At 27.4% G+C, this 137,024-nt stretch overlaps 10 protein-coding genes and 2 non-coding genes across 13 annotated transcripts; 9 read left to right on the top strand and 3 right to left on the bottom strand.

Annotated features, from left to right (window-relative positions):
* Positions 1-14,101: 14,101 nt before the first annotated feature.
* On the top strand, positions 14,102-14,975 carry LOC124909866. Its single transcript, XM_047450498.1, has 2 exons — positions 14,102-14,129; positions 14,212-14,975. Exons 1-2 carry the CDS (start codon positions 14,102-14,104, stop codon positions 14,973-14,975), a joined length of 792 nt encoding a protein of 263 aa, XP_047306454.1.
* A 46,274-nt stretch (positions 14,976-61,249) lies between these two features.
* On the top strand, positions 61,250-61,876 carry LOC124909864 (peroxygenase-like). The gene is made up of 3 exons (XM_047450493.1): positions 61,250-61,412; positions 61,491-61,710; positions 61,801-61,876. The coding sequence occupies exons 1-3, from the start codon at positions 61,250-61,252 to the stop codon at positions 61,874-61,876; spliced, it is 459 nt and encodes a 152-aa protein (XP_047306449.1).
* A 66-nt stretch (positions 61,877-61,942) lies between these two features.
* Positions 61,943-62,775, top strand: LOC124910674 (60S ribosomal protein L23-like). Its single transcript, XM_047451349.1, has 3 exons — positions 61,943-62,195; positions 62,595-62,636; positions 62,729-62,775. The coding sequence occupies exons 1-3, from the start codon at positions 61,943-61,945 to the stop codon at positions 62,773-62,775; spliced, it is 342 nt and encodes a 113-aa protein (XP_047307305.1).
* A 356-nt stretch (positions 62,776-63,131) lies between these two features.
* On the bottom strand, positions 63,132-64,320 carry LOC124909863 (peroxygenase-like). The gene is made up of 5 exons (XM_047450492.1): positions 64,159-64,320; positions 63,876-64,116; positions 63,653-63,742; positions 63,359-63,542; positions 63,132-63,279 (listed from the first exon to the last, which is right to left on the bottom strand). Exons 1-5 carry the CDS (start codon positions 64,318-64,320, stop codon positions 63,132-63,134), a joined length of 825 nt encoding a protein of 274 aa, XP_047306448.1.
* A 9,284-nt stretch (positions 64,321-73,604) lies between these two features.
* On the top strand, positions 73,605-73,684 carry TRNAL-UAG. Its single transcript has one exon. It is a non-coding gene; the product is annotated as a tRNA-Leu (tRNA).
* Positions 73,685-77,222: 3,538 nt separating this feature from the next.
* LOC124945979 (small nuclear ribonucleoprotein SmD1a) lies at positions 77,223-78,855 on the bottom strand. Its single transcript, XM_047486522.1, has 4 exons — positions 78,733-78,855; positions 78,569-78,645; positions 77,868-78,059; positions 77,223-77,490 (listed from the first exon to the last, which is right to left on the bottom strand). Exons 1-4 carry the CDS (start codon positions 78,744-78,746, stop codon positions 77,429-77,431), a joined length of 345 nt encoding a protein of 114 aa, XP_047342478.1. The 5' UTR covers positions 78,747-78,855; the 3' UTR covers positions 77,223-77,428.
* Positions 78,856-80,720: 1,865 nt separating this feature from the next.
* On the top strand, positions 80,721-83,170 carry LOC124945114 (probable amino acid permease 7). Its single transcript, XM_047485492.1, has 6 exons — positions 80,721-80,919; positions 81,088-81,418; positions 81,497-81,714; positions 81,790-81,923; positions 82,312-82,539; positions 82,642-83,170. The coding sequence occupies exons 1-6, from the start codon at positions 80,814-80,816 to the stop codon at positions 83,041-83,043; spliced, it is 1,419 nt and encodes a 472-aa protein (XP_047341448.1). The 5' UTR covers positions 80,721-80,813; the 3' UTR covers positions 83,044-83,170.
* Positions 83,171-85,610: 2,440 nt separating this feature from the next.
* On the top strand, positions 85,611-89,243 carry LOC124946080 (KH domain-containing protein At5g56140-like). Of its 2 annotated transcripts, none has more exons than XM_047486643.1 (7): positions 85,611-85,837; positions 86,547-86,632; positions 87,347-87,492; positions 88,058-88,159; positions 88,242-88,358; positions 88,477-88,620; positions 88,697-89,243. In XM_047486643.1, exons 1-7 carry the CDS (start codon positions 85,731-85,733, stop codon positions 88,871-88,873), a joined length of 879 nt encoding a protein of 292 aa, XP_047342599.1. In that variant the 5' UTR covers positions 85,611-85,730; the 3' UTR covers positions 88,874-89,243. The 2 variants fall into 2 exon arrangements, with proteins under 2 accessions (XP_047342599.1, XP_047342600.1); XM_047486644.1 differs by having other exon boundaries at positions 85,612-85,837; positions 88,700-89,243.
* Positions 89,244-91,579: 2,336 nt separating this feature from the next.
* LOC124910424 (GPI-anchored protein LLG1-like) lies at positions 91,580-92,691 on the top strand. Its single transcript, XM_047451063.1, has 3 exons — positions 91,580-91,902; positions 91,983-92,039; positions 92,130-92,691. The coding sequence occupies exons 1-3, from the start codon at positions 91,776-91,778 to the stop codon at positions 92,504-92,506; spliced, it is 561 nt and encodes a 186-aa protein (XP_047307019.1). The 5' UTR covers positions 91,580-91,775; the 3' UTR covers positions 92,507-92,691.
* Positions 92,692-97,034: 4,343 nt separating this feature from the next.
* LOC124945976 (high mobility group B protein 10-like) lies at positions 97,035-99,408 on the top strand. Its single transcript, XM_047486519.1, has 6 exons — positions 97,035-97,280; positions 97,601-97,679; positions 98,136-98,298; positions 98,378-98,464; positions 98,559-98,950; positions 99,042-99,408. Exons 1-6 carry the CDS (start codon positions 97,072-97,074, stop codon positions 99,153-99,155), a joined length of 1,044 nt encoding a protein of 347 aa, XP_047342475.1. The 5' UTR covers positions 97,035-97,071; the 3' UTR covers positions 99,156-99,408.
* A 1,535-nt stretch (positions 99,409-100,943) lies between these two features.
* On the top strand, positions 100,944-102,224 carry LOC124945907 (protein transport protein Sec61 subunit beta-like). Its single transcript, XM_047486429.1, has 2 exons — positions 100,944-101,060; positions 101,835-102,224. The coding sequence occupies exon 2, from the start codon at positions 101,837-101,839 to the stop codon at positions 102,080-102,082; it is 246 nt and encodes an 81-aa protein (XP_047342385.1). The 5' UTR covers positions 100,944-101,060; positions 101,835-101,836; the 3' UTR covers positions 102,083-102,224.
* A 9,457-nt stretch (positions 102,225-111,681) lies between these two features.
* On the bottom strand, positions 111,682-111,761 carry TRNAL-UAG. The gene has a single exon. It is a non-coding gene; the product is annotated as a tRNA-Leu (tRNA).
* Positions 111,762-137,024: the final 25,263 nt, after the last annotated feature.

Below are 137,024 nucleotides of genomic sequence, written 5' to 3'. Positions count from 1 at the left end.
ATAACTGATTCTTTTTAAAAAATTGGTTAAACTTTGAACAAATATGTATATTAGAAAACAAGTTAAAACAGAACTTATCAGCACAGTTTTTGCTAGAAGATGTTTCGGAAGAGCTTGACTGTTTCATTTGATTCAACATAATGCTCAACATCTGTATAGCTTTATCCGAGTATCCTTTTTGTGAAATATTCTTCTTTTGATCTTCACAATCCATATCAAGAGGAGTGAATGCCACATTCACAGAGTTCTTCCCTTTTGAATCTCGATTACCCTTCCACCAATCCGGATACCCAATAAGTTTGAAACAACCTTCTTGGAGATGCCTAATACCTTTGTAGTTTAGACAATAAAGATTGACTTTCGAATTTGAATTTCCTCCCTTAGACTTGTTATCATTCCACATCTTTCCTTTTCCATATCCTCCTCCTGACTTTATAGACATAGCTGCATGATCTACATTTTCTTGTCCGACATTACTAATTTGTTTTTGTTTTTGAACAGACAAAAGTGAAGCATAAGTCCTATCAATATCTGGTGGAAGTTCAGAAACTAGAATTTGACTTCTCACATAGTCAAAAGTAAAATGAAGTCCTATCAAAAATTGCCCTAATCTTCTTTTGACATCTTGTTCTTCAACAAGATCTGAAATCTTGCAACATTTGTTTACCCTTACTCTACAATCACATCTTGGAATTGGATTAAGGGCACGCAACTCATCCCATAATTTGTTCATCTTAAAATAGTATGTCTCTAGTTCTCCAACATTCTGTTTCATTGAACTAATTTCGGTTTGTAATTGAAACGAAGACTGCTCATACTTAACTTGGTATTTTTTTCTTGATACCCTCCCATAGTTCAAGAGTGCTCTCAGTATGCACAGAATCCTCTTTAATTTCAGGAATTAAAGAATTAAGCACCCAAGACCTAACTAGGGAATCTGCTTTAATCCATCTAGCACAATCAACATCATCTTCGGGACAAACGATTCAACCATCAACAAAACCTTGTTTCGATTTTGCCGTCAATGCTATCCTAATACTTCTACTCCAACTAATATAGTTTTTTCCAGAGAAAAGTGTTGTAACAATCAACATACCAAGGTTATCATGATATGATACATGCAAATGATCATCCACTCCTTGCATCATTCTTCCTTTTGTAGTTGTTGTCGATTTCTCTCCACCTTCTTCCAAATTAGTTACTGTTTTTGTCAGACTTCTTTCAATTTCTTCTGCGGTAGTTTAATTGTTCTTCTTCTTGAAGAGATTTTAGTAGAAGAAGAACAAGCTAGAGAGAAATTAGGTTTCGATGAAATTAGAATTAGCAAAAAGTGGCAGATGCTAAGGGGTTGCCTCCCTTTTATATATGTCAAAAATATTACATTGGTCCCTATTGTTTTAACTACTGTATAAATTAAATATTTACATAATATCTTGCTTTATAACTTAGCAACAAACATAACAGTATTAATATATAAATTATAGTTAAACATAATTAAAATACATACTCAATAAAATAGGCATACATAGTTGAGAAATGATAGAGAGGATGAATTTGAAAAAGTGCATATACAAAAGAGAAATATGTGGCTCAATCTAAATAATTGGAAAAAAATTCACAACCTCCAAATAAGAGAGAGTTAGCTATATAATTATGCCAGATTGCCATGGGAAAGATTGAAAAGATTGTCATTTCATTTATTTATTATAAATAATCATTTCTAATTAAAAACTCTTAATTTCCAGATTCTTCACTTTTTGTCTTCATTGAATCTTCTTCAACTTCTATCTTCAAACTTTTCTCTAGTTTTTGTTCAACTTCAAGTCTCCAATAACAAAAAAAATTGTTATACTTTTTACCTCTACAACATGACTATATATGCAAGTAAGTAATGTTTTCATTTGTGTTTGTAAATTTTCAATATAATTACTTGTTTCAATATTATTTAATAAGGTTAGGTATTCTTCAACTTTTACAATCTGCTTATTTATTAACTTAATTTTCAATTCTTATTTTGTAGCTTTTCTTCCCGTTTTAATAGCAACAAAGTTGATTTCTTCTATAATTTCCACAAGACTACAACACACGTAGGTAACACGTAGGTAAGTAATATTTTCATTATATATAGACTTTTTTTTTATTTAATACTAGCAATTGATTGCTTGACCTTTTTCCTATTATATATAATATATGCATAACTAGACCTTTTCCTATTATATATAATATATGCATAACTGATATATGCCATAAGAGATTTAGGCGTACTTTCATTACATCAGATATTATATAAATTTCTCTAGTGTTCGATGGATTTTCACAACTCACACACTATGGTTGTAATAAAATAGTAATATTATCATTTTGTTTTGAAATAATATATAATTTAATAAAGTAATACAATAAATAAATTTATATTTTATAAAAGTAAAAATAAAGGGATAATTTTTTAAGGCACCTAATTCTTTAAAAAAAAAAATAAATTATAATTCATTACTAATTTTAATTCACTTTTATAAATTAATAAACTTATTAGAAATATATTTAATATTTAATATTTTACTATGTTTAACTATATTTTAGGAATAAGAGCTTAATATATTGTTTATATATTAATATATAATATATAAGCCAATAAGTTAAATAATCATGTTAATGTTGATTTTTTTATTGATTTTGTAGGTTGTGATTTAAATGTGTTGAAAAGTATATTTAATTAGGATTTTTTTTTATAGGAAAGATGATTTGATTTTTTGAAGTTTTGTGTTTAATTAAGAATGATGTACTATCAGTTTTAAGTTTATTGGTATTTTCGTAGTATTGATGAATATATATTATGTAGTATGGATGAATTTATATTATATAGTCGGGATGATTATATGTATATTGGGTATAATATTTTTTTAATAGTTTTAGGTAGGGGTGGATCAGTACGGTATACCTTAATGTTTTATCCATACCTCATACCTTATACCTTACCTAAAATTTCGGTATGCAAAAAATGCATACATTTACCTTACCTTGATTTCGGTATACCTTGATTTCGATATACCTTAATTTCGGTATACAAAAAAATCATACATTTACCTTACCTTGATTTCTGTATACCTTAATTTCGGTACGGTATTTATTATACCTTTGATACTTAAAAAATATATTAAATTTAAAAAAAAATTAATCGTAATGTAAAAATTGCATATATTGAATAATATTTTGGTATAATTATATTTTGATATTGTTTAAAAATTATATTTCTATAATTAAATTAATATCAAATCTATTTAATTATTTTCTTATAAGTATTAAATATAAATATTTATATAAACTTATAAATATTATTTCGGTATTACGGTATATCTCGATATACTAAAATTTTAAAAATTTCATACCTTTATCGTACCAATAATTTCGGTATCGGTATCTTACCTTACATTTTAAAGTCGATATTTTCGATATATTACGGTACGGTATTTTTAATATACCTTTAATATCGGTATATTTTCCCACCCCTAGTTTAGGTTAATTATATTTTATAGTAAAATATTATATTTAATTTATATAATTTTAGTTAAAATGTATTAATTAAAATATATTTTGTTAATATTTAATATCGGGTAATGGGGTACCCGTTGGGGATCGGGTACACGACGAATCGGGGATGAGGATATAAATAGAGATACTTGTCGGGTAGTAAATTAAAAATCGGATTCATGGAAGGGTACTTCACTACTTGGCGGTAGAGCGGTCAAATAGGCCAACCCATGCGGGGCGAACCTACCCACCAAAACCCATCGTTTGACGGGTCGACGGTGACCGGCCCTCCATCCCACCGGGCTGAAAATCCCCAACCCAATGTGACTTACAAGTTAGGCGGGTCATCCCGCGGGTTGTCTCACTACAAATAAAAATAAATAAAATCATTAATAGTTCTAGAAAGAGTTCAACAACATGATCAAATAGTCATAATACACACCAAACAAGAGTCTTGTCTATCGTTACATTAATTGATCAAATAGTTCAACAAAGTAACTAAAATTTAAAAAATCCATAAAATAAAAATTTCAGTAAAGTCAACATTATTTAAATATCATTAATTAAGATATAATACATGTAAAATTCTTCTCCTTCATCGCCTCTCTTCAATGTTTGCATCAGCATCCTCTAGAACATTTGATCAATGCTTGGACAATATTGATGTAACTATTACGTTCCCTTCTTGATTTTTATCTACACACAAAAATGAAGGTAGTTAAAAATTCAAATCAAAATAAACTAATATATGAAGTCACAAGTCAAAAATAAGACAAGAACATAATTAAAAATTTGTAAATAAAATTATGATTTACATGCTTCATCTAGGCTCTAATACTAGAATACTCAACAAATTCAAATAGTAAATCATATCTAATTATTGCACAAATCAGTAGCTCTCGTGAAATCTTTTAGTCTATTTTCTTAGACTTCATCTTTCCATCTTGATCAAGAATCATTTGTCATACGTCGTGAAACTTCAATTTGTTGCAAGTTTTAACATGACGCCACAATATAGAAATCTCATAATGTTTACCCCACATTTATATTGTTTTTTGCATGCATTAAAATCAGCTTTTTATATATTATCAATATCCTTCATTTTCTTAAAATACATTCAAATATCATAATATTCCTTAGACTTTTTAGATGACCCTTCATCATGCATATCCTTTTCAAATTCATCAATATCCAAATTAATACCTTGATTTTGAGAAGAGTCCATTTCGAAAATGAATCTGTTATTTAACAAAATATTAAATTTTAGACTTTCAGTGTGAAGTTTCTTGAACTTAAATCATGTTTGAATCCACGAACCCTTAAGGGCGAGAACGAATAGAAGAAATGCAGAACAAATAAGTAGTCTATGAGACGTATTAAGTATAGACTGTTTGCTTCCTGAGAGAGAGAAAAAATAGGTATATGTGGCATAGGGCTGCAAATGAGCCGAGCCGAGCTCAAGCTTGTTGGAGCTCGAGCTCGACTCGATTAAGTATTTATTAGCTCGACTCGAACTCGAGCTCGAACGAGCTTATAAATTTGAGCTCGAGTTCGACTCGACTATATTACCCAAAAGCTCGACTCGAAAGCTTGAACCAAAATTTAATTATATATAATAGATTAATTTTTTTTATATTATATATATTATATACTTTTATTATATATAATATATTAACGTTTTTTTATATATATAATATATTCATTATTACATCCTTAGTATTTATTTTTATTATATATATATATATATATTAATATTTTTTTTATCTTTTAAATATTATATATAACATATTAGTTATTATATCCCTAATATTTATTTTTATTATATATAATATATTAATCTTTATTTATCTCTTTTAATATTATTTATAATATACTTTTATTATATATATAATATATTAAAAAAAAATTATCATAAATCCCTAATATTGCTTGTCGATTTTTTTTCTATCCTCAATCAATTGAAAATCATTGTTTTTTATATTTATTCAACTCTATCTATATAAACATAAATTTCTCCTAATACATGAAGAAATTATCTAAAAGCAAAAACAATAATTATAAAATAAGTTTAAATAAATTTAATTACCAATAAGATTTTGTAAATTAATAAGATGTGAAGATTAAAGAAAGAAAAGAAAAAGAAGAGTAAAAGAAATTGTGAAAACTAAATAAAAATATATAAAACTAAAGAAGAAAATATAAGAGTGACGAAGAAGAATAATAACTAATGAATAAGAAGAAAAATAACTAAAAAAGATGAAGAAAAACTAAAGAAAAAAAATAAGAGTTATTGAAGAAGAAAAGTAACTGATGAAGAAGATGAGTAACTTGAAGAAAAAGAGGAATTGTTGAAGAAGATGAAATTAACTGATGAAGAAGAGATAAGAGTGATGAAGAAGACGAAGAGTAACCGATGAAGAAGATGAAGAAGAGTGACGGTAAAATATGATGAATGAATTATATATATTGGAAATTAGGGTTTTACATTAAAGATTATGGACCTTCATATTGGGCTTTGAAGAGAGAGGGAAATAAAAAAAATATTGTGTAAATTTTAATATTAAATAAATAAAAAATATTTAATTATTTTGATGCTCGAAAAAACTCGACAAACCATCGAGCAAGATTTATACGGGCTCAAGATTTATATGGGCTCGAGTTCGACTCGAATAATAAACGAGTCGGCTCGAGCTCGACTCGAACTCGGTCAAAGTCAAGCTCAAGTCGAGCTTTGACCGAGTAGCTTGCGAGCGGCTCATGAGCGGCTTGAATCCACGAACCCTGAAGGCGAGAATAAAGAGAAGAAATGCGAACAAATAAGTAGCCTACGGGATATGTGGCATATGCCTATAAGGCTATAAATGAAATTATATTTTTTTGTCAACCCGTAGGCTAACCCAAGCCCGAACGCCTAGGTCCGTGACTCGAGCAGGCTGATCCGTGTAGGCCCATTTCCAAATGGATTGCTAATATTTTAACCCAACCCGTCTAAATTATTTGGTAGGGCGTTGCAGGGCGGGCCAACCCAACGGGATGGGCCGAACCCAAATTGACTGCTCTACTTTGAGGGTAGAGTATTGGTTTATCCCTAGAAATGAGAGTGTTATATTTTTTTAAAATTTAAACCATGTATACATATTTTTAAATTATTATATTTTTTAATACTTTAATTTTGAATATTTATTAGTTTTACTTTTAAATTATTATATTACTTTATTTTTATACCTATTTATTTTTTTAGCTTTCATTGTTTACAATTTTGTATAAAATGATTGTGATCAAACATATTATTTCTCAACACCAATAGGAATGACCATAACTTTTCATTTACATTTTTACAAGTACACCAAATTCAGCAAATTTGACATATTTAACAACCGTAAAATCATAAAAAAAAAAATGATTAAAGAACACATTTAACTAATTTTAACTTTATTCATTGGGTGACAATTACATCGATAATATTACACAATTTCTCACTAGTTTTAAAATCTTATGTCATCTTAATACATTATTAAAGGAATTACAAATACAAAAAAAATTACACAATTTCTCACTAGTTCCAATTGAATCCAGTTTTGGAATCCTTCATCAGCATCATCCATTCCTTTGTCTGTCATCCAGACCTTCATCGTCGTCATCCCCCTCTATGAGCTTGAAATTAGTATCTGTGGAGATATGCACACTTCATTTGTCCATAGGAACAAGCAAACGTTGAAGATCTGATGGTAGATTCTTCTGAGTTCTGCTTTCCCTAGCAGTTACTGTTCCATCAAATCAAAAATCAGTAAAGAACAAAATAAATTAATTAATCAAGCAGAAAATGATGAAAATATATGAACATAAAATCTGAAAAAGATTTAAGATCGGGTTGTAGAATACCTCATCCACCAAAGCTTGAAGTTTTATATAAACCATCATAGACGTAAACTTCATTAGAAGAAGTTACGCTTACATTGTATTTGAATCTTCGCCATAACGAGGAGAAGAAGAAGATGGTGAAAGATCGGATTTACAAATTTTGATGAAACAAAATAAATAGAAGAAGAAGATGGTGAGAGATCGGAATTGGTTCATTACAAAATTTGATGAAACATATTAAATAGGAGAAGAAGGAGGCGACAGGCGGAAAAAACAAGAAAAACATAACTAGGGTTAGGGTTGTTGTGTTGTGAACCTTCATTTGGGCCTTCTTTTTGGGCCTATGTGTGGTTTAATAAATAAACCAGTAAGTTAAAATATAATTTTATCCAATTTTTTAAAATATTTTTACAGTTTTATCAATAATTTGTTAAAAAGATAATATTAAACTCAATCTTATAATAAATAAATAAATAAAAATACAAATTTCATACTTCATATTAAATTTGTCAATAAAATTCTAAAATAAATATCCCTTATTTAAAAAGTAAATATTTTTTATTTCAAAATATTGTAACAGACTTTGTATAAAGATTGAGTTAAAGTAAATAAATAAAATAAGATCCACTAAAGTAGTTAAAGAGTCGTTCATAATAGATTAAAGGTAAGGAGTTCTCCATTTTTAAAACATCTTGATTAAAGTAATATTCATAGTTGAAGTTCTCTTATTTGAAAATTGTTGAATGGACATTGAATTTTTAAAGTTAAAATTAAAAACAGAAAAATTAATATATATGAATTTTTAATAACGTTTAAGTTTAAAAACAGGGCACGACCCACCTTATGAGACAAAATGAATCAAATTAAAAAATTTGTTCTCGCAAATCATACCAACTAATTATGAAATAAGATAAGAGTCACCAACTAAAAAGTTAAATTAAAAAAAATATAAGAAGTCTTTTTAAAATTATTAGTCTCCATATTTATTAAATTAATTTTAAAAATAAATTTTTATTTTTGATTAAAATATATATTTTATTTTCTTAGTCTTTAATTAAAATTTTAAAATAATTTATTTAATTTTTTTTTATACCTTATATAATTAATTAATTTTCTTTTATTTTTTATATTTTTTTTTATCTATTATTATAATATTATTTGTATTAAAGCTCAATTACATGTATGAACTAATAAAAGTTCAATTAAACCTTGTATACTATAAAAAAAATTAACTCATCAGCAGTTAGTAATCATGGTTATTTTTTTTAAAAAAAAATAATATTTTTTAATTTAATATTCATTTTTTCTCTATCCTTCTTTTTTAATTAATTAATTTATTTATTTATCTACTTTTACTATTTTTTTCTTTTATCTATTCCTTTTTTATTAATTAATTAAATTATTTATCTCCTGTTACTATAACTTTTTTTGTCATTTTATTATTTTATTATTATTTTTATTTTTTCTACTATTTTGTTTCTTATTATATCAATATAAATTATTTTAAAATTATTTATAATGTATAAAATAATTCAATATTTACTATAATATATTTTATAGAAGAATATATTCATTTGTCCTTCCATGTAATTTTTACTCCATTTTGCATAAATATGACGAATACATAATTTGTGTTCAACTTGTGAAAAAATAATTTGCACCACAAATAAATTTTATTAAAAAAAGATTATACAAATAATTATTTAATAAAAAATACTTAAGAAAAATATAAAAACTTTAATTATCAAAACATTGAACTATTTTATACATTCTAATATTAAAAAAATAGGTCTAAAAGAGACTTAACAAATTTAAAAATAATTTATATTGATATAAAAAAAATATATTAAAAATTAATAATCAAATAGTAAAAAGTGAAAAATAATAAAATAATAAAAATAACAAAAGAAAAAATAGTAAAAAGTGATAAATAGATTAATTAATTAATTAATAAAAAAATAGACAAAATAAATGAAAAAAATAGTAAAAATAAATTAATTAATTAATTAATAAAAAACTAGAGAAAAAAAAATGAATGTTTAATTAATAGATATTAATTTTAAAAAAAAAAGTAACCATTATTATTAACCGAGACCAGATGAATAAATTTTTGATAGTAGATATGTTTAAACGAACTTTTATTAGTTCATATGTCTAATTGTTACAAGTAGATGTGTTTTTTTTCTTTAATATAGTTATATATTAGATTTTAAAAATATTTTAAATTTATTTTTTAATTCAAATTTCAAATAATTTATTAAAAAAATTATTTTTATATATTATTTATACAATTAATTAGTTTTTTTTTATTCATTATATATTTTATATATTACTAATTAACAAGGATTAAATATATATATATATATATATAATTTTATAATAAATTTAATAATCACACGTGGTATAGTGGTTAATTGTTCACCTTTTATATATGAGACGAGACTAAGTCTCAGGAATGTCTATATGAGAGTTTAGTAAGTTAGAAATTTATTTTGGTAGAATAATAGTTATTTTTAAATTAAAAATTGAACTATATTTTTATTTAACCATTACCAATATTATCTTTGAGAGATGAGAATTATGGTTCAAATTGAGAGTGTGAGTGTTAATAACGAAATTAATAATACGAGATGTCGATTTGAGAAGGTAAAAAGTAAGGATATGATCAAGGAAAAAATGCTTAAATTGAAGTCTTAATGATATATAATTAAATATTGTTTAAACTTTAAAGTGAGGACACAAATAAGTGAATTTATTTTGATGGATTATTAATTTTTTTTAATTATTAATTAACTAATATCTTAAAGAACCGGATATTAGTAATAAGTGAGGGTAAAATGTCACTACAAAATGCACAAAGTGAAATAACCAGTAATATGAGGTTAATTGATAAATGTTTGAAGTGATTCACAATATTAGTAAATCTTGAATTTATTTTGAATGTCAAAAAAATGATTAATATCATTTAGAAAATCGGATGAATATTAGTTTCTTACAAAATTCTTTCTAAAAAAATTTTAACTATTTTTTTATTTAATCATTATTAATATTATATTTTTATAACATGAAAATATATTTATAATAAAAATTTAATAAGTAAAATGATATTTTAAATAACTCAAAAATGAGTAATGAGATATAATATGAGTCCATACAAAATGTTTTAAAGTGAGGTAACGAAATTAATAATGAGATCAATTGGAGAATATTTGAAGTAAAATCATAAAATTACAAGGTTGAAATTTAATTTGGGTGACAAAAAAACAGTTAATTAATTTTTAAATACGAATGAATATAAGTTTTCTTTAATAAAAAATTTATTTTTTATTTAATCATTATTAATATTTATTTTTCAACAGATTATAATATGATATTTTATAAAAAAATCTAATAAGTAAAATGATATTATAAATATAATAAATGATAATAAGAGTTCACTGCTAATAGTAACAATATTATTAACGAGAAGTCAATATGAGATTAGTTTTAGTTATATCATACCATCATAATTAATAAGTCTAAATTTATTTTTGGTGAATAAAAAAAAATTAATATTAATTTTTTTTTAAATATAAGTTTTTTAATTAGCTTTTCTAAAATAAAAATTAATTATTATTTTTATTTTTTAACAACCCAGCCAGCCTAATGAAATATTTTATAATAAAATTATAAGTGAAATTACATTTTCAAGAATAATAAGAATATTTTAATTATATATATATATATAATTAATATATATATATATATATTTAAATAATAAAAAATATATTTAATTCTATATTTTGACATATTTTTAATAAAGGGTAAATATTTATTATTTTAATTTATAATATTATTATAAATGTTACACAAAATATTATAAAATTGAATTATTATTATTTTTAATAAAATAATAATTAATGTTATTGTTTAACCTAAAAATAATATATATATAATAAGACTTATTTATAGGTATATATAGTTTTGAAACAAGAATTTTATGGTGTTTACATAATTCGGTATTATATTTTAATAAATATTTCACATATTTGATCAATAATAAACTGTTTTTGAAATTTTATAAAGGATAAAATAAAAGCTAAGCAATTCAATACAAGAGAGGAAAAATACAAACATATATTTCGTTCAAATATTATTTTCACCAATTTGATATATATAAAAATGATAATTAAAAAAATGAAAAATTAAATTAAATCAATAAAACGAAAAAACTAAAATTTTGAATAAAAATATTAACCATATTTACAAGATTTTATTTCAGTTGTCCCAATTTAAACAAAATTTCTATAAAAGAAAACTTATAATAAATGTGAAATTAGATTATTTCACCTAATATTAAAAAAAAATGGAACAAGTAAAAGAATAACATACACTATTCAAATTTCTCAAACTTATATATTTTATATAAATAATGTCTATCAATTATAATTATGGTATTATGAAATTAATATCAAACACAATATAATGATAAAATTTATGTGTAAATAATTATTAATTTTTTTAATTCATGTGTAAAGTTGTAAATAAAAAAATTGAAACTTAAATGTGTTATCTTTTTATATAAAAAATAATTGATATATTATATATTGTGATTTAATTATTTTTATATACTTTTTTTAATAATTTTGTCTTAATTATTTTGCTTATATATTTGTTCATCACCTAGCATGAGAAATTCTTCTAGTAATAATAGTAATATTTAAAAATATAAAATGTTACGAGTTTAATTTTTATTAAAAATATTTTAAATTTAAATATAGAAAAACATAAATAAGAGATAACAACTAAAATTGTTTTTCTATGTATTTAATTAGTATATGGGAGATTGCTTTTAGTTTTATAACTTTTTTAATTTGTTAATTTAATATATGGCTTTTTTTAGTTAGTTTTTCTATGAATTAATTAATAAAAATATGAAATGTTATTATTCCTTGTAAGGTTTTTTAATTGGTTAACATAATTTTAACCCTGATTTTATTTATATTATGGTCTAGTTGTGATTGTTATTAATTTTTAAAAGTCATATGTGGTTTGTTTAGCAAATAAAATTAAAATATTTAAGACATAGGATAATAATTAATTAGTTTATTTGTTAAAAAATAATATTTAATTTATCTAAAATTAAAATCATAAAAATTTTATAAAAAACATTTTTTTTATTTATTTTTACGTAAAAAGAAATTCCTTATAATTCAGTCACGTCTGGTATATAAATAAAAATAAAAATATCTTATTTTAATAATATTATAAAGTACTAATAAAATAGTTGACTTTTAAGGGGGAGTATATGTAATGTATTTAGGTTAAGTGTAATTTTTAACTTAAAATAAAATAAAAAATAGTAGGTTAATTATATTTTTTAGAATAGTGATAGAGAGAGGGAATTTGGTGAGGAAATTTGGTGAGAGAATGACTTAGCATCACCTTCATGGATTAAAAATGTAAAAGTGAGAGGAAAGAGAGAAATTATTTGATTTTTTTAGCGAATAAGATTATGCCAAATCATTCCCTCATCAAATTCCCTCACCTAATCATTTCTCATTTTTTTATTATTATATAAATAAATAAAATAGTTGAGGTTAATTTTATTTTATATTATTATATAAATAAACATAATTTATAGGATAAATAAATAATGAACCGATTAGTGAAAAGAAGGTTCAAATAATAAACATAATTGTTTTGCTAAAATGTTCCTAATATTTAGGTAATTTGGAATAATATTATCACACATATTCTTAAGATTTAATAATTTGGTTTGAACAAAAGATATATATTTAGTATAAAAAAATGTTATTTTATTATTTGAGCAAAAGATAAAAATATACTTAATAATAATTATACTTTAATATGTTAAATCATTTATTTAATGAGATTGAAGAAAATATAATTGATGGGATGATAATTAGTTTAAATAATCTTAAATAAAATTCACTTTATGTCTCTACTATTTGGATTTGTGGGTGTGAAAGTGTCAAAAATGTTTTTATAAAATTAATTATAAATTTATTCAATAAATAACATGAAAACATATATAACAAAAAAAATGTTTTATTTAAAATTTAATAATTAAGAATATTAATAAATGATAAAAAAAAAATATAACAATATTAGTTTTCTTTAAAACAAAATAAAAAATTAACACCGTACAATAAATAAAATTAAGTTACAATCATAAAAATTACAAATATATATAGTTGATTATTTGAAAATATATATTATATAATTATACCACATAATAAACTAATAATTATAAATGTATATAATTTATAAACTTTTTTTATATAAAATCAAATAAATAAACTTATGGCGAGACTTGGGATTTGATAATTTATTAATTTTTTTAATAATAATACTTTATTTAACCAAAAACAAAATCATAATATATCCAGAAATTATAAAGAACTGTCTCAATTTTTTGAAATAATATATATAATTTATAATTTTAATATAACTTATAATTCATACTAATAAATATACAATTATAATTTTACTCCACTTAATAAGTTATATTATTTATACAAATTGTATATTTTATTTTAATAAACGGATTCAAATAATAGTAATATTTAAATTAGGAAAAAAATTAGGAAAAAATCCTCCTATATATTATGTTTGTAAATATTTCTCTTATGGTCACTATAGACTATACCATTCACAAATCACAATCTACAGTTCAATAACATTCTGATTTCTTTTCAAATAATCTAATATGAGATCATCCAAGAAGTCCACGTTTAGTAAGTTATCCTTTGCTTTCTTTTTTATTTATTTAAAAAGACCATTCCCATATGTATTATAATTAATTATGGCTTGTTTCAGGTAGTAATAATAATAATAATAGATATGTTTGGAAGCCTGCCGCTAATCCGTCATGGGAGAAAAGGTTTTGTAATGAAATTGGAAATATGTCATGGCCAGACTTGTTAGAAGCCGAGAGGTATATTCATACATACCCAGACGTCATGAATTGGAAAGATTCCGCAGTCGAAGAAGCATTCCACGGTGCCAAGAAACGTTTTTGGGCCAATATCAATGGGCTGCCTTGCGATATACCACTGCCCGATCCTGACATCTATAATCATCATGTAATAGAGAGTAACGACGATGATGATGTTGATGTCCCAAATGGTGATCAAGAAGAAGGAGATCCTTATGATGGTTACTCCATTGAATGGGGTGATTTGGACGACATTTCAAACGTAGAAAACGACTTTGTCCAACCCTTACCCCCAACCCAATGGGGCGAGTGTTCGAACGAGCCCGTACTTGCGACTGGGTGGGGAGAGGGTTTCGACGAGCCCGTACCCGTGACTGGATGGGGAGACGGTTTTAACGAGCCCAAGCCCGTACCTACAAGTGGGTGGGGAGAGTCCTACAAACATATCGTCCCAACCGGTTGGGACGACGATAATAATAATGTAACCGGAGATAACAAACCCATAACTGTGACAGAGTGGAACAGTGATAATTATTATGTAACCAAACACGTAAACACGAAGTCGAGATACAAAACCTCAAAGTTGTCCGGTAATAACCGAAAGAATAAGAATTTTGGGTTCAATCGTCGCCCTTTTAACCGATGAACTTGGATAGTCGATAGAGTTTCAGTTAAGTTTTTCATTGCTTTTTATTTTATTTTTAGCTTGTTTAGCATGTTTGATTTTAATATGAATAATATCATTTAATTTGCTTAATATGTGTACTATGATTATATACTTCATATAAAATTTAATAATTTATATATGTAACAAAAATATATATATATATATAATTTAAAAAACATATTAATATATAATTAATAACTATAATAAATTATTTATAATAATTTAATAATAAATATTAAAAATAAATAAATACTTCATTTTTATAATAAAATTTTGAAGAGATTTGAAATGTGAAATTTAAAATTAAAGAAAAATAAAATTGTTAAACATCCAATTTCAAATATGTCATATAACTTTCCAACTAATTAGCTGCATAACTCATATTCTACTTCTTCTTTAAAAAAAAACATTTTTTATTAAATTCAAATATTAGTTACATATTAAAAATTAATTAATAAATAATACAAGATAATATTTATAAAATAAAAATTAATAATTAATTATTTAAATATTAAATTGTATAAATAATTTATAAAAATAAAACTCACATTATAAATATCCAACGAGTACAATATTATCAATAAAAAAATATATTATTTGATATTTTTTTAAATTTATCTTTATTTATAAATGTATATAATTTATAACTTTTTATATCAAATAAAATGAAATTTTGGTGAGAATATTAGTTAATTTGATAAAAGAATAATTAATGATTTTTTCTATAATAATATTTTATTTGATAAAAAATGGATTAAAAAAATAAAAAAATATATTTAAATTAAAATAAAGGATTCCAATAGCAATAACTTTACTAGAGTACTAATAGTAATGTTTAAATTAAAAAATAAATTAGAAAATAATTAAATATCTATATATGTCACATTCCATAATTTATACGAAAATTAAAATTCTATAATATGCCGTATATCCAGCTATATAATTAATTATTATATAAAAAATATAATTAATATGTATAATAGACATTATAATAAAATAATTAAGTAGTTATATTAATACATATATAATATTATTATAAATTATATTTATATTATATTAACATAATATTACTAGAATGGTTAGCCTAATTTGTAACTATAAATTAATTTAATAAGTATGTTTGGTTTAAAAATAAATTAAATTTAAAAATATTAAAATCTATAAATTAATCTTTCAAAAAGTTAAAATCAATTCAACTTGTTTGGTTATTCAATATTTCAATTAAAATTGATAATAAAGAAATTTCGATTATATAAATTATTATCCGTATCTAACCCTAAATACAAATGAATTTTATAAATTAGATATTATATAAATTATTATCCGTATCTAACCCTAAATACAAATGGATTTTATAAATCAGATATTATATAAATTATTAAAAGTATCTAACCCTAACCCTAAATTGAAGTGGATTTTAAGTATCATTTGGTTTTGACAAGGACGACTGGTAGGATGTGCATTCCTACTTTGGTTTAGGGTTGTAAACGAATCGAATCGAAACGAATATTACTGTATTCGATTCGTATTTGTGAAACTATTCGAATATTCGTATTCGAAATTTTTTCGAATAATTAATGTGATTCGTATTCGATTTAAAATTGATATTCGTATTATTCGATTCGATTCGAGTATTCGATTCGATTTTTTTAAAACATATTTTATACAATTTATTCAAAAATTTGAAAATTAATATTTTTACATAATATATAACAATATTCAATAAAATTACCTAATAAAAATTAAATAATAATGTTCAAATTATGATTTCAATATTCAACTCCCAATACAATGCAATGCAAGCCATTAATTAAAATTTCCGCGTAACATAACATAAACAATAGTTATCAAAAGAACATTTCATTACAGTGGTTTGTAAATCAATATTCGAATCCTTCATGGCTTGCAAATCAAGTGGTTTGCAACATGACATTGATCGGTTGTTCTTGCTCCTAAACAAAAATAAAAATCAATTAAAAATTTATTTATTTATGAAAACATGCATATAACTCAAATAAATTATAAAATAAATAGTGAACTCACATATGTCATAAAGGGTTTCTTGATCCCATGAATCTGACAAACAGTCTGCTCCACAAATTAACACTTGTACCATATCAGATGTTAACCTTGATCGATAAGGATTCAACACTCGCGTTCCTGCACTAAATGTAGCATCTGATGCCAATGTACTAATAGGGATAGCTAGAACATCACGAACTAACATGGATAGAATTTTAAACTTTAATTCTTGAGATTTCCTCCACCAAGCCAAGGCATCAAACTGTACACTTGTATCCTCGTCTTGAGTTCTAAAAACCACTTCCTCCAAGTAAATATCTAAATCCGACTTCATAGGATCATGAACCTCAATAGTATCCAAATACCGATCAAACATAGACAAACCAGAAGGCACAAATTTTTCCTTTCAAAATGCCCCTTATCTTCCTCAACTTCATCATCTTTACCATCTTCCACATTTTTACCTTCTTCCTCAACTTCATCATCTTTATCTTCTTTCTTATCTTTCTCCCCATCAACATTCACATTCTCAATTCGTAAGGCACCATCACATTCATCATCATTTATCTCGATCATAGTTTTCTCCCCTTTCATAACAAATATGTAATTAGAGCTTAAAATGTTAAAATATATATATATATATATATATTCTAAATGATATACAATATTTAATAGTCATATTAGATATGGGTTACAGCTGGTCAAGAAATACATGGCCGGAGAAGAAAAAGACTCACCGGAGAAATCACTAGAGTAGTGTCGAGTGGAGAAGACGACGAGCGGAGAAGAGAACTACATGGAGGCGGCGGCGGCGACCGAAGTAACGTCGACTAGAGAAGAAAAGAGATGAGATGGAGGCGGCGGCGGCGACCGAAGTAACGTCTACTGGAGAATATATGTATATGTACTAGGGTTTTATAATAAATAATATTTATAAAATTAAAATTAATAAAATGGTATATATATATATAATATAATATATATATATATATATATATAATATATATATATAATATATATAATATATATATATATATATAATTGAATATTTAATCGAATATTAGCTAATACCGAATCGAATATCTTGATTTTGTATTCGTATTCGTTTATTAGTCGATCGAATCGAATATTTTTATTCGAATTCGAATCACAAAATTATGAATACGAATATCAAAATTCGAATACGAATACCGAATCAAATCAAAAGTATTTGATTCATTTACAACCCTACTTTGGTTAGTTATGACAATTTAAACCTTTTTTTTATTAAACAAATTCAGAAAAATTAACATAGTATATTACCGAATTTTTTATTAACATAATATTATATAATTTGATAATTATATATATAATTTTTTGATTTTTTCTTCCGGTTAGGAGTTAAAAGATGAATTTATTAATAAGATAAATATTTTATTTATAAAACCAAATATCTTATATGTAAAAGAAATTTAACTTAGTTATTTGATTTCATATTGCTATTGACCCAAACAAATAGAGACCATTTTGAATCATGTCGTCATATAGATATAAATACTGACATATTGTCTACCCTCGGCATTAATCCAATCAATACCGACAACATCTAGCCTCATCGTTATTGATCACCTCAGTAGCGACCACCAGTTATCCTGTCGGTAAAAGCTCTTTTTTCACTAGTGATGCAACTAGGGTTGGAAAAAAATTACCGATATTAAAAGTATGGAAAAAATTACCGATATTAAAAGTATATCGAAAATATCGTACTGCAAAATTTTTAAGGTATACCGAAAAAACGGTAAGGTATCAAACCGATACTGAAATTATTGGTAAAATAAATGTATGAGATTTTTAAAATTTGGTATATCAAGATATCGAAATAATATTTATAAGTTAAAATATATATAATATATATAATTTATAAGGAAATAATTAAATAGATTTGATATTAATTTAATTATAAAAATATAATTTTTGAATAATATTAAAATATAATTATACTGAAATATTATTCAATATATGTAATATCTACCTTACTGATAAGATTGATTTTTTTTTAAGTTAATATGTTTTTTAGGTATTAAAGATATAATTTCGATATTGTGCTGAAATTAAGGTATACCGAAATCAAGGTAAGATAATTTATGAATATTTTGTATACCTAAATTAAGGTAAGGTATATCGAAATCAAGGTATACCGAAATTAAGGTAAGATAAATGTATGCATTTTTTGTATACCAAAATTTTTGGTAAAATATAAGGTATGAATAAAATATTAAGCTATACAGTACCTACCAATCCCTAAATGTAACTGTACAATACAAAACCCCTACTTTTCAGGCCTCAAATTTAAAAATTTTAGTATATATATTATTAATTTATATTTATTTATTATAACATATTTATTTTACCATAAAATATTATATTTTTTATATTTATTTCTTTATAATAAACTAACTTTTTTTCTCTATATAATAATATATTTTTTTTTCACTCAATATTATATAATAATATATATATATATATATTTTATTTTCACTCAATATTATATAATAATATATATTACTTATTTCACGCTATATTATATATAATATAATAATATATTATTTTTTTTTTCTCTCAATATATATATATATATATACATATACCATATACATATACATATACGTATACGTACACGCACACGCACACGCACACGTATACGCACACGCACACGCACACGCACACGCACAGCCACACGCACACGCAACACGCACACGCACACGCACACGCCACTATACTATACATATACATATACATATCACATATACATATACATATACATATACATACATATACATATCATATACATATACATATACATATACATATACTATATGTACATATATGTACATATACATAGACCTGCCACGAATAGAATTTTATTCGAGATTCGATTCGTTCGATTCGATTCGTTAAAAATTCGATTCGATTCGTCAAGAATTCGAATTCGAATTTGTTAGAGTAGAATTGATACAGTTTTCAATATTTAAAATTCAAAATTCGAATTCGATTCGGATTCGAATCTAATTCGACACAAATTATTATTAAATTTTAATATTATAATAATAATAGATTATACGGTGTGACTTGTGAGTGTGAATGTACTTGAGACTTGAGAGTGTTAATTACATATGTCAGATTTGGAACAAAAATAATAAAGGACCGTGACTATGACTGCTGTGAATGTGACTTGAGACTTGAAAGTGTTAATTACATATGTCAGATTTGGAACAAAAAATGATAAAGGAAGGAAGACGGAAGGCCATAGTATTTTTTGATACATCAAATTCTTTTGACCGTTTCATATTATTACCGTTTTTTTTTGTTACCGTTTTTTTAAACTTTTTTTATTTATTTATTTTTAATTCAAAATCTTTCTAAACTATAAATATCCGCTTTTATGTTTTAACTTTTTTACCCATTGCAATCTCAAATTCTCTACTTCTCTCACTACATACAATCTATCTTATTAAATTCCATCTTTAACTAATACATCTCATCCTTACTAGATATATTAATATTAGTCATATATTTTCTCATATAATTACTATATAATTATGTCTTCCAGTAGAACATGTAAAGAAAAACGTGTGGAACATCAAGACTCTATTGGATTTGATTTTTCACCGATATCTACCATCCTATTCCGGAAGAAATGATGAACGTCCCAGAAGCTCAACCAGAAAGTGTTGGTTCAATATTCAACAATACAAAAAGGTAAAAGACAATCTTCATTACATTTACTAACATTTCACTAAAATTTCTACCGGAGAAAAATGTATCTTTATAATCACATGTAACTATTGTGGAAACAATACGAATTCAAAACCGGGAATGGATATGGTACTTATAATATTCATTTGAATAGTAAACATCCACACGAAGTTGGTTTGGAAAAATCACAAACTCAATTATCTAATACACAGTCTACACCTAATATTTTATTTCATTATACCGAACAAAATAATAGAGAGGAATTAGCTAAGTTAGTTGCTACCGAACATTTATCTTTTAGTTTTGGTGAAAAACTTAATTTTACAACTTATTGTCAAAATGCTTTAAATCCTAGTGCAAAAAGAGTTCCACGAAGTACATTAAATCGATATGTAAAAGATTTATACAAAAAGGGTAAAGAAAAATTACAAACTTTTTTCTTTAATTTTGATGGTCGAGTTTCTATATGTTGTGATATATGGAGTGATCATTGGCAAACACATTCATATTTTGGTGTTACATGTCATTGGATTGATGATGAATGGAATATACAAAAAAGAATAATTTCATATAGAATTTTTGATGATAGTCATAGTGGGACTAATTGTTATAAAATATTGCATAATATTTTACAAGAATATAATCTACTTCACAAAGTATTTTCAATTTCTCTAGATAATGCAAGTTCTAATAATGTTATGGTTAAAGAATTAGAAAGTCTTTGTACACGATTCGGAGGAAATTTTTTTCATATTAGATGTGCATGTCATATATTTAATCTTTGTGCACACGATGGAATTAAAGCATTAGACTCTGCACTAGGACCAATTAAACAAGCACTTAATTTATTTTGGGCTCGTCCAAAATTACTAAAAGAATGGAAAAAGTTTTGCAAATTAAACAACATGAAACCCAAACGTTTTCCACAAGATGTTCAACATCGATGGAATTCAACTTATGAATTGTTAAAAGAAGCTCTTCCATACAAAGATCTTTTATGTCATTTTTTTGCATCTAATGATCAAACTAATATAGTATGTTACAACCTTACCATTGGGAACTTGTAGTAAAACTAAATGAAGTTTTAGAATGTTTAATAATGCTATGTATCTTTTATCGGGTGTTTATTATCCTACGTCTCATTTACTATTTTTGAATGTTGTAATATATCGGAGGCACTATGTAGTGCTTATCAAGATTTTGCATTGTCAACATGCATTTCAGAAATGGCTAACAAATGGTTTAAAGTATTTTAAGGAAATTCCCCAACTTAATTTAATTGCCACCCGATTTTTTTACCGAACATTAAAATTGACGGCTTAGAAAATTTTTTACAAGCTTATTACACAAATTATCAATTTTTTTTAGGTTAATTTTGATATAGAAGATATGTAGAACAAAATTTAAAAATGTAAAAAAAGATATTTTGAATTTAATGAGGCATATAGTGATAGGACTAATGTTTTCTACATCTAATGATCCAACTATTCATATTTCTTCACAAGGTACTAAATTAAGTTTTACAGAAAGATTATTAATGAAAAAAAACAAAAAAAACCACAAGGAAGAAGTAATTCGGAATTGGATATATATCTTAACACTCAATTTGATATTCCATTAGTCAATCCTCCTAATTTTCCTATATTAGAATGGTGGAAAAAACCATATAGAACAATTTCCAATTTTAGCAATTATTGCAAAAGAGGTGCTTGCTAGTCCGGTTTTCAACGGTAGCCGTGGAACAAGCATTTAGTGCAGGTGGTAACATTTGGACGAACACCGATATTCTATGATACCGCAATCTTTGGAGGCACAAGCATTGGTTGCCGATTTGAACCAAGGCGGAAAGACGACACCAAGAATGGTCCGAGAAAATCCCCGACCAACTATACGACCTTGATGATGCCACAACCGACGAAAGCACAAACACATCCGAACTAGGTGAGTTAGCTCCATAAAGGTAAGAGAACTACGTGGGCTTTGATTCCTTTGGAGCTAAGGATACGTAGGCAACTTAATTTGTACATTAAGTGCAAGTCCAATTTTTAATTTATTTATTTTTTTTTAAAATATTAAACATTAACTATATTTATTTATTAAATAAGTGAACTTGGTTGAACCATTAAATAATATCTTAATAAATTAGAAGTTTTAGAATTTTTTAATTAAGTATTAAAATTATAAAATTAATTCGAATTCGATTATAATTCGATTCGATTATAATTCGATTCGATTATAATTCGATAATAATTCGATTCGAATTCGATTCGAATTCGAAAATTTCATAATCCGTATTCGATTCGACTTATAAGAATTGAATATGGTTTAATGTTTTGATAATTCGAATTCGAATATTCGAACCGTGGTCAGGTCTACATCTATGATAACAAACAATGACTTTAATTGAAAATAAATACTTTTGATTATATTCTTTATAACTTTATTTAGTTTTGCTAGCAGATATTTATTATTTGTAATAGGCTTAGCATCTATATCCGGTTAGTTTATTTTGAGTCTTCACAAATTATATATAAGCCTCTTCTCATAGTATATTTTTATTTTGTTAAAAATATATATTATTCTTAAGATATTGAGATTATAATATATTAATTAAAACACTATATTCAATTTTCTTTTGTTTAATTTACTCGCAAATAATCACTATTTGAGCTAAAAATATTAAAATATCATCTTCATAAATTTCAAATTTTCAAATCAGTTAATAATATTTGAAAGAAAGGATATCTAATATTAAATTAGAAATATTTTATAACGGATAAAAAAGAAAACTATTATTTTGTGTATAAATAATAGTAATCAAATATGTTATATATAATCTCATTTATAGAAAGAAATCTTGTAATATATAGAATATATTTGAAAAAATGAAAAAATAATAAGAAGGTCCAAGGAGAGAACGTAGATAATTGGCACATTTTTAAATAATTAAAGTGACTAATCCTTCTTTTATTATTATCTTCTAGCCTCATTTCTCTTTAATTTCAACTAAGATTTCTCCATTTAATATTATTTAAGAGCATCTTTATTTATGAACTTTTTTTTTTCGGATCATGACTACGATGAAAAGAGTTTATGACCAAAATTTTGGTCATTGGTGCTTATACATGACCAACAAAATCTTGATCATAAATTAAAAATATTATTTTTATTTTTAAATTAAAAAATAATAAATAATTTATAAATATAATAATAATATTTAATTTCTAATTTTTATACATAATTGTAAACAAATTAAGATAAGTAGTAAAATGAAGAAAATGGTGACTTTTTTGTGCTCCGAAATATAGCAAGAGTAGTCTCTATTTATATATCTCGAAAAAATATGAATTTTGATATATATATATACTATATATATATAATAAATATTAAATTATAAAATATTAAAATCAGGTTTTAAAGATAAGAGATAAAGAAAATCTGGGCAAACAATCAAATGCTGACAAATGACAAATGGCAGCATTTGATTGGATGACTTTGGTAGTGATTTTTGTCATAATATAACAAAAACCAAGACCAAATGACATGATTTTGGTTTTGATTATGGAATGACCAAACATTTGGTCACGATAAATTGACAAGATCAATCCTAACCAGCATCATGACCCATTTTGGGTTATGGATAAGGATGGTCTAAGTAATCCGACTTATTTTCTCGTTTTTTTTTTCGGGTCTAAATTTTGTGTTTTTCAAATTTTATGTGATGAATAATTGGACTAGGGGAAGAAATAATTTTCAGGTTCCGAGAATTGGATCATCACATTATAGAAAGTCTCACAATGGTTAGTTAAGCTTTTTGAATCCTAATATTTGTAAACAAAAATTAGACGATTCATGGAATTGGAAGTATACTTTTTGATTGTTTCAGGTAATAGATATGTTTGGAAGCCAACTATTCTGTCTTGGGAGAAGAAGTTCTGCAAGCAAATAGGTAAATATGTCATGGCCAAGGTTCTTAGAAGCAGAGAGATGTATTAATATCTTCCTAAACGTCATGAATTGGAAAGATTCTGCAGTCGAAGAAACATTCCACAATGCCAAGAAACGCTTTTGAGCCAACATCAATGGGTTGGATTGCCATATACCACTGCGGACATCCACAATGATATAACCAACTGGAACAACGATGATGTTGATCCGAACTCATCTTGGATTTAGACTATGTATTTGTCGTCCAAATGATCAAGAAGGTGGGGTAATCATTGGTCTACCTGATCCATATGCTGGTTACTCCAGTGGTTGGGGGTGATTTGGACGATATTCCAACAGCGAAAAACAATGTTGTCGAACCTCTACCCCAACCGGATGGGGAGAGAGTTCGAACGAGTCCATACCCGCAACTGGGAGGGGCAAGGGCTCGTTCTTTTCATACCGCAATTGGGGGTGGGCTACGATTTCAACGAGCCCATACCGCAACTAGGTCGGGAGAGGCTTCGAAAGTGTCAAGATGGTGTGAGTCCTACAAACACATAGTCACAACTGGATGGGCAGACAATAATAATTATAAAACTGAAAATATCAATTAGGTTCTTATAAACACATAATTGCAACTGGATGGTTGTGTAATCAGAGATAACAATGGTTGGAGTGGCGAGTGCAAATGTTCCCCAATATGAGAAAGAAGTGCAAATGAATTCTTAGGCAAATGTGCAAGGGTAAGAACATGAAGAATAACAATTTTGGGTACAATCATCGTAGTCCACGATCCAATAAATGGAGTGGTCGGACTTTAAGAAATGGAATGCCGTGATTTTTTATAGTATGTAAGAGTTAACCATTCAAAAACCATTTTCAAATGTGTGATATATCTTTAAAACTCATAGAATTTCAACACAAGGTGACAATTATAATTTCTGGCCAGGAGCTTTAGATTAGGTTTGATACAAATTAGGTTTTTAGGGTATTTAATGTAAAAGGCTAAAAGATCAAAGTCATCTCACTTACAAAGTCGTGAGACGTAGATTCGAGATTGAGGTTGTAATTAGATTAGAGATGACAATGAATACCTGTATATCTGATATCGTAAGTATACCAGGGTCAAATTCAGGTATTTTCAATTAGGTTCGAGGTCGGACATGAGAAATATGGGAGGGAGATATTCAAAACTCAAACCTGAAACATGATACCGATTATATTAATATTAAAATAAAATATTTTTAATTCACTATAAAGTTACTTTTTACCTAATTAGTAATGACAAATATCATAATATTTGCTCAAGTTAAGAATATTTTGATAAGTTTTTTTTTTACACTATTTAATTTGTTTTATTTTAACCTTTACGTTTAAGAATTTATACGAATTCGTTGGTAGGGTGATCCTCATATATATTTTTGATTGTTGAATTCTCTAGAGTTTTAATTTACACTCATATATATTTTTGATTGTTTAAGTTCTCTAGAGTTTTAATTTTAATCATTATTTATATAATTTGATATTTAAAACATAATTGTAAATTTAAAGAATGAATAATATATGAATTTAAGAAAAAAGAAAATGGGACAATCTAATCCTATGCCATATCTGCTTGATTTGATAATCTTCATCAAACTAACTAACGAAATTAAAGTAGAAAAATACAAGTTGTTCAATTCATTATCTTTATTGGTATAATGTTTTCATTATTTTTCTTACAGTTCAAAACTATTGAAAAAAAAAAAAAATTTACAAATGGCTTCTTTGAACCTTTCTTTTTCCTTAACCTTCATTATTACAATTCCCCATTTTTTATTCTTGTGACAAAACTATTATTCTCATAGACATAGATACGAACAACACAACAAACAACAAAAGTCTATTTATTATTTGAAAGTTTAAACTTGAATAGATTCCACTAGATATGTATTCACTTTTTTGAATTATGTTCATAAAACTCAATCTAAAATTGTAGTCATACGATACTTCATTATAAATAGTTTAACTATTAAAGTTTTCTTCCAATCATAGAAACTATGTTTTTACTTTTACATTACATATTTTATAGTTAATTTTTCACATTCATATTAAAGAAAATTTAGAATAAAATAAATAAATTATTTCAATTAAACTATTTATTATTCTCACATTTGATAAGTTTAAAAAAATTTGAAAATTAAAACTCTTGAATCGCATTAGACAATTTAGCTGAGCGGTCTAAACACCAGATTTAGACTCTAATTGAAAAGGGCGTAGGTTTAAATCCGACAAATGTGTATCCCGTCCCTAGAGTAAAGCAAAACAAGTAATACATGAGGCTAGGGGCACCTAAAAAAATTTATAAAAAAAAACATTCAGCAAGGTTTGAACTTATGACACCAATTTTAAATTTTAGTAATTTTTAATAATAATTATTTCTTTTCACTAACAAATGAGTCTAACCATCAGGAACGTCAAGACAACTAAAGCAGTCATCTAGGCCATTTAAAAAATTTATTAAAAAAAAAAATTCAGTAAAATTGAACTTATGACCTTTGAACAATATAATATTATTTAATCAACTAAATTAACTAGTTAGGTTAAATATAATATAAAATTATTACTCTTTACAATATATAAATAACATACTAAATAAAAAATAAGAACAAATTATTTTTTCTACATAGTCCAACAAATTAAGGAAGCTGCTAACAATACTATATTTTAAAATAACTAAATATGTACTACTTACATGAAAAAATGATAAAGAAAGAAATAATAATAATCTTGAAGATTTTTTTGATGTTTGTTAATTCAAATTTTTATTAGTTTTAAAAAAATAGATTCTTGTTTTTGATAAAAAAAAAAAAAATTAAAAGAAAGTTATTATTATTATTATATATATATATATATTAATGAAATTATAATGTTTAAATATTTTAGTTAATTAATTAATTATATAATGAAACAGAGATAAAACGTTACATAATATTTTTAGTAAGAAAAAGATTTGACAATATATGCATGGACAAATTATATAATAAAAGTGAGTTATTCAAGGATTGGTTTTATTATCCGTTTCATCGTTTAAATAGATCAAAATCGAAAGATAAAAGAATTTTGAAGTAAACTACCTAAAAATTCCACCCTAAATTGAAAATTTGAAATAATCTCATTTTATTCGGCGTGCTTCTTATATAAACGAGTTACAGTTTGGCCGGCCTTCTTCTTCATTCTTGGAAAATAAAAACCCTACATGCCAAATGGAGACTTTGATGAGGTTCCTCATGACATGCTTCATGGAAGAACACATCATCTTCCCAAACAAGGCGTGCATAACTAATCATCACTCACAATCAAACATAATTATATACTAATTTAGAATAAGTTTGATCTTATAAAAATATACTCCTCAATAATTATACACTAGTTAAAGAACCTGCATAATATTGTGGAGTTATATTGAAATAAAATAAATAAAACTGTTTAATGAGAAGATAGATGACAAAATATCCTTAGTAATTGATAATTTGATGGAACAATTTATGGGGGTTCAATTTAGTCCCAAAATCCACACCTAACAAGCCAAAGAAACTTTTTCAAGGAAGCCCATATGAAAACATTTTCTAAAGTTTGGATCTAAATTTGAATTTAAACAAATGTTAGAAATTTTTAAAGAAAGTAAAGACATTTTTTTTCAATTTTGGCTTCAATTCCTCAAATTGAATACGTGAAGTCAGCTGATTAATATCCGGATTCTGTATCCTTCAACACAAATTAGACGATTTTTTCATGTTCTTACATTTTTCGGAGATTCCAGAAATTCTAATTTCCTTGAAGAAAAAGAAGTGATTTCAGATAGATGGAAATTATATTGACATGCTCTTCCTAATTAATATACAACTTTTAAAACATTTAAGTTTTAAGCTTCAGTTTTTCTCACACAATCACCTACTATTTTCTTATTCTTTATTTGTATAATTCCCTCATTATTTTTCTTACAATTCAAAACAACTAGTAAAAAAATAACATTTAAGGGCGGTTTTTACCGCCGTTATTGTATAATTTACCGCTGCTAAAAGACAATTACGGCGGTAAAATTACCGTAGTCAACCGCCGTTAATAGTTCCGCCGTTAAAGAGATTTTGACAATTAAGGGCGGTAAATTTACCGCAGATACTAGTTTTAATTGCGGTTTATAAAACCGTAGTAATAGTCTCTAACTGCGGTTTATAAGACCGTAGTTAATAGTCTCTAACTGCGGTTCCTAAAACCGTAGTAAATTGTTTACTTATAAAAGCGGGATTTTCACCGCAAGTAATAGTTCTAACTGCGGTTTAAAAAACCGCAGTTAATAGTGGTTATAAAGGCGGTACAAAAACCGTAGTTAATAGTTAGTTGACTATATATAAAAGCGATATTTTAGCGTAAGTATAGTCTTTAACTTCTGTTTAATAACCACAATATTTTTAACACAAATAATTGTCTCTAATTACGGTTTAAAAATAGCTGATAGTTATAAGTGTAGTTAATAGTCAATTGGCAACAATAAAATCATTCAAAATAATATTATATAATTAACACTCCATTTTTATATTATAATATTACCTAAAAATATAATTATATCCAAATATAATTACATCAAAATATAATTATATAATATTTAAAGTCATACAAAATAAACATTATTATATCAATAAAAATGATCAAATTCCAAAATTTGAAACAACTTTTCTTCCTTCTCCCTCTTCCTTTTTTTCCTTCTTCTCCTTCTTCCTTTTTTTCTTCTCCTTCTTCCTTTTTTTCCTTCTCCTTCTTCCTTTTTTCCTTACCCCAACCTATAAAAGATTCAAATACAAATTTATCAATTAGTAACAAATTACACTTTTTTACTCTTTTTTTTAACAAACAGAACTAAGTAAAATATTTTCTATATTAAATAAATTGATATAAATTACATTTGATAAATTAATTGGAAGAGGGAATTCATACTAACATGTTATTGTGGCGCTGCAAATTTCCCTCAAAGAAATTTTATTGTTCCATCTATTTATCCTTGTCTTGTCTTGGACGTCCTTGTTCCAAAAGAGATCACTATCACTTAAATAAAATCATGAAAAAAAATGAGGAAATGAATTTAGAACATTCATTAATTTTTTCAAATTTATATCAATGACAACCACATTTTGATAACCTAAAATTCATAAAAAAAAGTTAATTATATTCAATGACCAAATTTCTTTCATGCTTCTATTAATACACATAACAAAACTTAATAAATGCATCTTTACAAACTTACAAATAATCATTATCTACAAGATGGATGAAACAAAAGTACTATACTTACAATGTACCAGGGAGCCAGATGAAGATGAAGCTATGCAATAATCTTCTTCAAATGTATGAGTAAGGTGAAGCGCGCTAGAAAGATAATAGGGGAAATGGAGATAATGCGCAAAAGAGAATAGGAATTTAGATAGTGCTCGATCAACTAGAGTAGGTTGTACGTAGCTCCACAAAAAGAGGAAGGTGAAATCGTGGAGAAGAAAATGGAGGACTGGGTGAAGTGGAATAAATAACCCTTAATTCCTTAATATTTTTATTATTTTATATAATTAAAAACAACATAATATTAAATACTATAATTCTCAATTATATTTATAAATTTAAATATTATATAATTCAAAAGATATTATATGCATTTCATTTTTAATTAAATTCTTATATTTTTTTTATTCATATTTAAAAATTACAAATTTTATTTTATTTTATAAAGTACAAATATTATAAAAAATAAACACTAATATTAAGTAAAACTGATATATAATTATAAATTTTATAAACAATAATTTTTATAAAAAAATATTTATATTCTCGTAGTAAAAAGTTTATATTTTTCCGTGGCTTTTATTATTAGTTATGATTAGCATATTATTAACAATCCTAAATATCTATCTAAACATAAATTAGAAATAAAATAAAAAATACTTTCACACACTTTCTTAATTAGTTTTTTTTTTTAATTTTCATTAATTAAAAACCAAAAATATTTTTATTGTATTTTATAATTTATAAACTAAAATACAAATATATTATTAATAATTAAACAAATTACAATTTCAAATACCTTTGAGTTTAAACTAAATTCAAAACAAATATAACAAAAATGCTAAATAAATAATTGATGACAATTTATCTCCATTAATCAATAAGAAAATAGTCATTGAAATGATCAAATCTTCATTAAAATATTTTAGGAATGTAAATGAGATAAAAATGACTAGTCTTCCATATTTTAGAATTTATTTGATCAAGAGTTTATCATAATATATATATCAAATTATAAAAGTTTACAATTTAGATATAAATTTTGACTAAAATGATAGAGTGTTTATCTTCAATTAAAATATATGAATATTATATAATATATATATATATATATATATATTATTTGAAATTTAGATATATTATTTGTAAATATGATTAAATTATTTAATATAAAAATAATCTTAAATAAAAAAATAAAAAATATTTATGTAATTGTGATTAATGTACAAATTACCTAGTTTTTTATGATGGTTATCTATAAAATATAAAGTTATAAATTAGACTTTTGTTATTAATTAAAATTTAATTTTATGAATTAGTCTATTATTTAATTTATTATTTAATTAGTGATTAAATATTAATAAGATTTAATATTATTTTTAGCATTATTATAAACTATATATAAAAATTATGAAACTAAATTTTTTTTATCGATATAATAGTTTAATATTTAACTTATAATAATATATAATTTATTGAATCAATCACTATATATATTTTATAATAATAAATATATTAGTGGGTTATAACTAATTTCATTACGGTTTGAAGTCTTAATAATGTTAATTAGTATATATATATTTATTATATTATTTCAAGAATTTAATTAAAATATAAGTTAAACAAAATAATACAACAAAATGCTAAGTAAATAATTGATAACAATTTATCTCTATTAATCAATAAAAAAATAATCTTCACAATATCAAATCTCCAGTTAAACATATTTTAAGAATCTAAATGAGATAAAAATGACTAATTATTCATAATTTTAGAATTTATTTCACTTAAAAAGATAATAGTGAATACCAATTATATAAAGGTTTATACAAAAATGATAAATAGTTTATCTTAATATATATTTATATATTATTTTATAAAAGACATAATTTAAATATAAATTTTGATTAAAATGATAAAATGTTTATCTTCAATTAAAATAAATATAATATATATATATATATATATATATATTATTATTTGAAATTTAGATATAATATTTGTAAATGTGATTTAATTATTTACCATTAATGGTTATAATTACATTAACTAATCTTAAATAAAAAATATTTAGAATCTTTTAAATTGTGATTCACATAACAAATTACTTTATATAAGACATTCGTTATATATAAATATAACTTATAAACTAGATTTTTTTTAATTTTATTTTATAAAATAATTAGTGATGAACTAGTCTATTAGATTAGTGAAAGAAAAAAAATATTATAAGATTTAATATTATTTTTAGTATTATTTATAAACTGAATGTATATAAAATTATGAAACTAAATTTAATTTAAATTTAATCGATATATAGGTTAATATTTTAATTTATAATTATATATAATTATTGACAAAGTAACTTCTTTAAACTTATATTTAAATTAAATTTCTAAGATAATGCATAGAAATAATTGGGAGGGAATGACGTATTAATTGGTTGAAAAACTAAATAACTTTTTTTTTTCTCTTTTTTATTTTCCTCACACTCTTTCACTTTTTCAACTTCAAATCATTCTCTTTCATCATTGTATATAATATATATATATATATATTATATATATATATAATATATAATATATGAAGAGTGATAGAGTGAGGGAATTTGGTGAGGGAATGACGTGTCATCACTTCACCTTCATTGTTGGAAAATGTAAAAGTGAGAGGAAAGAGAGAAAAGAGAGAAATTATTTGATTTTTTCAACGAATAAGATTATGCCACGTCATTCCCTCACCAAATTCTCTCACCAAATTCCCTCACCTAATCATTTCTCATAATATATATATATATATATATATATATATATATATATATATATATATATATATATATTCGATATTTCATTTTAATTAATAAATATAATAGCATATACTTATATACTTGTAACTACATTATGATTTAAAACTACATTATGATTTAAAAGTCTTAACATTTGTTAATATATATATATATATTTATTACATTATTTTATGAATTTAATTAGAATATAAGTTAAAAAAATAATACAAAAAAATTATAAATAAATATTTGATAACAATTTATCTTCATTAATTAATAAAAAAATAGTCTCTAAAACTTTCGCGACAGTTATATTCATTATTGAGTTTCCGTTTTGTTTTGGTTAAGTAGTGGGTTTGGACCTCCTTTCGTCCCGATTCGTCCTGATTCTTTGAGTTGAGGGGTTTAAAAACGAATTTCTATAATTTATTATTTTCCAACCGCTTGTTCGATATGTTCATAAAATGTTTTGTCAAGTTAGTGTCAGTCTTATTTTTTATCTTTCTTTTTCAGGTCTTGGTCCGGTCTTTTTTGGAGTCCGGAATCCTTATTTTGCCTGCCCCGTCGTCCTCTCCCACGGAAAGAGCTCGTTCGCCCAAGTCCGAACTCCCACTTATCATCTATGACGGCTCTCTTCGATGCTAGCAACCGCCTTTTACCCTTTTCTGCTTCTTTCCCGTACATTCTAGGGAGAGACTTGACATTTACTTAGAGAGGGACAGCGGTACTACACGAGACATGAAATCCATGTATCCATCAAATCTTCATTAAACATATTTTAATAATTTAAATAAAAAAAACTAGTTTTCTATATTTTAAAATTTATTTGACTTAAAAAATATAATAGTGCATACCAAATTATAAAGGTTAAAAAATAATAAATATTTTATCTTAATATATATAAATATATATATATATATATTATTTTATAAAAGTAATAAATTAGTCTATTATTTAATTAGTCATTAATTATGAGAGAGAAAAATATTAATATGATTTAATATTATTTTTTAGAATTATTTATAGACTAAATCAAGTGGTGGGTAGGATATAAAACTATATATAAATATGAAGTCTCAATATAATATTTTATTATTTCGTTTTTTTAATTATTAATTCATGTAAAGTATGTTTATTGAACTGATAAAATAATATTTTATAAGTATATATATTTTAATTAACTTATTTAATATTCTCTTTTGAATCTTATCTCATTAATTTTTAAAATAATAAAAATTAAAATTTATTAATATATTTTTTTTATGATTTATAATAATATAAGACTTTTAAATGTGGATCTATATAACTCAGTTAAACGTAAGATTTAAACTGAGGTATAAAAAAGAAAAAACCACAAGACTTTAACTACGGTATAAAAAACCGCAGTTAAAGACAAGACTTTTAACTACGGTTTTTATATACCACAGTTAAATGTAAGACTTTTAAAGGCGGTTTTATATACCGTAGTTAAATGTAAGACTTTTAAAGGCGGTTTTATATACCACAGTTAAAAATAAGGTATTAACTACGGTTTAAATACCACCGTAAAATTTCGCCGTTAAAACACATTTTTTACTAGTATTGACCATAGATACTCCCATGAAACAAAATAAAAAATGGCTTCTTTTAACCTTTCTTTATCCTTTATTACTAAGGGTTTGTTTGATAAATATATGATTTATGAGGTACAAGTTAAAAATAAGTTAATTCTCCTTTAATATATATAATAAAAAGATAGTTCTTCCATTTCCTTAACCTTCATCACTATAATTTCCTTTTTTTTCTTGTGACTAAAAACCGCTATTCTCGTAGACAACTACATATTAGCATAAAAAAAGTATTTATTATTTGAAGTTTAAACTTGAATCGGTTTATTAAATATGTATCCACTTTTGAATTATGTTACATAAAGCTGAGACTAAAATTGTAGTCATGTGATACTTCATTATAAATAGCTTAACCATTTAAAGTTTCTTCCTAAAAACTGTGTTTTTACTTTTACATTACATATTTTTTAGTTAAATTTTCACCTCCATATAAAAATATTTATAATAAAATAAATAAATTAGTTCACCACTTCGCAACGATTTAATCTTGAACCCTGAACGAACGAACCTTATTATGTTCAACTTTTCGAATAATTGGGTTTTCTTGAAGTCGTGAGATATTGAACGTAATAAGGTTTGATCGTTCATGGTTGAATTGCGACAGTTAGCATGAGTTCAAAATCGTGAATATATATAGGAGAAAGGGGGAGTCTTGAAGTGTAAAATCAATTTCTAAATATCATTTCATATATAGATGTGGCAAACTATGTTAAAAAAACAAATAAATAAAAAAATGTCGCGCGACTGTTTAGAATAAAGTCACAAACTTACTTGACATAATTATAAGTTCACTCCATATTTAATTAAAACGATCCAAATACAATTTCAAATAGCAATTATAAAAAATTACTCGAAATCTTTAGATATATATATTATATAGTTGTCACTAATCAGGTTCTTTAGGGTCGTTTGATTGTCATCATTTAATCATAGTTAAGGTTTGTCTAATTTTGTGTCTTAACACTCCCACTTTTAAGATTTTAATGAAATAGTTTTAACCGTTGTTTTAAAAAAATAATACATTATATGAGAAATGATAGGGAGGATGAATTTGAAAAAGTGCATATGCGAAAGAGAAATATGTGGCGCAATCTAAATAACTAAAAAAAATTCACGACCTCCAAATAAGGGAGAGTTAGCTATATAATTATGTCAAATTGCCATGGGAAAGATTGTCATTTCATTTATTTATAATAAATAATCATTTCTAATTAAAAACTCTTAATTTTCATATTCTTCACTTTTCATCTTTTATTTTTTTATCTTCATCGAATTTTCTTCAACTTCTATCTTTAAACTTTTTTCTAGTTTTGTTCAACTTCAAGTCTCCAATAAAAAAAAATTGTTATACTTTTCACCTATACAACATGACAATATATGCAAGTAATTAATGTTTTCATTTGTGTTTTTAAAATTTTAATATTACTTGTTTCAATGTTATTTAATAAGGTGAGGTGTTCTTCAACTTTTACAATCTTATGCTTATTTATTAACTTAATTTTCAATCCTTATTTTATAGTTTTTCTTCCCATTTTAATAGCAACAAAGTTGATTTCTTCTATAACTTCTACAAGACTACAACACACGTAAGTAATATTTTCATTATATATAGACTTTTTTTTGTTTAATACGAGTCTAGACCTTTTCCTATTATATATAATATAGGCATAACTGATATATGCCATAAGAGATTTAGGCATATTTTCATTATATATAATATTCCTGACTCATGAAATAAACGACATCAAACATTATATAAATTTCTCTAGTGTTTAATGGATTTTCACAACTCACAAACTATGTTTGTAATAAAATATTAATATTATCATTTTGTTTTGAAATAATATATAATTTAATAAAGTAATACAATAAATAAATTTATATTTTATAAAAGTAAAAATAAAGGGATAATTTTTTAAGGCACCTAATTCTTTTTAAAAAAATTAAATTATAATTTATTACTAATTTTAAATCACTTTTATAAATTAATAAACTTATTAGAAATATATTTAATATTTAATATTTTACTATGTTTAACTATATTTTAGGAATAAGAGTTTAATATATTATCTATATATTAGTTTTAAAAATATTAATATATAATATATAAGCCAATAAGTTAAATAATCATGTTAATGTTGATTTTTTTTTATTGATTTTGTAGGTTGAGATTTAAATGTGTTGAAAAGTGTATTTAAGAAGGATTTTTTTTTTTTTTTAGGAAAAATGATTTGATTTTTGAAGTTGTGTTTAATTAAGAATGATGTACTATCATTGTAAGTTTATTTGTATTTTTTTTTTAGTATTGATGAATATATATTATGTAGTCTTGATGATGATCTATCTATTGGGGTATAATATTTTTTTAATAGTTTTAGGTTAATTATATTTTGTAGTAAAATATTATATTTAATTTATATAATTTTAATTTAAATGTGTTAATTAAAATATATATTTTAATATTTAATATCGGGTAATGAGGTACCGTTTGGGATCGGGTACACGGCGAATTGGGGATAGGGATATAAATAAATATACTTGTAATGTAGTAAATTAAAAATCGGGTTCAGGGAATGGTACTTCATTACCTGGCGGTATAGCGGTCAAATAGGTCAACTCATGGCGGGGGCGAACCTACCCACTAAAACCCATCGTTTGACGGGTCGACGGCGGGCTGGCCCTCCATCCCGGCGGGCTGAAAATCTCCAACCCAAGGTGGCTTACAGGTTAGGCGGGTCATCCAGCGGGTTGTCTCACTACAAATAAAAATAAATAAAAATCATTAATAGTTCTAGAAAAAGTTCAACAACATGATCAAATAGTCATAATACACATCAAACAAGAGTCTTGTCTATCGTTACATTAATTGACCAAATAGTTCAACAAAGTAACTAAAATTTGAAAATTTTCATAAAATAGAAATTTCAGTAAAGTCAACATTATTTAAATATCATCAATTAAGATATAATCCATGTAAAATTGTTCTCCTTCATCGCCTCTCTTCAATGTCTGCATCAGCATCCTCTAAAACATTTGATCAATGCTTGGACAATATTGATGTAACTATTACGTTGCCTTCTTGATTTTTATCTACACACAAAAATGAAGGCAGTTAAAAATTCAAATCAAAATAAACTAATATATGAAGTCATAAGTCAAAAATAAGTCAAGAACATAATTAAAATATTATAAATAAAATTATAATTTACATGCTTTATCTAGGATCTAATACTAGAATACTCAACAAATTCAAATAGTAAATCATGTCTAATTATTGCACAAATCAGTAGCTCACGTGAAATCTTTTGGTTTATTTTCTTAGACTTCATCTTTTCATCTTGATCAATAATCATTTGTCAAACGTCGTGAAACTTCAATTTGTTGCAAGTTTTAACATGACGCCACAATGTAGAAGTCTCATAATGTTTACCTCACATTTATATTGTTTTTTGCATGCATTATAATCAACTTTTTCTATATTATCAATACCCTTCATTTTCTTAAAATACATCCAAATATCATAATATTCCTTTGACTTTTTAGATGACCTTTCATCATGCTTAGCCTTTTCAAATTCATCAACATTTAAATTAATACCTTGATTTTGAGAAGAGTCCATTTCGAAAATAAATCTGTTAAATAACAGAATATTAAATTTTAGACTTTCATTGTGAAGTTTCTGGAACTTAAACCATGTTTGAATCCACGAACCCTGAAGGCGAGAACAAAGAGAAGAAATGCGAACAAATAAGTAGCCTACGGGATATGTGGCATATGCTTATAAGACTATAAATGAGATTATATTTTTTGTCAACCTGTGGGCTAACCCAAGCCCGAACGCTTATGCCCGTGACCCGAGCGGGCTGATCTGTTTAGGCCCATTTCCAAATGGATTGCTAATATTTTAACTCAACCCATCTAAATTATTTGAAAGGGCGGGCCAACCCAACGGGACAAACCCAAATTGACGGCTTTATCTTGCCTTCGGGTAGAATACTATTCTATCCCTAGAAATGAGAGTGTTATATTTTTTTAAAAATTTAAACCATGTATACATATTTTAAAATTATTATATTTTTTAATACTTTACTTTTGAATATTTATTACTTTTACTTTTAAATTTATCTTTTATAACTAACACTTTTCTCATTTAGTTTACAATTTTTGTTTAAAATAAGTGTGATCAAACATTTATGAACATATTTAACAACAGCAAAATCATAAAAAAAAAAATGATTGAAGAACACATTTAACTAATTTTAATTTTATTCATTGGATGACAATTAGCATTGATCAATATTACACAAGCTCCAATTGTATCAAAGGAATTACAAAAAAAAAAAAAAAAAAAAAAAAAAATCCCTAGGAGACAATATTACACAATTTCTTCATCAGCATCATCCATTCCCTTGTCTGTCATCCAGCCCTTCGTCGGTATCATACCCCCTATGTACTTGAAATTAGTACCGGTGGAGACGATGCCCATTTCGTTTGTCCAGATGAACAAGCAATCTTCAAGATCTGATGGTAGATTCTGTTGAGTTCTTCATTTCCTGGCAGTTACTGTTCCATCAAATCAACAATTAGTAAAGAACAAAAAAACAAGTAGAAAATGATGAAAAGATATGAACATAAAATCTGAAATAGATTTAAGATCGGGCTGTTGAATACCTCATCCACCAAAGCTCGAAGTTCTATATAAACCATCGCAGACGTAAACTTCATTAGAAGAAGTTACGCTAACTTGGTATTTGAATCTTCGCATAACGAGAAGAAGATGGTGAGAGATCGGTATTACAAATTTTGATGAAACAAAATAAATAGAAGAAGAAGAGGTGAGAGATAGGAATTGGTTCATTACAAAATTTGATGAAACATATTAAATAGGAGAAGAAGGAGGCGGCAGATGGAAAAAACAAGAAAAACATAACTAGGGTTAGAGTTGTTGTGAACCTTCATTTGGGCCTTCTTTTTGGGCCTAGGTGTGATTTAATAAATAAATCAATAAGTTAAAATATAATTTTATCCAATATATATTTTTTAAATTGTTTTTACAGTTTTATCAATAATTTGTTAAAAAGTTAATATTAAACTCAATCTTATAATAAATAAATAAATAAAAATAAAAATTTCATACTTCATATTAAATTTGTCAATAAAATTCTAAAATAAATATCCTTTATTTACAAAATAAAATATTTTTATTTCAAAATAGTATAACAAACTTTGTATAAAGATTGAGTTAAAGTAAATAAGTAAAATAAGATCCACTAAAGTAGTTAAAGAGTCGTTCATAATAGATTAAATGTCAGGAGTTCTCAATTTTCAAAACATCTTGATTAAAGTAATATTCATAGTTGAAGTTCTCTTATTTGAAAATTGTAGAATGGACATTGATTTTTTAAAATTAAAAATAAAAACAGAAAAAAAAATTAGTATATATATATATATATATATATTATAATAACGTTTAAGTTTAAAAAGCTCTTGATTAATGGGTACCCACCTTATGAGACAAAACGAATCAAATTAAAAAATTCGTTAACCCGCAAATCATACTAACGGATTATGAAAAGAGTTACCAACTAAAAAATTAAATTAAAAAAATATAAAAAGTCTTTTTAAAATTATTAGTCTCCATATTTATTAAATTAATTTTAAAAATAAATTTTTATTTTTGGTTAAAATATATATTTTATTTTCTCTCCATATTTATTATATATCATTATTTTAACTCTTTTTTTAATTTAATATAATTATATATTAAATTTTAAAAATATTTTTACTGTAGTCTTTAAATAAAATTTCAAAATAATTTATTTAAATTTTTTTTATACTTTATATAATTAATTAATTTTTTTTATTTTTAATATTTTTTTATCTATTATTTATTATTTTAATATTATTTGTATTAAAGCTCAATTACATGTATGAATTTATAAAATTATAAAAGTTCATTTAAACCTTACTATTAAAAATTAACTCATCAACGGTTAGTAATCATGGTTATTTTTAAAAAAAAAAATATTTATTAATTTAATACTCATTTTTTCTCTATCCTTCTTTTTTTATTAATTAATTAATTTATTTATTTACTTTTATTATTTTTTTTCTTTTATCTATTCTTTTTTTTATTAATTAATTAAGTTATTTATCTCCTTTTACTATAATTTCTTTTGTTATTTTATTATTTTATTATTATTTTTATTTTTTTCTACTATTTTGTTTCTTACTATATCAATATAAATTATTTTAAAATTATTTATAATGTATAAAATAATTCAATATTTACTATAATATATTTTATAGAATAATATATTTATTTGTCTTTCCATGTGATTTTTAATCCATTTTGCATAAATATGACGAGTACATAATCTATGTTCAACTTGTGAAAGAATAATTTGCACCACAAATAAAATTCATTGAAAAAAATTATACAAATAATTATTTAATAAAAAATATTTAAACAAAATATGAAAACTTTAATTATCAAAACATTGAACTATTTTATACATTATAATATTAAAAAATTAGTCTCTGACTTAACAAATTTTAAAATAATCTATATTGTTATAAAAAGAAAAAAATATTAAAAAATTAGTAATCAAATAGTAAAAAATGATAAATAATAAAATAATAAAAATAGAAAAAATAGTAAAAAGTGATAAATAGATTAATTAATTAACTAATAAAAAATAGACAAAATAAATGAAAAAAATAGTAAAAATAAATAAATTAATTAATTAATAAAAAACGACAAAGAAAAAATGAATGTTTAATTAATAGATTAAATTTTTTTTTAAAATAACCGAGACTAAATGAGTAAATCTTTTATAGTAGATACGATTTAAACGAACTTTTATTAGTTCATATGTCTAATTGAGCTAGTTGTATAAGTAAATGTGTTTTTTTTTTTAATATAGTTATATATTAGATTTTAAAAATATTTTAAATTTATTTTTTAATTTAAATTCCAAATAATTTATTAAAAAAATTATTTTTATATATTCTTTTCATATTTATTATTTATACAATTAATTAATTTTCTTTTATTCATTATATATTTTATATATTATTAATTAACAATAATTAAATATACATATATATAATTTTAACATAAATTTAATAATCACGCTCATTGGTTAATTGTTCACCTTTTATATATGAGACGAGTTTAAGTCTCAGGAATGTCTATATAAGAGTTTATTAAGTTAGAAATTTTTTTGGGTAGAATAATAGTTATTTTTAAATTAAAAATTGAACTATATTTTTATTTAACCATTACTTATTATCTTTGAAATATAATATAATAGTATGTGTGAGTCGAAATTTGAGAGATGAGAATTATGGTTCAAATTGAGAGTGAGTGTTAATAACGAGATTGAGTGAAACTTGGAGATGGAAGTCAACTATAGGAATGCCCGATCGACTTTAGCGAGCTACGGTGCCAAAAAGGGAGCTAAGGTTAACGTAGTCAACTATATCTTCCGAAGAAGCAAGCTTCAACGCTCCCCAAGACAACAGAGCCATCATTGTAGGGAGGGTAAAGAGCATCCAACGAAAAGCGGCCTTTCATTCCCTTGTTTCGTCGTGGCACCCCCCCCCCCCCCCCCACAAGCACCCCCGGCTCAGGGGGACCAGAAAACGCCAGTTTTCCTTACCCTCCCTTCGTCGAGCCTTTCCTTGAATGGTTGGGGGAAGCATGACCTTATTTTTACTTGGCCGGCATTCTTTCCAGCCTTACTCAAAAATGGGTGGGGTTGAATGAACATAGGCTCAAAGATGATTTGAAGTTGGGCGACTTATTTTATGAAAGACCGTTTCGAAATACTTTTCGGTTTGGAACCTTTTACTAACTCCTTGTTTAATAATAGGGTAAGCTTCCTTTCGCTCTTCACCCGTGGAAACTGCGCACTTCGAAACAAAGAACTTAGTTGTTTTTTTATTTCACGATTCAAGATATGGGATGCATGCTCTTTGATTAGGGGAGATGCATTCGGTGAATCTTGAAGGTATGCCATGAATTCGGCAAATAATTGACGTAATTGTATCATTTTTGATAGCTGGACAAAGGATAGCCAATTTTGCATCTAGGACGACCTGTTCAACAGTGAATTGAAAGGTTCGGGTCGATTCCATGTGAGTCCTACAGCCTCACGAGGATGACAAAGGAAGTCATCGGCATGTCGAGTAGACTGGGAACTCTGAACCTGCTCGCACATCCTTTGACATACGTGAGAGCTAGACGACTAGTCTCTCTCACCTAATAGTAACACAAGTTTCTTGTATAATGATCAGGGTTCGGTAGATATCATCTACCCGCCAACTGCACCGTGCAGTAGACATCCAGTGATTTCATATTTAACAATAAGCGCTTTTTTTTCACCTGCCTTAATAGGCCTGCTGCTGGGCTGTGCACCGGACTGAAACATCTGAGTAGCTAAAGGAAAGGAAATCAACCGAGACCCCGTTAGTAGCGGCGAGCGAGAGCGGGTTGGGGGTTTGAAGAAAAAATGTTCTTTATTTTAGATAATGAAAGCATTCCATTACTACCAACCCAAAGAAATACGACCTCTCTTAGATATACGGTTTATGCCGTAAATGTACGAAGTTGGACTAATTTGTAACATTGGGGAATTTATTTTATACCTACTATTTTGTCTGGTTTTTGGTATGTCGATTTGAGAAGGTCAAAAGTAAGGATATGATGAGGATAAAATGCTTAAAGTGAAGTTTTATTGATAGATAATTAAATATTGTTTAAACTTTAAAGTGAGGACACAACTAAGTCAATTTATTTTGATGGATTATTTTTTTTTTTAATTATTAATTAACTAATATCTTAAAGAACTCAATATTAGTAATGAGTGAGGGTAAAATATCACTACAAAATGCACAAAGTAAAATAACCAGTAATATGAGGTTAATTGATAAATGTTTGAAGTGATTCACAATATTAGTAAATCTTGAATTTATTTTGAGTGTCAAAAAATGATTAATATCATTTAGAAAATCAGATGAATATTAGTTTTTTACAAATTTTTTCTAAAATTTTTTAAGTATTTTTTTTATTTAACTATTATTAATATTATATTTTTATAACATGATAATATATTTATAATAAAAAATTAATAAGTAAAATGATATTTTAAATAACTAAAAAATGAGTAATGAGATATAATATGAGTCATACAAAATGTTTTGAAGTGAGGTAATTAAATTAATAATGAGGTCAATCAAGAATATTTGAAGCAAGATCATAAAATTACAAGGTTGAAACTTAATTTGGGTGAAAAAAAAACAATTAATTAATTTTTAAATACGATTGAAGATAAGTTTTTTTAATAATTTTTTTTAGTTAATCATTATTAATATTTATTTTTCAATTATATTATAATAATATATTTTATAATAAAAACCTAATAAGTAAAAGAGAAATGATTAGGTGAGGGAATTTGGTGAGGGAATTTGGTGAGGGAATGACGTGTCATAATTTTATTCGCTGAAAAAATCAAATAATTTCTTTCTTTTCTCTCTTTCCTCCTACTTTTACCTTTTCCAACCAATGAAGGTGATGCCACGTCATTCCCTCACCAAATTCCCTTATTAAATTCCCTTACTCTATCACTCCTCTAAGTAAAATGATATTGTAAATGTAATAAATGATAATAAGAGTTCACTGCTAAAAAAAAATAGTAACAAAATTATTAATGAGAAGTGAATAGGAAATTAGTTTTAGTTATATCATACTATTATAATTAATAAATTTAAATTTATTTTTGGTGAATAAAAAAAATCAATATTAATTTTTTAAAAAATATAAGTTTTTTAATAAGTTTTTCTAAAATTAAAAATTAATTATTATTTTTATTTAAATATTATTTTTTTATTTTTTAACAACCCAGTCTAATGAGATATTTTATAATAAAATTATAAATGAAATTGCATTTTCAAGAATAATAGGAATATTTTAATTATATATATATATAATTAATATATATATATATATATATTCAAATAATAAAAAAATATATTTAATTCTATATTTTAAATAAAGGATAAATATTTGTTATTTTAATTTATAATATTATTATAAATGTTACACAAAATATTATAAAATTGAATTATTATTATTTTTAATAAAATAATAATTAATGTTATTATTTAACCAAAAAAACAATTTTTATATATAATAAGACTTATTTATAAGTATATATAATAAGAATTTTATAGTGTTTACATAAAACAAAATGATTCGATATTATATTTTAATAGACATTTCACATATTTGATCAATAATAAATTGTTTTTAAAATTTTTTAGAAGATAAAATAAAAGCTAAACAATTCAATACAAGAGATGAAAAATACAAACATACATTTCGTTCAAATATTATTTTCACCAATTTGATATGATATAAAAATGATAATTAAAAAATGAAAAATAAAATTAAATAAATAAAACCAAAAAACTAAAATTTTGAATAAAAATATTAACTATATTTACAAGATTTTATTTCAGTTGTCCCAATCTAAACAAAATTTCTATAAAAGAAATTTATAATAAATGTGAAATAAAGTTATTTCACATAATATTAAAAAAAAATAGAACAAGTGAAAGAATAACATACACTATTCAAATTTCTCAAACTTATATATTTTATATAAAAATTGTCTATCAATTATAATTATGATATTATGAAATTAATATCAAACACAAAATATAATGATAAATTTTATGTGTAAATAATTATTAATTTTTTTAATTCATGTATAAAGTTGTAAATAAAAAAAATGAAACTTTAATGTGTTATCTTTTTATATAACAGAATTTACTATATTTGATTAAGCTTTTTTAAACTATTGAATATGAAATAATTGATATATAATATATTGTGATTTAATTATTTATATATATATTTTTCACGAGAAATTATTTAGTAATAATAGTAATATTTAAAAAGATAAAATGTTACGAGTTTAATTTTTATTAAAAATATTTTAAATTTTAGTAGAGAAAAACATAAATAAGAGATGAACAACTCAAATTGTTTTTCTATGTATTTAATTAGTATATGGTAGATTGCTTTTAGTTTTATGACTTTTTTTAATTTGTTAATTTAATATATGGCTTTTTTTATTTAGTTTTGCTATGAATTAATTAATAAAAATATGAAATGTTATTAATCCTTGTAAGGTTTTTCAATTGGTAAACATAATTTTAACCCTGATTTTATTTATATTTTGTTCTAGTTGTGATTGTTATTAATTTTTAAAAGTCATATGTGGTTTGTTTAGCAAATAAAATTAAAATATTTAAGAAATACGATAATAATTAATTAGTTTATTTGTTAAAAAATAATATTTAATTTATCTAAAATTAAAATCATAAAAATTTATCAAAAAACATTATTTATTTTTTTTGTATTTTTACGTAAAAAGAAATTCCTTATAATTCAGTCACATCTTGTATATAAATAAAAATAAAAATATCTTATTTTAATAACATCATAAAGTATTAATAAAATAGTTGACTTTTAAGATGGAGTAAATGAAATGTATTTAAGTTAAGTGTAATTTTTAACTTAAAATAAAATAAAAAATAGTAGGTTAATTATATTTTTTTATTATTATATAAATAAATAAAATAGTTGAGGTTAATTTTATTTTATATTATTATATAAATAAACATAATTTATAAGATAAATAAATAATGAACTGACTAGTGAAAAGAAGGGTTCAAATAATAAACATAATTGTTTTGCTAAAATGTTCCTAATATTTAGGTAATTTGCAATAATATTATCACACATATTCTTAAGATTTAATGATTTGGTTTGAACAAAAGATATATATTTAATATAAAAAAATATTATTTTATTATTTGAGCGAAAGATCAAAATATACTTAATAATAATAATACTTTAATATTTTAAATCATTTATTTAATGAGAGTGAAGAAAATATAATTGATGGGATGATAATTAGTTTAAATAATCTTAAATAAAATCCACTTATGCCTCTACTATTATTTGGATCAGTGGGTGTGAAAGTGTCAAAAATGTTTTTATAAAATTAATTATAATATTTAAAATAAATATAAATTTATTCAATAAATAACATGAAAACATATATAACAAAAAATGTTTTATTTAAAATTTAATAATTAAGAATATTAATAAATGATAAAAAAAAATATAACAATATTAGTTTTCTTTAAAACAAAATAAAAAATTAATACAGTACAAAAAATAAAATTAAGTTACAATCATAAAAATTACAAATATATATAGTTGATTATTTGGAAATATATATTATATAATTATACCACATAATAAACTAATAATTATAAATGTATATAATTTATAAACTTTATTATATAAAATCAAATAAATAAATTTACGGCAAGACTTCGGATTTGATAATTTAATAATTTCTTTTAATAATAATATTTTATTTAACCAAAAACAAAATCATAATATATCCAGAAATTATAAAGAATTGTCTCAATTTTTTAAATAATATATATAATTTATAATTTTAATATATTTTATAATTCATTCTAATAACATATACAATTATAATTTTATCCCACTTAATAAGTTATATTATTTATACAAATTGTATATTTTATTTTAATAAACGGATTCAAATAATAGTAATATTTAAATTATGAAAAAAATTAGGAAATAATCCTCCTATATATTATGTTTTTAATTATGACAATATCCTATATATTTCTCTTGTGGTCACTATACACTATACCATTCACAAATCACAATCTACATTTCAATAACATTCTGATTTCTTTTCAAATAATCTAATATGAGATCATCCAAGAAGCACACGTTTGGTAAGTTATCCTTTGCTTTCTTTTTTATTTATTTAAAAGATGCCATCCCCATATGTATTTTAATGATTATAATTTTGGCTTGTTTTTCAGGTAGTAATAATAACAGATATGTTTGGCAGCCTGCCACTAATGAGTCATGGGAGAAAAGATTTTGTAATGAAATTGGAAATATGTCATGGTCAGACTGGTTAGAAGCAAGAGGTATATTCATATGAGTAATGATAAGGGAGCGAAAGTTTTGTAGCGAATGTGGCGGCCAGTGTAGTGCTGATTAGACATGCTGACTTAGTATTTATTTTTTTATATATATATTTATTAATAATATTCTCTCTCTTCTCATTACTTACATTTTCTCTCTCTTCAATAAGACGCATTCAATAAAAACATTAATTTTTTATTATTAAAAAACATTTAATAATTTATCTCTTTAATTTTTATTATTATAAATATTCTTTTTTTTTTAATTATTGTACATACCATTATAAATGCATTTTAATTATTTTTTTCTCTTAATAATTTGTTTTCTTTTATTTATTAAATTATTTATTAAAAAAAATTATTTTTAATAATAAAAATGACTCAAATTAAAATAAATAATAATTAATTATATTAATTAAAATTTATATATAAGAGAATACAATTTTTTTTAATTCAATTAATTAATACTATCATCTATCAATTTAATAATATATATTAATAATAATAAAAACAAAAATTATTAATTATTTTACTCGACGGGATTGATTTTTTTTTAAAACTCTTGTTATTTTTCTCTCTTTTCTCTCCTTAAAAATCTCATTCTTTGATTGAGCTTAAATAGTTGATTGAGTTTCTAACACTTAAAGAGTTTAAAAAAGAGAATCAGTCCGCTTAATAAAATGATTAATAACTTTTGTTTTTAAGAGAATAATAAAATAAATATAAAATTTTTAATTTTTTAAATTAATTATTTCTCTACTCTATTAATATATATATATATATATATATATATATATTTATTTGAGTTAATAATTTATTTATTTATTTGTTTTTAAAATGAATTATAATAGAAAAAATAAGAATGTGTCAAGATCTAACTCAAATCATATCTTCTAATTTTCAAAATAAATATAACTCAAACTCTCGACTATTAATATTATTAATCTCCTAATAATATAAAAGAAGATAATATATAACATTTTGATTTAATTGATTGAATATATTTTATAAGAAATTAAAATATAGAAAAAATTAAAGAGAGAATGGAAAAATAATTAATTTAAAAAAAATTATATTTAATTTTTTATTCTCTTAAATATATATTTATCAAATATAATATATATTTGAAAATATAATTTTTTTATTATTTATATGATTTATTATTGTCTTTGTTAATATTTAAAATAAATTATTAATAAAGATCGAAGATAAGAGAGAGAAATTATTAATGAATAGGAGAGAACGTTTAAAATTATACTTAGTCATCATGCCTAGTCACCCTCCACATCACTTCGCTACACATTCACTGCAAAACTTTCGCTCCCCTTATCATTACTCTATTCATATATACCCAAACGTCATGAATTGGAAAGATTCCGCAGTCGAAGAAGCATTCCACGGTGCCAAGAAACGTTTTTGGGCCAATATCAATGGGCTGCCTTGTGATATACCACTTCCCGATCCTGACATCTATAATCAGCATGTAATAGAGAGTAACAACGATGATGATGTTCATGTCCCAGATGGTGATCAAGTAGAAGGAGATCCTTACAATGGTTACTCCATTGAATGGGATGATTTAGACGACATTCCAAACGTAGAAAACGACTTTGTCCAACCCTTACCCCCAACTGAATGGGGCGAGTGTTCGAACGAGCCCATACTTGCGACTGGGTGGGGAGAGGGTTTCGACGAGCCCGTACCCGTGACTGGATGGGGAGACAGTTTTAACGAGCCCAAGCCCGTAACTACAAGTGGGTGGGGGGAGTCCTACAAACATATCGTCCCAACTGGGTGGGACGAAGATAATAATGATGTAACCGGAGATAACAAACTCATAACTTTAACAGGGTGGGACCACTGGTAAAAAAATGATCTTTACCGACAGATTTTATCGAAGGTTTTATAAAACTCTCCTAATTGATCCCGAGAGGAACAAATATTTCGTTATTGAAAATAGATTCCGAGAGAGGCGTAAAACTTTCGGGTTTATTAATTAGTACCGAAAGTTCTTTGTAAAACCTTTGGTTTTGACCTTCCAAAAAAATGAAAATTATTCTAAGTATTGGAAGTTAGTTATTTGCGAAGGTTATTTAAAAAACCCTTCGGGTTTACCTTCCATGAAATTCTTAATTGTGAAGGTTGTCCAATAAACCTTCAGTTTTGACTCATCCCAGAAAAATGAAAAAAATTTCTAAGTTGGAGAATGATTTATTGCGAAGATAATTTATAAAACTTTCGGTTTTACCTTTTCCTGAAATTGTTAATTGGGAAGGTTTATCCTATAAAACTTCGGTTTTGACCCATCTCAAAAAAGACAAAAAAAAAATTAAATCCCGTGATTCTTATTTCCGAAGGTTTATTGGAAAACCTTCAGTTTTAATGTAATATTTCCGAAGGTTTATTTGAAAACCTTCGGTAAATACCTTTATAAATTCACACCCTAACCCTTCATTTTTTCATTCTCCTCTCTCCTTTCTCTCTCTTCCGTATCGCAGCCGCCTCCGCCGTTTCTCATCTTCGTCTTCTTGCGTTCCAGGTTAGATTTATTTGCTTTTGTTAATTATTATGTTAGATTTGTTTATATTATCTAGATGTAAGCAGTTAGTTTAGATTATTTGTTTGGCAGTTTGATTTAGATTTGTTATTGTTTAGATTAAATTTAGGTTAGTTTGTTAAATGTATATGATTTTATTAGATTTTGTTAAATGAATGATATATTTTGATTATTGTGTTTGATTTAAGTTATATCAGATTTGGATTACGGTAATTTTGTTTGAGTAATATATATATATGATATGCATTTAGGATGGGTGAGTCATGGATGAGTATTCGGCGTACACTAGAGAAACTGTCCCGGCAATACCAGAATTTGCTAGCACAATAAAAAATTGCGGCACATGAGGAAGAGATGAGAAAAATGATGCTGGAATTGGAACAAATCCGATTGAGGGATGCGGAAAGAGGCCAAATGCTTACTGAAATTAAAACGGACAGGGCTGAAATGACGCAAAAATTGTAGAATCTCGAATAGCAACTTGAATTGTTGATGAGGCAGAATCGACCACCCCCTCCTCCCCCACATCTAGTAATTTCTAAGAGTATATTGTTTGATTAATTATGTATTATCTTTTTCGTACGAATGATGACATTTTGGTGTGTTTTTTTGCTTTCATAATTATGAATTATTATTATCTTTTGGTTTTGGTTTAATAATGTTGTTTAGGGTTTGTTTTCCTTTATTTATTAGATTTCCTTTATTTGATAAAATTATAGAACATGATATATTTTTAACAAAAAAAATAGGGGTAATTTCAAAGGTATTCAAATAAACCTTCGATTTTTAAAAAATCCAAAGGGTCAAAACCGAAGGTTTTTAAATAAACCTTCGGTTTTGTCCATTGTTTTAAAAAAGCTGAAAAATTGTAAGGGTCAAAATCGAAGGTTTTCAAATAAACCTTCGGTTTTGTCCATTGATTAAAAAAGCTGAAAATTTTCTAAGTGTTGGGAAGGGTCAAAACCGAATGTTTCAAATAAACCTTCGGCTTTGTCCATTGTTTAAAAAAGCTGAAAAAATTATAAGTTTTGGGAAAGGTCAAAACCGAAGGTTTATTTGAAAACCTTCGGTTTTGTCCATTGATTAAAAAAGCTGAAAAATTTCTAAGTGTTGGGGAGGGTCAAAACCAAAGGGTTTCAAATAAACCTTCGGTTTTGTCCATTGATTAAAAAAGCTGAAAAATTTCTAAGTGTTGGGAAGGGTCAAAACCGAAGGTTTTCAAATAAACCTTCGGTTTTGTCCATTGATTAAAAAAGCTGAAAATTTTCAAAGTGTTGGGAAGGGTCAAAACCGAAGGTTTTCAAATAAACTTTTGGTTTTGTCCATTGTTTAAAAAAAGCTAAAAAAATTCTAAGTGTTGGGAAGGGAGGGTCAAAACCGAAGGTTTTCAAATAAACCTTCGGTTTTGTCTATTGATTAAAAAAAAGTATAAAAATTTCTAAGTGTTGGGAAGGGTCAAAACCGAAGGTTTTCAAATAAACCTTCGGTTTTGTCCATTGATTAAATAAAGTATAAAAATTTCTAAGTGTTTGTAAGGGTCAAAACCGAAGGTTTTCAAATAAACCTTCGGTTTTGTCCATTGATTAAAAAAGCTGAAAATTTTCTAAGTGTTGGGAAGGGTCAAAACCAAAGGTTTTCAAATAAACCTTCGGTTTTGTCATTTCCCAAAAACATTCTGTTTAAGGTCAGGACCGAGAAGTTTATTCAAAACTTTCGGAAATAATCATAAAAATCGAAAGTTATATATATAATTTTCGGTTTTACCACTTCCTAATTTGTTAAATTAATTGGTTTTTCACCTACTAATCTAGACTCCTAAATAATCTAATCAAGTGTGTGTTGTTTTTTAAAAATTAAGATTGTGTTTAATGTTAAAATGTTTATGATTGTGTTTGATTATATAAAGAAGTGTATATGTATGTTTGTGTTTGATGATCACATGAATGTGTATAAAGTTTAATCATATAGATTTTGTAATGAATGTTTTAAGGTTATCAAATGTGTTAAATTAATGTTGTTCAAGGTCATTAGAATATTAAAAAATCAATTAATTTAACAATTTGTGAAATGTCAATTCCGAAAGTTAATGGTATAAGTTTCGGAAATAGCTATCAAAACCAAAAGTTATACCATTAACCTTCGGAATTACTATTTCACAAATTGTTAAATTAATTGGTTTTCTACTTTCCAATCTAGACTCCTAACTAATATAATCAAGTGTGTGTTATATTTTAAAAATTGAGATTGTGTTTAATGTTAAAATATTCATGAATGTGTTTGATTATATAGAGAAATGTATATGAATGTTTATGTTTGATTATCCTATGTATTTGTGTAATGTTTGATCATATGGATTGGGAAATGTTTTAATGATATCAAATGTGTTAAATTAATGTTTTCAAGGTTATTAGAAAGTGAGAAACCAATTAATTTAACAATTTGTCACGTTGTAAAACCGAAAGTTAATTACATTACTTTCGGAAATAGTGATCAAAACCGAGAGTTATATGATTAACTCTCGAAATTAATCAATTGATCAAAACCGAAAGTTAATCATAAAACTTTCGGTAATGAACCATCAAAACCGAGAGTTATATGATTAACTCTCAGAAGTAATTAATTGATCAAAATCGAAAGTTAATCAAAAAACTTTCGGTAATGACCAATTAAAAAAACAAAACCCTTGGCTTTCTTTCTTTCTTTCTTCTCTCCCTGATTCCTCTTCCGCGCCGCCCCTCTTCTCTCTCCTTGACCATTCGATTGAAAACGACGCCGGATTGAAGACGATGCTGCCACCAGCCTGCCGCTTGAAGACCCCGACGACGCTTGAAGAACTACTGAGCCGCCGCGCCGCTTGAAGAATCGCACTACCGCCGCCGATTGGAGAATCGCCCTACTGCCGCGCCACCGCCCTCCACCTGCATCAAAGGTCAGTTTGATTTATATGTTTAAATTAAAGTTAGTTGTTGGTTAAATTTAGGGTTTGATTTAGGTTAGTTGATATAATTTTAGGTTAGTTGATTTATATAGTTTGATTTATATAATTTGTTGGATATGATGATTATTTGGTTTGATTTGAGTTTGATTTAGGTTAGTTTTAGGTTAGATTTTTGTTAGATTTTGGTTTAATTTATGTTAGTTTTTGGTTTGATTTAGGTTAGTTTAGGTTTTGATTAAGATATAATTTGTTGGATATTATGATTTTAGGTTTGATTTGAGTTTGGTTTGATGAATTTGATTTTAGGTTTGATTTGAGTTTGGTTTGATTTGAGTTTTATTTAGGTTTGATATGAGTTTGGTATGAATGTATTTAATTTTAGGTTTGATTTGGATTTGGTATGAATGAATTTGATTTTAGGTTTGATTTGAGTTTGGTTTGATTTGAGTTTGATTTAGGTTTGATTTGAGTTTGGTATGAATGAATTTGATTTTAGGTTTGGTTTGAGTTTGGTTTGATTTGAGTTTGATTTAGGTTTGATTTGAGTTTGATATGAATGAATTTGATTTTAGGTTTGATTTGAGTTTGGTTTGATTTGAGTTTGGTATGAATGTATTTGATTTTAGGTTTGATTTGGATTTTATATTAATTTTGATTTGTTTAAGTTCTTGTTATTAGGTTTGGATTAGGACCTTCATCCGCCCGTTGCTCGCCCGTCGATCTACATCCGCCGCTCTTCCTCGTCGCTCTTTTCTTGCAAAGTTAGTTTAATTTTTTATTTATGTTAGATTTAATTTTATGTATGTTAGATTTAGGTTAGATTTTGTCAGATTTATGTTAGATTTTCATGTTAGATTTAGGTTATATTTAATTTTGATTTATGTTAGGTTTGATTTATGTTATATTTTGTTAGATTTAGGTTTGTGAATGAATTGATTATTGTTGATTTAGGTTAGAGTCATGTATTGAATGAATTGATTATTATTATTTGTGTAGGTGGAATTTTAGTTAGAAAATGTTAGATTTATGTTAGATTTAATTTTGATTTATGTTAGGTTTGATTTATGTTATATTTTGTTAGATTTAGGTTTGTGAATGAATTGATTATTTTTTATTTAGGTTAGAGTCATATATTGAATGAATTGATTATTATTGTTTGTTTAGGTGGAATTTTAGTTAGAAAATGTTAGATTTATGTTGAATTTAGGTTGGAAAATGTTAGATTATGTTGAATTTTGTTTGAATAATGATAGATTAGGTAGCGATTATGTTACAATTATGTAAGCCTAATTAATTTAGACAAATTTAAGTAAATAATAATGCGGGTTGTTTTCCATTTTATTAGAAAGATGAAGTACCCGATAAAAGTTGGATGACCTTACGTCAAGATCATCTAGATTACGAGGAAGGTGTTGATAAATTCCTCGAGTTTGCTGTTAGGAGTACATCCCGACAAACAGTGAAATGTCCTTGCGTGAAATGCTTGAACACGCCGTTTATGGAAATAGACGAAGTGAAGACTCATCTCATCATTTATGGAATAAATGTTCATTATGAGTACTGATATTGTCATGGAGAAAAGAGACGTACTACTCAAGTGGTTAATGACGATGTCGATAAAGATGCCGATGACTTCGATGATGATGATGACGACGATGATCAGTCGGAGGATGCCGTGCCGGAATTCAACGATACGAGAACGGAGATGAATAATACAGTTAATGACGAGGTCAATGAAGAATGTTATATGCACGATTTTATAAACGATATGTTCTCCAACGTTAATGATGTCCCGAACAACCATGAACCAGTCGAAGATGCGCATAGATTTTATAAATTGCTTGATGATTCTAAACGGCCATTGTATGAAGGTGCTCGAATAACGAAATCATCGGCACTACTGAAACTACTTCACATAAAGAATGTCTGTCAATGGACAAATTCTTCATTCGATATGTTGTTGCGTCTTCTTAAAGAACATATTACCGATTGACGCTCAATTGCCAAACTCTTACTACGAAAGTAAAAAATTCATTACTAATTGTGTAAATATCGGCGGTTGTGTAAATTTGGAAGAGAAAAAAATTTCGGGATTAAAGAGTCATGATTGTCATATTTTGTTGGAATATCTTATTCCTTTAGCAACCCGTGGATTACTTCCAAATAATGTGTATGATGCGTTAGTAAATTTGTCTCGGTTCTTTCGGTTGTTGTGCTTCTAGGAGTTGATTCAAGTGGACCTCGAACAATTGTACATGGATATTACATTGACACTTTGCAAATTTGAAATGATTTTTCCGCCGTCTATCTTCGACATCATGATGCATCTCCCGGTTCACTTGTCATTTGAGGCTTTGTTTGGGGGACCTGTTCAGTATCGATGGATGTATCTGTTTGAACATTACATGGGTACAATGAAAAGATATTTGCGGAATAATAACCACCCTGAAGCCTCTATAAGCGAGAGCTATCTTGTAAATGAGAGTATTAGTTTATGTTCCAGGTATATGGAGGAAGAAGAGCAAGAAAATGCACAATCTGAAATCTCGGGCATTTTAATATTTTCATCGTTGGAAGACCTATCTAACGGAAAAATATACAACTTGGATTATATCGATCGAGTGATAGCTCATTCATATATTTTGAAAAATTGCCCCGAAGAAGAACCTTTTACATGTAAGATTTTATGTTGTTGTTATTAATTAGCATTAAAGAGTATGGTATTTAATATTCGATCTATTTGCAGAGATTATATGCAATATTGCAATAACAACGAGTCACGTGGAGAAACATGTGCCGCCTATTTCAAGCATAGAGTGAGTAAATTATAAACCATATATATCCTAACTCTTTATATTTATTTTAACGACTACATTTCGGGTATATATATAGGTCGCTCAATTTGCAGAATTTAACGACATATCAAGAGACCTCAAGATCTTAGAAGAAGGTCCAAGTATGTACTCGTCTATGTATGTTTGGTGTAAAGTAAACGGATACAAATTCTGTACAGAAAAACACGACGAAGGTTTGACCACTCAAAATAGTGGGGTGGTTGTTGAAGGGTACAACAGGTCTGAAACTATGTCATACTACGGAGTTTTAACGGATATAATCGAAGTACAATACTTTTCTCACAAACGAGTTGTTTTATTCAAGTGTAAGTGGTTTGATACACACTCGGGGGAACTAGGAGTGAAAGTGGATAAATATGGCTTCGTAAGTATAAATGTAAACCGAATTTTGAAAACCCAAAGTCAAGACCCGTATATATTGGCGAGTCAAGCAAAACAAGTATTCTACGCCCCTAATATGTCAGCTCGACCCGGTTGGAAGATTGTGACAAAAATAAAACCGCGGTTTACAAACATATGTTCAGATTAATTAATTAATTAGGTAGATTTATGTTTTTTACTTTATATTCATTTTTATTACTACTTTATTTCAATTATTCCCTCATTTATTAATGGTATGCATTAAGAATGTCTAAAGGTAGTAAAAATTCTTGGTGGAGTATGAGGAAAACATCTAGCAAACTGTCTAGGCCATACTAGAACTTACTTGCCCAATCAGAAAACTTAAAGCTCAGTGGATCGTCTTCTAGAGATCAAGCACCTATTGTTGTGGAGCCGATAGCTACTGCTCCCCCCACAGACGAGGATAATGATGCTGCTGAGGCTGAAGAGTTTGTAGAGAGTACGTTTGCTGATATGGGGGATGACGATGAGGTTGACGACGAGGGTCACGAGTAGCCTCACGAGGAGGATGACGAGGAGGAGCACGGTTCCACTCCCGAACCATCATCGACAGGTAATTTGTTTACAATTAGTTATTGTTTGAATTGATTCACATATCTAATTATGAATTTGATAATTTTGAAGAATCTTCTGCCCGCAAGAGACGGGGGAAGAACAAGAATATTGCGCTATCTAAGAGGTCAGTGGGGACAAGGATTCCTCTGACTTTTAGAGAGGTAAATGGGAGGCTCGGCGGTGCTGGCGTGGGAAGAACAATGTGGTCTAGACATGTGGGGTCGGTTGTGTGGGACCCCCTAGCCGTCTCACACCATCTTCTGAAGTAGAAGGCATTAAGTGTTGACCAATTGGATTACATTTGGACTGTTATGACGGTAATAATTATTACTTAATTATACATTAATCATTACTTAATTATACATTAATCATTAAATAATTGTTTATAACATTTGAATGTTTTTATTTTCAGGAGGCTACTAATGGTCCTATTGACAATTATCGAAAGACCGGATTGGAACACGCCAAGCAGATATGGGATAGATGGTGCTCGGATTTGAACACGGGATATATCTGCGTTAATAAAGGAAACGAGGCGGCGGTACTATTCAATCCTCCACCAGACTACGATCGAGATGATTGAGAGTTTGTGTGTCGCAACCATTTCTTCACGGAAAAATTTAAGGTACGGTTTCATAATTCAAATAAAAGTTGATATTAATTATTCTAACTTCATTTTTTATTTAATTTCAGAAAAACAGTAGTACAAATATTGTTAACAGGAAGAAACTCAAATTCCCACATCATACGGGAAGTAGACCATTTTCTCAAGTTGAAGAAGAGTTGGTAAGTTATTTGTAATAACTTAATAATATAAAGATTGTTATTAATTATATAAATCATTTCTTTCAACAGGCGCTTGAAATGGGACGGGCACCGTCTGTCATTGAAGTATTCAAGAAGACCCGTACCCCAAAACTGACAAAAAAAAACTCAACACCCGTTCCGGACGAACACGTGCAAGAGAAAATTGTAAGTGAATTGAATATGGCTAATTTTTTATTATAGAAATGATACTTTATTTCAATTGTGCAGGTTGAGATGGAGGAAGTTCTTAGTAACGAACCTGAAATATCTGATTTTGAATTGACGGAGAGGGTGTTCAGACAACAAAAACACGAGGGAGTGTTCGGAATGGGATCAGGCGTCCTACCCACAAGCTTTCGTGAGGATCGTCGAAGTGGAAACAGTTCACAACGAAACAATGAGCGATTGTATGAAAATAATCAAAGAATGGCGCTCAAACTGGAGGAACTAGAGAAGATGGATGAAGAAAGAATGCGCACAATTCAAGAAATGCAAGCGGAAAAAGAAGAAATTGTGACAAGAATGGAGAGGGAGAAGTTAGAAATGAATGCAAGAATGGAGAGAATCGAATTGTTTATGAGACAACAACAACCACCACCTCCTCCCCCACAAGCTAGAGTACGATTTGATTGGTTGTTTCGATTGAAAACAAGTTTTGATTGGTTGTTCCGATTTGAATTTAAAATAGATTGTTCGGATGATTAGTTTGGTTGTGAATTTTGTAATGATAATGATCGTTTCATGTATGTGTCATTTCTTTTATTATTGATATATTGGTTTGGCTGAATAGGTTCTGGTTGCGAGCAAAACAATCGGCCTATTTTGTACATTTTATAGGGAAAAATCGAGAGTGAATTGGAAAACTTTCGGTTTTTCTATCTAAAGAAAAACCGAGAGTTAATTAGAAAACTTTCGGTTTTCATCCAAATGGAAAAACTGAAAGTTAATTAGAAAACTTTCGGTTTTTCCCATTGGAGTAAAACCGAAAGTTAATTAGAAAATTTTTGGTTTTACTCAAAAGGGAAAAACCGAAAGTTTTCTATTTAACTCTCAGTTTTTCCCTTTGGAGTAAAACCGAAAGTTAATTAGAAAACTTTCGGTTTTAATTAAAAGGGAAAACCGAAAGTTTTCTATTTAACTCTCGGTTTTACTCCAAAGGGAAAATCGAAGGTTAATTAGAAAATTTTCTATTTTCATCCAAAGGGAAAAACCGAAAGTTTTACAACTTTCAGTTTTACTCCAAAGGGAAAAACCGAAAGTTTTCCAATTAACTCTCGGTTTTACTCTCGGGTATCTAAACCGAAAACTCTACGATATCTCTCGGTAAACGCCCAATTATTTTTAACAAAAGAGTCAATACCGAAGGATGGCGAGAGTTTCCTAAACTTTCAGTATTGGGTTTATACCGAAAGTTATAGGGTCAAAACCGAGAGTTTTTACTCTCGTTTTTTACCCTTTTTTCACTAGTGGACGGTGATAATTATTATGTAACCAAACACGTAAACACGGACTCGAGATACAAAACCTCAAGGTTAAACGGTAATAACCGAAAGAATAAGAATTTTGGGTTCAATCGTCCCATTTTTAACCGATGAATGAGATGTGGTTAGTCGTTAGAGTTTCGAATTGTTTTTTATTTTATTTTTGTTTAGGTAGTTTGTTTAGCATGTGTGATTTTAATATGAATAATATCATTTAATTTGTTTAATATGTGTGCTATGATTCTATACTTTATATTATAAAATATAATAATTTATATATGTAACAAATATATATATAATTTAAAAAACATATTAATATATAATTAATAACTATAATAAATATTAAAAATAAATAAATAAATGCATCATTTTTTTATAATAAAAATTTGAAGAGATTTGAAATATGAAATTTAAAATTAAAGAAAAATAAAATTGTTAAGCATCCAATTTCAAATGTGTCATATTACTTTCCAACTAATTAGCTGCCTAACTCATATAGATATTACTTTCCAACTAATTAGCTGTCTACTTCTTCTTTTTAAAAAAAAATATTTTTATTAAATTCAAATATTAGTTATATATTAAAAATTAATTAATAAATAATACAAGATAATGTTTATGAAATAAAAATTAATAATTAATTATCTAAATATTAAATTGTATAGATAATTTATAAAAATAAAATTCTCATTACAAATATCCAAAAAGTTAAAATCAATTTAACTTGTTTGGTTATTCAATTAAAATTGATAATAAAAAAATTTTGATTATATAAATTATTATCCGTATTTAACCCTAAATACAAATGAATTTTATAAATCAGATATTATATAAATTATTAACCGTTTCTAACCCTAAATTGAAGTGAATTTTAGTATCATTTGGTTTTGACAAAGACCACCAATAGGATGTGCATTCTACTTATGACAATTCAGAAAAATTATACTGAAATTTTTATTAACATAATATAATTACATATTTTGAGAGATATTAAATTAATTTAGTTATTTGAATAATAATTATATATGATTTTGACCCAAAAAAAATATTTTTAGGATAGGCTTAAAATAAAATTAAATATTTTATTATTATTATTATTGTTGAATTAGCTCAAACAAATTAAGGGAAAGATGAGATTTAAAAATATCTGGTAGTAAATATTAGGGATATTCATTATGTTAAAAATTAATTATTTATTATAAATATTATTTATACATAAAAAAATAAAAACTATTATCTAAATAATTATAATTAAAGAAACTTTAATATATATATATATATATATATATATATATTAATAATAATAATGAAAACATATCAGAATTTTTTTTTCCAAAATTTTTATCTAAAATTTAATATTTTTCACATTTCATTTTATTTCTTTTATTCATGAAATAATAAGATACTTTTATTTAATATATTTTATTTTATCTTTATATTTTATATATTTAAAAAATATAATCTTATCTTTTTATTTTATATATTTAAAAGTTAAAATAATTAATAATTTTTAAAAATAAATAAAATCAAATAATTTTTTTATACAAAACTCAGCTGCTAAAACAAAAATCAAACAAATTTTCTTTCAAATCTCACCTAAATATTAATTCTCTCTTTCTCAAATTCTAATACATACAGATTCTAATGGTCTAATACAGCTAATAATCTAATTCTTTTCATATTTGATGCTTTAAATATATATAAAAAAAATAAAAAATTGGGATGGGCTTAAACCCACCTCAACCTAAGTGTCCGTCCGTCCCTAATTTTAATAAATTTTTGTATATCAACTTACTATAATAATACACAATTTTTTGGTATAACATGTTATTATAAAAGTTTGGATTCATTTGAGTGTTCATGATTTGACGTGATAAAATGGATTGTTCAGCCGGGAAATTTGATGAAATGACCCTCATAAGAGGTCTAATTTCAAAAAAGGCCAACGGTTGATAAAGTTGGCAAAAGGGACCTTTTTGTCCTGTGAAAAGTCTGTAATACCCTCGCGCGCCTGTTTTACCGCTCAATTACGAGAAATGTATTTCTCGCATTTGGTATTTCTCGTATTTGGTATTTCTCGCATTTGATATTTCTCGCATTTGGTATTTCTCGCATTTGGTATATCTGAGTATATATTGAGATTCAGACATTTGTAAAATATATGAAAACGGCTAGGGTTTCGAATCGATCTACAGTAAACTACGAAAGAACAATCTCCAATGGAGGACGCTATCGCGATGCATTCATCTCTAGATATCAGATTAACACACATACATGACGAAGACTCAAGACAAGAATGCCTTATCATCGGAGGCTCCACTTGCCCCGTCACTGTCGAACGCAATGTTCGCTCCGACCTCGACACCACACTTCCAAAGCCTTGTATGTATTCTCTAGATAGATCTTGTTCTTTCAAATTATTAGATCTTTGAGATTGGGTCTTTTTCATCAAATATGCAGACTTGGATAGAGGGTCGACTGCTCCTGATATGGACCATCCACAAGGAACAATAGGGCACCCTCAATATGGCATGAGTGTACTCCAGCAACATGCTTCCTTCTTTGATCAAGATGACAATGAAATAGTCATCTTTCGGTGCCAGGGCTTGCGTTGTCTAACAATGACAGTAGGCTCAATTACGAGAAATGTATTTCTCGCATTTGGTATTTCTCACATTTGGTAAATATTATCCGGCCACGAACCCTAAATTTAAGGTTCTCATATAAATACTCTAAAACCCTAGTTTCGCATTGTCCTTGTATTCTGAAGCTGCCAAAATGTTGAAGCGAGGTTAGTGTTTTCATCTTCTATACAATTCTCTGTTAACTACATGCTTGATACTTGATAGTAATTCAATGTTGAAAAACAACGCGTTTCAGGTCGCGGAGGATCGGCGGGAAACAAGTTCCGCATGTCACTAGGTCTTCCTGTGGCGGCTACGGTCAATTGTGCCAACAATACTGGCGCGAAGAATCTCTACATCATATCAGTGAAGGGGATCAAGGGTCGTTTGAATCGAGTGTCGTCTGCTTGTGTAGGAGATATGGTTATGGAGACGGTGAAGAAAGGGAAACCTGATTTGAGAAAGAAGGTCATGCCTGCTGTCATTGTTAGACAACGCAAGCCCTGGCGCCGAAAGGATGGAGTGTTCATGTATTTTGAAGGTGATTTAGTAGATTCTGATTTTGTGTTGTGTTATAACTTGTTACTTGTTTAACCAATTTTTTGTTATTCTTTACTAGAACAGTTAGACAAGAACTCACTCTTTTCACGATCTGATTGATACAATCCCTTATTTGTTATGCTAAGGATTTAGAAATAGTTTTTCTTTAGTATTGGTTTTCAAGGGTATTTGGGTATTGTATATACCCACTAAGATATTAAAGAAAGAGTATTAGGGATATTGAATAGAGTTTATGGTATGATAAATGATGTATTTAGAAACACTATACTCACTTATTTGCGTTCTAAGTCTTACCTACTTCTCGGTCTTTTTCATATATGAAATTTGTTGATTGTAATATGTAAATATCTTGGTTGATAAATATGTTATTACTATGCAGATAATGCTGGTGTGATAGTGAATCCTAAGGGAAAAATGAAAGGTAAAAAATGTCTCAAAATGTGTTAAACTACTATATCATCTTTAGGCCTCATTCATTCACTCACAATTATTTGTTTAATGGTAAAAAACCAGGTTCTGCCATTACTGATCCAATTAGGAAGGAATGTGCTGATTTATGACCCAGAATTGCAAGTGCTGCCAATGTTATTGTCTGATAAAGTCGAGGGACTCTTTTGCTTTTAAAAAGTAGTCAATTTTGTTTTTTATTCACGACTGAGATTAGAATCATATACCCTTTCAATTCTTGTGATTTTTATTGATTTGGTTTTTGTTTTATGCATATGTTTTTCTCATTAAAAGTTTGATCATTCCTCTTTAGGATTTGAGATAATGGTGGTAACAAGATATATTGCTGCAACATATAATATATTGAAACACAATGCATAAAAAACTTTGTTTTCTTCTTGTCTGGTAGTACACTTTATTATCATTATTATTATCACCAAACAAGACTAAGAAGGTCTTCATCTTCTTCTTAGTACATCTTCCCTTCACTCATCTGCATCTTTGCAATGTAATCAAACAAACTCCCATCAAAACACCTTACTGCCTTTTTAGACAACATTCCTTCACTATCCCGAGCTAGAACATACAACATTATCCACTCCACCTTAGCCGCAAACCTGTTTAGCGATTTCAATATTACAATAATACCAAAGAAAAACAAAAATCTCTTCTTTCTAGTTCATAGTTCATACATACCATCCAAAGAAGTCCAATGCTACTCGATTTGCTGCAGTCATCGCCCACATCTCCCCAAAAGTGAGCCTATCAGGTATAGTGAGTGCATACTTGCTAAACATGTTCTCAAAGTTCACCGGCGTGTACCTTCCATCTGTATCATTAGTTCCAGAATCACTTCCATGTTTGGCTTTATGGATGTTGGCTATGTATATAGGAAGGAATGGAGAAGGTATTCATCCCTTCATCCATCACAAAATATGTTAGAAATGGATACAATTTCACAAGATTGGTTGATTTAAAAGCAGAAAATACTCACAGGAAGAGAATGATAACTCATAGCTCCGTTTATAAACATAGACATTACAAGAGATACAATAATATTGAAACCTAGTTGACGCAAATCTGTATCTCAAACAATATCATCAAAATTTGAAGAATCCATATTTCAAAATTGACAATTTCATTTGAAAATCTAAATTTTAGAGTATTTATATGAGAACCCTAAATTTAGGGTTCGTGGCCGGAGAATATTTACCAAATGCGAGAAATACATTTCTCGTAATTGAGCTTGATGTCATTGTTAGACAACGCAAGCCCTGGCATCGAAAGATGACTATTTCATTGTCATCTTGATCAAAGAAGGAAGCATGTTGATGGAGGACACTCATGCCATATTGAGGGTGCCCTATTATTCCTTGGGGATGGTCCATATCGGGAGCAATCAACCCTCTAGCTAAGTCTGCATATTTGATGAAAAAAGACCCAATCTCAAAGATCTAATAATTTGAAAGAACAAGATCTAGCTAGAGAATACATACAAGGCTTTGGAAGTGTGGTGTCGAGGTCGGAGGAACATTGCGTTCAACGGTGACGGGGCAAGTGGAGCCTCCGATGATAAGGCGTTCTTGTCTTGAGTCGTCGTCATGTATGTGTGTTAATCTGATATCCAGAGATGAATGCATCGCGATAGCGTTCTCCATTGGAGATTGTTCTTTCTTAGTTTATTGTAGATCGATTCGAAACCCTGGCCGTTTTCATATATTTTACAAATGTCCGAATATCAATATATACTCAGATATACCAAATGCGAGAAATACCAAATGCAAGAAATACCAAATACGAGAAATACTAAATGCGAGAAATACATTTCTCGTAATTGAGACAAATGCGAGAAATACCAAATGTGAGAAATACATTTCTCGTAATTGAGCGGTAAAACAGGCGCGCGAGGGTATTACAGACTTTTCACAGGGCAAAAAGCCCCTTTTTGCCAACTTTATCAACCGTGGGCCTTTTTTGAAATTAAACCTCTTATGAGGACCATTTCATCAAATTCCCAGTTCAGCCTCATTAAAATAGTTAAATATTAATTTAATTTAATTTAATAAAAATATATTTTATCAGAAATAAATTTATACTATTTTTATTTAATTTTCAACCAAATTATTAGACATTTCTCATGGAGAGATATGTGTTACTCAACATGTTCTGCACACTATACCATCCTATTTAAATAGAAAAAATTGAACATAATTTAAGAGAGAAAAATTAAAAATTAATGATTTGGTTGAATTTTATACCATGGCATATAGTGTGTGGTACATTTGAGAAACAACAAATTGGTTCTTGTTTCTCATTGGCATTTAATTGTATCAGTTAGACGGATACAATACAAGCTCAACCTAGACATGATGCATCTTGTATTGTACCGGTTGACGGATGATTATAATCGGGTTCAATAGTTTGATATCTAGCCGAGCTAAAAAAAAAAATACAAGCTCAACTAAGCCAAACTAATAGTTACAACTTATAATCTAAGTGAAATATTTAAAGTTTAAATAAACTAAAAACAACAGATTTTTGAGTTATTGACATATATATATATATATATATATATATATATATATATATATATATATATATATATATATATATATATATATATATATATATATATATATATATATATAAATGACACCAGTTTACGTCAAAACTTGACGACTAAAACCATCTATGATAATGAGCAATGACTTTAATTGACAATAAATACTTTTGATTATATTTTAATTTATATAAATATATATATATATATATATATATATATATAATGCTTAATTTTTAAAGTGTTCGGATTGCCGGGTTGAGAATTGTGGTTAATTTGGATATATATGTGAGAGTAATAAATACTTGGGGTCGGATTGTGGGTTGACTCGTCTATAAACTTAAAACGGTTTAAAATAAAATTAAAAATGTTATATGTATGATTCAAATTTGCAACCTAACAAAACAACTATAACCGTTTAACTAACTATGCTAATAACACTTTATAATTTAAACTCAACACCAAATTTGATAAACGCGGGACATTTTAACAATATAAATTCAACTTTTTAACTAAATAATCTATATAATGATGCTTAATTTTTAAAGTGTCTGGATTGCTGGGTCGAGAGTTGTGGTTAATTTGAATATATATGTGAGAGTAAATTGATACTTGGATCGGATTGTGGGTTGACTCATCCATATACTTAAAACGGTTAAAAATAAAATTAAAAATGCTATAAGTATGGTTCAAACTTACAACCTAACAAATCAAGTACAACCCTTTAACCAACTAGACTAATAACACTTTACATTTTAAATTCAACACAAAATTTGATGAACGTGATAGTTCATCAATAGTTTTTAATCGGTTAAAATTCTCTTTTGACTCTGCTCTATAAATTTCATTGTTATTAGTGAGTAATAATAGAAGAATTTCGTCATATTTATTGAGATATGAGACATAATTCATATGAATATAGTAAGTCTCGTCTGGGCTACTTTAATGGTAGTCTTTATATTTTTCCTTTCACTCGTAGTATGGGGAAGAAGTGGACTCTAAAGGTGAAATTAAATGAGTTGAGGAATCAAACTGTATCAATTGTTTTAGAGATCGTTCTGCAATGTGAGAGTAAATGGATATTTGAGTCGGATTGTGGGTTGACCCACCCATAAACTTAAAACGGTTAAAAATAAAATTTAAAATGCTATCATATTTTTACCGTAATATTTTTTTCACGATTTTTTATACTAGTTCTCGTGCAAATCCACGGGATAAATGCTAATTTTATTTAGTTTTTCTAGCACATATTTATTACTTTTATTACTTGTAATAGACTTAGCATCTATATCTAGTTAGTTTATTTTGACCTCATATATGTTAGGAGCATAGAAAAGTGTGGAGAGCCAAATAAATGGCACATGACGTTCATTGTTTTCAGTTTATCTCTTTAAACTCGGTGGGAACGACCGACTTCCATTCAGCCTCCCGATTATCCCAAACATCAAGGTATACTCCTTGCAAAAGTGTAAACACTTCTCCTTCCGACCTTCCAACATCGGGCAGGTGTCACATCAAGGTGTACTCCTTGCAAAAGTGTAAACACTTCTCCTTCCGACCTTCCAACATCGGGCAGGTGTCAGACTCTATACATCGTGTCACAAATTATATATAAACCTCTTCTCATAATATTTTTTTAACATTTGAGATTATAATATATTAATTATAACACTATTTTCAAACTTTTTTTATTTTAATTTACTTGCAAATAAATCACTATTTGATCTAAAAATGTTAAAATATTATCTTCAAAAATTTCAAAATTTTCAAATAAAGTCATTAATATTTTAAAGAAAGATATCTAATATTAAATTAGAAATATTTTTATGAAGGGTAAAAAAAGAAAAACTATTAATTTTGTGTATAAATAATAGTAATCAAATATGTTATATAATCTCATTTATAGAAAGAAATCTTGTAAATATATAGAATCTATTTAAAAAATAAATAAGAAGGTCAAATGAGAGAATGTAGAAACATTTATTTTCTATGAGGACCCATTTCAGCTCTTATAAATAAATTGACACATTTTTAAATAATTCAAATTATTATATTCTTGCCTCATTTCTCTTTCATTTCAATCTAAGATTTCTCCATTTAATATTCTTTAAATAATCCAACTTATTTTCAAATTTTTTCTTTGCGGGTCTATATTTTGTGTTTTTCAAATTTTATGCGATGGATAATTGGACTAGCCAAATAAATAATTTTCGGGTTCCAAGAATTGGATCATCACATTATAGAAAGTCTCACAATGGTTAGTTAAGCTGTTTGAATCCTGATATTTGTAAACAAAAATTAGACGATTCATGGGATTTGAAGTATATATACTTTTTTCATTGTTTCAGGTAATAATAATAGAAAGCCAACAATTCGTCTTGGGAGAAGAAGTTCTGCAAGCAAATTGGTAATATGTCATGGCCGAGATTCTTAGAAGCAGAGAGGTGTATTAATATCTTCCTAAACGTCATGAATTGGAACGATTCTGCAGTCGAAGAAGCATTCCACAATGCCAAGAAACGCTTTTGGGCCAACATCAATGGGTTGGATTGTGATATACCACTGCCCGGTCCGGACATCCACAATGATATAATCAACTGGAACAACGATACTGTTGATCCCAAACTCATCTTGGATTTAGACTATGAATTTGTCGTCCCAGATGATCAAGAAGCTGGTGGGGTAATCATTGGTCTACCTGATCCATATGCTGGTTACTCCACTGGTTGGGGTGATTTGGACGACATTCCAACAGCGAAAAACAATGTTGTCGAACCTTTACCCCCAACCGGATGGGGAGAGGGTTCGAATGAGCCCATACACGCGATTGGGAGGGGCATTGACTCGATCGTTCTCATACCCGCGACTAGGTGGGGCTACGATTTCAACGAGCCTATACCCGCAACTAGGTCGGGAGAGGCTTCGAAAGTGACAGGATGGGGCGAGTCATACAAACACATAGTCGCAACTGGATGGGGGCGACAATAATAATATTAATTACATAACTGAAAATATCGATTATGGTTCTTATAAACACATAATTGTAATTGGATGGGACGATGATAATCATTGTGTAACAAGAGATAACAATGGTTGCGGTACTAATGTATTATGACAAAAATATAATGTTCTCCAAATTGAGAAAGAAGTGCAAATGAACTCTTCTAGGACCATGTGAAAGAACATGAAGAATAACAATTTTGGGTACAATTTTTTTAAACCGAATAGTTCTCAATAGTTAAAGGGTTAGATTTACAATGTTTACTGTTTTTTTATTTTATTTTTGTAGTTTGTTTAGAATATATGATATTAATACAATAACTTCTTTTATTATTATGAAAATGATATATTTTAGTTTTAGTATTTTTTTAATTTAATGAAGGACCAAAAATGATAAAATAAAATTCATAATATCAAAATAATAATTTATCCGGTAAATTTGACATGTACATTCAAAATTTTGTAAATAGAATTGACGTATAGCTTACCTTAATAAACATTTCACTATAAACAAAATCAATATTTTATAAGAGTTAACCATTCAAAAACCATTTTAAAATGTGTGATATATATATATATATTTAAAACTCATAGATTTTCCAACACAAAGTGACTATTCTAATTTCTAGCCAAGAACTTTAAAATTAGGTTTTCAAGGTATTTAATGTAAAAGGTTAAAGGTTAAAAATTAAAAGTCATCTCACATATCATTCGTGAGATGTAAATTCGAGATTGAGGTGTAAGGGAGACATTGGATTTTAGGGTATTTCAACACAAAGTGACTATTCTAATTAGGTTTTATATTATATTATATATATATATAATTTAGAGGAATTGCATACTATATATTGAGGATACAATTTGAGGTTTTTTAAGTATGGTTTGAGAGAGAGAAAAAGAAGTGGTTAAATATATTTATTTTATTTTATTTTTTGATTTAATTTAAATGATTATTTGGATTTTAATTATGTTTTAGAATTTGTCTAATATAATTTTTAATATTTTTATAATTTATAGATATTTTTTATCTTTCAAATTTATTTATTTTATTTATATTCAAATCATATTTTATAATAAATAATTTTTTATTTAAATAATTAATATTAAAGTAATATATTTCAATTTTTCAAAAATAATAATATTACTATTATTTACATAATACACTGACCTTTTTTTTAAATTTTATCTTATGATATTTTTTAGCTACATATTATTTATTTTTTAATTTATTTTTTCAAATATTATTTTATTTTTGTCTATAAATCCGCCTTAATGATGACATGAATAAATCCACTTTCAATCAAAAACATGTATAAGAAAGTCTTTCAATCAAAATTAATTATTGTTGAAAAGTTTTTTATTATTATTTACCTGTTACAAATTGAATTTGAAATATTTTATTATATTTAATTATATAAAAACTTAATTAAAATTTTACTTTATTAAATTTATATCAATTTCATAATATATATTTTTTAATATTCCCTTGTATATAAGAATGACTCTCTCTCGGAGGTGAATCTATGTTATAATAAAAAATAATATTTTGTTATAGTAGAAAAGGGACATGGCTCATTCATTTTTTGTTTCACTTTTATTCATTATTTTCTTTTATAAATCTAAAAAAAAGACTAAACGCATGTTCATACCTTGTTAAATCTATAATTTTCTCATTATATTATTCAGTCCCATCTAAAAAAAATTAAAACCTATTTTAATTTTTTTTCAAGTGCACCCTAACGGTAATTCCTTGATTCGTCCCTGGTGGTCACGATTGTTAGTCGCTCAGTGTCGCTTGTCAAACGTGTGCACGATCGACACAATTGGCATAAATGGCACGGTATTGGCTCTAGTAGCTAGGTCGATCATTCATCTTCAAAGCTTGGTTGGAAGGTTAGGGTTTCTAATTTACCATGTTCTGTAATAGTTAGTGTTTCTGGTATACCCTATTCTATAATTGTTTTTCTTTGTTGCTTTATTGTTGTGTATTGTTTTTTATTAAAATGGAAAGAAAAAAAACAATAAATATAAGAAAGTCAAAGAATTTGTGATTGAAGGCTTAAAGGAGGCAGCTGAAAAGGAAATTTATAGGATTGTTGGAGAAATTATCCAAAAAAAACAGGAATTCAGTAAATGTAAGGAATCAATTGCTGATAAAATTTCTGAAAAAAATGCAGTAGGAAAACATGAGAAGAAAGAAGGAATTTGGAAGGTTTGTTATAACGAAAGAGCCAACATGTTTAGTCTTAAAAACCAGATTACCAAACTCCTGATACATACTATGAAGGGAGAAATCACAATTAGTAAAGAGAAAGTTCAACAAATAAAAGTTCAACTCAATATTCATTATCTCCCGGACTGGAATTTATTGAAGAAAACAGAATATAAGGAGATAGTTAAATGGTCAGTTAATGCAATGAAGAAGTTGATGAAGACTCTCAAATAAGACATACACTATCAAGAGCAATTCAACATGGAAAGTTAACGAGGTATGAAAGAATAAAGTAGAAAAGAAATCTGAAGACCATTCCTACAAAGGAAAAGTATACTTGGAGGATATTCAAACAAAGGTAAATGTACTCAACTCTCTTTTTGAATTTAAATTGCCTTCTAAATTAGAGGAGAAATGTATTGAAGACTAGGAGTTCATTGGAAAAAATAGAGTATCTTCCTGTAGTTCAAACATGGCTCAAATTTGAAAGAAATACTAGAGAAATGGCATACTTACATATGATTAAGCTGTATGAAGCTGGAAAAATGGTCGGAAGTGATGAATCTACATAATAGATCAAAGAAAACGGTCTAGATTTGGTTCATGCTCTTGAACATTCCAGGCCACATGTACAGTGTTGAATCAATTAGTCATTTTGTAGGTACAATTGAGAAACTATTATATATGGGCTCAATAACTGAAGGAGGAGAGCACTTGTTCTTTGTTAGAATTAGCATTGAAGTGCATCCTAGGAGTGTTTAGCAAATAAAAATGACAGTTGTTGATAGAAAAGGGAAGCACAATGTCATGGAGATCTTTTATGAATAGAAACTAAAGAGGTGTTCTTTTTGTAATATTTTCCTACACAATAGTAAAAAAACTATATAAGCCAAGAAGTAGAAAAGAAAAAGAAGGAAACAGAGGAGTCTAAATTCAAAGATCAAACAGTTGTAGAAGAAAGTAAAAATAATTCTAGGAAAAAAGAAAGTATTGAAGGAAAAAAGTAAAGAAATCAAGGTGAAGAGGAATTTTTTTTTGTCATAATGCGAAGGATGAGGATGAAAATGGAAGTTGAACCTCGAGTTGTTGTTGAGAAACTCAAGAGGAAGATATCAAAATTTCAAAGCTGAAACAGAGAATTCTAAAATCGATAAAGAAGATTCCAAAACTAATGTGGAGTCTGAAGCTGAAACCGAAGATAAGGAAGACAAAAACACAGAAATTCAAATTGAATATAACAAAGGTAAAAGTCTTAAAATTCTCATAAACAATTCTTTCTATCAAAATAGAACGGGCTCGTACAAAGAGAGAATTTAAAATGAGAAACAACAATACTCATCATTATCTTCAATACAATCATCTCTTTTCATCATCAGAGGAAGGGGAAGAAGCCTCTCAATGAAAACGGATGACATGCAAAATTTCAGACTAGAATTGTTAGGTTTGAATGTAGTCTTTTTTGTTTGTAATCTCTGTTTTCTTTAGAATGTATGAATGTTATTAATCAGTTTTTTTGGGTCTTTTGATTGTCATCCTTAATTATAACTAGAATTTGTCTAACTTTAATTTATGATCTCCCACTTTCGAGATTTTAATGAAATGGTTATAATTATTTCCTCCAAAAAATAGACATAATCTATGTAACCATTAATAACAATAAAATACAATTAAATTTTGCTCCACTTCTAAACATATCCATTTCACCTATTATCTTTGGAGCCATTTTACTGAATAGGTATAATATACTCTCCTATTTTCTCTTTTTATTCCTTAATAGATTCCAATACTTCTAGAACTGGTTGTTATTGAAGATCTAAGACTTAGGTTGGGCCAACAAGACCCTATGAACAATGGCGCAAACGTGTGGAACTTGCCTATTTTTTTCAAAAAATTGGGAATACGATACAAGCTTTGGAGAGACACAGTAAAAAAGGGTGTCAAAAGATTATCTTTCACTAATCAAGACATCTAGAAGAAGTAACATTCATACAGCATCAACATTGAACCTATTTGAAAATACTTATATGGATCATGATGAAAAATAGTCAATAAAAGATGATATTAGGTGTCATTAACTTATATGACCTCATTAGGATATTGAGAGTGAAAATGGAATTTGAGATGGTTAAGCATTTACAAAAATATAAACTTTTGAAGAATAATCATAATTTTTTTACATGTGAATAAAGGTTGTTATGTCATCCTAACCTATAATAATCATGAATCTTGTCAAAATAGATGGTGGGACATTTCAATTGTATATGTTTTTAATTTGTATGATGTTTTTGGGAGTGAAACATGTGAAAACACACCTAAAAATGAGAATAAAAACAACCTTCAAAAAACCATGTAAAATATTATTAAAAGAGAATTTATTTCTAAATCAATAGCTCTTCTCAAAACATTCCGAGAAAGAATATTCTGGACTTTAATGTGTCATTATATCATTTTGTGAGTTAGGTGGACTCTATGAGTTTAAACTGTAAGAAGAAGATTTGGAGTCAGAAATCTCTTCTACAATCTTTATTTTTGTTGGAACGTTATCTATGGTTATATCTTAATAGACGACAAATGTATACGTATAAGAGTTTGACTTTGTGTGGTCTCGAAAATTATTAGTACAATGTATCATTGTCGAGTTCGAGAGACACACAAAATTATTCAATGATGTGACCTGACATATTAAGTTTATTCACAGTGACATCTAGCTCAAGCTTTTCCAAAGCTCGGTGGAAAGAACCGAGTGTCTCTATTACGATATTACCACTTTACTTGAAAACATAAAAGAGCTCATAATTTTGTATTGTGTTTTTGTTTATATCCCTCTTAAATAATTGATATTCCAAACAAACTAATTAGATTTTTTTTTAATTATCAAATTCAGTTCATTTTTAAATATTTTAAATGTTTTAACCCAATTTAATTTCTAATTAAAAGTAATTTTTCTCATTGTTCAAAGGTGTGGCTTCTTCAATAAATATTTTTTCTTCAAATAATTATAATATTAAGAATAATCAATATCCAAACTACTCGTATTTTATTTTCTGTATTGTATTAAAATATTAATTTATTTTAATATTTTACCTAAATCATTCAATTAACTCATTTTTTATCCTCAGCATTTTATCATGATTAAATAAATATAAAAATAAAACTTTGGAATCACATAAGACAGTTTGGCCGAGCGGTCTAAGGCGCCAGATTTAGGCTCTGGTCCGAAAGGGCGTGGGTTCAAATCCCACAGCTGTCATTTGTTTTTTTTTGTTTTTTTTTTAGGACATTTTGGAATAACTTCATATGTAGGAGCTTGTTTTTTGGTTTTTTTTTAGGACATTTTGGAATAACTTCATATGTAGGAGTTTGGATTGATAAGATTATAATGTTTAATTATCTTGTACAATATTTTGAAATACATTCCAACATTGAAAAGAAAAAACTAAAAGAATTGAATGTAAGAGTTCTCAAATTCCAATTCAATGTTTCTTCTATGAAAACACCCTATTTGATTGATAGATAAAAAAACAGGTTTCAAAGCAATAAAAATAAATCAGAGCATCCTATTTTAAAATTTGAGTAAGTGTGTAATAATAGTTTCATTTTGAAAGTTATAGGGTTTTTTATACTAACAAATGGGACTGACCATACTATATTTTAAAATAACTAAATGGGACTAACCATACTTAAATAAAAGAAGATGATAAGAAAGAAAAAATAATAATAATAATAATAATAATAATAATGTAGAAGCTTGTTTGATGTTTGTTTATTCAATTTTTATTAAGTTTTAAAGAACTAAATTCTTGTTTATGATAGGAACCAAAAAAAACCACAAAAATAAAAAGTGTATATTTTTACGTTCACTTAATTTAAGACGACAGTCACTCCAATATAACATTGAAAGTGTTGTGAATGGTGATCACTTGGTATTCATTACATTTTAGAAAAATTATGTGAAATGTCTTTCTTCAAATTATACATGCAAAATAAAAATAAAATTATTTAAACATAACATTTAAAAGAGAGTTCAAAATTTTAAAAAAAAAATTAGTAAAACAAAATAGTAATTAATTGACTTGAGATGACTGTTGCTTAAATAAACATTATATTTTACATCTTCTTACAAGTTCCGGGTTCGTCGACTCTGATTTCGATGACTGTCTCGAAGAATAAAATAAAAAGTGATTAATTTCTGATGGACTGAAATTACATTTTCATTTTTTCGTAATTTATATATAAAATAATATTTAATTTTAAAGTTTCCGGATTGTCGGGTCGAGAACCGTGGTTAATTTTATATATATATATATATGAGTAAATGAATAATTTGGTCGAATTGTGGGTTGATCTGCCCATAAACTTGAAACGGTTAAAAATAAAATAAAAAATGTTATATCTATGTTTCGAACTTGTAACATAATAAAAAAAAAAGTACAACTCTTTAACAATCTCTCATATCGTGACTTACTTTCATTTCGGTCAAACAATTCATCTTCTCACATATTTTACAATAAACAATCTGACTTACTTATCTTCACTTTGACTGACCAGCTCATCTCATTTCACATTTATCCACCTTAAATGACATCTCATATAGGTCAGTTAGGTATTGGTGACCTAAGTGAAGAGGAAAAGAGATTGGTGATGTTGGAGATGGTTGATTTGATTGAAGTGAAAGTGTAAGGTCACATATGAGAGATCGATTATTCGAGTGGATAAATGTGAAATGAGATGGATGGTTAGCCGAATTGAGAATAAAGGTCTGGTTGTATGCAAATGATATTAGTTAAAATTTGTGATGAAATTGGTGGTGGGTAAATTAGAATATTATATTAATATATTGTTCGTAATTTATTAAAAAAAAATAAACATTAAAATACATCTTATTATAATTTTTTTTAGTAATTTATTTTGTTTATATTTTTATCGGTGTATATCGCACGAAAATTTTTCTCGTTAATATAAACAACCCTTACTAATAAGGGTCTCTTTTCTTGAAAGCTTATAAAACTTGTCTATTATTTTGTTGTCTACTAAAAATCTAGGGGCTAACGATGTCAGTGGTTCGTGCAAGGCTTCTAAATCCCTGATCCCACATACCTCTACGAATCCACGGTGCACCAAATAATAATAGTGCATTAAAAAGAAGATACAAGAAAATTGATAAGAGAAAACAATATCAAAGGCATCTCTGAATGATTTTTGAAGCTATGAAACTATTTTTTAAAGCAATCAAGCAATTAAGAAAATGCTTATACATGAGATTGATTGATTTCCTATTCTAAAATCATTGTGTTTGGCATCCTCAGCTATGACAAACCCATGAGTTATGATCCCCGGCCGGTCTGGCTCGTTTCACCGCGGGTCCATTGCACCCTCATGTACCCCCAAGTGCCTTTACCAGTTTAGGAAGATCAAGAAGCCAAAGATGCTCTAGTTGCATAAGAGCAGACAACTATTCATCATCAAACAATCTAAGTTTGATTTCTTATTCAACTGAAAAAACTAAAGAAAATACAAAAGAATGAACTGGTCTAAATCGAACCCATGACCTATGATTTCCCCGGTTAGTCTCGCTGCTGTTTCAATGGACCCTCATGTAAATATCTTTTATATGGATGTGAAAAATTAACTAAAAAATATATAATATAAAAGTAAAAACACAGTTTCTATTGATTAGAAGAAAACTTTAAATGGTTAAACTATTTATAATGAAGTATCATATTATTACAATTTTAGTTTGAGCATAACATAATTCAAAGTGAATACATATTTATTGAAGCCGATTCAAGCGACCAGATTAGAAATTCTTTTCGCATTGTTTGCATTGATGAACAGCGGAATAATATGTATTCCTATTTTTTATTCTTGTGACTAAGAACTACTATTCTCATAGACAATAGATACTAGCAACAAAAAAATGTCTATTTATTATTTTAAAGTTTAAACTTGAATCGGCTTCATTAAATATGTATTCACTTTGAATCATGTTACGCTCAAACTAAAATTGTAAAATTGTAATAATATGATACTTCATTATAAATAGTTTAACCATTTAAAGTTTTCTCCTAATCAATAGAAACTGTGTTTTTACTTTTACATTATATATTTTTAGTTAAAATAAAATAAATAAATTATTTCACTTGCAAAGTATGATTTCATCTTGAACCTTGAACGTCGCGAGAAATTGAACATAATAAGGTTCGATAGTTCAGAGTTGAATTGCGACAGTTAGCATGAGTTCAAAATCGTTAATGTATACGTAGGAGAAAAGGAAGATCATGAAGTACAAAATCAATTTCTAAATATCATTTTATATTTTATATACAGATGTGGCAAACTAAATTTAAAAAAAATACAAATAAATAAAAAAATGTCATGTGACTGTTTAGAATGTAGTCTCAAACTTTCCATGACATGATTTATAAGTTACATCCATATTTAATTAAAACGATCAAAATTCAATTTCAAATAGCAATTATAGAAAATTACTCAAAAATTTTAGGTATATACAATTATATAAAATGATTAAGAGAGTGAATTTGAAAAAGTGCATAAAAAAATAAAGACTTATGCCAGATTGCCTGGATTAATTTGATATTTCATTTTGTTTAATGAGAAAGCTTTTAATATATGGAGTTAAAAACAAGTCTTAAATAATTTAAAGAATGGATGTAAAAAAATGTTAAAATGAAGTCAATCTAAATGCTCTCTCATTAAAACAATGTAAACAAATTAATAGCTTCAGCAGTGCATAATAAAGCTCATAAACATCCTTTTTTTTGTCACACAATAAGCACTTCATCTTCACATTAAACTTTGATAATCAAGGAACTAAACACGAATTTTACTATTCTCTAAAACATGGAACCTCAAAAATATCTAGAAGATGTTTCTTAGAGTGCATATGAAAAATCACAAAACCCAAATTGAAAGATCCCTCGAAAAGAAACCTTAAATCGTACTTCATAAACCAACACCTGCCTGCCTAAGATGGTTAATGGCCACGACCGCGGCCCCTTCCACGTCCTCTTCCCCGACCACGTCCCATTGGCTTCCCTGAAAAACATTTCAAAAGCTCCCAAAAGTCAGAAACAAAGGATACACTATCACTTACTCTTATCTAATACCACATAATCATTTCAGCTCAAACTAAGCTAGAAAATATGACTTAATTCGTTAAGCTATGATGTTAAGAGCATACAAAATACAAGTTTAACCTATAAGGGCAAATAGTCTTTTAAGTACTTTCATGACATTAGTTCTACATTTGATCAAATCAACTTACATAGCAAGAACTTAGAAATTCAGATATTCTCATTTGGTTTTGCATGACACTAATTCAGTATTGAGCATTCTAACAATTAATTTTCAGTTTCATCAAACGCGTTTGGTCATGGTCATATGAACAAAGTAGAGAAAAAAAATATACATACCAGTAGTTGGCTTCTTAGGCTTGACCCTGGGAGTCTCCTCCACCAGCAAAGTCTCCAGATTCAAGCTATCAGGAAGGATATAATACCGAATGTTGTTTCCCCTGACACTCAGATGATCTAAAGTTACTGGATTTTTACCTTTCAGTGTCAGTTTCACTGTCTTCAAATGAGTGTTCATACTAACATCCACACCTGAAATTTCCCACAAACACAACAAGATACATCTCAGTATCTTAACCAGATGGCTGGAAATTCACAGTGAATTGCCAAGTATTGAGTACGCCCACTTACTATTAAGCTACAACATCATCTAAAGTATGCAGCCAGATGAAAAAATAAAATATGAACTTAATGAACAGAGAAATGTCAAATCCAAAAATAAGAATCCAGATGGAATATCCCCAAAAGGGGACTTACCAAAGGACTAAACAGAACATTTCCATGATCTTCAACACACAAGTAAAGATGCCCAAATGGCCTAGCACAAGAATCACAAGGTGATTAACCTGAACAAAATTTATCTATCAAGTACTAAACACGCTTAAAGAAAGGCAAAAAGGAATACCCAAATACAAATCTAGACTTAACAAAGTTTTAATTAAGAAAAGTAAGCAAATTACCAAAACCCTAGAAACATTTGAACGAGATTCAAAGTATAATAAAAAGTGCAGCAGATGAAATATAGAGAAAAGGAAGTAAACCAGTTATAGTTCCGTGAACAATGGTGCCGTTCTTGAGCTCGATTGAGACGGTTTCATTGTTCAGCTTCATTAAAAACCTAGAATAAAGAAACGGAAACAGAGAAGTTGAGGCTCATAGATAAGAAAACAGGCGAATGGGTAAGCAGAAAAAGATGAAAACGAACCTGACGAGCTTCATTTCTCTAGCTAGATGGAGATTGAGGGATTAGGATTTAGGGCTTTAAGGATTTTGGATCCGACTTATACAATAATAGTTATGAGGAAGCGGGAGAGACTGTAAATAATTCTATATATGAAGAAATATAAATGGACCCTCCAAATATTTACTTGTGATATTTTGAACCACTTCATTTATTTATTATAAAATATATATAATATTAAAAATTGACTAAGACCAGTTCCGTAATATTGATTGGTGATATTGTTTAGAATTTTTTATAGAAGACATAATGATAAAATATATATATATATATATATATATTTCTAAATTTATGTTTACTAATTTTTTTTTAAAAAACGATAGAAGAAGAATAAAACAAAGATAGTAGGTCACAGACCAAAAAAAATAGGACCAAGAATTATTTTCAAACACCATCTGTCAACTCAAATTCTTGGATTTGACTCTAATTTTCAAGAAGGATGATGAGCAACCAACCTATTCTAAATTATTGTTTTAGATGAAATGATAATATATATTATACGCATCGATGGGATGCAATTACTAAAATACGATATTTTTTTCTAGTCAAATATTACACCGAAAAATAATGGGAATAGAAATCCAACATTCAGACCCACAATCAAGTTTTTGGGATTTTTTTTTTTAAAATCCAATAATAATATAACATTATTTCATAAACTTTTTAATTAATCACGATTATAAATCATCAACTAAAATATTAAAATATATTTTATGTTTTTTTAAAAAAATATTATTTTATTATTAATAATATTATTAAGACTTTCATGTTAAGAGAAATTTGAAGAAATGACTTGATAATGGGTCAAATTTAAAAAATGACACACGCTGGATAAACCTTGTAAAAATGACATTTTCGTCCTGCAAAATGTCCGTCTTGCCCCCGTGACTAATGTTACTGTTTATATATGCGTATTATGTAATACGCATATTTCATAATATATAAAGCTAATTTGGAACCCCATTTTTAAAGAATTTTTCTAACTCACAACTTTCTCTTTTCAACCCACGACCTTACAGTTCTCCAACTTCCACGACTCTCCAACATCAATTAATTCAACTTCGTTCAACATCATCATTGCTCAACTCTCATCGTTCATCCGTCTCGTCGTTCCTATATTCAGGTGGGTTTAGGGTTTAAGGTTTATGTGTAATGTTCTTATTATTCTGACGTTTATATATAATACTCCAATAATGTATGTGTATATTGATGGATAATTCTTAGGTTTTAGAGTTTATGTAGCTTTTAGAGTTTATGTGTGTATATTCTAATGTTGTTTATCCAATGTTCCTCACTCACGCGTATTACATATTATGAGTATATGTCATAATTATGCGCATATTACATAATATGTAATACGCGTGAGTGAGGAACATTGGATAAACAATATCAAAATATACACACATAAACCCTAAAAGCTAAGAATTATTCATCAATATATATATACATTGGAGTATTACACATAAGCGTCAGAATAATAAGAACATTACATATAAACCCTAAACTCAAAATCACTTAAATATAGGAATGACGAGACAGATGAACGATGAGAATTGAGCGATGATGATGTTGAACGAAGTTGGAGAGTCATGAAAGTTGGAGGGTGGAGTCGTTAGTTGTAGAGAGAAGGTCGTGAGTTGGAAAACTTCATTACAAACGTGGGTTCTAAATTAGCTTTATAGAGTATAAAATACGAGTATTACATAATAATAATAATAATAATAATAATAATAATAATAATAATAATAATAATAATAATAATAATAATATGACAGTCAACGGGGAAGACAGTGGGGGAAGACGTAATTGTTCAAATTTAACCCATTATAGTGACATTTGTCGAAATTATAATGACATTTGTCGAATTTCCCATGTCAAAGTCACTCCTCCTCCTCTTACCTTTCTTCCTTACTTTCTTTCTTTCTTTCTTTCTTTCTTTCTTCCCCCTTCCTTCATATGTCTCCCTCCGTTACCCCACAAAATGAAAGATCCACTTTTTATCACCACTTTGAACGTCAACCCTAAGTTCCACTAGCTCCTCGGACATGGTAGAGAAGACTGAACTGGAATGGGATAAACGTATTCCCTTGCTTCTACAACCACAAATGGAACCCACTTCACCTGATATCCAGTCTCACCTCAAGAAAACCGGTTCGCCCTTCTTTCTCTCTGTTTTCTTTTCATTTCTTTCTTACTCCACCACTAATCAATTAACTTCAACTTGCGGTTTGATCCCTCAATATTAGGTTTTCCATTGCATTTACAAACTACACTACAATTATTGACTATGATTCATATGTTTGGATCATTGCTTTGAAGGGAATCAATGGACGGCTGTAGCACATATCATAACAGGAGTAATAGGTGCTGGTGTTTTATCACTTGCATGGAGTGTTGCACAGCTAGGTTGGATTGCAGGGCCGTTGACCATGCTTATCTTTGCATCAATCACCTTCCTTTCCGCATCTCTTCTCATCAATTGTTATAGGTATCCTGATCCTGATATTGGCCCTTCTAGAAACCCTTCTTATCTTGAATCCGTTCGAGTTATACTAGGAAAGAAGTCTGCTGCTGTTTGTAGTGTCTTTCTTCGCCTCAATTTCCTCAAGCTCGGCATCGTATACACCATTACTTCTGCCACCAGCATGAGGTTCTAATAGTAAATCATAAATTATGATCTGATCCTTCTGAATTTGAATTTGGTGAATTATGTTTTTATGACCTCCAGGGCAATTCTGAGATCCAACTGCTACCACTTTAAAGGACACAAAGCACCTTGCAGATATGACAATATTACTGTATACATGGTCTTGTTTGGTCTTATTCAGATTGTACTTTCTCAAATACCCAATTTTCAAGAGATGCAGTGGCTTTCAAACATTGCTGCTGCCATGTCATTTTCTTACGCGTCCATCGGGTCAGCACTTAGCCTAGGGAGAGTTATAGGTTTGCTCTATACTATTCTAGTGCGAAAAACTTGAACATGGCTAAAGTTTGATTTCTGTAATTTGAAAATGACAGAAAACGGGGAGGTGAAGGGTAGTATAGAAGGGGCACCAACTAATACCACAATAGAGAAGATATGGTTGATTGCTCAAGCTCTCGGAAGTATTGCTTTCGCATTTCCTTTTGCCATCATTCTGATTGAGATTCAGGTGCAACCATGTTTATCTTGTGATAAATAGATCATCTTGGGCAGCTATATGTTTGAATGATTGAAATTAAAACTAGAATTTCAATTTTAGTTCTCTAAGAATTGGCATTGAGTTATAATTCTTAAAGAGTATCTTCTTAATGCCTATAAGCAACTGCAAGCATCTAACCACATATATATAATACCTATTTTCAGCTAATTATCAAATAGTTGGAAAAACAGCCTTGACTTGAATCATCTAGGAGTTTTCTAGAATTGGTATTCTGAGGTTATTTGAGTGAAATTGCACCTCCACAAATTATACACATTATAATTCCACGAGAATTCTAATTTCTTTCAAATTGGACACCCAATGTTGTAAACGACGTGTATGTTGATGATACTTGAAGGGTACTCTGAGGCCGCATCCACCGGAGAAGGTGACTATGAAGAAGGCCTCGACAATTGCAATATGCACAACAACATTCTTTTACTTGTGTTGCGGCGGATTTGGGTATGCAGCCTTTGGAAGTTCTGCCCCGGGGAATATTTTGACAGGGTTCGGGTTCTATGAGCCATATTGGCTCATTGACTTTGCTAATGTCTGCATCATTACCCATCTAGTTGGGGCATATCAGGTAACATCCAATTGGTGTTATGTTTGTATGAGTATGTATAATTGTAATTAGAAATATAATTTCAATTATATAAGAACCCATTGAATTTTGAATGTATATCAGGTATTTAGTCAGCCATTGTATGCTGACTTGGAAGGATGTATAACAGGAAAGTACCCTAACAGTAGTATGATAAACAGCAACTACACATTGAAAGTTCCAATCCTCTCAGTTTTCAGATTAAATCTCCTCCGATTAATTCTCCGGTCTGCATATGTTTGCTTAGTAACTGGAGTTGCAGTTGCTTTCCCTTATTTTAACCAAGTGGTGGGAGTAGCCGGGGGTCTTAATTTTTGGCCGCTGGTTATATTTTTTCCAGTGGAGATGTACTTTGTCCAGAAGAAAACCGCCTCCTGGACAGCTAAGTGGATCCTCCTTCGGCTATACACGGTTGTGATGTTGTTTGTCTCATTGTTCTCGTTAGTTGGATCAGTTCAAGGACTCATAAAGGCTAGGTTTGGGTGAAGAGTAATGTTCATTCACCTTAATATCTAAGTGTTTATATTATTTGAACTAGTCATCTATCAATGTTTATGTATTAGACTTAATTTAAATGTTAATTAGACTTGCTGTTTTTATTGAAAGCTAGCTTTCAATAATGTTTATTGGTCTTTCATCGTTTTTTATTATTATTAGTGGCAATTTTTTGTTATGAGAAGTTTTGTGTCGATTTTAATTTGATAGCAATTAATTTTCTGTTTATGAAAAGTTCTTCAAACTTGATTTGGATTCACGGTTGTTAAATTCTCTTTAGAAATAGTGAAAGAAAGATAATTGATAGAAGTTTTAGCTTGAGTGTAGATTTTGTTATTAAGCTGATTTGAAAAGAAAAAAACATTGTCTAATAGATTTGCACATATTTGGAAATAGTTTATGGAGTTGATTTTGAGTCTGAGTTTAAAATAGAAAATATTAATTTATAAATATATATTTAATTTAGTTATGTTTTAGAATATTATGTAAAGTAAATTACTTACCCAAAAAAAGTAAGGACCCAGCTTGAAATTTGTTAAAAGAGAAAAATGTTGAGAAATGAGAAAAATAAATAAATTATTTTAGTGTGAATTGTGATTCAATTATTCAAATCCTAAATAAGATGAAGACTTAAACATGTGATAAGAACTTAGCTAACTCACATGCACCTACAATTTATTAAAAGAAATCAAATATATTTGTTTATTAAATAAATAATAAAATAATTTAACTTTACTTGACAGATTATAACAAAAATTATTTATATAATTATCTTGAAGACAAAAGTTATATATATTTTCTAAAATGTGACAAATTTCTTAAATAATTAGACACATACATTCCCGTAATTCCCGTAAAGATTGGGTGGGAGAGCCCTAGACAAAAAAAAATAATAATTTACCGATCCTCTTCTTGATCGAGGGTCACATGTATAGGAGCTCATAAAGTTTCATTGGCCAAGTCATAAATGACTATATGAGATCCATGACATGCTCAATTATCTTTTTTTTAACTATTGTTGTAGCTCACCCTAACAAATTGTTAGAATTCCAAAGTAATACATTTTCCAAGAGTAGTAGATTCTTCGTGATTCTATCGAACCCTCGTCTCGTAGTTGATGGACAAGTTCTTATATGTGTAACCCACAAAAGTAGTCAAGTGATAAAAGTCGACTTAAGAGACCAAAACGTTACAGGTTCGATTCTATCTGGAAACGCTTTAAGTTTAAGCGCTTTCCAAACAACTTATTTAATTAATAAAATAATATTTTTAAATAAATTTATTATTTTTCTTAACATAAAAATGTTTAGTATAATGGTTCAAGATAAAAAAAAATAACAATTTATATTTGGTTAAAACTTCAAATCCTAAAAAAAAACAAGTTTTTAATTAAAATTATGGTAACTATTTTTTTTCCACGATTTCTACATGGGACTAGGGCAATCCAATTCTCGAGACCAACACTACGACTAATAATAAGGCAACATGACCGATTTCTCATAGCCACGTTATTATTTTTTATATAACTTGTTATATTTTATGTTATAATGAAAATATATAATAGTTATATATTATAATTAATTAGGGGTGGGTCGGTACGGTATACATTAATATTTTATTCCTACCTTATACCTTACTGAAAATTTCGGTATGCAAAAAATACATACCTTTACCTTACATTGATTTCGGTATACCTTAATTTCGGTACGGTATCGGTATTATACCTTTAATACCTAAAAAACATATTAACTTAAAAAAAATCAATCTTATCGGTAAAGTAGAGATTGCATATATTCAATAATATTTCAGTATAATTATATTTTGATATTATTTAAAAATTATATTTTTATAATTAAATTAATATCAAATCTATTTAATTAATATATCTATTTAATTATTTCCTTATAAGTATTATATATATTTTAACTTATAAATACTATTTCGGTATATCTACCAAAATTAAAAAAATCTCATACATTTATCGTACCAATAATTTCGATATCGGTACCATACCTTACCTTTTTTTGGTATACCTTAAACATCGATATTTTCGATATATTGCAGTACGATATTTTCGACATACCTTTAATATCGGTAATTTTTCTCACCCCTATAATTAATAATAATAACCTAATTTAATTTGTTATATTCCGTACTACATTTAAATATTATATATTTTTTAGTGTCGGGTAACTTAAACGACTGTCTAGTTGACCTCACCTAGTCACCTTCAAATACAACTCTAGCCACACAACACTGAAAAACGTATCCTACCGTGTCCCATGTCTTATTATTTATTTACTTTTCTTACAAAATCAAAACATTTTTTCAAATAAATTTTAAAACTATAAAGTTTGATCTATTGTAAATAATAACCCTAACCAATACAATATAAAGTTCTGATTTCAATGTAGTATTTATATTAAGGTTAGTTACTTGTGTCGGTAAAAACCGTAAAAAATAAGGTTTTTTAACGCGCGCTCGTAAGACCTATTATAGACTATAGTTGAGTATAATATTAATACTGTCCTTCTCTTATGACTTCGAATTTCAACAATTACTCTTCTTCTCTCTTATTGGTTTCCCTTTCTACGCCCTTCCACCGACGCTGATTGTTCAAGAACGAAGATCATCACTGCTCAATCTGGCTAAGATCTGATACCACATCGCCGGAAATCATGTCGTCCGGAAGATACATGGCTTACTCGCCGTCTCCTTCCGCACCTCACTCTCCTCACTTAGGTGGTCTTCGTTCAGCTGCATCCGCCTTTGTTGAGCAGGAGAAGTATGCTCTCTTACTTTATCTTCTTTACATATCTTAATCGTTTTATGACTAGATGTATTTAGATCTTAGGCTGAATCACTGTATTTTAGATGAGAACTTGTTGGTTGGGGTTTTTGGATTTATCTTCTTTGATTCTTCTTGATCTGTATTTAAAACTATGGGTTTCTCTTAGAATTGTTTAGTTTTGTTGTGTTGATGTGTATGCATGTTGTCTTTACTTGGGAGTTGTGAGATCTTATTCTGTACAAGTGGGATCGAATGATAGACTTGTTAGGATGTTAATTGAGTTCAGTAGTGAGTTGAAAGATTATTCCTACTTCAATTGATGTCTAGACTCTTGGAATCTTGAGCATTCATTCAACTAAATTGTATTGTTAAGTCAGAATTTGACATTGTGTATTTACTTACCCACTTTGTATGATTGATGTCAGATGTGTAGTTGCTACTGTAATATATTGTATTGTCAGATATGAAATTGTTAAAGTTTTTTCGGTTGTGATTTCTATTCCTCGTATTAAATATATATTAGATGTGATCTATCTATGAAAAGGAGAGCTTTAAAGTTTATGCCAGCTTTTGATCTTTGCAGCATGTCTTTATCATTTTTTTGGCAAACTATCTTCTATTCTATCTTTTCTATGGTGTCTCTGATGTGGAAGAACACTTTGTAATTGGATCAGCTATTCTGTTTCATCTTTCTTTTCTGCAGATACCTATCAGAGTTACTTGCAGAGCGACAGAAACTTAGCCCCTTTATGCCAATTCTTCCCCTTTGCTGCCGATTGTTAAATCAGGGTAAGTTTGGAAATGTAGCATTGCATGCAGCAGTTCTAAAATCTCAGTGAATCTTAAAGGGTTTTCTCCCATTCATTTGTCTCTCTCATTTTTAGTACATTTTGAGCAATTAAATACTGATAAAATGTTACAGTGGAGACATGATCATTTCCTCATTTCTCCCATCCCTCATATGGTGTGTGCACTTTAACTTGTATTGGTGCTAGCCTTCATATTGAGAAGCTTGCCCAAAGTTAGTATAGAACCTATAATCATGTGTGTGCCAATTGAAGATTACTTTTGATTTTCTATTTCTTGTTGCATTTGACCTCTTTTGGGACTGCTCCTTTATAACTTATCGGTAACTTAGTTATGATAATCTGTTTTCCTGACCTTATTTACTTGTGGTGAGTTGACAGTATGCATACTGATTTATTAACTACTTGATTTGAATCATAGATCAACTAAGGGATCTAACTCTAAATTACTATGGAATGAAAATTATTATGGAAGCATATATTTTCTAGCTATATAAAAAATGTATATTTGACATTAACATTACTCGTCTTGTCCTGGGCACCATGCTTTGAAGCTTGAGTTTCACATTGGAAAAAGTTGTTTTAGCAAACCAAGAGATGGTCAATTTCTCTCTCCATTTTATGGTGACTGCTGACTAATATGTTAACCAATGCTAACTGGTACATTTTATTCTTGAAAATTGACCTTTTCGAGCAGAAATATTGCGTGTAACCACTCTGTTGGGGAATGCATCAATTTTAGATCAAAGTGGGTTTGAACATGCTAGCCCAATGGATTCAGGAGGAATATTTCCAAATGCAGGAGCCAATGTGAACAGATGGGCATCACCCTTGCAATCAGAAGTATGGATACTAACTGTTAACATAACATACTTCTTCTTCAAGCTAAGTTTACTCTTTTACCGGTGCTTTTCTGACTCACTATTTGACATGTTCTGACTTGATTGCTTTTGAGTGTACCTTGCTGGAAAACCCATCATCATTCATAAATGATTGCTTGACCTATGTCATCAGGATACTAGTAGGTTTTTAAATAGTTTTCACGAAGAAGAACTTCCCATGGTTAGGAAGTTGCCTATAGTTTTTCATCTTGTTTAGGATGAACTAGTAGTTCAACTGCCTTTTTTATGGCAATAAAAGAAAATATGTATTCGGAGTGAGAGTTAATGAGTGACTAACGATAAATAGTTATTGGAAAAGAGTTATGTTAGTCAACTAATTGATTATGTTCTTCATGCTTGCCATGTAGGCAGTGTGACAAGAAGGAAAAAAAATAAGAAAGTGAATGCTTCATTGTGTTTGTTTACTGTTAAACAGTTTTACTTAGAAAAGGACAAAACCATTTAAATATATATTTTTTTATTTGACAAAACTTGAAACTCGACAATGATACACTAATATGTTGCAGCCAGCGTCTGCACAAAATTGGCTTAGTTCCTTGGGAAACTCATCGGGTCTTATAGTGAAGAGAACAATCAGGGTTGATATACCTGTTGACCAGTATCCTAATGTATGTAGTATTTATTTTGATAATTTAATCTTAGCTGTGTCTGATTTGTGTTCAGCACTAATTTTGGATGTTTTTTTCTTAGTACAACTTTGTAGGTCGGCTCCTTGGTCCAAGAGGGAACTCTATAAAGAGGGTTGAAGCCAGTACTGATTGTCGTGTCCTTATCAGAGGACGTGGTAGTATCAAGGATCCTGTTAAGGTATATAACATGATGGTGATGATGATGATCCTTTGAATAACCGATGAACTTAAAAATATAGTAAGTGATCTTGATTGGTGGGGAATGGGTTTTTTTGTTGGGATCTTAATTAATTCAGGAAGAAATGATGAGAGGAAAAGCAGGATATGAGCATCTGAATGAACCTCTACACATACTAGTTGAGGCTGAATTACCAGTTGAAATAATCGATGCCCGTTTAATGCAAGCTCGTGAGATACTTGAAGATCTTCTTGAACCTGTGGTAATTTTATAAAAATCATATCTCCTTCAATCCTAGCGATGCAAAATTGTTCACTTGGTCTGTTTTTATTGTGTAGCAGAATGAATCGCACGATTTCTACAAGAAGCATCAACTGCGGGAGCTAGCAATGCTGAATGGCACGCTTCGTGACGAGGGGGGATCTCAAATATCAGGGGGATCTCAAATGTCTGGGGGATCTGTATCCCCATTCAACAATAGCCTTGGAATGAAAAGGGCTAAAACAAGGGGATGATGAATGAAGGAAGAATTCATATATTTAGTTGATGTTTGGAGGTTATCGACATGATGGTCTGATAAAATGGATGGTATCGGCCTGAGCCAGTGCATATGGTGAAAATGCATGGTGATTCTTAACTTGTTCATGTAAGATATATGGAGTGTAGTAATTTTTTGCTAGCTTCCTGCCTGGGGAGTAAAATTAATCATGGCAGAGTGTGATCATGTCATGAATTTTATTTTATTATTATTATTTTTTTTAAATCAGATTTTGGCTTTTGGGTATTGCATTCATATTTTATTGTTGTGTAGGTTATGTATGTATTGAATTGATTTGCAAGAAAATGGTCTGTTTTATGCAAGTTTTGATGAAATATGGCTATTTTTATTAGTTTGTTTTAGCCTATTCTATAGTTTTATTTAGAGGTTTGATAGTATTTAACTTATTGCCTATTGGTTCTGAAAATAGTTGTTGAAAAAAATTTGAATTATAAGGTGACTTTCCTTTATTCTCATATATCATTCATCTCCATTTTATCCCTTATCTATATTCACCTTTACCAATGTGTACTCTAATATTTTAGAATGATGTATTTTTAAATACAAATATAATAATTACATATTTTAAATTCATTATTAATATAATATAATATAATATTTGAGACTTCTTATAAAATTCATATTGATATGATTCAAACAAAAATATGTAAAATTTAGTTAGACTATTTTAATAATAAAAAGTATGAAATAAAGTATATAAATATGTACATTGAATAAACAATTATAATTTACTATAAAATTAAAGTCTAACTAGCTATATAATATATTATATCAATAATATAATATATTCTAATAATATTTTTAAATAAAATAATAAAAAAAAATAATTAAATATAAAATACTTTACTGCTTTTTTCATTTAATTAAAGTAATTTAATAATAAAAAGTATAAAATAAAGTATATAAATATGTACATTGAATAAACAATTATAATTTACTATAAAATTAAAGTCTAACTAGCTATATAATATATTATATCAATAATATAATATATTCTAATAATATTTTTAAATAAAATAATAAAAAAAATAATTAAATATAAAATACTTTACTGCTTTTTTCATTTAATTAAAGTAATTTAACTGAAGAAAAACATTATCATATTAAAAAGTCATAATAAACATAAATTATGGATATATTCAAATACATTGAATTTTTTTCTTCTATATTTGAACTAACTAAAATTTAAAACTCCCATCCTTATTGTTAAATTAGATTATTTATGATGATTAAATTTTGTATAAATATTTTGTTTTTTGATTTTTTTTAAATATTATTTTCATGTATTATTCAAAGTTTAATTAGAAGTGAATCATCATATTATTAAGTGCCCTTTAAAGGTGTTAATAACCAAATAAATTCAGAAAATATGAGTGTAATATCAATGAATCACTTAGTATATATACTTAATAAAGATAAAATTAAACATTAAGAATAATATATATATATATAAAATCTAAATTCCTTTCTATAGAACCTTCTATAAAACATCCATAAATATCTACTGAATGTAAATATGAAGTATATATATATTACTTTTATTGGTATAAAAACTATAGATATTGACACCATTTGAGCTCGATTCGATTGATCAACCTACTAAAAAAAGACTCTTAATTGTTTTCTTACCAAGTTAAATAAAAAAACAAAAAAAAATCATGTTAAATATATGAGTCAAAGCATTCAAAGAAAAACAATTTAAAGAGCCTTAAATATTTTAATATTATGTATAGTCTCAAATTTTTACAAATTATTCAAAATATTTAATTATTTAAACATTATATTTATTTTTGTTTTTTCAATTAAAAAATTATGTATAGATATTATATTAAAAAACAAACTTACTTTAACTAAAAATGCCAGTAAAATATATTGAAAAAATATATGATATATGTGTAATTGAATATGTTTTTCTATAAAGACTTAGTTAAAGAATCACTCAATTTGGAAATCCAAAGCTAGATCTGAGTTGGGAAAAAAAATATTTTAAAATTTATTTAAAAACTATTTTTATAATTGATTTATATGAAATAAAGTTTTTAAATATACTTTAATTATATATATATATATATATTAATAAATTTAATAATATTTATCCGTTAAAACTAAAACATATTGCTAAATAAATATGAATGTTAATTTTTAATTTTTTTTAAATGTTAAGTTGTTTAAACAAAAATTTTATTATTAATTAGTTTATTTAATTTAAACTATTTTTATTATGTTGTAATTTTTTTAATGTAATAAAAGAAATACTAAAAGAAAATATATTAAATAATAAAGATAATAATTTGAAAACGTCCGTCTGCGATAACAGAATTTTTTTCCGGTTTGATCGGTAGTTAACTGGGGATGGGAGATGATGATATTTTGTGTCTCCCGTCCTGATTCTGTCCCGAACACTATAAATATAATTAAATTTATAAAATTAAAAATATATTTATTTATTTATTTATTATATTTTATTAGAGTTTTAACTTTATTTATTTATAAATATATAATTTTTAAAAAAAATGATATAAACTGTGTTTTCAAATAATCTTTCAGAATGGTTTAAAAAGGATATGATAACAGCTCATTGCCATCCTATTAAATAAAAACAGAAGAATAAAAAAGAAAACAGGAAAATCACGCAACTGAATAAAAGCAAAAAAAACATATTTAGAAGAAAAACTAAGTATTGCCGAGGACGGAGAAAAAGAGAGAACGCGGTTACGAATAGCGAAAAAGGTTTTCTTTCTTCTTCTTCTTCTTCTCTAGATCGATCGAACTGTGGAGAAGAGAAGAAACTATATTCGTCGGAGATCCCGGAGCCGAAATTGAATCAGCCGCCATTTCAGCTCTCTAAGTAAGTACCCATGAAGCGAAGTTACTACACTAGTGTCGGCTTGTCGTTGTCTTCTTCTATTTCCATGGCTTGTCTCTGTGTTTTTCTCTTCCTCTTCATCAGCCTACCAATTGTTTCTGCTTCCATTTCACTTTCAGGTTTCAACATTCTCCAATACTATTTTATCATCTTAAACTAATAACTCTCGACAATTGCTAACTTATAGATTGAATTGCAGATGATATATTTATCAATCGAGTTTCAATCGGTCGTAATATTCTTCAAGCTAAGAAAGGTTTGATTCCTATATAAAAAGCCCTAGATTAGTACTATTAATGAAATATCCTCATTGAACAAATATTAGATCTATGATTTTTATGTGCAGGTTGTTCTGTAAACTTTGAGTTTCAAAACTATACAATCATCACTAGTAAATGCAAAGGACCACATTACCCAGCAGATATTTGTTGTGCTGCCTTTAAAGAATTTGCTTGCCCTTTTGCAACTGAAATAAGTGATGACTCTACTGATTGTTCATCAACCATGTTTAGTTACATCAATCTTAATGGTAAATACCCACCAGGACTTTTCGCAAGTGAGTGTAAAGAAGGGAAGGATGGACTTGCTTGTATTGCACAACCACCACCATCTCAATCTACTTCTGCTGCTGATCATTCTATTGGGATCTCATGTTTACCTTCATATTCACTTCTTATATCCACTTTTCTTCTGTTGGTGGCAGCAGCATTTCAACTATTTTGATCTATATCGGAAATGGTTCGGGTTTGTAGACTTGAACTCGTGATCATGAGGACACGAGTTCTTGCGATTTATTCATTACTATCGTCTTTGTACTAGTATTAAATTTGTTCTTATCACAGCCATCAGAAAACAAAACATGTTGTATGTTGTATTCTTATTGTTAATAAAGACCCACTATCTTGTTATGTTGATTTTTATGTATTTTGTTTGATAATATATTGTTCATATCTTATCGAAAGTTCTGTTAGATGTATTATAAATGATAATCGAATTCGTGATTTTGTTCTTTTAGATAGATTCATTATCAGAAAGAATCAAATAATTATAATTTAAATTCTTTAAATGGGCATGATTTCAGGGAAACAAAATTTGGACCAAGCTAGATTAGTCCAATCCTAGGAATTGGTCTGGCTGCTGGAAATTCCCCAATTTGCTCATTTCAAAAAATATAAATCTTTGATAAATGTCAATAGTTATATGTTAGAAAGGCCCCTTATAGAGGTGAATATCCTCTGTACGAAGTCCTGGTTCGAGTCGTCTGCCAGCAAATTTTGCGCTTAACTAAATGGTTAAGTGTAGTGCTTAACCTGCGAGAATTAATCGCACTTCAAATGAGAAGCGGAACAAACGTTCTAAAAAAAATTTGATAATATCTTAATTTTCAAACTTTGATAATTTAATAGAAGCAACGTGGAGCTAATCTAATATGTGTAATTATTGTGCAATGCACACAATGTTTTAAGTCACCCATTTATAATTTTACTAGTTTTATTGAAAAGTTTGGTGACCAAATACTAGCTTTAATCAAACAAATCAAAACTGATAAAATTGAACCAAACTACTTAGAACCCTATCGAAGGTGGGGTTGGCAGATCCTATAGATTAATATCAACTCCTATAGGTCTATACAATTTTTTGTTTAATGATTGCGGAAGTTTGGGAATACGCGAACTTGTTAAATTCAATTAGACTTTTCTCTTGAGATGGTGTATCCGCTAATTTGAAACGTAAGAGGTTATTGGAGTCAATTGAGATTTCGAACATATTTTTCCAACTTTACTATTTGAAAATTTTGAAATTTCTTATTATTAAAGTTATACAAAACATAATCTTTTAACATGTTAATAGGTCAATTACCCAAATAAAGAGTCTTTATTTGTATTCTTTTGAGATTCAAAATTATACTATGCAGAGAATTTCATTGTATTTTTGAAAGATTTTAGAATATGTTGACAGTAACTGTATGTCTTCTCATAGGTCTGTTTTTTTTCTCTCATATTATAATTTGTTGTTGTGGTGAAATGAGTTTTAATTTATTTATTGTATGAGTTTTAAAAAAATAAATAAATATTCATTATAAATTTAGAATGTGAGTGATGTAAGAATTTTTGTTACAAATTTGAATGATACAGATTTTAGTGCAATTAATCAAAATACAAAGTTTATAAATTCATTCAAACTTTATTATTTTGTATTGAATATGTATCGACATTTCAAATATGTGTATGTTTTTTCTTTGAATGATTCTAGTTTTAGTGTCTAATGTATTCACAACATTATTTATTTTTAATCAATGAAATGATCATCCTTTTCTAAAAAAAAACAGAATTGGAATTAATAGATCCCAACTATGATGTAAGATTATGTTAAGCTTGAAACAATAATTTAGCTTTCCGAGTTCTTGATACCAAGAATCGGGTTCTTGATAGTTAGGACCGAGCGTAGAATTTTATACTCAAGCGCAGCGGATATAATGTGAGAAGAGAATTCGAGGTTAAAGAAAGAAGAAACCGAGGTGAGAAGAGAATACTACTAGAATACACCTAATAGTCCAAGATAGAGGTTCAAAACCGAGAGAATAACTTAGAGTAACAACTTTTACAAGCTTCAATTAATAAGTCAAAAAGTGGGGTGAGCATCAGCATTTATAGCGGCTGAATTACTTAAAATCTAACCCATGTTTCTATCTTTCGTAGGAGAGGAGATAACATCTCATGTCTCTAGTCTATGGGTGAATGTGTTCTTTCATGTCTCTTAATTTGATTCTAAGTTGATAAAGATCAAATTGTTTTCATTATTGCTTTGTTTGAGATATAATTATGATAAAGATCAAATTGTTTTCATTATTGCTTTGTTTGAGATATAATTATTTGTGTTATTGGTTATTTGTTACATATTTGAAGTACATTTTGCATCAATATTGTCTTTATTGACAAATGGAAGTTGATTTCTTGATCCCAAACGGGTAGTTTGAGGTATGTATTTTATTTATTCCAAATAATTATACTATTATCATTCAATAATATGAAGCTCAAATTCTGAATTTCAAATTTGCAATCCTATAAATTTGTAGGGTTTCCAACTACCACATGTTGATTTTGTATTTTATTAAATTGATTTAATTTAATTTTTATTGTTGAGATCAAATTGTTTTGATATTCCTTATTGTTGAGATATATTTATTTGCGTGTTGTTCGTGATTGTCTATCGATTTAAAATTCATTTTGTAACCAATTTTTTTTTCAAAAGAAATGAGTTGTGTAATCCAAAATAAGATGCCTTGGACTTGTTTGATGTATGTATTTTTCTTTAATTCAGATCACTATGATCTTATCGTTAAATAATGTGCAATTTAATAATTTTAAACTTTATACAAATTTACTGTTGTTTTGGTGAATGTAACATCATATTTCATTTCACCATTTTAGTACAAATTAATCATTATTATAATATGAGGCAGCTTTTTTTTTTTTTTTTTTTTTTTTTTTTTTGTTAATTATAAATTTATACATATATAAATGTTTTTTTTTAAAAAAAATAAATGAATTCACCTCTACTCTTGTGATAGTGCAAGTTTTCTTCCAAAATTCTGTTCTTTCATAAAAAAAAAAATTAAAAAATCAATTAAAAATGTTTGAAATTAATGTGTTTTGTTTTAAATTGACTCGTTTTCACACTTTTGTTTTTGTGTTCTTTCGTAAAAACATCAAAAATTAATTAAAAATATTTTAAAAATTTAGATTTAAAAAATATATATATTAATTTAAGTATAAAGTTCTCCTTTGAAATTTGAGCTTTTTTGGATGTACACTATTTGAAATAATTTTTAAATAGTTTATTGATTTCCATCAAACAATATTTTATTTATTTTATTATTTAAATTTTCAACTAACTATGACTACTTTACTTTTTATAATATTTAAAAATATAAAATATTAAGAATATTTTACTTATGTTATTATAATATTAATTTAAATATATATATTTTTTTCAAATAACCCAGTATCAAACAAAGCAGTGTAAGAGTTTGTTACAAATCCACAATAGTAAAACTATGTTCTAAAAAATTATAAATAAATAACGTAAGAACAAATAAATAGATAAGCACAAATTCAAAAAGATGATGTACTATCAACACTTTAATAAAAAAATAAGTAAAAAAGTTTTAAATTAATATTATTTTTTTCAACATTTTTACAAATGCACAAAACACTGAAATCCAAATCTGTTACAAATTTGCCAATAGTTTTCATCCGTTACATTTCTTTTTTTAATAGATTAGTATAGATTTGTAAAAAGTATAATTTTGAATACATATTTTTTATTATATGTTTAAAGCTCTTACAAAATTAATTAAAAATATCTAAGCACATTTTAGTTAATCAAAACTTGGAGTTTTTGTGATTAGTTTTGAGTTCATTTTGAAATAGCTGAGATAAAATATTTTCAAAGAAATCAAATAAAATTCATATTTTTTTATTCATTGATTATTACTAAAAATGTGATTGTTTAGAAGGAATCGTACTTATAAAATTATATATTTTTATAGATTTTTATTTTCTTTCTATAATCAATGTTTCTAGGTTAATAACCAACACATATTAATCTTACACTTTATTTACAATCAAAATTAAACCCGAGATTAACTAGGATGATAATTCCAATACTTTTTTCTTGTTTGTTGTCATTAAAATAGTTTTAAAAAAATGAAAATCCAATACTTTAAAATGATTTATTTTCATCTTTCTTAGCATAGTTTCATTTAATGTAGACATATATCTTTTTCTATTAATAATATTGATTTGGATGAATTTAATTCAATGACATCATCATGTATACTTTGTTTAACATACTCAAACTAGTATTTTTAAAATAAAAAAAATTGTACTCAAACTAGTATTTAAGGAAGTCGAGACCAAAGACCAAACACAATAACATAAAGAATATACATTTTCTATCATTCACGTGAATTTGGTGTTTTCACATTCCGATTTTAATTCAGGTATTGTTGGGTCATCTTCGATTTTAATCTAGGTATGGTTGAATTTTCATTAAAACGTCTTAAAAATGTATAGAAACAAGAAGACATTAATTTGTAAAATTGATTTGAAAGTAGTTTAACCTAAAGAAAGAGTGTAAAATAGTAATAAATGAAGGGGGTTAAGTAAATTTGGAAAATTTTGAGCTGATTTGACAGTAATTGTGTATATAAAGCATGTTTACTATTATTAACCTATTGAATCATCATCCTTCTCTTTCTCCTCCTTAAGGGTATTTGATTTCAAATGTCGATCTGTTCCCCTAAGCCCAACGAAACAAATACGCTAAGCTCTCCTATCGCTGTCACTCAAAATGGGAAATCGCCGCCGCGCGGCAATATCAACCTCAACTCTTATCCTTCAGCTGACACCACCTACGATGAAATACTTCAAAACCCAGAACTTTTCATGGAGAAACTTAATGCTTTACATAGATCCGTCGGCACTAAGTTCAGGTGAGTTTTAACTTTTAAGGGTTTTCTTTTGTTTGTTTTTTTTCAACTTCCTTCGTCACTGTTTTGTTTGTTTTTCAACTTCCCTCTTTTTGATTTTCTTAGTTGAATGCTCCTCTGCATGCAGTTTTTGTTCTACTTTTGGGGGAGAGTGAAGGGTTTATCGTGAATTTAAGAATTAAACATGTGAAAATGATTGAGGGTTTTTGTGGATTATGATTAGAAGAATGTTGATGGTTCTGAGAATTTATGGTCATTGTTGTATATGTTAATTGAATTCAAATTTTGTGCTTTACTGAAATGACATTGTTTTTCCTTTTTAGGTCGCCCATCCTTGGAGGAAAGTCTTTGAATTTACATCAATTGTTTGTAGAGACTACATGTCGTGGTGGAATTGAGAAGGTATGTCTGAGTCCAATGCAAGTTTTATTTTAATTAGTTTCTGTTCTTCAATCAATCTGAAGATTTGGCTTACTAATGCATCACTAACTGGTATTTGGTTAGATTTTTTCAATTTCATTTTGCTGAATGAAAATGTTGGATTTCTTTTGTTATGAAGAACAATAGGTTAATATTTTTGGATCTGGATTGAGTTGAAAAACACAGATTCAGTATGCCTGGTATGAAGGATGTGATTGACTCCCAATTGACTTGAAATTTGTATAGTTTATAGATAGATCTTTTCTAGACCTAACCGAGCCCAATCAGACACTGCTTCTGACTGTAAGATCAAACTCGATAAAGATGTAGATGTGGGCTGGATTAAAATCCCATTTTTTTGCTCTTGATGTAAATCCAAATCCAAATTCACCACTAGTTTGATGTATGATTCTTTGCCAATGTGTCTGTCTATGTCAGGCTATCGAAGATCGAAAATGGAAGGAAGTGGTTTCATCTTTCAACTTTCCTCCTTCTATCACCAGTGGCTCGTTTGCTCTCAGGAAGTACTATCTCTCAATTCTCTATTCTTTCGAGCAGGTTTATTACCACAATAAGCAACTCCCTCCTCGTCCATTGATTGGTATGTAAATGTGTTTCAATGAATTTGTATTATTGTATGTAAATTCTCCTTTCAATCTAATATGTTATAGCTACTACAGAATATTATAGCCCCGCGACTGGTCATGCAACTGCACTAACTATTCACGACGGTGGTACTGGCAGTTCAGATGTTAATGATATACCATGTAAGGAATGACTTAATTGTTACAATTTGATTTGTTTCTTTTTTTAGAATGATTCATGATTATTTTATAATATTGGAATATGATGTACGTGCAGTAACCGTGACTTTGCCATCTGGAAGCTCAGTGTTTGGCACGATTGATGCTAAATTTGAAAACGGATACTTAATCACTGTCAATTTCGGTTCTCAGAAATTGAAAGGTGTCCTTTATCATACTCCTGATGCTGTGCCAAACGCTGAACATGTTTCTAGTGGTAGTACTTTAGTACCACTACCAATACCAACACCACCAACAACAATTGGGCGTCGTAAGAAGAGGAAGAAAAATCAATCGGATCCATCTCTACCTAAGCCTAAAAAGAGTGGCTACAATTTCTTCTTCTCCGAGCAATACAACGCACTGAAAGCTTCTTATCGCGGGCAAGAGAGAGCCATGACTAGGAAGATTGGATTAATGTGGAACAAACTCACCGATTCTGAGAAGCAGGCATGATTTAAATCTTTTTTTGTCCTTCCATTTGGATATTCCAATTAAAGAAAAAGAAACTCAGATTTGTTGGATTGTTCTTCTTTTGCAGGTTTATCAAGAGAAAGGAAAAGTAGACAAGGAGAGGTTCAAATCTGAAATGAATTTTTACAAATCTGTTACAAACAACAAGGAGCAGGAAGAGGAGGCTGTTCCTCCACAATAAACTGGCTGGTTAGGACAGAAGAAGAAGTCAGTAGTTTTCACCAGATGTGTTGTTTTATTATGTTTAGTTATTGTCATTGCAAGAAAAGTTAAGAGTTTACTTATTTACCTACCCTATACAGAGAATTTACCAGACAATGTTTGTTTGTTTGTTTTGTACTTCCATTTCGTTCATGTCAAATCCTTCAGGGGAATTTGTCTTTTAACAGAAACAAACAAACTAACTAAATAGTGAAATGAAAATCAAGTTAGATACATCTCATTGTGTTATATTGGGCATTTCTTTTAATATTTCAATTATAATGGGGGATTGCAACCATCAAGAACTTGCATATTGTTTCAAATTGAAAACTTCATGCTTTGTTGGATAATTATTCAGACAACATCATTTGTTACTGGATGGTTTGCAGATTCAATGGAAGCTTCATCAATCATATTAATGGCCCTTGATAGTTTACATCTGGTATCGTAGTTCTTAGCCTCACAGTGTCAAAGTTTCTATCATGGGAAACAAAAGCTATCATCAAACCTATTTAATATTTCAATATAAAAGACATTTTGCAGAAAAGGAAATATCTGTAGGCAGTGTCAACAAATTCATCAAAATCTTATAAATTGTGAATTTATGCCCATGTCCACTAAATTATGATAAATAAACTGTAAGCTTTGAAGTCAAATCTAAAATTGATTGGAGAATTGAACCTACCTTCTGAATGTTTTCTTGATTGTTATTTTGAAAACGAAAATTCAATTTGATAGTCAAGGTTTGCATCGTGTCAGCATTAGTGAAACGAGTTTCGATTTCAACATGAATAATATCTCCTTTTGATTACATACCACAATCCATCTGTAATGAAACATGGGTTTCCTCCCTCAAATTCAAACAAAGCCGAATGATATTTATTTTTTCAAATAGTTCTTCTGTTGTTGTCTCATGTGAAGGCGACATGAGTTCTTAATACATATATGTTTATGAGAAACTTCATTTTTGTAAAGAAAACATACATGACAGAATGAGTTCTTAATGCAAAGATATTTATGATGAAATATTTTTATCTATTGTGGAGCTTAGATAACATCATTTGGTGCGAGCTTTAACATATAGGTAGATATTGTGATGTTTAGTTTTTCTATAGACGAATTCTCCTTAGCCTTTGATTTGCAAATCTCGTCCCATGATTTAAAATAGTGGTGTTTCCCGACATATTTTGGAAGAAAACATGTTAACATACAATATAATGTAATAACTTTGAACAACTATTTTAACCAAAATGGTTAACTGAAAAGAAAATGTGACTTACTTTCTAGTTTTGAAAAAATTATGATATTCTATCTAAAATAAAGTCCCATATTTGGATTTAATATTTTCAAAGAAAATTAGCAATCCAAATAAATGCTTTTGTTCATTTTCTAATGTTTTTATATTTCAAAGGCTAAGTTTAATAAATTGTGTACGACAATTTGGAATAGATAGATTTCACTTGTCTTTATTTTTCTTCTAGCCCTAAAAGTAATTAATGGTATTTAATATAGCTTTATCAAAAATAAAAATATCATATGCACATAAATTCATATTTTCAATTATTTTTTTTTGTTATAATCTATTTGCGTTTTCTTAATAATATTTGTAACATTAAAAATAAAAATAAAAATAAAGGTAAAAAAATAAGAAGAAGATAGGTTTTAATATAAAAGGTAAAAAAATAAGAAGAAGATAGGTTTTAATATAAAAGAATAGTAGTTTAATAGCAAATATTAAAATTGAAAAATACATTAAGGGCTTATTTATGGGTTTAGTATATAAAAACCCTAAATAAACAATTCTTCAATTCCATCATACTTTGATTTACTTTTCTCGCCGATCTACTTCTGCATCGTCTTCTCCGTCATTCAGATCCAAACGAAGGTAAGCTTCTTTCTTGAAGATAATCAGATTCTTCACATCTTGTTGATGTCGTATATATACTTCTGATCCAGATCCAATCGGGAAATTTCCTTGAGAATTTGTTGTACTTTGTTGGAGATTTTCCTGCTATAACTATTGGGTTTTGTTGAATCGTCTTAAAAGTTCTAAATTTTATGCTGATGTTCTTGCTATAAATATTGTCTTCTAAGTTAATTTCTTATTTAGGGTTATCTAGACCACCTTTAGGTAATGCATGTTCAAGCTGAGCTTGTTAATTAGTTGTAAAATAGTCTGTGATTTGGAGATCTGATCCATAATTCTGTCAAACCACTCTTAGAAGAGAGTTCCTCCATTTTACAATCGACTGTCTACTAGTTTTTGTTACAGAATCTGTCAAGAATCTTGAACATGGTCTAGGTTGGTTTTCACTGAACCAGAAATTGATTGATCACTTATGTTCCTACAGTGGCCACAAGGAATTCAGTTGATTATTCTGTTCTATTTGAAAGTAATTTTGTTTTGTGTATTTGGAAAATGAGACTCTTTTTCTCATAGATCCATGATACCGTGAATCAATACAGTTCATAACCAAGTCAGCATAAGAACGAACATCAAAAGGAACTCATGAGATTGTGTTGATGGTCCAAACTTTGTTTAGCTGAGGTCAACACTATCTAGATACCCAGAAGCAACTTTGTTGCCAAGATTGTGTGGATTTCTATTGGGTTCATGATGATATGGGTTCTGAAGTTGGATTTTTTGTTGAATAAACAGAGATGGCTTTAGGAGCAGGTCCCCCGAGAGGAAGTGCAGCAGCAACTGCTAACCTGAGGAGGAGGAGGACTAGCAGTGCCGGAGCAAGTGGTGGTGCAGGGGGCACAATGCTACAATTCTACACAGATGATGCACCGGGATTGAAGATATCTCCCAATGTTGTTATGACTATGAGCATTGGGTTTATTGCTTTTGTGGCTGTGCTTCATGTCATGGGTAAGCTCTACTTTGCCCGCACAGATGCCTAAGGATGAAGAAGATGTTACTTCTAATAGACAATATAATGTTTCAGTTGTTTATTTATTTCAGAGACTAAGGTAAAAAAGCTTTATGAATTAGAGACTAAGACAGCATAACTTCAAGATCAATAATAATATAAATCAAATTAGTCTTGGAACACAATGTTGATTGTCAAAATTTTGGGTGATTTTATTTGCAATTTCTGATAAAAAAAAATTAAATTTTGAATCTAAATGAATCCTTATGTGTTCATTTATGACAATTTTGTTAATAAATATAATAACATTTTTAAAAATTTGGAAGTTTCTTAAATTTTTCATAATTGATATTTTGGTTTGTGAAGTGTTGTATTGTAACAAAGATTTAGATGCCTATTTTTATTTTATCACAATTGCATGTCATTGATATACATAATACAAATATTTTATTCATTTTGTGTTATATGTTTTTCATTAATCTCTGTAAAAGCATTTAATAATCTAATGAAATATTCTGTGCTATATGTTTTTCATAAATCTTTGTAAAAGCATTTAATAATCTAATAAATTTATTTTTGATTTTGTAATGAATAACAAAATAAATAAATAAATGTATTAAATCTTTTAGTTAGTTTAAAATGTCAACATTATAAATTAAAACAATAAATATATAAAATTATATTACATTTAATTATTGTATAAATATATATTTTGAAATAATGTAAATAGTTAATATTTTTTTATGAATAATAATATTATTTTAAATAATAATTATATTATTTAAAAATATATATTATTAAATAAAAATAGTGAAATAAAAAATATATTTAATTAAGAATATTAGCTCTTTTAAAATATGATAAACATTTTCTTTTTACTCTTTAACATATTTTTACTTAGTTTAAAAAAAAACAAGTAGTTAGAAATTATCAATGATATATTTTAAAATACTTTACTTTCAGATTTTATTTATTTTAATTATATTACTTACAAATAATAAATTTAAAAGATATTTTAATCATTTAAATTAAATAATTCTCTTTTTAATTATTTTTTATTAAAATAATTTAATATTTTTTGTAAATGACTCGACATCAATCAAGCTTTTATAAATTTCTTTTGTCTTTTATGATTTAAACTAATAAAGCTAGAAACTAAAGCAATTTTGGTGGATTTTTTTTACTTCAGTATCTAGGATTGATTGAAGAGGAGTTTTAACCTTAAGAATAAAAATGTAGGAATTAAAGGCTAAGAAAATGTTGCGACTTCAATGAATTAAGGACATGTTTTTATTTAAAATATGTGGGGTAGGTATATAAAACAATAATTCTTTAATACTAAATAAATAAATAAATTCGTTTTAAATTATATAATACTTACAAAATTAAATAAATAATATAATTTCATTAACAAAAGTTGAAGGAGTGAAGCTAGCCTCTTGTATAAGAGAAATGATATAGATCGCGATTGGGGCAACCTCGGTCTACATGGCTAGACAACATGAAAAAAATTACAAGCGCTCCTTCATTTAACCCTAAGCTAAATCATTCTCTCTATATAAAAAAGGACTCATTCTCCGTTTTCACCATCGACAAGCTTTTCTCCGTTTTCTCCATTGCCCGCAAGTTCCGTTTTCTCCCTCGGCCGCAAGTTCCGTTTTCTCCCTCGCCTACAAGTTCCGTTTTCTTCCTCGACCGCAAGTTCTGTTTTCTCCCTCGCCCGTAAGTTCCGTTTTCTCCCTCACCCATAAGTTTCGTTTGCTCCGTGCTCCGTTCCACATCTCTGTTTTCTCCATCGCAAACCTAAGATCTGTTTCACCGTTTGAAACTACATTTTCAGCATCTAAATGTACGTTTTCAACATCTGAATGATTTTTTTATCTTGTCATTTGTTGTACAAATACTATAAAAAAACATACACATTTGATTTAAACATTTTTGGAAACGTTTTAAAACTGTTTTTCTAAGTTGATATGCATGCCATTTCTTCGGGAAATTTGACGAAATAACCCTGATAACATACTTATTTCCAAAAATAACATAGGGACAGTAATTTTTGCAAAAGTAACATTTTGCCTTTGGCAAAAGACAGTTATACCCCCAATAAAAATATGATATTATTTTCCTTTTTCCCTCCCTCTCTCTTCATTTCATCAATTTCTCTTCTTTCTCCCCCCGACCACCGTTGGTATCCTCCCTTTCCCTTTTCTCTCTTCTTCCCGACGATCAACTCCCCGAGGCAACGCCAGAATGCCTTCATCATTTCAGGTGAGTTTTTCCTGTTTTTCCGTCGTTTTCCTCTTGCATGTGTTATAGCGTTTAGGGTTTTAGTGTTTTAGAGTTTAAGTTTAGGGTTTTAGGGTGGTTGAAAGAGTTTTACGGTGGATGATGCATTTTCGCAGGCGATTTTTTTTTCGGCTGCAAAAAATGCATTTGCGCGCCTGCGAAAAATGCAATTTATAGCTTTGAGTTGGTTTGTAATTGTTGTTTAAGATTTCTGAGAGAGTTTGAGAAAATTTTGATGCAAGCTTCACAACTAGTTGACCTAGGACTGATGCCCCTAATTTTGTTTAGACAGTTTCGATTGATGAAGGCGTTTCAACCTGCTTAGCCCACGATAACTAGTATTTTTTTATTGTTTAAGTTTGTGGTTATTTAACGCTTTTAGAAAAAAAATTGTACATTTGTATGTGAAATGTGAATGGATTTAGCTTGAAAACAGAGATGGTCTCATGGTTCTATTTTATTATAATCCTTATTTCAGTTCGGAAAATATGGTTGTTAATTTGATTAAGTTATTTTTACATGAACCATTACATAAGTTAATTTGAAAACACCACCAATTCAAATCAAATTGTCATAAGAAACATACATTTGATGGTTTATTAAATAGTTAATGTTTGGTTGCATAATTATAATAATGTAAGTTATAACAATCCAAAATGAGTAAAATTGTGTTTCTTTTAGTAACTAGTTATAACAAAAGTTTTAACCAAAATACATACAAAATATATAAACACAACACAAACAGAAAAAAAGATATAAAAGAGTGACCACGCTTTAACTTATCAGAAAAGTGGATTTCATCTCAAAGTCCTAAGCAAAGGAGAACAACCGATTTCCTAACACTTCTTTTTGCTTCCTTTAGCACCACCAGAATTTGATGGGGTCACAATCAGGTATACAAAGACCATACTTAGCCAACAATCTCTGCAAGATTAGCCAAGTGAAACAATGTTAAGAAAGTTAAATGGATTGGCTAAGAAAGCTTTAAATTGTATTTTTCGCAGGCAAAAATTGCATTTTTTGTCTACGAAAAATGCATCATTGCAGACGAATAATACATCACCGTAGACGATAATTGCATTTTTGCCTGCGAAAATGCATCATCCACCGTAAAACTCTTTCAGCCACCCTAAAACCCTAAACCTAAACTCTAAAATGCTAAAGCCCTAAACGCTATAACACATGCAAGAGGAAAACGACGGAAAAACGGGAAAAACTCACCTGAAATGATGAAGGCGTTCCGGCGTTGCATTGGGGAGTTGATCGATCGGCTTCGCGCTTCGTTTCGTTGGTTCGCTTGGTTGTCCGGAAGAAGAGGGAAATGGGAAAAGGAGGATACCAACAGTGGTCAGGGAGAGTAAGGGATGAAATGTAAAGAGAGAGAGGGAAAAGGGGAAATAATATCATATTTTTATTGGGCGTATACTGTCTTTTGCCAGGGGCAAAAGATTAATTTTGCAAAAATTACTGCCCCTATGTTATTTTTGGAAATAAGTATGTTATCAGGGTTATTTCTTCTAATTTCCCCATTTCCTCAATGCTTCGTTGTCATGTTTTCAACGTTGCGTTGTCATGTTTATAACATTGTTGTGATGTTCTTAACGAAGCGTTGTCATATCATGTTTTAAACTGAAAATATATCTATTAAACTAATATTTTTTTATCTAGTCATTGTACAAATACTAGAAAAACATAAACATTTGATTTAATTTTTTTTAATGGTTTTAAAACTATTTTTCTAAGCTGATATGCATGTCATTTTCTCAACGTTTCGTTGTCATATTTTCAACGCTGCATTGTCATGTTTTTAATGAAGTGTTGTCATGTCAGGTTTTAAACTGGAAATATATCTATTAAACTTATCTTTTTTATCTATTCATTTGTTGTACAAATACTAGAAAAAATATACACATTTGATTTTTTTTGGAAATGTTTATAAAACTGTTTTTGTAAGCTGATATATATGTCATTTTCTCAACGCATTGTTGCCATTTTCTCAACAAAGTATTGTCATGTTTTCAATGAAGCGTCGCCATGTCTGGTTTTAAACTAAAAATATATCTATTAAACTGTTCTCTCTTATTCTTTAGCTTGATGGATCAACCATGCATCATCATCCCCTCCTGATGTTCAAGTCCCCACTATTAGAATGACATTTGATTTAAAAAATGAGCTTTGTGAGTATTATAAGTTTTATGCCCAATCTAAAGGTTTCAACATTTGTAAGTTAGGAGCAAGAAATGGTGAAGATATCAAACAAAATGAATCTCCATTGTATGTGCCAAAAATGGTGTATTTACTTCAAAGGGAAAAAATAGTTTACAAGCTAGACCTACCACAAAGACGAATTGCAAAGCTAAGATAAATGTTGCTGTTAGGATTGAAGGTGCAATTGAAATTACTAGTGTCTTCCATGAACATAATAATATTTTGATCCCGGGAAAGTCGATACATCTTAGATCTCACAAGGTTCTAGATTCAATTGATCGTTGCATGTCAATTATTCCTCAAGTGTAACTATAAATCCCAAATACCAACATCAAACAAGGCCTTAAAGCTAGAATTTGAATCCCACCCAATTAGTTGTATTTTTAAACCCTCTAAAATTTGACAGCTTGAAGGTATTTGGGTGTGTAGTTTACATGCACCAACGGGATGAAAAGCTTGATCTAAGAGCAAAGAAGTGTATTTTCGTTAGATACACTGAGGGAGTAAAGGGTTGGAAATTGTTTTATAAGGACGGAGAGAAGATCAAGTTCATCATTAGCCATGACATGGTCTTTAGGGAAACTGAGTCATATTATGGAGCAACACAATCAGTCAAAGTTGGCAAAGTCGCTAGAGAGAAAACCGAATTTGAGGTGGAGTTCCTAGGAGGGATTACTAAAGAATCGACAGACACGAAGGAGGCTAGTGAAGAAGATGAAACAAATGATGATGTAGATGAGGAATGTATGAATCCGGAAGAGAACCTTAACTCCTATCAATTAGAGAGAGATAGAGACTGTAGGACAACCTGAGCTTCAAAGAGATTTTGCTGCTCTAATTTGGCGGCCTTAACATTCCTTGTGGCAGATAAGGTACAAGATTCAAAGCCAAAATTGTTTAGAGAAGCAATGATGAGCAATGAGAGAACCGAATGGAAGTGTGTTATGGGGAAGGAGATAATATTGCTTGACAAAAACGAGACGTGGGAATTGGTGAAAACTCAAGAATAAATGGGTGGTTGGTTCAAAGAGGGTGTTCAAGTACAAAGAAGGTGTAGAGGGTAATAAACCAAGGTTAAAGGCAATATTGGTAGTTAAGTGTTTCACACAACGCAAATGGGTCGACTTTAATGAGTTCAACTCCTCGGTAGTAAAACACACGTCCATTCGTGTGTTGCTTGCTCTAGTGAATCAATTTAACTTGTAGCTCGAGAAAATGGACATGAACATAACATTTCTTCATGGGAACTTGGAGGAGAAGATCTTCATGGCGCAACCCGAGGGTTTCGTTAAACCCGATGATGAAGGCAATATATGTCTCCATAAACACTCACTTTATAGTTTGAAACAATCCCCAAGACAATGGTATTTGCGCTTTAATGAGTTCATAGTTTGTAACAATTTTGTGAGGAGTAATTTCGATAGTTGTGTCTATGTCAAGTGGGTTGATGGTTACGGAGTCTTCCTATTGTTATACGTGGATGATAAATTGATTACATAGGGAAACAATGAAGAGGTTCGCAAGGTCAAGAGTTTTATAGGGAGTGAGTTTGAGATGAAGGATATGGGATGATGATTGAGCGGGAACATGAGAAAGGCACTTTGTTCGTGTCTCAAAGTGACTACCTACGAAATGTGGTTGCCGAGTTTAGGATGTCTAATGCTAAGACAGTTCAAACGCCATTAACTACTCATTTAAAACTCTCCTCATAGATATCACTGAGTACCGATGAGGAAAATGTGAAAATGATAAACACCCCATACGCGAGTGCCGTCGTGAGCCTAATGTATGCCATGGTATGTACGCGACCCGATTTTACTCACGCGGTTAGTCTTGTTAGTCGCTTTATGGAGAACCCGGAGAAAGAAAATTGGGATGCGATGAAGTAAGTTCTCCATTACGTTGGGAGATCATTAGATGTCAGACTTTGTTTTAAACGGGCAGGTGTATGTGAAGATAAGTTGAGAGGATATGTTAATGCTAATTTTGTAAGTGAATTGGACAAGAGAAGGTCCCTAACATGATATGTGTTTACCTTATTTAGATGCTTGGTAAGTTGGAAGGCACAATTACAATCCGTAGTTGCCCTTTCAATAACAAAGGCCGAGTATATCGCTGTGACGGATGGCGTCAAGTATGCACTTTGGTTGAAGGGTCTCATAGGTGAATTTGGGGTGAAGCACGATAAAGTGGATTTGTTTTTTAATAACCAAAGCGCCATACACTTGTCCAAGAACTTGATATTTCACGAGCACACAAAACAAATCAACATTCGACTTCACTACATTCGAGATGTCAAAGTGAGTGGAGCGGTAGTTTTGGAGAAGGTTCACACAAATGAAAATCTCGCAAATATGGCCACGAAGGTGGTGACATGAATCAAGTTTCAGAAATGTTGCGACTTGATTCACGTCACAAAGGTTGGAACGTAATCGGAGAAGTATGAGGATCAGTTTTAGGGTGTTATTAGTGATGAGGCTCATTTGTTTGACAATAGACATAGAGACAAGGTGGAGAATTTGTAGAATTGGACCTAGGGTTTTGAGACCCAATTTGTAGGGGTGATAATTTAGGTAAGTTTCAGGTTGGCGGATTCGGGTTAGCAGGTTAGCGGGTTGAACGATTCAAACCTAAACATGACCTATTTAGTAATTCGGGTCAAAATCTCTAGCCTGAATCTAACCTGTTTATTTGTGATTGACCTAAACCTGACCCATTTGACCTGATTTATTTAACTCAACTCGAACCAAACCCGATAAACTTAATTCACATATCTTTATTTCAAATTAAAATGACATCAATACAAAATAAAAATAAAAATAAAGTTTAATGACAAATCTACTTATAAAAAATTTTACAAAAAAAATGAGTGAGTGAATAAGAAACTTGTAAACGGGTTATCAGGTCTAATTTGAGTTATGTCAAGTCGACCAGATTTTGACATGTTTATTAATCAGGTTAAACAGGTAGACCTGATTTTGACAAAAAAATGTGAACTTTATCTGATTTTTTCGTGTTCGGTCCGGGTCGTATTGAAAATTGTCAGCCCCAATGTTAGGTACAAAAAGGGAAGTAAAATATGTGCGATTATTTGTTGAATTCAAAAAGACATGAAATCACATAATGGTGAAGATGTCAATAAAATCGTATTATTATGGAAATGTCAACTAAATGAACACGGTATTATATCATGGTGAAGATGTCAAAGATATCACATTATCTTTACCCTAATTGTGAATTCTAAATATATATATATATATATATATATATATATATATATATATATATATATATATATATATATATATATATATATATATATATATATATATATATATATATATATATATATATATATATATATATATATATATATATATATATATATATATATATATATTGTAAACAGGAAGAGTAGTGTGAGACTAAAATATAGAACAAATAGAGAAAGTTTGAGTTTGTAATCCCTATTATAACACTATTTAATCGATTCTCCGAAAGTAGCACGTAAGACATTGTTGATCCGAACCTGGATAAGATTTTTGTGTCGTTATTTCGCTATTTCTGAATTTTACGCTATTGTTCTACATTCCACTACGACAGGGACAGACCAAGGAATTACTGTTAGGGTGAGCTTGAAAAAGTTTAAAATGGTATAATTTATTTTTGATGGGATTGAATAATATAATTAGAAAATTATAGATTTAACGAGGTATGAACATAAGTTTAGTCTTTTTTTAGATTTATAAAAGAAAAAAAAAAATGAAGAAGTCATGTCCCTTTTCTACTATAAAAAAAACATTATTTTTTATTATAGCCTAGATCCACTCCGAGAAAGAGTCGTTCTTAGGGAATATTAAAATATATATATTATGAAACCAAAAAAAATTAATAAAGAAAATTTTTAATTAAGTTTCTATATAATAAAATATTTCAAATGCAATTTATAACAGATAAATAATAATAAAATACTCTCCCACAATAATTAATTTTGATTGAAAGACTTTCTTATATATGTTTTTATTAACTTCGAATTGATTCTATGTCCCATTGAGACGAATTTATAGAAAAATATAAAATAATATTTTGAAAAAAAATATAAAAAATGAATAATATGTAATTGAAAAAAATCATAAGATATAATTTAGAAAAAGGTCAAAGTTGTAAATAATAATAATATTACTATTTTTGATAGATTGGAATATACTATTTTAATATTAATTATTAAATAAAATAATTATTTATTAAATATATGATTTGAATATAAAGAAAATAAATAGATTTAAAAAATAAAAAGTATCCATAAATTATAAAAATATTAAAAATTATATCAGGAAAATTCTAAAACATAATTAAAATCCAAATAATCAATTAAATCAAACAATCAAAATATATATATATATATATATATATATAAATTATGAATGAGAAGTCTATCTCACCTCAGACCCTTTCTGTCCGTTCCTGTCTACAATATAGTTGTTATTATTTCGTTTTCATTTTTAAAGAGATAATTTCGCCATTAATTACTCATAAAAAAAATTCATGAAATTTGAAAACATTAATTAAGTGTTAAACCTGTATTCAAGACTCTGATATCAAAATTTACAAGTGAGTTTCTTGTGATTAATTAAAATGCCATACTTAAATCCATCTATTATTAATCAGCTGACAATGTAAACTATCAAGCATCAATAATCAATCAAGCAAATGCAACATGGAATCATGTGTATTTAAAATATAGTATGATCTCTTACATGTAATTCTTTTAGTTTCATTTTTTTTGTTTTGTTTTAAATGTTGGAATGTATTCCAAAAATTGTACTAGAAACATGTCCAGACATACCATTATTCCAAAATGTCCTAAAACAAAACTTTAAAAAATAAAACAAAAAATAATTGCCAGTTGCGGGATTTGAACCCAGGTTTCTAACATGCTTTGAACCTGTTTTTTTTATCTATCAAATATGGTATTTTCATTGAGGATACATTAAATTGGAATTTGAGACTCCTGATGCAAATAACTTAGAATTGGATTATTTGGGGATGAATTCTAAGGATGTTTGATTCAGTTTATTCTTACAATCAAACAAGCACTTACTCTTACATGTAATTCTAAATAAAAAATAAAAAAATTGACAGCTGTGGGATTTGAACCCACGCCCTTTCGGACCAGAGCCTAAATCTGGCGCCTTAGACCGCTCGGCCAAACTGTCTTATGTAATATAAAAGTTTTATTTTTATATTTCTTTAACGTTTATTAAATTTTGAGGATAAAAAATAGTTTAATTAAACTATTTAGGTAAAATATTAAAATATCATTAATATTTTAATACCATAGAAAATAAAATAAGAGTAATTTGGGTATTATTTAATCTTAATATTCAAATTATTAAAAAAAAAATATTTATTGAAGAGACTACTACACGTTTGAACAATAAGAAAAACACTTTTAATTAGAAATTAAACTGGGTTAAAATATTTAAAATATCTAAACATGATTTGATTAAAATATTAATTAATAATTAAAAAATGATTAATAGTTGATTTAGAATGTCAATTATTTAAGAGGGATATACTAAAAACACAATACAAAATTAGAAGCTCTTTTAATTCTTCAAGTAGAGTGGTAATATCATAATAGAGACACCCAACCCTTTCCATCCAGCTTTGGAAAAGAGTGAGCTATTTCACTATGGATAAACTTAATATGTCTGGTAACAACATTGAAGAATCTTTCGTTTCTCTTAAACCTGGACAATGATACATTATACTAATATTTTCGAGGCCACACGAAGCCAAACTCTTACACATGGATACTACCATGGATAATGTTCCACCAAATAAAGATCTTAGAAGAGATACCCGACTCCAAATCTTCTCACCGTTTAAACTCATAGATTCCACTTAACTCACAAAATGATATTAATGACACACTAAAGTCCTCCATATTCTTTCACTTAAAGATTGTTTTGAGACTAGCTAATGATTTAGAAATAAGTTTTCATTTTGAACAATATTTTACATGGTTTTGAAGATTGTTTTCATTCTCTTTTTAGATGTGTTTTTCACATGTTTCACCTCAAAACATTGTACAAATTGAAACATGCACAAATGACATGTCCCATAATCTATTTTGAAAAGATTCATGATTACATAACAAACTTTATTCACATGTAAAACATTATCTCTTATCTTGTCCTGACGCTTTTTTGAGTTTCGCATTAGGAAGTTTCTTGTTCTATTCGACAGGTATGTTAATCTTCAAGTATGATTGAAACATACTTGAAATGTGTTTGTGAACCGTCAGTGGGCGTTTTATCATTATTCTTCACAAGTTTATATTTCTTAACCACTCTAATAAGACTGAGATCTCAAATTCGATTTTCACTGTTAGAGTTGGACTTAAAGCGATCAAATATTTTTGGACGAATACTTCTTCTATCTCTCTTGATCGGTGAAAGACAATCTTTTGACACCCTTTTCGATAGTGTCTCTCCAAAACCTGTATCGTATTCCCAATTTATCGAAAGAAACATGCAAGTTCCACACGTTTGCGCCATTGTTCATACGGTCTTGTTGACCCTACATAGGTCTTAGATCTTCGATAACAACCTCTTCTAGAAGTATTAGAATCTAGGAATGATAAAAAAAGAGAAAATATGAGAGTATACTATACTTGTTCAATAAAATGGTTCCAAAGATAATGTATGAAAGGGATGTGTTTATAAGTGGAGCAAAATCTAATGACATTCTGTATAATAATCGTGTATTGATGATGGTAAGCTAACGTGAAGCTGATGAAGATGAGTATAACATTCCTTTTCCCTTCCAGCTTTTTAGATGAGTAGCTAGAGAAAGCAACACGGTACCAAAAGTTCATAAGACAGTAATTGTAAGATTTACTGGTCCTTAAACATTCAAACTTCTCCTATTTACAGATATACTAGATGAAGGGGGTGAGCTTACAGACACCGTCATAGTTTTCTCTCGCAAAATTCTATCATTAACCAAAATTTCCATGAATTCGAGTTTATCTAAAGCTATTGTAAGTACCTTTTATCAGTTCAAATGTTCATCAGTAAAGAAAATTGATGAAATTTGAAAACATTAATTAACTGAAAACTCTAGTACTAGACCTGTCTATATGGGTAACATCAAGCTGCTCTTGTAAATCGGTAAGCTCTTTCTTCAAAATTTCTATGGATTTATAGTCTCTGGCCAAAGGGTTCAGTACCTCCATAACCTTAAATCACAAATTCAAGTACGTGTTTGCATCATCATGACCACGAAGAAACAAAAAAAATTAATATTTTAATATTTTTTGAATAACATAAGAGGTGGTGACACAGCTGACTAGCGCGGAGCAACTTCAAGACTCCAAACCCAACTTTCTGAATATTTTATTTGGATTTTTTACTACTAAAACATAACATGCTAAACTCAAAATTCTGTAAAACGTGGAAGTTCAGTCATCTTTGAAATGTCCCTACATTTGAGTGTGGAGATTGTCCACATGAAATTAGAATTTTTTGAAGGAACAACCATTTTTTTCTTCAAGCATTTGAGAGTTGAATCTATGACATGAAACACGATCAATTATTTTAAGTCAAACGCATTTTCATGTTCCTCATTTTTAACCATATTTTTGTCTCCTTTAGTTGAGCCTTAAAATCGGAGTCGTTCTCAAAACGAACCATCTAACCATCAAAGATAAGAATAATATGTATTTATATATAAATGATATATAGAGTATAGGGATACAGTTACATTGATTTATATAAAGTGTTTGAAGTTCATGATGTTAATCAAATGATTAAGATCCTTTAAAAGAAAGTGATAGATGATAGATATACATAATTGATAGATAGAATATGAATATAGAAGATGAAGTGAATAAATTAAATTCACTTAGGTGAATAAGTAAATAAGTACATGGGTTGTTGGTGGCTGTTAGATAATAATTATTTAGTTAACGTTAAGTTGTTACTAGATTAATTAATAAAACGTTAAAAATAATTACAAATGACAAATTAAGAAAAACATAGGTATACATACAACTTTCATCACAACACTTGTCAATAGCGACATTGTTAAAATTATTGTAATGTTGTAATTTATATGAAATAATGCAAATATGCACGCACAAACAAATAATTTGTACTCCAGAGTTGAAAATGAACCACAATATTTGGCGCAACATTGAACATTTACGCCAAACATTATTACAATGTGCCGATAATTAATATTTATTGCAAATATGATTGGATTTCTACCCGAAAGTGAAACATATTTACAAGAATTGACATTCGATCCGCAATATTTGACGCAACAATGGTCATTTACCAATTGCAAACAATATTATAATGTGCCGATGAATAATATTTAATGCAAATATAGTTGTACGCATAAACAAAGAATTTATACTCGAGAGTTGAACAATATTTACAATTCACGCGATTCGAACAACAATATTTTACATAACATTGAACATTTATGTAATTGCAAACATTATTGCAATATGACGAAGTCTTATACTTATTATAAATATGGTTTCACGCACAAACATTAATTTTTATAAAAAAAAATTGAAAAATATTACCAGAAATGTCATTCTATCAGTAATATTTGATGCAATAATAGTCATTTTCCCAATTACAAATAATATGGTAATGTGACGATGAATAATACTTAGTTTCCCAATTCTATCCGTATATATTAAAAATTAATTATAAAAAATTAGTTACTTCAAAATTAATTTTGCAGCTTTGACATTTTTATTTATATTATGCATTATAATATATAATAGGAATATACATTCACACGTTATAAAAATTTTAGTGATATTATCAACAATAATTGCAATATTATATTTATAAAATTTTTGAAAAATATTACATTTTTCAAAATTATCAACTTTTAGTGATATAATTTACAATAAATATTTTTTAAATTTTATTTTCTGTAAAAATATATTAAACTTGCACTACAAAATATATAATTGCAAATTGGACCAGAGTTTTTTTAAAAAAAAATTCAACAGCCAAATTTCCTTTTGTGTTAAAACATAGTTATATTGTCTCACCATTTTTAAAATAAAAGTCTTGTGATATATATATATATATATTTTCAAATAGGCTCAATATTGATGACATATGGTCGGTGAAAGACAGTCTTTTGACACTTTTTTGACAGTGTCTCTCCAAAGTCTGTATCGTATTCCCAATTTATCGAAAGAAACAAGCAAGTTTCAGACGTTTGCGCCATTGCTTATACGGTCTTGTTGGCCCAACATAAGTCTTAGATCTTCGATTCGATAACAACCTGTTTAGATTAGTAAAGAAGGAAACAGGGCACCAAAAGTTCATAAGACAGTGATTGCCTGAAACGTTCAAACTTCTCCTATTTATTTACAGATGTACTAGATAGATGAAGGAAGGGGGGCAAAATTCTAACATTAACCAATTCTTCCATGTTCCATGTATTTGAGCTTATCTAAAGCGGTTGAAACCCTTACTTCATATATATTATCAATTAAATATAATATAATATCAATTAATATAATAACTTATTATCAATTAAATATATTTTAAATTTAATTATTTAAATTAATTTAAACAATTAAATTGTTATTTCCAAAATAATTAGCATCAAACCAGGCCTAATTTGAGCTAGAATTTGAATCTCAACCAATTAGTTGCATTTTTGAATCCCACCCAATTACTTATGATCCGGTTATATTTGATGGTTTTGTAAAAAATAAATGTTAGGTTATTTGGTTTCAATTGGTTAAATTATTATATTACGTATTTAAATTTTAAATTTTATAAAAAAAAGTAAATGTATTTTATTAAGATGATTAGAACCATAATAATGTAATAAATGATAAAATTTAGGTCTTCCAGATTTAAAAAAATGGTAAGGTTATAAGAAGATAAACAAATATTTATAAGAAACAATCATAACTGAAAAATTGAAGTAGTCTCATTTAAAAAATAATATTTCTCAACTCACTTTAAATTTTAGTTCTATCTTTTATAAGTTATATTTAGATGCTATTAAATATCCAAATTCAAAAAATTGAAATTTTAGGATAAGTCAAGTAGGAGATACGTAATATATTGACACTTTCAACTTTGGTTATTTAACCTTTAATTCAACTTCTCCCTTATTTTTCTCTTAATTATTGTACATTCTCCTAATTCTTCGATCAATATCAATTAATTGGATTAACTCATTTATTTTTCAATTTTCTTTTCTAACATTAATTCTACAACAAAAAAATAATAATCTTTAATCTTGTTAATAATTTTATTAAGACTTGGTAACAACATATTCATCACAAATACCAACAAAACTCCATTTTGATGCATATGTGTCATAGTCAGTACTCCATTTGGCTTAATCTTTACACCTAGAACAATTTTTTTATAAACTGATTAACCGACCAATATTTATATCAGTTTTACCGATTTGTTAAACGATAATTTAATTTTTTAAATTAAATATTAAACTTATTAAATAATATTTTTTAAAATTTTTTGTTTGTGCCTACATTTTCTGTGCTATTTTCCATTTTTATCTATTTATAATATATTATATTATTGTTATAATATAATATATTATAATAATATTTCATAGATATATTTAGAAATATATTATATTATTCTAAAAATATAATATATATTTTTTTCAAAAAAACAATATAATATATTTTTAAAAAATTTATATTTTTATACTAATAGTCATATTAGATTTATTTTAAACAATTTTATACAAATTATAATTTAAAATTTAAAAATAATTCATATATATTATTAAATATTATTTATAATATATATAATATTTACAAAATAACTAATGTAAATATATGATTAAATTATCGGTTAAACTGCTAAAAATAATTCCACCAAAAATCGAACTATTTAATCGGTAAAAAAATCGGTTAACTGGAATCGTTAGAACCGATTAACCAATAAATCGATAAAATAAAACGGTAAAAATAAAACGGTAACGATGGTTTGGTTGTGTTATCAATTTTCCAGCTTTTTTTTTTGCCTTTTAAGTGTGTTTATGGATTAATACAACAATAGTTAAACTAATTTTTTCTATTTTCTTTCTAACTTTAAAACATTCAATGTCCACTCTACAATTTTCACATAATATGAGAATATAATTGTATTAAAAAAATCTTTGACCATCATTTTATTTTTACGTCATTCCTCTGTTGAATAAAATTATATTTATATTTACTATTTTATTTAATAAATAACAAGTATGCCCAAAAGAATTTTACGTCATTCCTCTATCTATTTGATAAAATTATAATTTATATTTTGTATTTTATTTAATAAAACACAAATAGGCCCAAAAGAAAGGCCAACCCTAATTTTATTTTATTGTTTTTTTTTCTGCCGCCGCTCCCTCGTTGTCTAAGTCCTCTTCTTCTCCTATTTATTATGTTTTATCAATATTGGAATGAACCATTTCTGATCTCTAGCCATTTTCTTATTCTCGTTATGGCGAAGATTCAAATACAATGTTAGCTTAATATATATTATTAAATAATATTTATAATATATATAATATTTACAAAATAACTAATATAAATATATGATTAAATTATTACCGTTTTATCGGTTAAACTGCTAAAAATTAGTTCCACCAAAAATCGAACTATTTAATCGATAAAAAAACCGGTTAACTGGAACCATTAAAACCGGTTAACCAATAAATCACCATTACGTCATTCCTCTTTCTGTTGAATAAAATTATAATTTATATTTACTATTTTATTTAATAAATAACAAGTAGGCCCAAAAGAATTTTGGGTCATTCCTCTATCTGTTGGATAAAATTATAATTTATATTTTGTATTTTATTTAATAAAACACAAGTAGGCCCAAAAGAAAGGCCAAACCCTAATTTTATTTTCTTGTTTTTTCCGCCGTCGCCCCGTCGTCTAAGTCCTCTTCTTCTCCTATTTATTATGTTCTATCAATATTGGAATGAACCAGTTCTTCTGATCTCTAGCCATCTTCTTATTCTCGTTATGCGAAGATTCAAATACATTGTTAGCCTAACTTCTTCTAAAGAAGTTTAAGTCTTCGATGGTTTATATAGAACTTCAAGCTTTGGTGTATGAGGTATTCAGCGATCTCAAATCTATTTCAGATTTTATGTTAATCTCTTCTCATCATTTCTTGCATTAGCTAACTTGATAAATTTGTTCTTTGTTCATCAATGGAGTCAACACAAGTGAATGACTTGATTCAAATGCAACCTGCACTCCCTTTCGTAAGTCATGATCTGTCTTCGTTTAATCTGTTTTAATTTGCATGTTTTCTATACGTTTTTCTTCTTCTTTTTTCGATTGATATGAATGATTTTGTTGATTGGCAGACCTTACCCATGAGAAAAGGACCGAGGACTCCTAGACCTATGGTGCCTATGCCTTGGCCGCGGCCCCAAATTGTTTACATATACATGAGAAAAGAGGTTATAAGAAGAATCTACTATTTTAATATTGTTATAAATTTAACTAGTTGAACCGTGACCGGTTTAGTTAATTACACGATGATCTATCTATCTAGCTTAATTAATGTTTTCTTTTACGGTGGAGCAGCAAGTATCAACTTCAATTAACGGGGAAATTGAAAGGTAGATTGAAAGCCCAAGGTCAATTATATTATTATTTGTTTTTATTGTAATGATCACAAGTACGCATACGCATTTTGCTAGAAAAACAAAATGGATACAATTAATTATTTCTTTATCATGTAGGGGCGTAAAAAGGAAGGTCGTTGATGTACCAAGTTTGTTAGAGGAGAGGGTCACTGAAATTCAAGTTTAGGAGACGAATTCCCGATCTTTATCAAGAAAATGAAATAAGATTTTAGAGCTAGTGAGAAATTGTGTAATGTTAATTAATGTAATTGTAACCCAATGAATAAAATTAATTTAGTTAAATGTGTTCTTTAAACATTTTGTTTTTATGATTTTATTGTTGTTATGTTGGATTTAGTGTACTTGTATTTAACAATCCTTCACAATAAAAAAAAATGTAAATGAAAAGTCATTCTCATTCATTATGGTAAGTGGTAAGGAGATTACAAGATAATTGTTGCTGATTTTCATATAATTTCAACTATTAAAATATTTTTGACTTATTTTTGTTGAAAAACAATATGTTGATAAATGTTGGATACACTCATTTCATACCAAATTGTAAACTAAAATAAGAAGAGGAGTAAAAAAAATACATAACCAAAAATGAAAACTTTTATAAAAGATAAATTTAAAAGTAGGACTAATAAATACTCAAAATTAAAGTAACAATAATATAAAAATCAAAAATCTATTTAAAAAAAAATATATATATAAATTAAAAAAAGAGTTAAAATAATAATTTAGTTATATATATATAATATATTTATATATATTATAAAATGATTAATAAAAAATTATATATATATATATATATAAAGTGACCATTAATAAAAAAAATTATTTAAATAGATTGTTAAAAATATATATATATATATATATATGTAAAAAAGAAAATGACTTTTCATATATATATATTTTTTAAGTTTTTATAATTAAGTATGTATTCATTAATTTTTAATATAAATATATTTTTTATTAAATAAAAATAATAATTAAATGAAATATATTTTGTATAACTTATACCCATATCCATTATTTTATATTATTTTAATGTCAAGTTTATGATGCAAATTCAATCTAAATATTAATTTTTTTTATATAAATATCCAAATTAATTATGTCCCACAATGTTTTACGGGGTATTTTAAAATCCTCTCTGAGTACTTTAAATTTAATTATTATTATATATTAATTTTATTTTTGAATTGAATATGAAATTGAATTTTGAATTAAAAGAGTAATTAATAAAAAAAATATTTAAATAGATTATTATATATATATATTATAAAGTATATTTTTTTTTAACGAGAGTAACATTCATTCTGCTCTCGATTATAATTATATTTTTTTACTGAAAGCACTCATTTGTTCTCACCAAGAGAATTTTTTCGATCTCGACGATGTTTCTTGGTAAATGTGTATTTTTTTTATTAGTGTAATTAATTTCAAAAAGTTATTAGAAATTATTTAAAATATTTTAAAACAATGTTTTATTTTAAAAAGACTCTTAATATACAAATCGAGGTTGAAATTATCGAACCTCGAGATTGTCGCGGAACATATTTTTGTTGTATATTAAAAACCGGTTACATGAAATCAGTAAACTATCAATTCGGTTGGGTCGCGAAACTGTTTATGATATAAACCAGAAAATCGATAACCCAACAAAAATAAAAGTCATATTTATGTTGTATATTAAAATAGTTAATTAATAATTAATTATATTTAAACAATTAACTTAGTATAAATAATTTAAAAACCAATAATCTGTAACTTATTTCCCAATGTTTTAAAAATCTAACTTAATTCTCTAGTTTAAACTCTATCTCTAGCACATGCAACCTTAAATGACATCTAGGGAGTCTTTCTTTAATTTTTCATAATTGATATTTAGGTTTTTGAAGTGTTGTCTTGTAACAAAGATTTAGATTCTATTCCTATTTTTATTTTTACTTTATCACAATTGCATGTCATTGATATACATGAATACAAATAACTTATTCATTTTGTGGTATATGGTTTTCATAAATATCTGTAAAAGCATTTACTAGTCTAATGAAATTGTATAATATTTTTATATTGTGTATTACTAAATGAGAACAAAAGCATCTCATTGAACTAATTCTCGGAAGGAATTTTTAAAAATATCTTATTATCAAATTTCTTTTACTATTTGAAGTATTAAATCAAGGATACCTTAATGTTTTATCCATACTTTATACTTTATCGAAAATTTCAGTATAAAAAAAATTCATACATTTACCTTACCTTACCTTTATTTCAGTATACCTTGATTTCAGTATATCTTAATTTCGGTTTAAAAAAAATTCATACATTAACCTTATATTGATTTTGATATACCTTAATTTCGATAGATATCGGTATTATACTTTTATACCTAAAAAACATATTAAATTAAAAAAAAACAATTATATCGGTAAAGTAGAGATCGAATTTATTGAATAATTTTTTAGTATAATATATTTTGATATTATTTAAAAAAAATATATTTCTATAATTAAATTAATATCAAATCTATTTTATTTTCTTATAAGTATTATTATATATATATATATCTATATATATATATATTGTATTTTAATTTATAAATACTATTTCGATATTTTGGTATATCTCGATATACCAAAATTTTAAAAATCTCATACATTTTTCGTACTAATAATTTCGGTATCAATATCATATCTTACATTTTTTCGGTATACCTTAAAAATAGATATTTTTGATATATTGCGGTACGGTATTTTTGATATACCTATAATACTTTTCCGCACTTGAACCCGGTTCAAGAGGTTTGTGACAGCTTGTGTAGTGTCAAGAATTGGTTTTAGTCTCTAACCGGACTATTACTAGTGTGTGTGTTGTGTTGTTAAACGTTCTCCCTTTAAAACCGGACCCCGGTCCTCCAAGGACGATCCCGATCCTAACCCATTCCATATTTTTATCCACCTTAATTAACCTTTATAATCTCGTGACATTACCCTTTAACTTCGGTCAAATCAACAAAGTTCAAATCATCTCATTCCATATAGTGAATATTTTCAGTATTAATAGTTAATTTCCTTTAACGATCAAATACTTTAAATGCAATATTTTTTTTTTAATTTTTATATAAATCATATCTATGTCTAAATAATATTTATGAAATAAATAGTATTTATGCTAATAAATAAAATAAGTGATAATAAAAATATAAAATATAGAGATTAGTTATTTATTAAAGTTAAAAATAAACTAGAAACAAGCATTTTAAGTGTGTTTACTAGTTAATACAAAATTAATTAAACTAATTTTTCTGTTTTTATTTTAACTTTAAAACATTTATTGTCCATTCTACAATTTTCACATATGAGAATATGAATGTATGGACTCTTAAAATATGATTTTTAGTTAAATATGTTTTGAAAATCGAACTCTTAAAATATGATTTTTAGTTAAATATGTTTTGAAAATCGAACTCGTAAAATATAATCTTTATGAACAACTCTTAACCCTTTAGCTACTTGAATGAATCTTATTTGAACTATTTTATTTTGACTCAATTTTTATAAAAAGTTTGTTATCGAAAATATTTTATTTTTTAAATAAAATATATTTATTTTAGGATTTTATTGACAAATTCAATTTGAAGTTATGAAGTATAAAATTTGTATTTGTATTTATTTATTTATAAGATTGAGTTTAATATCAACTCTTTAATAAATTATTGATAAAATTGTAAAATTTTAAAAAAAAGTATTGGATAAAATATATTTTATACTTACTGATTTATTTATTTATTTATTAAAACACAAATAGGCCCAAAAAGAAGGCTCAAAATGAAGGTTCACAATAACCCTACCCTAGTTATGTTTTTCTTGTTTTTTCCGCCGGCCGCCTCCTTCTTCTCCTATTTATTGGATGTAAGGCAGTTAGCTTCTTCTTTTCCTTCACATGTAAATGAGTCAACCCAGTCAAGCTTGGGTTTCAACAATGCACCACAGTAATCATACCTAAACCATTTAATAAAAACAAAATCAATATAAACATTATATGATCGACTTAGAGATCATACTTGTAATAGCAGTCAGTCCAGCATCAGTATGGGAAATAACTAAGAAGTATTCTAGTTGAATCTGTTCTGAAACATTAATATTAAACTATTGCCACCAAGTCAAATTGAAAACAAATTAACATTTACTTATCCTAATAAATTATGCATCGCTCAAATTTATTAAATGAAACTCTACTAATAAGCAAGTAAAGAACACCTTTCAAATGAACCAAGCAAGCATCCGTGACATTATTGAAACTCAAATTAAGATTTTTCAGCTTCACCATTCCTAAAAACAAAGGGAACAAAAAAGCTTAATTATTTCTGAACCATCCTAAGAAATAGTAATAATAAAAAGGTGAATTCTTTGATTAAAGTTGCAATATATATGAACACCCTGAAATCCATTAGGAAATGAAATCTATTTTATGAGTTAGCTTCTTACTTGAAAATTTCTCACCACCATTATCACAGAATCCACACCTGCTGAGATTAAGATATGACAAAGTAGGAAGGGCTACACATAGATAAAACTAGTGAAAAATATCTCAAATCAAAATGTTTTTTCAATGAGTTGCTCATTTGCGACACCCTAATTTGACAAATGAAATTGTAAGAAAGTGTTATTGAAGCTCTAAAGACTATTTAGTCATAATGTTTTAGTTGACAATGCCTTGTTCTAAAAGAAATATGAAACCACGAGGAAGGAAGAAGCTGACACCAACCTGAAAGAGAATCTAAGCATGCTGCAGTGACACGACAACCTTCCATGTTTAATAAAACAAGTTTGTGCAGACTTGGAATGGAAAGATTGCAAAATGTCTCTCATAAGCATTTGAGAAATACATGAATCACTAAATATTATGATTGTATGTATTGTCTAAATGTTATGTCCTAACCCAAAGAGAAGGGGGAAAATGACTTAAAAGAAGCACATTTTTACAATTTGGATAATATGCAGAATTTGTATATATCAAACTCAAGGTAAAACTAGATATCTCGCAAATAAGTGATTCCATAGTTAGAAACTCTACTAAAAGAAATCTGCAACTCTTTCAAGTTGGCATGTCCTGGAAAATAAAAGAACAAATTGTTACATCACAGACTTGAAATTGTCCTAATAATCTATATTCAATATTGTTTCCTTACGTAAAGAAGTTACTATATAGTCATTTACATCATGAATGAAAGTTGTAACTTAGCAAGGAGAAATTAACTATACAATCCCGTCTCATTGTTCTTTGACGAGACACAAGTTTATACTATCCAACAGAAATATCAAGCATTGGATTAGCGAATGATATTCAACCTATATTCAAATACTTCAATGACCTGAGAGAGGATTCAAATCAACATCAGTTATGTAATTGCAACATTTAATATTGACTGATTCCAACTTTGTTAACCCTGAGTAGCAAGGAAAATGAAGAATGAGAACAACATACACCATTAAACAAATAAAACATTCAAGGACACCCAACCACATTCAGTTAGATGAGGCTTTAAAAAAGAAGTTGAGCAGTTAAAACTTAAAACACTAAAAAAAGGGTATTGTAAAATGTGATATAACAATATTTAATAAAAATATACCTTTTAAATGAACAAGTCCACCATGAATACCCGAGCATCTTTCTAAATCCAATTTTGTTAGGTTCAACAAACCAGACAAGAATGTCAATCCTTGAGTAGTGACTTGAGTGTTCCTTGAACAAAAATAAGTTTTTATTGAGTTTTAGTAACATAATATATCCTCACATAATATATCCTCTCATCCCGCACAAATTTATTGCCTATTACAAGAACCAATATTCTGGATGCAATATTCTTAGTGATATAGTAAACAAGAAATGCAAAAAGATTAGAAATTAATGCTCTAAGGATATGACCTGCAAAACAATGGAAATATAGCACCAATGAGTATCTAGCATTATTAACAAAAGGATCATAGTACTAAAAACTAAAGAGACACAATCTAATTCATTCCTTTCAACCGACCTAATTACTTTTTTTTTATGGGTTTAGGGTTTGAAAATTCTCATTTTGTAAACATTTCCTATCTCCTTCGGCTGCTGGTTTCAGGTTTTGAAACGAATGACTAGCTTATGTAAGTAGTAGATAAATGGACTGAATCATAATAAGAGACTTTGACTACAAACATTAGAACTGTTAAACGGGAGCGTAACTCACCAAGAACAACAGGGCGAAGATTGACCATGGCGTAATAAAGAACAACAGGGCGAAGATTGACCATGGTGTAATAAAGATCGGATAGATAGAAGACTTCATCCTTGTGGATCTTGTAAGGTCCAAACATGTAGAATTCCAAATCCATTTGTTCCAATTCCAAACATAGTGAATGAGGTGTGAGAGGGGAAACATAAACAAAATCGAGAGACTGATTCAGATGTATACAAAGCTTTGGATATGACTTATGATGAAGCGATTTTGACAATGAATACGAGCTAGAGCCGGTGCCAGAGTTTAAGTTGAAGGTGAATGGACACTGAAAATGAATCATTCAATTGTCATAGTTGATCTAATATCCAACTGATGATATCCCTTGTAAAGATAAACGACATACACATATTAGTAACAGTTTCCTTTAACCGTTACTAATATCCATTATAAAAGATGAAACAACATACCCATATTAATAACGATTTTGGAAATAACCGTTACCAATACTCTATCAGTAATGATTTCCTTTCAAAACCGTTACTGATATGCCTTTAATTAAATTTAAACTGAAGTCTTATCAGTAACGATTTCATCAAATAAGCGTTACTGATGCTCTTACTTCAAAAAAAATATTAAAAATCATTAGTTTCTGTAACGGTGTTTCCTTATATCCGTTACTGATTACTAATAAAAATTATCAGTAAGGGCGTTATAGCGCCGTTACTAAAATTCGTTACCGAAGGCTACTTTTTCACTAGTGTTATTTCTTCTCTTCGTTCTCGCCTTCAAGGTTCGTAGATTCAAACTTAGTTCAAATTCAAAAAATTTCACACTGAAAGTCTGAAACTTAATGTTCTACTAAATAACATTCATTTTCGAAATGGACTTCTCTCAAAATTAAGGTATTAATTTGGATGTTGATGAATTTGAAAGTGCTAAGAATGATGAAGGGTTATCTAAAAAGTCTAGGGAATATTTTGATATTTGGACGTATTTTAATAAAATGAAGGATACTGATAATAGAAAAAGCTGAATGTAATGGATGCAAAAAACAGTATAAATGTGAGGGTAAACATTATGAGACTTCTACATTGTGGCGTCATGTTAAAACTTGCAAAAAATTGAAGTTTCACGACGTATGACAAATAGTTCTTAATCAAGATGGAAAGAGGAAGTCTAAGAAAATAGACAAAAAGTTTCACTTGAGCTACTGATTTGTGCAATCATTAGACATGATTTACCATTTGCATTTGTTGAGTATTCTAGTATTAGAGTCTGGATGAAGTATGTAAATCATAATTTTATTTAGAAAATTTTAATTATGTTATTGACTTATTTGTGATTTGTGACTTATTTGTGATTTGTGCAATCATTTACCGATTTTAATGATTTGTGCAATAATTAGACATGATTTACCATCCGCGTTCTCACTCAAAATGTGTCATTTCATCCTCCGATCACCTTCTTCATCGCGACGCCGGAAGGATAACCATCCGCATCCATCTTTGATTTTCAAAGATGGAATTTCGTCGTTCTGAATGGATTGACTCCGTTCAAAAGGTGAAAATAATCACCATACCACGATGATCATTTCCCTACATATATGATCATAATCATGACTTATATCAATAAGTTGGATGAAAAACAACCAAAGTGTCATTAATGGCTTTTGGCTGATTCGATCCACTTGAGCTCTAACCGACTTCAAGATGCCATAAATAGCCTCCCTCAATAATTCTGAAGCCAAGAGATAACATCTTAACCCTCAAATCGAAAGAAATCAAAGATCCGTCATTGGAGGTCAAAGTTTCAGATTATTTAAAATTTCTGTGTAAGGCTCTAAAACATGGATCTAGGCATCCAAAAAGCATTATTAAGGTCTAAGGAGTGTTCTCCAATCCTTGGTATGCTTCCAATTATCTTTTAATTCATACTTCTAGCTTGTAATTGAAATTTTTATATTTCAGTTTTCATTAGTGTGTATATTGTCTAGTTATTAAATTTTAGGATTGGAAAACGATCATAGGATAATTTCTAAGCTTTCTATTTATGATTCTTCAATCAACCTTAAATAAAAAAACTCAAATTTGAATTTTAAAAATTCAAAAATCGGGTTTGTTGTTCTTGGGTTAATGTTCGAGAACAACAGCTCAAAAAGCTTCCCAATATGTTTCTAATGATGTTGGACAACTATTTGAATCATGTTTGATCCATACCGATCATGTTTGATCAAAATCAAAATTTCAAAATAAATAAAAATTTAGGGTTCTTAAATTGGTTCAAATGAACAATATGTGTTCATGTTTTGATATCAATCAAGTATATGAAGTATACGGAAGTTATTGGATAACTCCTTACACTTCAAACCAACTTTAAAACCAAAAACCCGATTTTTGGCGACAAACTATTTTGAGTAAGTTGATCATCACCCAGGTTGATTGATACATTGGGATGATGTACTAAATGTTCCCGGGAACTTTGTGAAGCTACACAGACTCTTGGATCAAAATATTCAAACCTCCCTCAAAATTGCAAAACCTACAATTTTGATTTTCTTGAGGACCGAAAGGTCTAAACTAGAAGTTAGACCTAGGATCGAGGAGTCTCGCACCCAATTGAAAACTCATACACGTATGACTGATGACTTCCACCCAGTACCGAGAGGTCAAACCGAGAAGTCAGACTTAAGACCGAGGAGTCTCGCACCAGACCGAGAACTCTTGAACCCAAGACTGATGGATTCCACCCAAGACTGAGGCGTCTGATCGAGAACCCGACCGAGAATTCTAGTCGTGGACCGAGATGCCTTAACATCCCGACCGAGGGACTCCCGCACCCCGACCGAGGATCCCGAACCCGGACCGAGAGATCTTTAACCTAGGATCGAAGGCTCTTAGCCTTCGACTAGTAAAATGATCTAGGACCTAAAACACTAGTCCTAAGGCCTGTTTGATTCCTATTTTAAAACTCCAAAATTATTTTTGTAATTTTGCTAAAACTCTCGAAAAATTAAAAAATAATTTCAAAATATTTTTGTTATATTTTCACAAAATATATTAAACTTGCACTACAAAATATATAATTGCAAATTGGACCAGACTTTTTTTTAATAAATTTCAACCGCCAAATTCCCTTTTGTGTTAAAACATGGTTATATTGTCTCACCATTTTTAAAATAAAAGTGCCAAGTTATTCCTCACCAAATTCTCTCTATCACTCCTCTCTCTCTATATAAAAGTTTTGATGATTACATCTCATCAAAGTAAACTTTCCCTGTAATGTTTTCCTTGTGCGTATCTAGGGTTGGTTGAAGAGAAATTTTAACTCAGAATAAAACTGTTGAAATTGTTGTAAAAACGGCTAAGAAATTGTGTTACTTCAGGAACGAATTAAGGACACGTTTTATTTAAAATATATATAAAAACATTAACATGTTTAAAAATATATATAAAAACATTAACATGTTTAATAACTGAAATTTTTTAAGAAAATAAATATGTCAATTTGTAATGTTTAAACAATTTGTTTTCCAATCATCATGAGTTAACTATGAAATATTATTCAACTGCTTATGAAAACAATACTTTTAGTAAATTTGTATGAATGTGTGAGAAGTTGTATTTATTTTTAATAAGTTAATTTGAAATAAAATTATTTAATTAAAATACAGTACTTAAAAATATATATATATATATATATATACATATATATATAATCCACTAAAATGTGAAGGAGTCAAAGCTAGCAAGGAAATGAGAGAGGGAATAATGTGACGCAATTTGATTATTAAAAAAAAATAACAAAATTTGTCTCTCTTCTCTCTCCTCACCTTTTATCATTTTTTTAACTAGTGATATAATGACACATAATTCACTCTCAAATTCCCTCACTTATCATCCTTTATATATATATATATATATATATATATATATATATAATCCATTAAAATGTGAAGTAGTTAAAACTAACATCTTAATATAAATAAAAAATTAAAAGTAAATGACAAATTTATGTTGTATATTAAAATAGTTAATTAATAATATTTAAACAATATAAATATATATAATTTTTAAATAATAATAACTAATTTCCCTTTCTTAATTATTTATTATCTTATTTTAATTAATTATATAATAAAAAATTATATATAATATATATTTACCTATGTTGATAGAGAAATTAAAACTTTTTTTTTAATTATATACTCTCTTATTGCAATTAATTTTATAATAAAAAATAGATATAATATATATTTACACAGGATAATAGAGAAATTAATAAAAATATAAAAATATTTTATCTTATATTTTTTTTCTCTTATAAATCATATAAAATAAAATATGTAATGTCTTATTAATAATTATAGATATAATAGCACTATAATATATATATATATATATATATATATATATATATATATATATATATTTTATAAATGTTAAATAATAATAATTATTTTTTTTTTATTTTTTTCTCTTATTAATTATATATATATATATATATATAAAAAGTTTTTTTAAAAAATGGTAAATAATAATAACTATTTTTTTTCCTAATTATTTTCTGATATATATATATATAATATATTTTTTATTAATAATATATATATATATATATATATATATATTAAATGTAGTTACTTTATATATATATTATATTGTTTTTAATGATTAATTTAATATAAATATATTTTATCTATAATTATATATTTTTATCTCTCATCGTATATAATTTTTTATTAACACAAAATAATAAAATTATTTTTAAATCTCAAATGGTTTAAACGGTTAAAGTGTTCACATTTTATGTTTAAGACTACAGATTGAACACTAAAATATGCAAATTTAGATTTTCTAGAAGTCATTCTTAGTGGCCCAACTTTTAAAGTTTGTCGAGGAATAATGAGGCTTATGAAAAAGTGTGAGTCACAAGATTAGAGTTAGTGGGTGGTTTGACAAATGAATAAAAAACATATGAGGGATAAAAAGAAATGAAAAAGTGAGTCACAAGATGATGGCTAGTTAAAGGTTTAGTGGTTGTATTTTGGCGATGGATAAGAGATAAGAGGTGTGTGATCAATTGAGATTGGTTGTTAATTTGTTGAAGTGAGAGTAAATGAGAGGTTGACTAAGATTAGTGAGTGGTTTGTCAAGGAATAAAGAGTTATATGAAAAATTGTGAGTCACAAAATTATGGTTAGTGAGTGATTTGACAAGAGGATAAAGAGGTATATGAAAAAAGTATAAGTCACAAGATAATGGTCAATTATGAGTTAGCGGTTGAGTTTGATGAGTGATAAGATGTGTCATCAATTGAGGTAAACTAGTTGATAGTTTGTCTAAGAGATAAAATAAGCATATTAAAAAGTGTAAGTCACAAGATAAAAGTTAAATAAGTGGCGAGAAAATAAAATATATGTTAACATTAAGTTTTATATTAAACTTAATTTTAAATAATAAAATTAAATTTTAAATTAATTAAATTTGAATAATATTAATTTTATTTAAAATATTTATAGATAAATAATATTTTGTATATATTTTTATTCGTTCAAATATAGACTTTTAAGGAAAAATAAAAAAGAGAAATTAATAACAACAAAATATATATATATATATATATATATATATATATATATATATATATATATATATTATTATAAATAAACATTTATTTATTTTATTCATTCACATTATTATTACTTATTTTCAAAATACACACAAAAAAAATTAGTTAGATTAAAAAAAAAAATTATATTTAATTTCTTATTCTCTCTTATATATATTTATTAAATGTAATATATATTTATTGATTTATTAATTTTTCCCATTATTATTCTTAAAAATATGTAAATTAATTAATTAATTAAAATATATAAATATATAATTACAAATAAATAGATAAAAATAAAAAAATATAAATGAAGAGAAGAGAGAAATTATTAATAAAAATAAAATAAATAATAAATATTTTAAATTAGGTTAGTTATCTATTCTAATTACACTTTAGTTACAAAATTGTTGCACCCCACCATTACTCTACAAATAATTATAAATAGTTCACATATTTTAAATTTCTTCTCTCCCTCTCTTTCTCCCTCCCTCTATCTATCAAATTCAAAATCCAGAGAGATAGAATTTATTTGAGCTAAGTTACCATGGATGATGAGCAAGAGAAATATATATGTCATTTATGCTTGAAACAATTCCACTCTCCAAAAGCTCTTTATGGCCACATAAGAATCCACAACTGTGAAAACACAACATCCAAAGAAGATGACATGAACAAGAAAAAGAAGGTCGGTTTCAATAATAATCTTCATTCTGATTTGAGGGCTGGGCCGGAGGAGGTGGAGGTTTATGATCCAGATATACATGACGCTGTTGAAGCTCTGCTGATGCTTACAGATACATTCACAAACAAATCTAGCCCTTCTCCTTCTCCTTCTCCTCGTCGACTTCATCATTGCAGAAAATGTAAAAAGACCTTCCAAAGTGGTCAGGCCCTTGAAGGTCACATGAGAGTCCACTTAACCCGTGGTGAGACTAGCCAGACCCAGACAAATCCGGTCGGGATCATACATCCTCCTAGGTTTGATCTAAATGAACCACCTCCCAAAACGGAGGAGGAAGAGAAATTATGATGATAGTGGCGCCGACTTGACTTGATTCGATCAAACTCTAATTCATTTGTGGTATGTACGTATCTAATCCTTTATTTTTTATAATTCTATTGTTTAAATTTTTTGTGTTAATAAAAATCTAATCTTCCTTCTTACTTTTTTTTAGATTTCAGCTAATTGTGAGTTGGATAGAGGGAAAATACAAGAAAAGTGGATTAGTATAAGGAGAGTAATTTTAAGATAGAGAAATACAATCTCTATAAAAAAAAAATCATGAAGAATCGTTATGAATATAGGTAATGTTTATTAAGGTTAATTCAAAATTTTTATCATAATATTTTTTACAAAAGCATTCTGTTTTATTTACTGATAAAAAAAAAGCCGTTAAGATCCTTCATAATGCTGATCCAAAAAAACATGATGATTGGTTTTTCTAAAGGACTTTTGAACTCTTGAGTCATCTAAATGTATTTTTATTTTTGTTTTATTAATTTTTTTATTTTTTATTTTGAACTTTTTTTTTCATGTTTTGTTTTTATTTTAATTTTATGGATAATTTGATTTAAAAAAGATTGACGTTGTATGCCAAATTTGATTAATCCCATCAAACAAGGCCATAAAGCTGGAATTTGAATCCCACCCAATTATTTATCCGATTATATTGGAGAGGTCGGTTTTTGAGTCTATTTAAAAAAATAAATACATGAATTTTATAAAAATAAAATAAAATAAAAGTATTTTAGTTAGACGATTAGAACGGTAATAATGTAATTTTGAGGATCAATTAGATATTTGACTTATAAATAAGTTCCGAAAATTGTTCTTGGTACATTTGTTAATATAATGAACAATTTATTTGTGTTTGAATATAACATTGGTTTTAGAATCCAAAATTTGTTCTATTTAAACACTAAACCAGAAAAAAAAAAAAAAAAAAAAGAAAGAAGCATGTTAAGTGTGTTTAATAGTTAATACAACATTAACTAGTTAGATTTTTTTTTAGAAATTAAATATGAATTAGTTGAAATTGAACTAAAAGAGTTAATAAATTGCATTTTTGTCAAATATTTTATTATATATGAATATTGTCAAGATATTTAAAAAAAAGTAGATAAATATTTATAAAATTATTGAATTGTTCTTATGCATAGCTCATTCTTTAAAGATCTCCATGATGAAAAATTGAATTCTTTTTTCTGTGTGTACACTAATAATGAGGGAGGTTTAAAAATAATCTAATTTGAATTTCTGAATTCTCGAATTAATTTTGTTTATTATTTAGCACTTCGTTAGTTTTTAAAATATTTTTATTAATATAATAATTTATTATCAATTAAATATATTTTAAATTTAATTATTTATATATATTTACACAATTAAATTATAATTTCCCAAATAATTAGCCTAAAACAATGACTAAATTTGGAGGCGAGATCCTTTGCAACCAAAATGCTTCTGTTCCCAGAGGCATTTTAGGATCTCTCCTCCGAAATTTGAACTAGAGTTTGAATTCCACCTAATTAATTAGTTGCATTTTTTATTCCCACCCAATTACTTATCCAATTATATTTAAGGTTTTTGTAAAAAATAAATACAGGTTAATTAAATTGTTTATAAATAAATTTATTTTAGTTAAATTATTAGAACAATAATAATGTAATAAAAGTTAAAATTTATATAAACTAGATAAAATTTAAAAAAGCCCACATCATTATTTTTTTAATTAACTTTTTTAAAATTACTGGTTAATTTTTTAATTAATTTTTAAATGTATAACATGCACAACTATTTTGAAACTGAATATAGCAACTCATCAGTTTCAGCCATATTCTTTTGCGTAAATAGATGTCTTCAGATTTAAAAAAAAAAAAATCAATTGGCAGATGGTCATTCATATTTATTTTTAGAAAAAATTAAGTTAATTAGAAATGCATAGTTTATATACAAAAAGGGTAATTCGTAATTTTCTAATTTTTCTTACAATTATAAAATGTCTTATTTTTCATTTCATATAATTGCTGATTTTAAAATTTAACAGCCTTAACTATATATATATTAATTATATTTAATTTTCTAATTTTGTAAATTTAATTTTATTATACTTATTTTTGAATCCCACCCAATTACTTATCGATCCCGGTTATATTTGATGGTTTTGTAAAAAATAAATATTAGGTTATTTGGTTTCAATTGGTTAAATTATTATATTAAGAATTTAAAATTTAAATTTTATAAAAAAAAATAAATGTCTTTTATTAAGATGATTAGAACCGTAATAATATAATAAATGATAAAATTTAGGTCTTGCAGATTTAAAAAAATGGTAAGGTTATAAGAAGATAAACAAATATTTATAAGAAACAATCATAACTGAAAAATTGAAATGCTCTCTTGATCAGTCTCATTTGAAAAAATAAGTAGGGAATTATACAAATGAAGGATAAGAAAATAGTTTTTTAAACAGTCGCATGAAATTTTTTATTTATTTGTTTTTTTTAAATATAGTTTTCCACATTTATATATGAAATGATATTTAGAAATTGATTTTGTACTTCACGACTCCCCTTTCTAGAGATCTCCAACATATACATTAATGATTTTGAACTCATGCTAACTGTCGCAATTCAACTCTGAACGATCAAACTTTATTATGTTCAATATCTCGCGACTTCAAGAAAACCCAATTATTCGGAAAAGTTGAACAGAATAAGGTTCGTCTGTTCAGGGTTCAAGATTAAATCGTAGTGAGGTGGTGAAATGATTTATTTATTTTATTCTAAATATATTTTATATGGATGTTAAAAATTAACTAAAAATATGTAATGTAAAAGTAAAAACACAGTTTCTAAGAATAAAACTTTAAATGGTTAAGCTATTTATGTAACATACTTCAAAAGTGGATACATATTTAATTAAACTGATTCAAGTTTAAACTTTCAAATAATAAATACTTTTTTTTGTTGTTGCTAGTATGTATTGTCTATGATATTAACAGTTTTTAGTCACAACAACAAAAAATAGGGAATTATAGTGATGAAGGTTAAGGAAATGGAAGGACTATCTTTTTTTTATATATAAAATGAGAATTTACTTATTTTTAACTTGTACCTCATAAATCTTATATTTATCAAACAAACCAATAATAAAGGAAAAAGAAAGGTTCAAAAAAGTCATTTGTGATTTTTTTTTCATGGGAATATCTATGGTCAATAGTTTTGAATTGTAAAAAAAATAAGGAGGGAATTATACAAATGAAGGATAAGAAAATAGTATGTGATTGTGTGAGAAAAATTAAGGCTTAAAACTTAAATGTTTTAAGAGTTGTATACTAGGAAGAGCATGTCAATATAATTTCAATCTATCTGAAATCACTTATTTTTTTCAAGGAAATTAGAATCGTTCGGAATCTCCGGAAACTGTAAGAACATGGAAAACTCATCTCTAATTCGTGTCGAAGGACACAAAATCCGGATATTGATCAGCTGACTTCTCGTATTCAATTTAAGAAATCGAAGCCAAAATTGACCAAAAAATGTCTCTACTTTCTTTAAAAATTTCAACATTTGTTTAGATTCAAATTCAGATCCAAACTTTGACTAAATTGACCCCCATAAATTGTTTCATCAAATTATCAATTACTAAGGATATTTTGTCATTTGACCCAAATAGTCTATCTTCTCATTAAACAGTTTTATTTATTTTATTTCAATATAACTCCACATTAAAATGCAGATTTTTAACTAGTGTATAATTATTGAGGAATATATTTTTATATAATCAAACTTATTCTAAATTAATAAATAATTATCTTTGATTGATTAGTTATGTCTTGTTTGGGAAGATGATGCGTTCTTCCATGAAGCATGTCATGAGGAACTCATCAAAGTCTCAATTTGGCATGTAGGTTTTTCCTTTTGCCAAGAATGAAGAAGAAGACCAGTCGAATTGTAACTCGTTTATATAATAAGCATGCCGAGTAAAGATGGGATTATTCCAAATCAATATAATCAATCAATTTACCAATTAAAACATTAAAACACGGTAATCTTTTATAAAAAAAATAATAATTTAAAATAAAATAAATATATATTATAATTCAAATAAATTTTTTTATTATAAAAAACAAGAATTCTGGCGCCCTAAAATTATTCCAAAATGTCCTAAAAAAACAAAAAAAATATATTATTCCAAAATGTCGTAAAACAAAAAAATATTTGACAGAACCCACGCCCTTTCGGACCAGAGCCTAAATCTGGCGCCTTAGACCGCTCGGCCAAACTGTCTTATATGATATAATAGATATTTTATATTTATATTTCATTAATCTTGATCAAATGTTAAGAATAAAAAATTGGTTTAATTGAGCGATTTAAGTAAAAATTGGTTTAATTGGGTTCTTCGAATAATTGAAATATCTAAAAATGAACTAATTAGAAATTTAACATATCTAAAAGTGAACTAATTAAAATAAATGTTTAATAATTAGTTTGTAATATCAATTATTTAAGAGGGATATAAACAAAAACACAATACAAAATTATGAGCTCCTTTAAGTCTTTTAAGTGAAGTACTAATATCATAATAGAGGCACTTGTCTTTCTGGACCGAGCTTTGGAAAAGCGTGAGCTAGATGTTGAAAATTGATAAACCCAATATATCTGGTCGCATCATTCAATATTTTTTCGTTTCTCTCGCATAGTTTATATTTTTATAAATACTTAACCACAATGATAGTGATAAGACTGAGATCTCAAATTCAATTTACAGTATTCATATCCTAATTTAAATGAGGTCATATAAATTATCGCTACATTTTCATACCGACATAGATCATCTTTCATTGACTATTTTTCATCATGATCCATATAAGTATTTTTTTTGGAAAACGGTTTAACACCCATATAAGTATTTTCAAATAGGCTCAATGTTGATGGCATATGGTCGGTGAAAGACAGTCTT

Source organism: Impatiens glandulifera, chromosome 7, assembly GCF_907164915.1.
Source record: "Impatiens glandulifera chromosome 7, dImpGla2.1, whole genome shotgun sequence".
Taxonomy (NCBI): Eukaryota; Viridiplantae; Streptophyta; class Magnoliopsida; order Ericales; family Balsaminaceae; genus Impatiens; species Impatiens glandulifera.
The sequence above is the reverse complement of the archived record's forward strand: the minus strand, read 5'-3'. Positions and strand labels throughout refer to the sequence as shown.

Bases quoted from the DNA above. Each gene is read 5' to 3' on its own strand.
- LOC124946080 (XM_047486643.1), top strand. From the start codon at position 85,731: ATGTCGTCCGGAAGATACATGGCTTACTCGCCGTCTCCTTCCGCACCT. The intron at 86,633-87,346 runs GTAAGTTTGGAA...CTTTTCGAGCAG, and splicing joins CTGCCGATTGTTAAATCAGG to AAATATTGCGTGTAACCACT. The intron at 87,493-88,057 runs GTATGGATACTA...AATATGTTGCAG, and splicing joins CATCACCCTTGCAATCAGAA to CCAGCGTCTGCACAAAATTG.
- LOC124945979 (XM_047486522.1), bottom strand. The intron at 78,060-78,568 runs GTTTACTTCCTT...GGGAAATTTCAG, and splicing joins TGTTCACGGAACTATAACTG to GTGTGGATGTTAGTATGAAC. The intron at 77,491-77,867 runs GTATGTATATTT...AATGTTTTTCAG, and splicing joins GCCTAAGAAGCCAACTACTG to GGAAGCCAATGGGACGTGGT.
- LOC124909863 (XM_047450492.1), bottom strand. From the start codon at position 64,320: ATGGAGAACGCTATCGCGATGCATTCATCTCTGGATATCAGATTAACA. The intron at 63,743-63,875 runs GTAAATATTCTC...TTTGAGATACAG, and splicing joins AAATGTATTTCTCGCATTTG to ATTTGCGTCAACTAGGTTTC. The intron at 63,280-63,358 runs GTATGTATGAAC...ATCGCTAAACAG, and splicing joins GCATTGGACTTCTTTGGATG to GTTTGCGGCTAAGGTGGAGT.
- LOC124909864 (XM_047450493.1), top strand. From the start codon at position 61,250: ATGGAGGACGCTATCGCGATGCATTCATCTCTAGATATCAGATTAACA. The intron at 61,413-61,490 runs GTATGTATTCTC...TCAAATATGCAG, and splicing joins CACCACACTTCCAAAGCCTT to ACTTGGATAGAGGGTCGACT. The intron at 61,711-61,800 runs GTAAATATTATC...TGTATTCTGAAG, and splicing joins TTTGGTATTTCTCACATTTG to CTGCCAAAATGTTGAAGCGA.
- LOC124945976 (XM_047486519.1), top strand. From the start codon at position 97,072: ATGTCGATCTGTTCCCCTAAGCCCAACGAAACAAATACGCTAAGCTCT. The intron at 98,299-98,377 runs GTATGTAAATGT...TAGCTACTACAG, and splicing joins CCCTCCTCGTCCATTGATTG to AATATTATAGCCCCGCGACT. The intron at 98,465-98,558 runs GTAAGGAATGAC...ATGTACGTGCAG, and splicing joins AGATGTTAATGATATACCAT to TAACCGTGACTTTGCCATCT.
- LOC124910674 (XM_047451349.1), top strand. From the start codon at position 61,943: ATGTCACTAGGTCTTCCTGTGGCGGCTACGGTCAATTGTGCCAACAAT. The intron at 62,196-62,594 runs GTGATTTAGTAG...ATTACTATGCAG, and splicing joins AGTGTTCATGTATTTTGAAG to ATAATGCTGGTGTGATAGTG. The intron at 62,637-62,728 runs GTAAAAAATGTC...GTAAAAAACCAG, and splicing joins TCCTAAGGGAAAAATGAAAG to GTTCTGCCATTACTGATCCA.
- LOC124945114 (XM_047485492.1), top strand. From the start codon at position 80,814: ATGGTAGAGAAGACTGAACTGGAATGGGATAAACGTATTCCCTTGCTT. The intron at 81,715-81,789 runs GTTTGCTCTATA...TGAAAATGACAG, and splicing joins TAGCCTAGGGAGAGTTATAG to AAAACGGGGAGGTGAAGGGT. The intron at 81,924-82,311 runs GTGCAACCATGT...TGATACTTGAAG, and splicing joins TCATTCTGATTGAGATTCAG to GGTACTCTGAGGCCGCATCC.
- LOC124909866 (XM_047450498.1), top strand. From the start codon at position 14,102: ATGAGATCATCCAAGAAGTCCACGTTTA. The intron at 14,130-14,211 runs GTAAGTTATCCT...GGCTTGTTTCAG, and splicing joins ATCCAAGAAGTCCACGTTTA to GTAGTAATAATAATAATAAT.
- LOC124945907 (XM_047486429.1), top strand. From the start codon at position 101,837: ATGGCTTTAGGAGCAGGTCCCCCGAGAGGAAGTGCAGCAGCAACTGCT.
- LOC124910424 (XM_047451063.1), top strand. From the start codon at position 91,776: ATGAAGCGAAGTTACTACACTAGTGTCGGCTTGTCGTTGTCTTCTTCT. The intron at 91,903-91,982 runs GTTTCAACATTC...ATTGAATTGCAG, and splicing joins TGCTTCCATTTCACTTTCAG to ATGATATATTTATCAATCGA. The intron at 92,040-92,129 runs GTTTGATTCCTA...TTTTATGTGCAG, and splicing joins TATTCTTCAAGCTAAGAAAG to GTTGTTCTGTAAACTTTGAG.